The sequence below is a fragment of the Crocodylus siamensis genome, chromosome 1 (assembly GCF_052110815.1).
Source record: "Crocodylus siamensis isolate JL-2025a chromosome 1, ASM5211081v1, whole genome shotgun sequence".
NCBI lineage: Eukaryota > Metazoa > Chordata > Crocodylia > Crocodylidae > Crocodylus > Crocodylus siamensis.
The window spans coordinates 121,546,684-121,690,862 of NC_143395.1; the positions used below are offsets into that span (position 1 = coordinate 121,546,684).

General features: G+C 42.7%; 1 protein-coding gene across 2 annotated transcripts; it reads right to left on the minus strand.

Annotated features, from left to right (window-relative positions):
- Positions 1 to 14,989: 14,989 nt before the first annotated feature.
- IPCEF1 (interaction protein for cytohesin exchange factors 1) lies at positions 14,990 to 114,230 on the minus strand. 2 transcript variants are annotated; one of them, XM_090041610.1, is made up of 11 exons: positions 114,182 to 114,230; positions 77,408 to 77,458; positions 70,008 to 70,044; positions 69,195 to 69,364; positions 59,443 to 59,516; positions 54,703 to 54,774; positions 47,787 to 47,848; positions 44,521 to 44,609; positions 32,210 to 32,570; positions 21,742 to 21,935; positions 14,990 to 17,019 (listed from the first exon to the last, which is right to left on the minus strand). In XM_090041610.1, the coding sequence occupies exons 2-11, from the start codon at positions 77,429 to 77,431 to the stop codon at positions 16,819 to 16,821; spliced, it is 1,284 nt and encodes a 427-aa protein (XP_089897736.1). In that variant the 5' UTR covers positions 77,432 to 77,458; positions 114,182 to 114,230; the 3' UTR covers positions 14,990 to 16,818. The 2 variants fall into 2 exon arrangements, with proteins under 2 accessions (XP_089897736.1, XP_089897741.1); XM_090041615.1 differs by lacking the exons at positions 70,008 to 70,044; positions 77,408 to 77,458; positions 114,182 to 114,230 and adding an exon at positions 69,825 to 69,954.
- Between the last annotated feature and the right edge of the window lie 29,949 nt (positions 114,231 to 144,179).

Below are 144,179 nucleotides of genomic sequence, written 5' to 3' on the forward strand. Positions count from 1 at the left end.
ACCCAGTTTGGCTTAAATTAGTCTTTTCTTGTTTGGGAGCTCTTTGCCCCCAGTTTTCAAGTGCTTAAAATCAATGGACCATAAATGTCTCAAGTACTTTTGTACAGCTGGGTTTATTCATGCAGTCCTCTTCTTTATTACAAGGAAAAAAGGAAGTTGATGAAAATTCATTTCAGGTTGAATAAAGTACTTTATTCAACCCAAACACTAAATGTATATTTCAGCTGAAGTTTTGTATTAAAATTTCTTTAATGAAATTAAAATTAAACTAAATTAAACATAATTTAACTCTGAAAAATGAATTCAAATTAAAACATTTATTTACCTTCTCCCCCCTCACCCCCTGAACTTTTCTCCCAAAAATAATGATAAATTCAGCACAAATTAGAAAACTCATTCCAATGACTCAAACCTGAATTTTGTGGGTTGGGAGGGAGGGGGTATGACAAAAAAGTTTTTGCCCAGGTTTAATCAGCTTCTCTGTGCCTCCCTTTCACATTTGTGAAGAGGAATATTTCTCTGCCAGACCAGGATGTTTGCAAAAGTAAGTTCATTTATGTCGGTCGAGTGCTCGGGCACTATACTGGTGAAAGAACAAACAAACAAGCCCTATAAACACAAAGGAGAAAGCATGCTTATTTTTATTATTTTTTATATATATTTACAAAAAAGTGTATCAGCATAATTTTGAACCCCTTTTTGTGGGGTTGGTAGAGTGAATACTTCTCTTTCAATATTATTGACACACTAAATTTTATACTTCAAATCATAGTCATGTTTCAAGCTATTGGTAGAAGGAAAACACATAGAACAATATTGTATCCATACTCTTAACAACTTAATGTTGCTTACACTTTCACAGAACTATTCTATTTGGACTGAGAGCAAGCACAAAGAGGTTTAGCATTAAAAGAGACAAAGAGGAAGAAAAAGAGAAGGTTTTAGGGAGCTATGATGTGGTGTTATAACAAAAAATATGGTGATCTTTGCAGTAGCTCTTGCTAAGATCACAAAAATGAAAATAATTATGTGCAGGACTAACACTATCAGATCAGTTAACACAGAAGCTAGATTTGGCATTTATATGATAACATAATGCTGTGGTATGGCATTTCTGATGTCATTTCTAAAATCAAACATATAAAATTTTATTTAAGATATTTTGCCATCCTTTTAACACTTCCTATTTTATTTATAGATACTAAATAATTGCCTGGGTTTTTATTAGCAGTTGGTTTATAATATCCTCCCATGTCATTTTTCCTTGTACTAACCTCCACTTATTAATAAGGAAACATATGCCATGCCTACACTGCTCCCATGCTAAGGCCAGAGAAGCATACCCCATCCTTTCACGCCAGCTGAGCATGTGCCTAAAAATTAGGCAGTGTAGCTGACTTAGAGGGCATGCAAGCACCCCTCAGGCTATTTGTCTCAGATGTGCTTTGTAGCACATACTCCCCGCTGTTTAACACTGGCCAAAGTTAAGGCTTTGGTACCTGCTGAACATGAGTGCGTGGGACAGGGCATACGTCTCAGCAGTGGCCTCAGAATTGGCAGGAAGTGGTGTAGTCATGCTTAAAAATAAACAAGGGGGGGAGGGGAGACCAAACAGGGGCCAGCCAACCTTCCAGGAGCACCTAACAAAATCAAGTGCCTGTCAGGTACATAAATATTTTTGTATGGCTAATTATTATATAAGCAGCAAGTTCTAACTGAGCTGCCTTAGTCATAGATTTGCTTGCTACCCTGATCCTCCCACCACCTACATAGCCCTGGGCATTGACTTGACATAGTACCTCTTTGAGTTTACTGGGGATCTGTGTGGGTACAGAGGTCCACGTGCATGAACTTCATGCAGGATTGGAGCTTGGCTGTTAGAAAACATATCACAGAAGCACATACAGCCTGCTTAATGAGTTTTACTTCTTTGCTAGGTGAAGAGAACAGTTTACCATTATTACACGGTTACAGAGAAACAGAGTTACCATTATTAGGTTTCAATCCCTAAGTTCACGTGTATTTCTAAGTCAAATAAATTCAGAAGGAGTGGAGAATATGTATTTAACAAGGATAAAAATGAGTGTTCAAGAGCAGGTTAGACAGACATTTGTCTGGGATGGTCTAATCAGGGATTATCCTGCCTTGAGCAGAAGGATGGGCCAGATGCCCTTACGAGGTGCCTTCCAGTTCTACTTTCCTATGATCAAGTCTTGTGAATACAGACAAGAAAGAGCTCACATAATTATTGCTTTGCCTGCAATATCACTGCAGGCCAGCAGGCTGTGCTCATACACCAGTTTTCTTAATAAAAACATTCCAGGAAAATAACAGCCCAACATAAGCTTCTTTTTTCTATAAGGCAATTTAAAAAGCACCTTTATTCCCTGCAAGCTGACCTAAACTTTTTCTTTATATCCTTCAGAACAGAAAAGGGGCTATAGGTGTTTCTACAAAGTAATGACAAACCAATTCCCCACTCTGCCTTAGCATCTACCATAACTAGTGACTAATACTTCCAAGCAAAGGGTCACCCTCTACAATATGGAAATTACTGATCAGGTTCTCCGGGCACTACCTCAAATAAAGTTAAACCTGAATGTAGCTGCTGAAAAAGACTACCCACCTCTAAACAAGACTAAGTTCTGCTTACAGTAAACATGTAGGCAACTGAAAATTCTCTGGAAAGTAAAAATGCTAAGCCCTTTTTGAACCTTGAAATAATGAAGCCTAGGATGCCTGATACAGACAGTTGAACTGAACATTGAATATTCTTCTCAGTGCTCACAATGAACAAACATATTCCACACAATGAGTTAAATTATAGAAGATGAATAGAACCTAGCAGCACCAGCCGAGAATCTAGCACAACCAGCCTAAAGGAGAGTTAAATTATACGTAATTCCAATAACTTCCAGCATATTTAACTTTTTTACTTACATATGAAAAGATACATATAAAGATCATGATATAAAACAGTTCACTTAATTTGCATTCTTACCAAAAAAAAGATAATGTTACATTTTATGCCACTAAAGGACAGTGTAACCTAAACCTAAAGGGAGAGGAGGAAGGGGAAAGTCAGGTTTGCTCTACATTCCAACCATGCATGACAAGGAAATGGAGGAAGGAAAGCATTAGGTGGTGGAATTTCCTATCCTGCTCCCTGGACCAAAAGTTCCTGTATACATCTACCAGCACTTTATTTCATGAAATGAGCTAGATAACCACCCTACAGAGCTAAAAATATAAGCATATTCCACATCTTTCAGAACAGAGCGCTTGACCTGAGGTATTTTCTTTAGAAACACATACAGCAAACAATCAAAATAATTAGCAGTTCCAAAAGCTATATTCTGTCCTATGTAAGATAGTACTCAAGCTATCCATTCAAAGAAGTTTCCAAGGTCTAAAATACTAAGCTTAAAAATAATAGTCTCCAAGTAACAGCCTGACCTTAAGGCAGGCAAATTTCATTATAATGTTAAATAGCAAAAAAATTTCTTCCAGACAGACTAATTTGATAAAAATGTAGAAAAAGCTAAGCTAAAGGGCTCTAACTCCCCACAGGAAACATGTTATTCCTATTTAAATTAGGAGTTGCATTTTGCTGCTCAATGGGCGGGTCTACACAAGACGCTTTACTGCAGAGTCCAAGCAGGCTACAGCAGGGAGTGCAGAAGAAGCTGGTCAGCCAGGACCTCTCGCAGCCAGGACCCTGGGAGTTTGTGCAGCCTGCCCAGGTCCTCAGCGGGGAGGGCTCGCTGCTGTTGCTATCGCTGCCAGCACAAGTGGTGCTCCTGCTGCCAGATGCCCTCTGCCTGTTGCGCCTCCTCCACCCAGGCCTCATGGAAGAGCTCCCCCTGGGCCTCACAGCTGTTATGTAGCACACAGGCTATGACAATCCCTTGGGGGATGTTGGCCTTGGCAAACTCAAGGAGGACAATGAGGGTGTACCAGTGTCTCTTGAGGAAGCTGAAGGCGCACTTCAACAGGTTGCAGGTCCAACCCAGGCACCAGTTGAAGTGGGCCTGGTGGGGATCCAGCTAGCTGGTGTAGGGCAGCAGAAGTGAGAGCAGAAGTGGGTAGGCTGGGTCCCTGATGAGGAGGGGTGGAACCACCACAGCACCCAGCTGCAGGTCCTGCATCCCTAGCATGATTCAGCCACTCTCCACCAGGGCTGGCAAGGCAGAGTCGTGTAACATGCGGGCATCATGAACACTGCCCGCCCAGCCAGCACTTACAATCATGAAGGTGTTCTGGTGGTCCACGGTGGCCTGGAGCACAACCAAGTGAAAGCCCCTTCGGCTGTAATAGGAGCAGTCACTGTGGGGCAGACAGATGACTGGGATGTGAGTCCTGTCCACCCCCCTGAAGCACTGGAGAAAGACCAGGGCATGGAACCCTGCTACCACCACCAGGGGGTCATGCCCCGAAGCACAGTGGGCCCCAGCACATCCTGGAGGATGCCTCACACCTCCAGAATGGCCTATCCAGCAGTGACCTTGCCCACCCCAATGAGATGGCCCACATAGTGGAGGCTGATGGGTGTGGCCAGCTTGAGCAGGGTGAGGGACAGCCGGGCATCTGTGGGGAGGGGTGGCCACATGTTGCTGTCCTGCCACTCCAGATGTGGCTGGAGCTTCCCCAAGAGATCCCAGAAGGTGGCCTGGGTCATCTGGAATACCCCCAGCCACTGCTTATAGTCCCAGGTCTGCTGGATGACATGCAGCCACCAGTCCTGGCTGGCCCAGTGGGCCCAGAGGCAGTGGAGCTGGAAACCCAATAGGGAAAGGGTGGTGCCAGCACTGGCATCCAGCAGCCCATCGCTGACATACCTGCCTAAGGTCTGGGAGGCAGCTGCGTGGTGGCGGCAGCCCTGAGATGGCATGCTGCAGCTGGGAAAGCAGTTTGTGGGGGGGAGGGGAGTCAGGAGGGCCCAGACAGCCATGGGCCAGCAGGAGCCTTGGGTACTGGTTGTCATTGCCAGAGGCAGGGGCTGGAGCACTCATAGTACAGGGAGGCAGAGGTAGTGAGGAAACAGTTGCTGTGTGCTGTCTCTGCACTGTGCATGCTGCTCCTGGCCAGGGAAGTGGCTGGCCAGGGAGCAGAGAGCGGGGCTGGCTTTTCAAGATGGCTCCTGGAAGCTGCAGCCAGAGCATCAAGCTGCCCCACAGTGGCAGCAGGGACCCATTGCAGGGCCACTGAAAATGGCAACAGTTTGGTGCTAAGAGCAGCAAATCTGCTGCCACAGCCCTGCACATGGAGACTCCTGCCTGGGAGCATTTACTTGCAAATAAACTGATCTCAGATCAAATACACATGTAGATGCACCCAATGCTTATTGAGCTATACTCAGAAAACTCTGAGCATAAGTATAATTCTTTAAATTTACACATAGTAAATAACTAGAAGAGTGGTTGCTTCTCAAGGAAGCGATCCTCAGTGCACAAGCTAACTCTATTCCAACACGGAGGAAAGGCAGCAAGAAGGCACAGCAGCCCCCCTGGCTCTCCAGAGACCTAGTGGACCTACTGTGGCTAAAAAGGAAAGCCTACAAAGGATGGAGGACGGGATTCACCTCCAAGGAGGATTACTCCGCGCTGGTCCGGTCCTGCAGGGAGCAAACCAGGAAAGCCAAGGCTGCAACTGAACTCCAACTACCTACAAGCATCAAGGACAACAAAAAGTCCTTTTTCAGGTATGTGGGGAGCCAGAGGAAAAGCAAGGGCAATGCTGGACCCCTGCTAAACCAGATGGGGCAACTGACAACTGATGCCCAGGAAAAAGCCAACCTATTAAATAGGTACTTTGCATCAGTCTTTCATCAGTCACACGGGATGCCCATGCCTGCTATGGGACAGGGAAATCTGGGTGAGGGGGATCCCCTACCCTCCATCAATGCTGACCTCATGAAGGAACACCTTGAGAAGCTGGATACCTTCAAGTCAGCCAGCCCTGACAACCTGCACCCCAGGGTACTCAAGGAGCTGGCGAGCGTCATAGCCCAGCCCCTGGCACGGGTCTTTGAAAACTCCTGGTGCTCTGGTGTAGTGCCCGAAGACTGGAAGAAGGCCAATGTGGTGCCGATCTTCAAGAAAGGGAGGAGAGTGGATCCGGCTAACTACAGGCCCATTAGCCTGACTTCTATCCTGGGGAAGATCTTAGAAAAGTTTATTAAGGAGGCCATCCTTGAGGGACTGGCCCAGGCTAACATTCTAAGGGATAGCCAGCACGGGTTTGTTGCGGGTAGGTCTTGTTTGACCAATCTCATTTCCTTCTATGACCAGGTGACCTATCACCTGGACAAGGGAGAAGAGATTGATGTCATATATCTTGACTTCAAAAAAGCTTTTGATCTGGTATCCCATGATCACCTCTTGGCCAAACTGCCCAGTTGTGGCCTTGGCTCCACCACGATCCGCTGGCTGGGAAATTGGCTTCGTGGTCGGACCCAGAGGGTTGTGATTGATGGCAGTCACTCATCATGGTGCCCTGTAACCAGTGGGGTCCCTCAAGGCTCTGTCCTTGGACCCATACTGTTCAACATATTCATTAACAATGTGGACATTGGAGTCAGGAGTGGACTGGCCAAGTTCGCCGATGACACCAAACTTTGGGGCAAAGCATCCACGCCAGAAGATAGGCGGGTGATCCAGGCTGACCTGGACAAGCTCAGCAAATGGGCAGACGAGAACCTCATGGTGTTTAACACCGAAAAATGCAAGGTTCTCCACCTTGGGAGGAAAAACCTGCAGCACCCTTATAGGCTCGGCAGTGCTACGTTGGTTAGCACTACAGAAGAAAAAGACTTGGGGGTCATCATTGACCACAAGATGAACATGAGCCTCCAATGCGATGCTGCGGCTAGTAAAGCGACCAAAATGCTGGCGTGCATCCATAAATGCTTCTCGAGCAAATCCCGGGACATCATTCTCCCCTTGTACTCGGCCTTGGTGAGGCCGCAGCTGGAGTACTGCATCCAATTTTGGGCTCCACAATTCAAAAAGGATGTGGAGAAGCTTGAGAGAGTCCAGAGGAGAGCCACGCGCATGATCAGAGGTCAGGAAAACAGATCTTATGATGATAGGCTGAGAGCCATGGGACTCTTTAGCCTGGAAAAGCACAGGCTCAGGGGTGATCTGATGGCCACCTGTAAGTTTATCAGGGGTGACCACCAGGATCTGGGGGAACATCTGTTCAGCAGAGCGCCCCAAGGGATGACGAGGTCGAACGGTCACAAACTCCTGCAAGACCGTTTCAGGCTGGACATAAGGAAGAATTTCTTTACTGTCCGAGCCCCCAAGGTCTGGAACAGTCTGCCATTGGAGGTGGTTCAAGCACCTACATTGAACACCTTCAAGAGTAAATTGGATGCTTATCTTGCTGGGATTCTATGACCCCAGCTGACTTCCTGCCCTTTGGGCAGGGGGCTGGACTCGATGATCTCCCGAGGTCCCTTCCAGCCCTGATGTCTATGAAAAATCTATGAAAACTATTAACTTTACTAATGGCTAGAGCACTCAGGGATACCTGCAGATACCTGGATTCTACTTTTGCTCTTATACCTGGCCTGAAGGATGCTGTTAGGTAAATTGCTTCAGTACTATTTACTTCAGTTTCTTCATTTCTAAAGTGAAGATAATAATGCCAACCATTTTCTAACACAATGCTTGAGATCTACTTATACAAAAAAGTAGTGTAAGTAGGTGTGGGCAACAGGGGCACCCACCCCAGGCACCAAGTTAGGAGGGACACCAGAATGTCCTCCCCACCTTCCCCAGAGTCCTCACCCTGGTAGTATACCCTTGCAGGAAACTCCAAACAACCCCCAGCACTGCTGCTGCTTTAATTAACAACCAGAGTAGATAGAGCACAAGGCTGCAGCAGCAATAGCTCAGCTGGGGCCTATTTAGAAGGTCCCAACTTGGGTACGACAGCTGCACCCCCTGTTCTCAGTACCAGCACATCCCCCCTCCACCCACCCACCTTGCTCTCCTGCAGGTTTTGCCCTGGGTGACAACTCTGCTTGTTAAACCACTGTAAAAAGCCTACATCAGAACTTGGTATTATAATTATGCATGTAAGTAGCTTTATTTAGTCATTCCACTTTCTGTAAATAGTTACTCATCTGTTTAAGAATTTGAAAGATCAAGGACTTATTTAGTTTGCAGGCAAAGATCAGGGACTAATTCATGCTAGTATGTAAGAGAGACATTTTTTATGTCCTCATGTTTAGGTGACCGAAAGGGAGAAAGAAATGAAAACTTCAAAGAGCTACAATAATTCCTATAAGGCCCAAGGATGCAGCAAACAGCAGAACTCAGGTGTTTCTGAATGCCTTGATCAGGCAAATAATGTACTCTAATTACCTTGTGGGAAAAGTCTTCCCTGTACAGAGTTTCACCAAAAGGCCCATATCTACTTAATCTCCATACTCTGTCCAAAATAGGACCTTAGTTGTGGATAAGCCTTGGTCTCACTGTTAGTCAAGTATTTTGCGATGAAATAGGTTTTCAGTGGAAAATGCTGATTTGTGGGAAAAAAAGTTTCTTTCATGGAAACATACTGGTTTTGATGACCTTTTGATGAATGACATGCAGGTTTCCATTGCCTGGTTACTGGCCAAATCAAAACTTGTTCTGTTTAGCCTTTTCCTTTCTTTCTTTTTTTCTTTTTCTTTTTGTGGGGTGGGGAGGGCTCATAGGTATGATTTAAAATGAAACAGTGTAGTTTTTCCCCAAATGAAACATTTCTGGAATGTCCTTTCCAGAAGAGATTTGTACAATTTTAGCCTGTGCTCCAAACTAAAATAATAAAAAAGCCCACTTTTGAAACATTGAAATTCTAAGTTCTGATTAACTTGACCCATATTACCCCTATACAAAGAAGCAATAATTTCATTTTAAGCATAGAACATTCTTTTTATAAGGTTGCCCGGTATATGGAAAGCATGAGTTCTAAATTCAATAGATTCAAGCAGACCAAATTTCAATATATTGCTCAGCATTCATGAATGTCATGCTCGTTATTTTACAATACACGCTGCTTGCAAATGTCCCACATAAAACAGGAAGTCCCACTTTGGTTTTAGTACTAGAAAAGAAGAAAAACCACCAGGTTTCCTGTTATAAGAACTTACCCTTTCTTAAAATGAAGCAAGCGCGCACTGCCGTTGCAAATTGTCATTCTTGCTCCAAAAATTTCAGTACAACACAGGGTGATTCCTAATAAAGAAGTGCTTTACAGTGTATTACCCACCATTTCAAAACTTTTTAAAAACCAATAAGCTTGTAAACTAAACACATTACACACGCAACCACGTATGTGTAAACGTAACAAACTGCACTTAACTTGCGCTTTTTTAACTAGCTCATCTACACTGTACTCAGTGATTGTGCCAATGAAGAGTCATTCCAATATTCTACATAGCTTTAAATTAGCAGCCATTAAAAATGCACACATCACAACCAGGTATCATGTAGGTGTTTTCTTTCCCCTCAACATCCTGCAGAATTGAATGACCTCCACAGGATGATGTCATTCAACTCCAAACCAAACATAGTTTGGAAGTCCAGTATCTAAGAATCATTATGGAGAATCATGGAAAAAATATACACAGAATAGGGAATCCCTCCCTTCTTAGTGAATTACAACGTTCATTTCTAGCGCTGATAGCTCACAAGATCTGAAACACTGAAACTGAGACATCCTTGATTTCCAGAAGAACTGACACATTGTAGAAATATTATAATTTATCTGCTCCAGTTTCCCACTTTTTCCAGCTCTGTAGAGCTGGACAAAAAGTACTAAGGCAGGTGTTTTTACCAATAACAATAATGATAAAAAGTATATTTATACAGACATTTCCAAATGTTTTCCTGAAAAATATATCAAACAGTATCCATGGGATAGAATAGCATGACATTTCTCTCTACTTCCTCTCTACTCAGTGCTAGTGAGACCCCAGCTGGAGTACTGTGTCCAGTTCTGGGCTCTGCACTTCAAAAAAGAATCTTGAAAGGGTCCAGAGAAGGGCCACAAGAATGATTAAGGGTCTGGAGGACAAACCTTATGCAGAAAGACTAAGGGATCTGGGACTGTTCAGCCCAGGGAAGAGAAGACTGAGTGGGGACTTGGTGACAATCTGTAAGTATGTAAAGGATGAAATATTGGGAGCTGGGAAAAAACTGTTCATTGAGGTGTCACAAGGGAGAACAAGGAGTGATGACCATAAACTGTTAGAGGATGGTTTCAGGTTGGATGCAAGGAAGAACTATTTATTGTAAGGGTGACCAGAATCTGGAATAGACTTCCCAAGGAGGTGGTACTGTCCTGAACCTTGGAAAACTTCAAGAACAGACTGGATAGTAGGACTGTGTGAAGTTTCAGTCCCTGATTCAATTCAGCAGAGATTCAGCCCAGTTTCAGAATCTCTGAATTTGAATCAAATCAGAGGACCCTTTATAATCTCTCCAGATTGAATCAGAACCCTCCGAATCGATTCAGAGAGATTCAGTGATTTGGACATAAACACAGCTTTAAATGTTTTTTCTACGTACCTCTGGGTAGCAGTTGGCTCATGAATGCTGCGATGCTGGGACGCCTGGAGAGTCCCACAGAAGTGCAGGGGGCTCCCCAGCGCACTTGGCAGCAGACCCAGGAGTGGAGCAGAAGCACTTTCGGTCCACTTCCGGGTCCACCAGAGACTGCACTGGGGAGCCCAGCTGCCCCTCCCGGCTCAGCAACTGATGCCTCCTCAATCTGGGAAGGGCACCTGGGGTCACCCCGTGCTTGATCGCCAAGCCGGTCTACTTCCGGGTTCATCACTAAGCATGCGGGGGTTCCCCTGCATTCCTGTGGGACACTTCATCCACCCCAGCATTGCAACATTCACGAGCTGCGCCTAGTACCTTGAGGTATGTAGAAAAAACATTTAAAACTATGTCTATGTCCGAATCACTGATTCTCTGAATCAGCATTGAATCTTCAGATTCGGCTGAGTCAAATCAAGGACAGTGATCCAAATCAATGAATTGAAGCGCTGGCCCCAATTTGGGCCAATTGCAAATTGAATAGGGCCCATTTCGCACAACCCTACTGGACAGACACCTTGCTGGAATCATTTGAGCTCAGCAGTATTCCTGCCCAGAGCAGGGGAGGTTGGAGTCTTTCAAGCGCCCTTCCAGCCCTTAATTTCTATGATTCTATGAACATTTCGGTAGGTATTAATTTGCAGTGTTATGCATAATTCACTGGTAGATTTAGCACCAGTGCCATGCCATACTCATACCTTTGAACCTTTCTTGCAAACACCTCTTACAGGAAAGGATACAGTGCTTTTTGGTGTCTCATACCAGCATGAGGCAGAAGGCAGGGTAGAGATGTACATTATAGACTAACTGAATCAAAGATCCATAAGCTTTTGTTTTTTGCTCATGAAAGGTTATGCATCTCTGACTCAGTTTTATTAGTCAATATGGAGTCTCTCTCTCTTCTGCCAGATTTGGAATTAACACAGCTAACTAACTTTTTATACTACGGTGATTAACAATTACATGCCCATTCATATAAGACTTGTCCCTTCCGTGTTTTGGGGTGAATTTACACTTTTAAGTTGCTTTCATTTTGGTTTACTTTAACTGTGATATTTTTGGACTAGGTGAAAGACCTACAGTCGCAGCTAACAATATTTCCCTTCAACTAAGTCATATTTTGATGTTATATTCACTTCACATTCTCCATATTTTGTATTTCCTTTGGGTCCAGATGACCTAGAAAGTATCTGAAGGGGTAGAAGATAAGCTACAAAAGCTGCACTCAAATGTACAGCAAATTTACTTTTTCAAAACAGAGGGGTTTTGCCCAAGATCAAACAGCTGCCTGAAAGTTATCTTGTGTCCAGAATTCCTTGTTCTAACAAGATGATGTGAGAGACACTCAAATAGTTGTCAATATAGTTGTCAAAATATCAAGAGTTAAAAAAACCCTCTTACCCGGTGCACAGGGCAGCAGTGCAATATAGTTTATTCGCAAACAATTGCATTGGCTTTGTCAATCCATGAGCATTTATGCAGTGCTTTATAAAACAAAACCAATGTATAAAATACACAGCACAGGCTATTGTGTATGCACACATACACACTATTAGTAAAAGCATGTGCTCACTGGGCTAAACTGTGAGTTTATTTGTATAACGTAAATCTAGGACTTCTCCTTGGAACTGGGTAAACTTTCTTTGCCATGTGTGAGGTTTTCCAGAAACACTGAATTTTTTTTAGCCAGACTCGTGGAGGCTCAGACCCAGACCCTACTCCCCATGTTTGGTGTCTGAGCATGATTCTATTCCATCCTACTCAAGACATGTAAAACATTAATGCACGAGGTGGTTGAGGCTACCTCCTCCCCACTGCTTTTTCTGATGTAGTACTAAGGCTAAGCTGAAGGTACAGTGCAAAAGCAGGCACATTCATAGTTTTTCCAGGACTCAAGAAGGGAATGGGATCACACAGACACCAGATAAACAGAACAAACTCTGGTCTTTATTCTTTTTCTTTCTCTCTCTTTGCTTCCCCTATTAATCATTGCCATGCAGTTCCAACCCCAAGCCAGTCTCAGTTTGCCATCTCCATAGCCCAATACTAACTTTAACTTTGCAGTCAAACCTACTCCCTGCTTTCAAACCTGAGGTAGTGATAGCATCCCAAGTCCAGCCTTGTTCCCTGGCTTCTGATCCCAACCTGACCATAGCCTTCCTCATTGTGTGTCTCATTTCCACTCTCTGCACTAATGTGTGCATTACAGAAGCCTTGCTTTAATGGAACTTACATAGTGAAAAACAGAGCTACCCTCTACTAAACTTTGGCAGATGACCACACTGCCCAAAGTACCGATGCACTGAGCTCAGAGCTTCCCCCCTGCCTAATTTCTCTCTGTCTCTCTCTGTTTCCTCTTCCCTCCTTCCCCTGCTGGCCCCTCAGTTAAGGTGACAGCATATGTCAATGTGACTGTTTTTGAGAAAAGTGAGGATGATGACCACTCCCTGATTGAATGTCATTGGGCCTACAACTGTGCCTCTTCAGTCTGTATCAACTGGGCCAAAAGTCACACATTACTGCCAAGCACCAGAGCCAACACTCAGCCCCCAGGCCTGCCTGGAGGCCCTATCTGATGTCACAATGGCTTCAAAGCTCTGGGCATTTTCCTAGGCCCTCCTGACTATCTAGCCAAGAACTGGGAAAGCCTTCTTGAGAAGGCTGAGGCACAACTACCTGTGGTGGCCCTGGCATCTGCCCAATCTCTCCTGCCATGACCAATCTTGATCATCAACAACCTGGAAGCTCCTACTCTGCGGCACAGGTACACCATCCTGGATCCACCAATGACCCTTCTTGAAAGAATTCACAAGGTCCTCCTGGACTACTTCTGTAATGGGTACCACTTGCTCCAGTGAACTGTCCTACCTACCCACCAGCAAGAGAAGCCAGGGTCTCATCAACCAGGTGATTAGGGTGGCTGCCTTTTGCCAGCAAGCCCTTCAGCAAGTGCTCTTTGCTTGGAAATGCCTCCCCTGGCAAGAGCTGACCTTTGCTTTCCTGCATTGGTGAGGGACATCAACCTTGATCAGGAACCATTCCTTTTGGATCCTGATCACCTTGGCTGGAGCACCTGCCATGCTCATGCTTCTACCACAGCCTTGCCTGGGCCAGGTGGGCCTATCTCTGACTGAAACCGCAGGGTAGGTTTCTGCAATTTCCAAAGTCACTATAAGAGCCCCTGGTCCATAACTTGGCCTTCTAACAGGGGGCACCAAGCTTCACCTCCTGAAGCCTCATTGCTTCCTTCATCCAGTTGTACACCATCAAACATACCTGCCTCTTCCAGTCATCTCAGCCTTTCTGGCTCTCAGCCAAAGCTCTAGCTGACTGGCTGGGCTTTCATTCTGTCCATTTTGCTTTGCACATCTCAGCTGGAGTGAAAGATGCCTTTCCCACAAATACACTTATTGCTCTAGAAGACCATCTCTGCACACAACAAGCCCTCACCAGTGACAGACCTGTCTCTTCCACTGTGGACTGCAGTGAGAATGATGGGCCCAGTACCCTGCTGTCCCTCCCTGTGCCTAACAAGAATAGTAGTGGAATTTAGCTTGAGATCCTGTCTGAGAAGGTACTGTACACATAGACAAAGTGCATCATGCCTGTGTCCTTGCCACTTACCCTGACATGACTTGGAGATGGCACCTAACAGCAGCAACACAAAAGCAAACCCACCCAGCCTGTTGCACCCTGTACAAGCTACCCATCACAAAGGTAACTGGACACCTCCAGTGGTAGCTGCTGCATGGAGCCCTGGCCACGGGCACTTTTGTCTTCCACTTAGACCCAGTGGCATCAATGGCCTGCCCATTCTGTGAAAAGGAGGTGGAGGAGACTTTCTTCTACACCTTCCTGGACTGCCCCCAGCTACAGCCATTCTTCACTTCCCTCAGCACCCTCTTTGGCACTCTGGACTTGGACTTTTACAAGACTATGTACATCTCCTCTATCCAGTACCAAGAGCCAAGGGGTGTGCAATCTGCCTGGCCAATTTCATGCTAAACCAGGCCAAGACAGGAACTCTGAAAAGCCACAGAAACTGGCTTGGAGGAGCTGGCTCTAATGATGCACTCCAACTCTTCTGTTTCCGGGTCCAGACATGCATCACATTTGAATTTAGAAACTTCACCTTGCAAGAAAATGTGGACCAATTTGTGTTGTGCTGAGTTATTACCTCTGGAAAGTGAAAGACAGACAGCTGGTCCTACATGTGTAACCCCATGAAAGGCATGGAGGAGGGGTATCAATCTCTGCTCACATGGTATTTTTGTTGCTAATGACCTTTTCATGCATAGCCCCTCAGAGGGCCACATACCTTTGCACTTTCACCATTAGTTTTAATACCTACATAATAAAGATTTTTTAAAAATCAAAAGTCTCTCACTCACACATACACACACACTCCCCATTCATCCCCTACAGTTTGGTTTGAACACCCTACTCCCCATAAAGTTCTGATTCTGCTTTGATTTACAAGTACTAATTGCTAAGTAATGAAACACTTAATCTTTGATTCAGACTAGTGATGGAGCAGATCCTGTGTGTTTCCAGGAATTAGGTATGTACAATTATTTTCATAATCAAAATTCTGCTAAAGCACATGGTGGTTAAAATAAGTAAATCTATCTGTTTCTATTTTTTGGTGTTTACACTGTATTCCATTTCAACCAGTAATATGTATGCAAGTATTCATAAGAATAGCTTTACACACTGGCTAACTGGAGTGCACATATGTACTATACTGTATACCAGTTCTTGGGTTCATGATTGGTTATTCTTAAAATTCAGTAGCTCTGTAAAATAACATATACAAACATGCAGATCAAAATATATTGCACATTGCCAAGTTGTGATTCAAAAGCATACCCTGTTCTGGGCACAGTTAGGTAAAAAATTATGACATTGGAGCAAAAATTTTAAAGTGCTATTTGTTTATATATCATGTAAGTATGCAGCCTGGAGTAATGATATTTTCCAGAAAAAATATTTTCCTAATATTGATTATACAGCAACATTTTTAGATAAATCTCATACCCAGATCAAAAGACAGAAGCAAGGAGGTCAAATTAATGCTAACAATGGAGCTTCCAATATAACTCTGTCTTTGGAGTTATGATGTGCTCCATATATAGAAGAAGAAGATTTGACCATGAAATCTGTGCAAATATTTCACTTGAAATCAACAAATAAGCTATCTTATCTATAAAATGTAGTCCTATCTAGAGAGAGAAATCCAGAACATATAAATACATAAATACAATCATATATATATAGTATATGTCCATGTTCATATAAGCCATAAGGTGATACACATTTACAAAAATATAGCCCATTATGGTTTATATTTTCCATGCTGCATCAAATAATGATGTTTAATCATCTGCTTTGGGATCTAGATTCTTTGTTGGGTTTTTTTGACTGTGCATTTGAAACAAACTTGTACCTTACATATTCACTACTGCCTAAAACATAAAACAGCATAGAACCCTCACCAAGTCTATACACCATTAAAAAGTTAAAACTTAAGACAACACAGGGTTTCTACACTGCTGAGCAGTTTATTTGCCAGTGAAACACATTAAAAGAACCTTTCCAGATAGCACAGGAAACAATTCTTGGCCTTGTCTGCCCACACAAAATATTTATGGTGTCAAGCAGAACATGGACTCTGTGCCTGAAGATGGTCTGAAATAGAAATAAGAAAACAGAAATCTCTGTTTAAAATTGAAATGCATTCAAAATGAGTGTAGGTAGAAATGAAAGTACAACTTATTTGTAGTTATCATCTTGAAGAGCCAAGATGTAGTAATAGAGGAGTATATACAGTACTGTTCAGATTATTATAACTTAATAAAATTCTTTCATCAATAGATTAGGTGGGTACAATTACCCCAAGTATTTAATATCTACAATATGTACATTTTTCTGTGACTTCCAGGTATTCCAGGTTCAGTATGAGTCTTCTGAAAAGTTGGCTATTCTGGAATGTAACTCCATTTCTTCTCTGCTTCATGCAGCATTCTTCTCGGGTGTGCACCACAGTAGGGTTTGTTTTGTTTTATTTAATACCTGGGAATGCTTTGAAGAATGAGTTGTTTTCTTTTCCAGAGAATGACATAAGCACTTGAAAAAACAAAACCTGAAAGTATAGCAAATTTAAAGTCTCACTAAATGAAGAGAGATGGGGAGAAATCTTGTCATGTGCTGCACGTGCAATTCCTCAGAGAGAGTTCCCAATGAAAGGTGGTGGGTTCATCTCTTCCTCTTTCCTAATCTCCTCTGGCAAATACAAGACTTCCTGCTGCTGATAGATATCTTGGACCAACATATTGTTTGTGTTCCTCCACTTTCTGTATTTCTCTGCTGTCAACTCAGGATCTTCCAGCAGCTGGTTAATCATGGCCAAGTCGTGTTCTTTACACTAGTAGAAAAACAAGAGGTTAAGAAACACAATTCCCATACAGTGTCAGATTAGTTTTACTTTATAAAATAATCGTGTGAACTTAACAAGTCTCTCCCCTCAGAGAGCTGACAAATTGCACATTGTGGCATTTCCGTTTTAAAACATAACTGGAGACTCTTCCGGGTGAAGTCATATTTGTATTTATAGGTACCAGAAATGCTCCAAATGCTACAGGACGTTTGCACAGAACCCAAGAGAAAAGTGTTTTGATGAACTGGGAAGTTTGCACGTAATATCAATAACATTAGTCAGTTTTGCAAAAGAATAATAACAAAAGCAATTACTGTAATTCAAAACGTAATTCTGACATCTAAAGAATTTCCTTGCCACATTATAAATTCCTCTTCCGTAAGTCCTAGATATATTAAATTTGGATGTAACTTACAGGTACATAATGTGTCTTTCTAGCCACTAGCAAGGATTAGACAACACAGAGGTTTACACATCTACTACTGGCTTCAACTAATGAAGCTAATCCTTTTGCTCAGCAAGGAAAGACCCCTACTTTTAGACCCAGAGGTCTCAGTTCTATCCTAACAGAAGGCATGAGCAATGAAATACTGCTCCATGAAGAAAGAACACCTCAGGATCCACCACACACTTTATTGGGTAACTCCATGTTCTGATTCTAGATCTCCAGTGTAGTGATAAGGGTTATAGTTTGGAAAGCTGGAGGCATCTACATGTGCACTTTACTGCAGAGTTGACTACTTAGCTCTGCAGTAAAGCATCATGATCTACAAGTGCAGCGCTATTAGTCCAGAGTAAACTAATAAGCTCCACCATAGGATAGTACTTGTGATATTACTGCCCAACGCAAGTACTATCCTATGGCAGAGTTATTTATTCCACCACAACAAACATGTAGACAGTGACCAGGACTAGCTGGGGCATGAGGGTGTTTCAGTGCAGGGCCTGCCTGCTGGCTAACCCTGCACTGTAGCACCCTTGTACACCAGCCAGCCTATCCACAGCACACTGAGCTAGGGTGGAGCAGCTCCAGCCTGGCAGGCTGAACCTCAGGGCTGTACCTCCCTGGCTCAACATGCTGGAGTCCCAGGTGCATGTGTAAAAGCTGCACCCGGGAGCAATAAACTCTGGTGCAAACCCTGCTGGAGTTTATTGCATCACATTAATAGCACATGTAGATACTCCTGCTGGGAACTGGGAGGTAGTCCCTCACTATCTGAGGCCAAGGGTTTGCAGAAGTTGTTTACTACTCCAGAATAAAACCTGTTGTGTAGCTCTTCTTCGTCATGTATATCTGTTTACTGAATCTGGTGATCACTATATGCAGGATCCCATTTTTCAGTAGAGTGACCCATTCATAAAGTGGCTCCTCTGATTGATGATAATTGATTTTAAAAGTGGATATAGACTATAACAAAATGTTGTAAATGCTAGAGATGAGGATACATTCAGAGGGATCTTAACTGAAATGGTTGTCTAAATAGGTATCGTCTAAGTGGCAGCTCCACCAGAAACGTTTGCTGAGATAAATTAGACAACTGCTAAACATATACAAAGCAGGCCCCTGCTGAAGATGTAGTCTCAGTGTAAGGCTCAAAAGAGCTAAACAAAGAGCTTGATAGGTAAACATAATAATAATAAAAATTAATATAGTTTAGGTGTCCCACTGCTTTTCACCTTCCACTGAAGAGGCTGATGCCCTCAAGATCTGCTTATTTGTTCCAGTATGACACTTCCTTTAGCTTTGATGTGCTGAATTATTTTACCCTATAGTTCAAAACATTAACTTACAATATCATACAGTAATGTTAAAGTTATTAATTTCAAACCTCAATAGTCAGAAAATGCAAAAAGTAAGCCTGAACCAATTAGCCTTCTCTGACAATTGGTATATGGGCCTTGTAGCAGTCTCACTACATTGCCATACATTATTTCTCAAAAATGAAGTAGCATCCACATTTTTTACTATGACCTTGCAATATAGCTGTTTAAGACAATATGAGATTTCCATCTGGGCTAGTCACTTTCTACAGACCAAGCTTTATCTGTGCACAAGAAAGCTATGAGAGTTCAGGGGAAATACCTCAATCCTCCATCAGCAAGTCAACACAAAAGTAATTAAATGGGTCTTGCCAACGTTTCCCGTCCCCATAGCATTCACAAAGCCATACAGCAATCTATATAATAGCAAAAGACATTCATTTATTTTTCTAGCCCTTTGCTCCCATGGCCTGGGGAAGTATATCTGTAGTGGTGTCTGCCCTGCAAAAGCTTATCTTCCCATCTTTCATACATTCAAAACAACCAAGGGAGCACTTTTTAGGTGACACCTTCCTGAAGCCACCAGTGGGCCCCTCCAACATCTCAGATCCAACCCAGCTGGTCAGGCTCAGGAAAAGATATTACCAAAAGGAGTGAAAAAGAATGAAGTAGAAGAGAGGAAAAGGAAGATAGAGGGGAAGGGGAAAGGGGAAAGCTGAATAAGGGGGCCCAAAACTTTCTAGACCCCAACCAATGTGCACAAAAATAGACCTCTTATCCCTAATACTTGCCCTAATTAGCCTTATATCTGTGAATCCCTTCCAAAACTAGAAACTTGTTAAAAGGCATATTTCTTTGATTCAACTCTGTAATCAGCTGGCAATCTTTGTAAGTGCACAGTGAAGGGAGATAAAGATAAATGTCACTAGCCATGGGGACAAAATTTTCTTTTTTACATTGAAAAAATGTTGGTCACAGAAAACCATATTTTAAGCAATATTCTTCCCATAACCCTGGAGAAAAGACCATTTTCACCCATTTGTCTAGCCTGGGAAATCTTCTACCCACAGCTTCCCTCTTTCCCTAACCATCCCAAGCACATTTTGTTAATGATATACTGTGGCAGCAACACTGATCTGTTACTAAAGATCTGGAGTAGGAAGCCCAAAATAATCACAGTGAACCTAGGGGTATTCATAAATCACTGTTTTATACTAATAAATTTTAGACAAAGCACAGCAAATACAAATCAGATGTGAAATTCCCCTGAGTTCTGCATTTCCAATAGATCATGGCAGTTTAATTATCTCCCGTTTCATATTACATTTCTTTAAAAATGACTTTAAAAGCATACTATTCTACTGATGCATATAGTATAGCATTTTTCAGGCCATAAGAATTTGCTTTTCAGACAGGATAATGTAAACATCATTGCTTTAAGACTTTTACTTGTGTCACCGTGAAATACACTACATGGTATTTGTCTTGTCAATGCTCCAACTTCCAAGTTTGAAAAAAGCAAAACTCAACACATTTTCTGCATTAAGAAAAATGCTCAAGAAAATGATCTCTCCATATTAAGCCAGTGTTACACAAATCTCAAGCTTGTGAAAAAAGCCGCTTATGCCTCAGCTCAGCATTCTTCTAACATAACTGTCTCATGAGACACCAAATTACAAAATACTAAGTGGTTCTGCTTTTGGCTCCATTAATGACATGCATTGTGACACCTGAAAATCCAAGGCATATTTTCTTTATTTCACTTTCCTCATAAGTAATGCCACAGGTGTGTGATGCTTGCTTTATTAATACCTATTACACGGTGAAATCATCTCTGTATAGCCAATACTATAGAAAAGCAAAAAACCGTTATGTCTCCTTTCCATGTAACATCTATTCACTCTGAGGACGTCTGTGGAAAGATGTCACTGCTGCAGGCTCTGATTGTCAGAGCCGCATACAGAGGTGAAGGTCAAGCGGTGAGGCCTGTGTTTTCCACCAGGCATTCAGAATGGTAAAAGCAGATCTAGCCTGGAAAGCCTTACCTATGCTATACTTACCACTGCTGCTAGTAGCACTGGTCATCTTACCAATGTAATAGCTATTTATAAATGTCTTAAAACTAAACACAATCTAAGGCCAAGTAAAAATGTTTGAAGAAAAATAGTTGGCCAGTACTTCCAGTGATAAAAAAAAAAAATTAAGAGAAAACGGGAGGAAATTTATGTTCATTTAATCCTTCTATTCTATTTTTGATTTACCATTGTTAGCAAGTTTTCTCTTTCTTCCAGTAAAATCCCAGAAGCAGAACTAGGAATTCCATGAGACATAAATGATGCTGGCATGTAGAAATAAAGGGTCCTAACAATCAATGCACTCCAGAATTTATATATTTATAGGTCCCTCCATGGAAAGCTCTGTGAAACCCTATAGTCCTCTATGCATGGTAAGATCTCAACATGAAAGCAGGGAGCCTTTGTTGTTAAAAATATTTTAGTTATAAACGGAGCTGAAAATAGCTTTAGCGCATCCTGTCCATTCTGAAATAATCACATTAGGGAAACTTTCTTGGCTCAAGGTTACTTGTTTGTCCTTTATAATCAACACACTTGTTCGGCTTTTCCTTTGTAAGGCCTCTCCTGTTTCGTGCACTCAGCAAACATTCAGTAGGTTCCCATCTAATTAAAATGACATCTCTTCTTACATTCCCCAAAACAGTTAGAACTACTGCAAGAACAGTCCCTTATCAACTGTTGTTTCTGTTTCCAGTTTCAAACACAACAAAACAGATTCAGGGAAAACTCAATGAAAATTTTAAAAACTGAACCAAATTTTTTGCCACTTCAAGTCATGTTCTCTTAACATTTGAATGAAGTCTAAAATAATTTCTTTAACAGTGTAAACTATTTCTCTCTCAGGTGTGAATTTTGACCAAGGGAAAAACCTCACCTTTAACGTGCTATTCAGCACCCGTATTTTGTGAAGTTTCTCATTAATGCAGGGGTTTTTGCTTCTTTTGATAAAGGACTTTCGAAGTTCTTTTTTGGTTGAAGGACGACGATCTCCAATAGGTGACAAACTTGCTTGTTCTAATGATTTGTAAAGTCGCTCCATTTCGTCATTGTCACAACATTTTGCCCAATCTATAAAAAAAAGAAAAAGAAGGAAGATGAGAATATGAACGTGACAGCACGTTACAGTGATACTGGATTCAACTGATAGAAAAGATCCTAACAAATTAATGACCATATTGTCAGAAACAAAATCAAGGACAATTTTGCAGTGACATTTTACATGAAAAATAATAATAAAGTAATTATTAATAATATAGGAATTACATATATGAGAAAAACACATTTAAAAATGTATTCTGAGATTGATACTGCTGGCTTGTGTCTCACTAATCACCCATATATTGCTTGAAGTGAAGAACTAGCTTAATGTTTCAAATACATGTATGCATCTATCATCAAACTCTGAACGAAAGGCATTAATAATAACTTTGAGCAAGAACAGCTTTGATAGCAATGGTATCCATCTTCTCTTTCACTCTAAACATTAGCCCTCTCTTTGAAAACTACTTCCACTAATCTCAATTGATCTGTGCTTATTAGATCAAATATGATTGATACATCAGCGCCTCCGAATTTTTTGGTAGTTTTTATACACCAAGCAAAAAGAATATTTTGCTTGAGGAAACTAAGGCCCAGGCCATTTCGGATGTCCCAAAACAAAATAACATGATTCTGGAAGAAAATATGAACAATTAGGTCATATGGCCATTTTACACATAGTTGCCGAGTTTCACAGACTTATTCTGGCACTTAATTCTTCATGGACTCTCACATGATTTTTTGTTTGTTTCTCTCTGTTCTAATTATTCCTTTCAATTATTTTATCTCCATCACCATTTTCCATTATAAGGAATGTGAGGGGATAAAGAAAGAGAGAGAGATGCTGGGAATTAAGAAAAATGATAGGCTAAAAGCCACATTAGCTGGTGTATACAATTTCAAAGAAATTTCAAAATTTCAAAAAAATATTTCCAGTACCCACCACTCCTGGCTGCAGACAACCCTCTAATGTTGTGCAACTCATCATAAGAAGTAATCTCCCTACTGATCAACAGGCACCTACTGGGACCCTACCCTTTCTTAACAATAAATGCAAGACCTATTGACACATCTCTACTGCCATAACAATCAACATTCCCCAAAATGAAACCATCAGAATCAATGGATCATACATCTGAACTTGGTATACCTCATCTAGTATGCCAAATGTCCCCATGGAAACCATGTAGCTGAAACCAGACAAAAACTACACACCAGAATGAATGATTGCCAAATGATAAATGACAGAGACACTAGAAAACAGACAGAATATTTGTCTCAGAAAAATCATTCCCTATCACAGCTCAATGGAAATTTACAAAACCCCTTCAAAAGATGAGCCTGGGAACAAAGATGCATTAGCCTATTGGAGTGTAAGAACCAGGGACTTCATCATCCATTAGACTTTCTTGTGATACTCGCTAAATCTCTGCACTTCACAGAGGAGAATGACTTCCTAAACAATTTTGTTCCCGCACTTAGAAGATTTTTACCACATCTCTCTTGCCTGTTGGCTACCTGATAAATTCTCTTATATCTGTTTTTATTTACATGTGGAGTTTTACACAAGCCCTTGGTCCATCTGTGGTTTAGCTCTGCTGTGCCTGTTTTTCTTTCCAAGAGCCAAGGAAGAATACTGTGATACCTGAAAGCTTGTTTATGTCTCTCCCAAATATGCAGTTGGTCTAATAAAGGATGCACACACAAAGAGTCTCGCCTCTTGCATATTTCCTAGACTATCACAGGTGCAACATCACTTTGGGTACCTATGTGCATGGTCCTTTGTGTTCTCATTAGAACACTGCAGTGATGCCGCGGTGTCCCATGTATTAAGCCCCTGCGTGTTTTTAAATGACCGTGAGGCGTTTTAACTAAGCAATGTTTAGATAAAGCATCCCATGGCCTGTTTAAAAAGTACAGGGGCTTAATACATGTGACATGGGTGCATTTACACATGCACTTCAATATGCATTAACCTATTTTAATATGCATTAACGCATCACTAAAAAACCATGGGACAGTTATTCACATGCCTTTTCATCCCACAATGCGCTGCCACATGCAGTTGTATAAGTGGCAAAAAGCACCTTCTATGTGTTTTAGTTCAAAAGTGCACCACTGCCATTTTCTCAGTGCTGACATGCATTTTGCTGCTTATACAACTGGAAGTGACGCAGTGCCAGGTGTTTTTCAAAGCACCTGGCACTGCAGCATTTACTTGTGTAAAAATGCCCATACTTTCTGGTTAATGCACATTGAGACAGACTCATGGGTATTTTCCTTGTACCTTACAACAGAGGACATTTTCACCTGACATGGCACCAGGTGCTTTTAATTAGCAAGCTGCACTAATTAAAAGTGCACATGCATCACGTGCATTAGTTGTGCAGCATGTCCCCGAGCTGAGAAAATGGTGGCAGTATCCTTTGAACTAAAGCACATTGAACATGTTTTAGTTCAAAGTGCACCGGCTCCATTTTTTCAGAGTGAAGGCATACTGCACCGCTGATACACATGACATGCAAGGGTGCCAGAGCGCATCAATTTACATTTCCCACATATGTGTAAGTGCCCAGGGGTACTAGATTTAATACACATTACTTAAGGCCCAAAATGCATGTGTAGACATGCTGCTGTGGCATTTTAATTAGAGTGGTTGTCCAGGAGCTTCTCTAATTAAAATATCCCCCTCCCCCCTACCTCCAAGCATACATATAGGCAGCCTTTGACACTACCAAATTTCAAAGAAACCATTTAATATGAAGGTGCTAGAAGTAATAATTATCAGGTTGAGATGGAGGAATCCTGACTGTGGAATTCAGTTTCTCTGTAACTCTGATAAGGCAAGAATTTTCTATCCAGTGAAGTTTAAACTATGAGCTTATCTAGGCCAAACTGTCTCTTCATAAAAACCTTTAGTTTAATATTTCCTTTGGAGTGACAGTGGAAGCATTACATACAATATCATGATACAGCATATCATGATTGTATGACAGGCTTCTTGAGTGGCTATTGCCATAAAAAGCAGCATTATGGGACACTAAAATTTAGGCCACCAGGAAAGATTTAGTTTTAAGAATATCTGTGTAATGTTCTCCTGTAGCACTCACGACAATGGCTTCTATGGCCCTATTTCAGAACTTCTTGATATGCACAGGAATCTCTTCATTGACTTAGATCAAGCATGAAATACTGAAGTATTATAAAAAGATCTGTAGGGGACATTATACTGAATCCTGCTGTTTATTTTCTAATAGCACTACTTCCTTCTCCAACATGCCTTTTAGTAGGAGAACTCCAGCTTTCTGGTAAAGATATTTGTTGTGTGTTTGCATTTCTCAAGGGCACACATGTGGTATCAAGCATTTTTACATTACTCTGAAAATATAAACAGGCTGCCTGTGCCTTGACTGGAACTAAATATAACTTATGGCTTTGATACAATACTGGGAGGGGAAAGCAAGTGGTATATATTTAACAAGCTACAGGAAACAGGAAAAAATGTCCGTGTTAGGCAAAATACATGGCAGCAATATTTCCTGAAAATGTCTGGCTCATACCATGAGTCTCATAATTATACCTAGGTTTCTTCCTATTTGCTTTGGCAGAAACAGCTGTATTTGGTCCATAAGCTGATTCCTACCCATGGAAAAGCTGTTAACACTATTAATGGCCTACATCAGGATCTCAAATGCAATATTCAGTTTAAAAATGAAAACACCATTACTTTGATGTCTGAAAAATAGCAGGGAAGGGGAAAGGGACTGAATTTTAATTAGTCTTATACACCAATCCAAAATTTACTAGTCAAGAAGGACTGGATGGGACTTTCTTTTGGAGCTAATTAATAGTGCTGTCCAATGCTCTGTAGGGGTTTCTGAGGATCAGGAAACATTCCAGCCACAACATATTTCCTCCATCTTCTACATATTAATGTTTTAGGGTGCATAATTCACATTCTTTAAAAAAAATGTATGGCTGGGATTAGGTGACCTTACAGGCCAAGCAGCCAGTTTTCAAGCTCTTTGTCAAATATTCAACTTCCCCTTCCCATCAACAAGTTATTCCTGAGAAATATTCTCAGTTTACTAAAACACTCATCTAAATATAGGCCAAAGGAGTGGGACACTATTTATTTGGGAGCTGCTATGACAGTACAGTGATGAAAATTCACAATTTAATTAAATTTGTTCACAAAGTCATGGAGCTTACAGCCAGAAGGAAACGTGAAACAATGTGGTGTTGCTTCCTGTATTTCAGAGGTCATTACATTAAACCCATTATCCCTGGATCAAGCCTAGTAACTTGTGTTCTCATGCTCATTGCTGTCAAGCCATAGCCTCAAACCTGGGGCCAGCACAGCCACTCAGTTCAACCCGCCACCCTACAGCTGACTGCCTAGATTGGCAAGGCTGGTCTGAAGCTTCCATCAGGACCTAGCCCTCCATCCACTCCTTGTCACTGGAGTGGCCAGTCAGGGTCAGCTGACTCTCCACTTCCCCCATATAAGCTCCTGAGTGGGAACAAGAAGCATCTGGGCAACAGGGTTCAGTCTGACCCTATGCTGCTTTGCTATTCCCTACAGCTTTCTCTCTGCCTCTGCTCTCTAATTTCCTGGCTTCTTGACTTGGCTTCTTCCCTAAATGCTGCTATCAGACTGACCTCCTGGTTTCCTGACCTGGCTTGTCCCTGGATTCTGCTCATTCCTTCTGACCCTGATCAACACCTCAGTCCCTGAGTGGCCCTAGGCGTGGCCATCTATAGCCTAGTGTGACCATGGCCTTCTTTCTCAATTTAAATCTTATGTGGTAAATAGGAGGGGATTCCCAATGGCACCCTCAATAAACAAGTGACCAGGGCTTCTGGGTCAGTTCAGTATATTGAAATGAATTTCTGAATGCTTTCAAAACAAAAATTTGCTTTTTTTTCCCCTCAAAAACATGTCAAAGTCAAATATATTTATGATGTATGAAGTTATTTTGCTCAGGTGAATCAAGGTAGAAAAAGTGTAGAATAAAAATGGAAATCTCAGGAAAGAGTTTAAAGCAGAAGACTCTTAATCATGGCTTATATACAGAGTGGATATAAGGATTGCTTCCAATTTCAGTTGTGCATCAGCTATTATCTACCACAGGTATGGTGAAAAATAACTAAATGCAAATTTAAGGAATATGTCTATTTTATGTAAGTGAATCCAGTAGATAATAGATAACATGTCTGAATACAGATCATATGACTGAGGTTTGATAAGTTACTTGGCTCTCGGTTCTGATCTCAAAGCCTACCCTTTTGGACTTCCTTTTGACATATCTGACCCAAAGATCAGGAAGCAGAACCCATTGCTTTGTGGTCTTGAGACTGCTGCCTAGTACTTCATATTCAATACCATGCATTCATGAATCAGCATGGAAGTATCAACAAGACACACTCCAAAAAAACATGGACATTCAGAGGAAGAGTTTAGGAGTCCCTAGTTTAAGTATGTTAAGTAAATGTTTAAAAAGCCAATAAGAGAATTTGTGGTGATAAGAAAATACCTTGCACTTACAGTGTGTTACATTTGAAGTGCTTCACAAGCCTTTTGTTATGTTAGAGAAGTAGCAAAAGAAATCACTAGCTGTAGTTTTGCTATTATAAAGCAAAGGTTGGATGGCTAAGAAAAGAAAGGCACTGACCTGAACCTTGACAATGAAATTGTTTTTTTGTTTCAAATTAACTGATGCATTCACAACCTGTTTGCTATCTTACAACTTTGCACTTGTTTTCATTTCTAACTACAAGCAAAGCACAGATATATCACAGAAGTGGCTCAGTATTTTGACCAGAAGAGAAGACAGAAGCATGGAAAGCCAATGAAAAGATAAGTTATGTGAACTTAGCAAGCATAATTTTTTAGTCTGAAGCAATGTCAGTCATAACAGAAAACCCTGACAGCTTAAAATGTAGTGCTGTATCATTCCGATACATTTGTTTTGGGTCACCTAGTAAAAATATGCAGCAAGCACATATAACTCATTTTCCAAGGAAAATAGAACTATAGAATAGTTAAGTTGAAAGGGACCTGGACCCCCTGAGTCAAACTATTCCAGTCTGGTACTTGTCTAACCTGCTCTTTCATTCAGAAATTCACAATTTTTTCTTTGGGGTATATTGCTAAGCCAACTGGAGTTCACACTGATGACAAAAACGATGAAAACTTCGGGTTTCACTAGAACTTCTACATGAGTCTTTCCAGCTCATTTATACTCATGAACTGAGATCACATAAATTATTTTAATTCACACCCCCAATCCGTAGGAATCATTATAAAACACTACATCACAGATGATCTTCTCTGTCCCTGTCCTTCAAGATAAACTTGTTCACTCCAGTTTATACACAATAGGCCATATGTAGGCAATTGCAGCACTTATTCAAACTAAGTCAAAAGTGAACACTTTTTTAAAAGGGCTCATTTTCTCTCAGGAGCTGTGCGAGAACCATGATTTAATAGCAATTGCGAGACAGTAAACACACTTTTCTATTACTCTGTATGAAACCCTGACACACACTTTTCTATTCCTTTGGCTTCTTTAGCTAGATGCTTCTTAAACCAAGATTGACATGAAGAACCAATTCCACTGATCTTTTACAAAGCACTCTTCAGCCAAAAATCTCCTACCATGTTATAAGCCTTGGCTTGTTAGGCTTCACAGTACCCCTAAAAATGTATATCAGATTTACACCTGGGAAAAAAGCAGCCCCAAGAGTATATGACTTTTCTAGCCTTACAAAACAAGGGGGTAGAAAAAGGAGAGCAGAGTTAAATGTGGCTAAAAAACCCCAGAACTAACTCTGAACCTCCATACTCTATGACTCCCATTCTTTCCCTTATTTTCGTTTACCAGTTATAACAGCAGGACTCCAAAGTCTATTTTCTGTGGTAACAGCAGACAGAGAACCTGTTTTTAAGAGGTAGCATAAAACTCAAAACCTCTTCGTTCACTTCAAACACAAACTTTTCAAAATTGGACATGGAGGGAGCCATGTCCAGTTATTGATCAAAGCACAATTTATCAACATATGTTGCCAGATTCTCTCCTTATGTAGAACTTCACCCCAATTAATCTGTTGGTTTTTTACAGGTATAATCCACACCTTCTGTGCAACTACAGCAGGGAAAAGAAGCCACTGCACACTGGAGAATCTGCTCTATGTGTTATCAGCACAGATAAGCTAAACCAGCAAGTAAATAAGTCAGCTCTGAAAAAGCAAGAACTACTTGGGATCCAGATCCCATTAAACCAGCTCCTTCACACACAGCTACTCCTAACATGTACTCCAAACATACAAGGAGTTTGCAGTACAAGGTGTCCAGTTCTGCCCCGTCAGTAAATCACAAATATGTGCCTACTGGCCAAATTGAAACCAAGGTGACACCACAAGAAATCATCCACCAGAAGAATTTCTTGCCTGAGTCATTAACCCCAGATGATCAAAAAAACTCCTCAGGAAGAGCTCTGCAAAAAGGATGTTATTGCTGCACTGGAAGAAACCTACATAAATATAAATAAATACTTCCATTCTGTTGCAGTAACATCTCCATTTTTCTGCTTCCTTGTGTTGTTGTCATTGACAATGACATTGTGTCATTCACAATCAGACACTGACACAACAATTGCCAAAAGAAATAAAAGTGATAAGGACTAGCTGTTAAAAGTGTCTAGCCACCCTAGGGGAGGGAGGAAAAGCCTCTGGATTTACAGCACGTAGCCAGACACTTGTTTATAGTCTTAACTACCTAGTGTTTACTTTTCTCTCTCTCCATGTTAGGAGTTCTGATTCCTTTCTCTCTGTATGTGAAACAGGCAACAATCCTGACATACTGTCTCTGCAAAGCAGATGTAAATGGAATCAACTTCATATTTAAAGTGAGACAAGGTTCTTTTGGTGAATCTGATATCTTTTATTAGACCAACTTAAATAGTTGGGGAAAAAAATGTAAAGCGAGAAATATACAGTTCTTTCCAAAAGACTTTGTCCTCCCCCAGGTTATACATTACACTCATTCCTGTGATACCTGAACTGTCTTCAAAATATAGAGCAGGAGTTTAAATTTTGAATTTTGCCATAGTTTGGCAGATCTTGCAGGGTTTGAACAATTTCCCAGGTCTGAGCATTTAGCCATATGCTGCTATCACTGCATTAAATATTCTATTCCTATGGTTTCCTGGGTAAAAGGGAAGATACGTGCCAAGATATTTCTTTCTTCTCAAGACAGAAGCAGAAATAATGAGTTTGCATAGGCCTGAAAGTTCTAGGGCCAGAATAGTCAGAAAATGAAAAATTTCTCAGCTGCAAAGGTTCAGGTTATGAGGCAACCAGGGTATGGGGCCTTCAAGCACAAGAAGCAAGAAAAGTTACATCTTACCTCCCATTTCTAAGATGCTGATCTTAGTACAAGAATCAATACTGATTACACTAATGCCCTTCAAGGCATTATACTATTATCAAGGCATGATACTATTGTTATTCCATTGATTATAGCAAGATCATTATCTATTGCTGCCTGTTCTAAATAGTGTATATTTACATTTATTTTTCCAGGCCTTTCCTTCATTCAGAATCTCCCTTAAAGGGTTCATGCACATACATGCCTGTCAGCTAGTTGGAGTGGGGCAGCTCCTGCTTCAGGAGCCCTGCAACGAGAACTGCATTCATTATGATACACTCATCTCAAACTGAATCCCTGGGGTACATTAGCCTCCATTTCAATCTCAAATTTTCTAGCTAAAACACTGTGTAATTTATATGCTACCAAGATTTTACTTAATTTTCAGAAGCTGATGCAATGAAATACATTCACCCCCACACCTGTTAAGTAAAGAGGAGAAAAATACATGTATGCTATATAATTTGATGGCTCAGCATCCGGTTATGATGCACACAAGCAAACACTGAAGTTACACGGTTTCCATAGTGACTATCTCATTGACTTTATCTATTTTTGGAGTCCCATCATAGACCATCAATAGAAAGGTCTTAGACTGCAAGTGCTCTGCAATTTGTGACAGCTGCCAGCTACATAGTGAGGGTGGGGAAAGTGTTACTTTTTCTCTTAAATAGTTCTGGACATTTTAAACCAGTGCACCGATAGGATTTTTTTAGCTTCACAAATAAATTAAGTCAAACCATTCCTAGATTTTATTTTCATCTATTTGCATTGGTTGGCATCATTGTATCAGTATAAGGTGTGATCCTACAAATGTATAGTCCTATATTCTAAATTCTCCATTTTTTTATTTTGCACACTAAATCTCTGACCTGATACTGATAAAAGTAGTTGTTAAAATAACATTATAATTGCCATGTGTATGTTATTCTGATACTGCATAATGATTATTGAGACTACCCCTTTCCTGCATTTATTAAGGGATCACATTGTTTGAAAATCAGTCAAAACAATTTTCAAAACAATTAGAGTTTTCATTTGGGGCCTGAGTTGATGCAAAAGAACATCCCCACTTCCCCATTTTCTAATCTTTCTCTATGACTAAAAGTTCCTAAGCTAAAACTTTTGAGAATCCTCATATTTCAATATTCTTTTCCTAACATTGCATAAAGGACATTGCTCAGACCTTAGTCCTAAAAAAACATTGCTCAAAAGGAAAAAGCACACTGCGTCTCCATAGTCACAGTGGTAATAAATGCAACATTTTGAATATTTAATTAGTCCTTGATTCACAACTCATTGTTGTGACATCATTCTGACTATCACATGTTAAGCATATGCTTAAATGCTCCCCTGATTTAAAGCCTATATTCTGTTCCTTTTATTAGGAAAAGCCTTCAAAGAAGTCAACAGTGAATAAACAGTAAAACCAAACATAAACTTGTGTCTTAAGATGTCATCACATTTCCACTTTTTCTGGCACATGACTTCTTGCTTAACATCTGGTTGTGATGACATTGGATTTCATAGCCATTTTGATTCCCCACATGAGGTATGAAATAAAACATTTTTGCAAATGCAGCCCCCTAAAAGAAGTAATGGTACTGATGTACAGGAAGTCAAGAGGAGTTTTGCCTATTTTAAGATTTTATAATCAGAGCTACCATCATGATCTCCAAAAAAGATTTGAGGTAAGATTTAAGGAGACTAGATAGATAGATAGATATGGATTCAAGGAAATATATAAACATTAACACATAAATTACATGCCACCGGCAAGTTGTCCAGTGAATAATATAAAAAAAGGAAACAAAAATGCAGGATTCACTTTGGAAAAGCCCAACAAAAACAGACTCCTGTCTGATTTGCTCACCTTTGGCTAATGTCTTCATTCCTACTAGATCTGGCACAGTTAAGCAAGTTGTGCCTTCACCTAGCAAAGCGTCATAAGATCCAGTATCAGACTTGATCTGCTGGCTTTCGACTGATTCACTACAGTTCATCTGTGGCTGTTCACCAGTGTGATTCTGAACAGAGAACGTTAAGGGCTGATCAACCTCTTCCATGGCAGGAGAGCTGTTAACTATGTCAAGCCAGGACTGCCTTTCTGGATAAATTACTTTAGACACCAAGGAAGAAGAGGATTCTTGTGACTTCACGGTGCTTTCCAGGGAGGAAAGAGAACAGGATGCTTCACTAGACAGTGAGGAGGCCAAGGAAGGCTGTTGCTGAGCCTGTTTTCAAGAAACAAAAAATTTGAGGAATAAATAAATAATCACCCAGCCTTTCTTCTCATATGATAAGCAGCAGGAGAAACAGATCAGCCCCATATACACCCAAAACATACACCCAAAACATCACATGTACTATTGGCAATTTAAGCATATGGCTTTCAAACCACTTCAGGCCTCTTGTATAATCACAGACCTCCCTCTCTGGTTACAGCTACCAGTTGCTTTTCACTGGGATGACAGCAGCAGTGTAAATCCTCAGGTAGATGCGCCAATCCACAGTTTGCACTAGGGTTACATGAATTTCAAGTAGAGGCAAACTTCACTAATACAGAGCTTATATTTTAAGTATTCCTGGTGTCTCTCTCAGTATATTTCAGTGCTATTTCTTTTCCAGCCATTACAAGTACCAGCCTTGCATATGTTTTAATCCTTATCTATCATAGGTATTTGTGCTAGTTCAGCTACACTGGTTCAAACTCAAGGTACTATCTTAGGTCAGATGTGTATTAATCAATTAAATAAAGAGTTAGGGAATGAACAGTTGCGAAGGCTATAGAAAACACAATGTTATTTAGGTATGTCAAGTCTAGACAGCAGTGTGAGGAAAGTTAGGAGGAATTAGCCAAGTTGTGTGAATAGACAAGTAAAGTCGCAAAACATATTGAAGTAATTTACATAGTACAGTGAAGGGAACAAATGGAGGAACTTGTGTCCATTACATTTCTTGTAAGGTTCACAGTTATAATTTAACTGCATCAGGTCAGGAAAGGAACCTGTAGACAGCTCAATAACTAGTTCTCCTCAACATGCATCTAGAATCTAAAAAACATAGATGCTAAACTGCACAAACAATGGGGATGGTAAACCAATAGTGCAGCCTCATCTTGGATTCTCTATGAACATGTAAAAATTGTGACCAGAGATTGAAAAAATGGATTTTTAAAAAGATGTTTAAGAGGAGCTCTGAAAATGCATGAAGTTACAATTGGTACTGAAAAGGGGCCAGATTTCAAACATATTTAAACCTCTGAAGATGAAGGTAGGCTCCCTAGCCCTAGCTACAGTACATATTTGTATTACTGCAACTACCCTCATAGTTGGCCTCTCACAAGAAGGTGACACACCTACTTGCATCATCAAGGACCTAAAAACCTTTGAAAAACTGAGCCAAGGTAGCTCAGAAGCTTTTGTTCTCCCTGCATCATAACACATGAACAAAGGGACATTCAACAAAAATGAAAAGGTATACTTTCCAAACTGATAAAAGGAAAACACTTTTTTTTCTGCACAATACATGATTAGAACACAGAATTGCCTCAGCATATTATTCAGACGTAGAACTTAGCAAGACTCAAACAGGGACTGGATGATTCATATTATTTTCTTAAAACAACAATATAGCAGAATTGCAATAGATAATAACAAAAAAAACTATTAAAAGACATATAAAACATGCTGCTGCAGGGCTTAAAACAATGTCTATTAGAAACTAGGCTTATTTCTCATATGCCTGTAGTATGTGGTACCCTTCATCTGCCTAGAAACACACATAGGAATAATATATGTTCTTGTGAAAAATCCGATACAGCACCTACCTCTCTCCTGCTTTCTCACCTATTGTATTCTAATTGCGTACTCCACTTTATACTCTGCTCTATACTGTCTTTTCACACAGTCTGATGAAGTGAACTTGGGTTCACGAAAGTTTCTGCTTTATATATCTTAATTAGTTAGTCTATAAAAGTACATATCTACCCTGCCTTCTCTCTCATACTAGCCACTGTCAGGGTCAGGGTGTTAAACACGATAGGCTGCAGTTCAGATCCATCACACCAGGTTCTATATTCTTAAAATGTATGTAGAAGAGATATTTTAATGAATAAAAGAGGACATCAAAACTGGGAGCACCAAAATGACTCAAGTTCTGTTGCCAGGGAAACCTACTTGCTAGGCAAAGGCAAAAATAAGCTTATCCTTAAAAAACAAGGCCAATCTACTGTACACTGATAATCTATACATTAACAACGTATTTTTAAACCAAGTGTGACAACATTTTGCATTGTGCTACGCATATTTCTGCAGTTCAGTGCTGCTGTAACACATACTACCTCCTTCAAAAAAAAAAAATCAAATACTACTTTCTCCTGTTTAGTTATTAATCATTGCAGAAAACATGGACTGTTTAGATCAGACCACAGGTCACTGGCTGCCTGGAGCACAGCAGGCAACTGCAGAAAAGGTATATTTTAAAAGCACTCTCTCCTGACCCAACTGTTAAAAGAATGAGGTTATGTACATTGCGATTACGTCCACTACAATACAGATTGCAGACACCCATTTTCTTAAGGAAAGCTTTACAGCTGTATCATGAAAGCAAAAGGCAAGGAAATAATGTCACAACATGAATCAATTAGGACTAGAAGCCCCATCATATAGAAAACTGCCAATCAGAAGGTAAGGCTTGTTCCTCTGTTCCCCAGAACTCAAAACAATGAGACAACCTGGAAAGTATTTGTATAGCAAAACAGTACATCTAAAATATAAAAGGTCAGGCTCGTGAGATATTAAATTTATGCATTCAAATGCTTAGCCAGGAATGTAAGTAGGGCAGGGCAGCCAGAGCAGCTGCCCCAGGTCCTGACCTGGTAGAGGAAGAGCTAAGGGGCACAGAAAAAAGCTGCTCCTGCTGCAGCCACACATAGCTGGAGGTCACCACTGCCTCCATATCTAGGGGCAGATATTACACATAAACTGGTTTAAGTGATCAGAAACTGGTTTACACTTGTACCTAAACAGATGTTCAGTGCACATAAACAAGTTTTAAAATGGCTGAAACCAGTTTGAGATAAACCTGGTTGAATGTAGTATCAGATTTAACTGATTTGAGTCAAACCAGTTTATGCAATGTCTGCCCCAGACCCCTTGTTGGTTTAAGCTAAATCAGAGTCCCCCAGCATCCCGGCATGCTCTTTGGGCTGGATGGGGCTCTCTGCTCTGCTGGCCCCTCCCGTCTGCTGCCTGGCTGAGATTTGCAACTCCAGAAGAGATTTGCAGACACAGCAGGGTCTGCTGGCTTCCCTGTGCCCTACCCTGCCCTTGCTGCTCAAGCAAGAAATCTCTTCTCCCTCCTTCCCATCTCCCACAGCAGGGACCCCATCCCCATGGATCCTTAGATGGGCAGCAGCATGTGGTATGCTAATGCCAAGTGGTGTCTATGTGTGTCTCTCTCTCCAGTTTGACTGAGACAGGCAGGAAGACAGTGCAGGGCTTTTGGAGCTAATCAACAGATCAGACAGTATTCTGTTTAAGAAGTTTGGATGGAGAGAGGCCATAGTTTGGATGGAAAGAGGCCACTGTTTTACTAATCAGGTGATAAAGACTCTTATCATCTCCCTGCTGGCTTGCTTGTCTGTTAGTTTGCTGCAGACAGTATGACAAAGCCTGGAGGGAGATTGAAAAGGTCCATATCAACAGATGCATGTACTGCACCAGTGCTAGCCCAGGGCTGGGGGCTGACAATGCTCCTGCCCCTTGAGCAGCCACTGGGGAAAAGCTCTGGACCATGCAGGCAGACCTCCCTAATGAGAGAGTTCTGCCAGGACCCAGCCAGACGCCCCTCAGCTCAGCTCTGTGCAAGCGAAATGAGGGTTGCTATAGCGCTCCCTGGCTTCTAGCCTGAACCACTGCAGGCATTTCCCTGAATTTCCTCAGTCCAGAGAGAATGTCTGTCCAGTTTCCAACCAGTTCAGCCTAGCCAGGTTAGACTACCCTGCAAAGATTGAATCAATTCATGCTCAGGCTTTTTGAATGTCTGTCCCTAGCCCATGTGTTGCAGCTGCCCCATTACTATGTATCTTTGCTTCACAAGGAAGGTGCCAGATGTTACCTATGTTTTCTGACATTAGCCCATGTAAAAGAATTCTATATATATATATAAAGGGCTTAGTCTGTCTGTCTGTGTGTCTGTCTGTCCATAATGCTTTTGGCCAACTGCATATGCACTGCTGAGAGGGCAGGCAGCAATTGGCTGCATGGAGCCCCAACTTTGTGCTGCTACTGGGCAAGTTTGTGGTGGCTGCAAATACACACCAGCTGCCTGAGCAATGGGGATTCCCCCCCGGCAACCTGTCTCCCTGCTTGAGGGCAAAGGGGGGTGATTACAGTGCCTACCTTGCTGTCCGGCCCCAAGGCCCCCCCCAAACAGGCAGCAGGGATGGGGAGGTGGAGGACAGGGAGGGAGGCAGGCAGATGTGGGCCAGGCAGATGGAGAGTGATGGAGAGGGGGGTGGCACGGGGCCAGATGCGAAGCAGCAGGGGCTGACACACAGTGGAACAGGGTCTGACACACAGTGACAGTGCAGGAACAGGAGTGGGGCATGACATGGAGTGGTGGCTGAGGGGAGTGAGTCCTGATATGGAGGGGTTGGGTGGCATGGGTCCAGATGTGGAGCAGCAGGAGGGGTGGAGTAGGGCCAGATGCGGGGAGGGAAGGGAGGGAGGGTTGGCACAGGACCAGACACGAAGTGATGTAGGGGGCAGGGCCTGATGTGGAGTGGGGGGGGGGAGTGTGGCCAGATGTGGAGTGGGGGGGGGGGGGGTTGCGAGGCTATGGGGTCAGATGCAGCGTTCCGTTCCCGCCCACCCCTACCCTCCGCCATTCTTGATGGGCAATTTGCTAATGACGAAAATAAATGTAAAGGAAATTTTTCTTTTTATTTACCATTACAAAATGGTTGCAAGTAGGGGAGGATCTAAGAGAAGCACCCCGCTTTGATACTTGGTCTACCTAAATTTTAAAACCAAACATCTTAGATGGGCTGTAGCAGTTCTTTTCAAACAGCACTAAGGCTATCAATTGACTTCATGGTTTATAATAATCTAGCTGGTTCCTGTTAATGATCCTCTCTGCTTTGGAATATTAAGATCATTAACCTCTTCAAACTAGGCAGACAAGGTTCTTTGGGTAGATGTGATCTCTTTTATTAGACCAACTAAATAGTTGGAAAAAATTTTCTTTGCAAGTTTTCAGACACAAACACCCTTCTTATAAGGGTGGGGTTTTTGTAAGAGGGTGTTTGTGCCTGAAAGCTTGCAAAGAGCAATTTTTCCAACTATTTAGTTGCTCCAATAAAAGATATCACATCTACCCAAAAAATCCTTGTCTCCCTATGTCCTTAAACCAACACAGCTACAACTAACAACTCTTCAAACTATCCTTTCTTCTGCAATTTTTCTGTCTGTTAGCCTGGTAATGTCTTTCTTCTTTTTCACAGCCCTAAAGACTATTTTTAGTTCATGATAAAAATCTTAACTCAGGGGTGGTAATATTAACTGAAGTGTAGAAATGAATGGGTGAGGTACTGGTGACACTGTCAAGATGCTTGAAAACTAGTTTTTGTTTTACAAATTTGAATAAGAGATGTACATTTAAAAGAGATGTACATTTAACTATAATGACTACAGGACTAATGCAACAATGCCTTTCGATTATTCTAATAACTTTTTGCCTAGTTTGTTGTGCTTTTTAAACTTAATAAATAATTTAGCAAATTAGTCAACATTCTAATAAAGTTATGTTTTTTCTTTGATCTTGAATTGAATAATGTAGTGCTAGTTCCAAAATTTATTAGAACAGCTTCTAATTTCTCTTTAACTGGAGAAAAATACATGTTGTGTTATATGGGATGATGTACCCGCACCATTGGCACCCTCCTTTTCAAAATCATAGATCCACCGATAGCTGGGAATGAATGAGAAACCACCAGATTTTTCTTATGATGTTTAGTATTTACCAAAGTTATAATACTAGGCCCTTTGGAGTTCCTGTAATCATCTGTAAGTTAATAAGTCTCCATTTATGAACATTCTTAAAATAGGTTGGTTGACTAAGCGGATGACAAGGATTCGACTGAAAGCCAAGGCAGCTTTAGGGTCTCTTTTAGAGAAAATTACTGACATAAAACATCTCACTGGCTCCTGCATGACCTCTGAAGTCTATTGTCCAGCATAGTTGCTGTTTGCAAGCCACAAATCTATTCATGTGCATCTACAGAAGATGTTTACTGCATGGTTGCCTAAGTAGCTCCATAGTAAAGTCTTGGTGTCTACATGTGAGACCCTATTAAGCCACAGTAAACTAATTAACTCTGCCATAGGTTAGTACTTGTAAATGAAGCCCAGGTACACCCAGGGGTGTGCCCTGTCCACCAGTGGAAGGAATGGGGTGGTCAGGCGAGAGTGCTGAGAGAGAGGCCTGCCACTGGGAGCAGTTCCCTCTCCTCTCTACAGAGCCAAGCCGAGACCAAGCACTTAACTAAATACACATTTATTACTACAATAAATAAATAAGAAACATTAAATATTTATAGTAATATTAGTATATGACACCATATACAATAACCTGCAATCAATATATTGTACCACTTTGAGGGACTGCAAAATATAAACCGGGTGATTCACAGTATATGCAATAATTAACCCCCCTGCACAGGATAAACATTAACACTTTAGAACAGGTAAGTCAAGGCATCAACGCAATAAACACATATGAGCATCAACTTAGATAACCCAGGTAGGTTGAGGTAGCAATACCATAGATGTACACAGGCAATAATACAGGTATGTTCTGATAATAGGCAATAAACACATATAGGTAATGAAGACAGATAAACCCACAGAAACTCCTTTAAGGAGTACCCATAACTATATTGACTTATACTGTATGAAAAAACAAAAATCACAACATAAGTGGGAGCATTCAGCACCTCACGGGGTGTTCCTTGGAACCTCTTCCCTTTAAGGCCCCAGGATGTGGACATGTCCCCTCCCAAAAAGGAAGGTAGAGGTGGCAGACCCTCCTAAGCCCATCTCCCCTGTGAGACTTGCTTCCCCATCAACTCACGCTCCCACTCTGAAGCAGCCATGGCTCATTCCCTGGTAGCCAGTCCCATGAAGGCCTCTGTCCGGGGGCACCTCCGGCTCCTCTATATGGCCTGGTGTCCCACACTGGGCATCCTGGATGCTCCTACAGGAGCTAAGCCCTTACTGGCTCTGGTTCTCTGGAATCACATGGAGGATCTCTTCCTTTCCTGGGCCCTGCTCTTTTAGTTTAATGAGGAGCCACGCTGTGGGGCTCAGGTTACTCAGCCTAGAGCCAGGGCTAACTTGAGCAGCTTCGAGCTGCTACAAGGGACAGCTCTCCATGCACCAACCTGCAGACGAGGTGGGACCTGAGCAGCCTCAAACTGCTCCCAAGGCTGGCTCTCCATGCACCAATCCATGCACTGCCTACCCAGCTACTTCCTGGGTTCACAGGCTCAAGCCAACTTGATTGGCTCCTAGAGCCTGAGCACCATGCACTGATCCATGCACCACTGAGGCTCAAGCAGGGTCCCGAGGACAGTCATCTCTGAAGCTCCTATCTCCTCACCATCCCTCACCACATCTCTCTCCTCCAGCATGCTAAATACACTCTCTTTTTATACAGTTCAAGGGCTCCACCCCTGAAGTTCTCTGGACCTGGTAGGGTGTAGTCTCAAACCAGGTCCAGACTGTTCCTTGCCCTCGCCCTTCAAAGAAAGGGCATGGCTTTGCTTACCCTGGCTTGCTTCTGATTGGTAGATGGGCTCCACCAATCACAACTGCACAATCTCAAGCCCAGGACTCATCCAGAGCTCAAAAGGTAAGTTTGTTACATAAACACAAGTACTACCCTATGGTGGCATTATTTAGTGTGCATGTGTAGATGCTGATGAGGCTGGTTGGGGCACAAGGGTGCTTTGGTGAGGGAGCTGCCTGACAGCTAGCCCCACACTGGAGCACCCTCATGCCTCAGCCAGCCCCTCTGCAGTATGCTGAGCTGGGTCAGGGCAGTCCCAGGTTGGTGAGCTAACACCCACCCCACCCTTTCCCCTACCTGCTTTGACCTGGCTTAACATGCTGCGGTCCCACGCACATGTGTAAATGCAATGTCTGGAGCAATTAATTTCATGTGTAGACGTACCCACAGACAGTAACTTTTTGTTGTATCAATAGCCAAAATTACTTGTTTTTATTTTCCAAAACCCCCTGAGGCATTCACCCACATTGTAGATCAATAGGTTAAAAACAAAATATTAATGGGTATCTCATTGGTTTGGGTTTGGAGGAGCACAGAGAAAAAGCAGAATTTCATGGAAGATACATAATTAAAATATTGCTTGGATTTGCACTGGTTACCTATGGGTTTCCAGAGACAGATAGGGAAGTTAGGTTTTTGTCTTTAAAGCTTTAGTGTACTGGAGACTTTCTACCTGAAAGTCCAAAGGCAACAATTTTAAAACTGCCTAGGCAATTAGGTTTCTAAGTCTCATTTTCAAAAGTGACTGGCATTAGGAGACCACATTGCATGGAGAGGCAAATAAAACTAATAAAACATCACTTTTGACATCGGTTTGAGTTTATAAACTAAATGTTGCTTCTAATAAAAAAAATCCAGAAAATATGCAGCAAGAGCAGTGATTCTCAACCAGGTTGCCCTGGTATCTTGAGATATTTTCCAGGATGCAATGGGGTGCCATGCAATGCTAGCACTGTTAGATGTTCAAACAGGATTAACCAAATAAACCCAGATATTTCAAATACAACTCTGTGAAATTTAGGGCTAAAAAGGGATTTTGATTTGAAGCTAAACTGAGTTCTGCTGGTCTCCAAATGTCCTATACTAGCTGTTCCTAATACTAGCCAAAAAAGCTGTCTAAGACAGATACGTGCCAATCCTTTTGATAAGTTCTATCTTGCTGAATATATACTAATCTTTTTTTCCATCAGTGAATTGGGTTTTGGGTGGGGTTGAGGGTAGGGTGGTGGGAGGGGAACTCAGAAAAGAAAATAAAGCTGAGCTCTCTGGGAAGAGATTAAGTAAAGTCCCGACAATATCCAGCTCACTCGCCCCCTTCCTTGCTAAAATTCAGAAGCCAGCTCAGCTCCCACTACTGTTGATTTCACATACAAGTTAAGGAGCACTGGAAGGGGAGACAACCAAGGGTGGTTTCTGCATTAAACAGATTGACAGGCTGTAGAAGCCAAAAAGTCAGAACAATAAAAATAGTACATATGTAAACAAAGCATATGGAAAAAAGCAAATGCATTGAATTAGGATCCCATTGCTCATGAGAATGGAAAGACATCCACAAACTATTAAAACATTCTACTTGATTTACTGTTGACACTCAAGACAGACAATGATTCACTGCAGTGCTAAATTCAAATATTATTTATTACTAGCCTCTGGCCTAGAATAGGTCTTGGAGCTATATCTCTGAGGTTCACATTCTCTCTGATATTTATAGCCACTAGGTCATGTTTAACTTTCAATTAGTGCAAGGAACAATTCTGTGTTAGTGAATAATACTTATCCTCCAAATGTCAGGTGGATTGTTGTACATTGTTTAGTGTTAGACAATGAGTTTAGAGTAATAAGTGAAGATTAATTTATCTAACTGCAACAGAAAGGGCAATAGGAAATCATGACACATACTAACATCATAAAGGCTAATGCAGTGTTAGTCAGGGGCCGTGTGTAGACAAAACAAGAGCTGTGTGTGCACGACACTTTAAAGCGGGCTAAATGCTTTTGCACTACTTTAATGGTGTTTTGCACTACTTTAATACATGCCTTAGCAGCGTATTGCACATTAATTCCAGCTGCTGTAGGAAATTCATCAGTGTAATGTGCCTTAAATGACTTGGGGCGCAGCAAAATAAAACTCCTTCGGGGAGTTTTGGTTTGCTGCCCCTATAGCCGTGGTGCGAAGCACCTGGCTCCTTGTAGCTCAGGGGCCCTGCAAGAAGCCCTGCAGGCAGCCTGGCAGCAGCCCGGGAAGGCAGGTTCCACCCAAGAAAAGAGGCAAACCTGATCTTCCACCCACCCCTCAGAGATTGCCTTCCTGCCTGAGCTGCGTGGGGGCCCAATGCTTCCCTCTGTGGCTGCAGTGCCCCCTGGGACTGCCCAACCTGGTTGCCTGTGGGTGGGGGCCTCCTAAGGGGGGCTGCTGCTGCCGCAGAAGGAAGCACCAGCCCCCACCCTCAGCCCAGGGACTGTTCCACTCACTGGCAGCTCACTCTTCCATCCCCGCCAGAGAGACAGGTAAGTCAGCAGGGTGTGTGCATGACAGGCCTAAATTGTTTTTTAAAACCCACCACTTCAATTTAGGGCCCCCATTTTGTCTACACATGCCAAAAGAGGCCAAGCAGAAATCCTTGAAAATGGAATCTCCCTTAATTCACAAAACAGTACAGACAATAATTGAGTAAAGCATCATGAATGAATCTATGTTCCACAGCTTGTTTAAAATGAACAGCTTCTATGAGCAAGGATAGTTCAGCTTTCACAACAAAATATAGCATTTGGATTTTTTGCTTAGAAATATCAGACTTTTGGTACCAACTTGCAACATTTTCCCTGGCAAGACTGGAATAAGACCATTTAATCACATGCAACTTCCCACCTTTTAGGTGTTTCCATTAATTTATTACTGACCTGGGGTGGATTTGAATCTTTACTATTTAAATTGCACTAGAATCCAAAACTTAATAATCACTTTCCAAATACAGAGGGAGACACAGTTCCTGGCTTAACAGGTCTCAACAGAGCAGCAAGGATATTGGAAAAAGTGATGCAAAATACAAATAAAGTGGTCTCATTTACAAATAACTGATGGACTTGTGTTAATCTGATTACTTTTTTAACATAGATACATGAAGTTCACCATATGAGGCTAGATATACTGTTCACTTAATGTGTAAATAGCAAACAGACAGGAATGAGGTGAGGGTTATTCTTGGTATCTCTACAGTTAGGAAGAGACACATGATCGTTTTAGGGAAAATAACATTTTCTGTATTCTGACAGTATTTCTTGTTCAATATTAGATTAAACCCACTCTGTTTTTTTGTGATGATGGTATTGGTGATTATGTTTTGGGGGTTTCCTTTTTACTTGTTTACAGCTGTCAAACGATATCATTCCATCTATTTCCCTTGTTTGTCTCCGTCATAAATACAGCTTTGCTTCTAGTGATTTGATGCCCCTCTCTCAACCCTGAACCCCATACTTATATGCTAATGAATAACTCACAACATAAGGACTAAGTACAGACAGTTAAAAAGACCAAAGCTGAACCCATTCGTCTTCGCAAGGTAGTCTAAGCTGCATAGATTGAACCAATAAGCAAGTGAACAGATATTTATTTTTGATTCCAGAAATGCAGCCATAGGCCTGCAGTGGCCCAGGTCAGAAGCCATGGGTACTAGAGCATGCCTCCCTGCTAGGGCAGACAGCTTGGGCCAAAGCTAGCCTGCCTACCCTGCAAGGTAGGCAGCTTGTGAAGGAGGTGCAAAACATCCTGGGATGCTGGAGAACTGTGAGTTAACTTGAATCTGAAGAGGATCTGGAACAGAAGGTCAATAAACCAATTTAACTTAAATGGGTTAAGTTAGATAGTGCATCCATCCAGGCTTGTCTTAAATTGGTTTTGGTCATTTTGAAAGTGATTTATGTCCACTGAACTTCTGTTATGTTACAGATTTGAACCAGTTTCTGATCACTTATACCAGTTTATATGCAATTTCTGTCTCTATCCACGATGTATAATTAGAGATAGTTTATATGACTTTCTCAAATGTTACAGATAAGATGGATTTAAATGAGGCTGAGATAGCATCTTTATGGACTAAAATAGTAAGGGTGCTTTATGCACATGAAGTAATGTGACAATCATCATCTCAGTGAACTTTCCAATAGAGAACGGGATGTAAAAAAAGTGTATCCAAGTTTCCAGAGGCAAATAAAGCAAATGCTTACAATTCTTATTTAATTTACTAATCAGAGATGCACAGTCTTAAGAGGCTAGAACAATATTCGTGCCCACTGTTTAGTGACTGGAAACAAACTAATTACTGTAATGCATACCGAATGAGGAAGCAGTGGCTGTGCTGTATATGGTGGAGGTGGTGTTTCTGTTATTTCTGGATCATCATGTTCACTCTCACTATAGCATTCTGGAGCATAAATATAAAATGAAAGAAAAGTTAGACACTCATTTATTACTTGAACCATCTTGGTAGGTGAAGATTCCTTCACCCAGTGCCAAAAACCTCATGAGTCAATGTCTGCTCCAGTTAGAACCAACCAACACATATGCTATGACAACTTGTTTTATTCTAACCAAATAGTTATGGTGAAAATCATCAGAGGGTACTCTTATAAGCAGCCTCATAAAGTTCCTTTTATTTTTGTGAATGTACCTTCCATGGCTTTGAAAAAATACTGCATTATATTTTGTTTTGCCATTCGGCAAGACCTATCAAAGCAAAAGGGAAGTTTGCTCACTGCCTTAATCTGACCAAATAGTGTCACTTCTGGAGACAGAGTGACATAGCTCCCTAAGAGATGAGCTGAGACACCTGAAAAAGTAAAATTTCCCACATGCTATTATAAAAACTTCAATTCAACAACTTGTCTCCATATTGTGGAGTAAATAATCTGTACTAGTAGAATACCCAGACTCTACATTTTTCCTCTAATGGGAAGAAGGCCCAAAGACCCTGTTGAGTCCCCTGTGGAGTAATAGCAATTTTAAAAAAATTAGGGGATGCTAAAAAAAAAAAAAAGCAGGGACAGAAGTATTTACTGTTGCTATTTAGATGATTTTTAAAAGTAGATTAAAATAAACAAAGCATTCACAAGTACTCATTTGTATAGACAGACACAATGAAATACACTAGGCAAAATAACAAATAAGTTTGTAAGCAGATAGTCCTACCATCACCACAAAATAATGCTGTTTTTTCACTGTACTAAAATCTTTCAGCAGCCACCAACCCTCCAGATGTAAACACTAGCTGACCAAGTGTATACACTAAAAGACTTTCCTGCATCAACCTCAGAAAAGAGCACACATACACATATATATTATCTGAGTTTAGGAGTTGCGTGGTTAGTTAGATGCAGTTAAAAGTTAAATGAAGACAACATCAGTGGGTAACTGTGTGACTAGAGTAACGAATGCCCCTGTGGTTTCAACTGGAACAAATATTCTTCACTTCCTTTCCTAAAAACTGTTGATTGCATAATATCAATGTGTTGTTAAAGAGAAGCAGCACCAGCCTGGAGGAAATAGTATCTATATATATTTTACTTAACTTTCAGTCAGTTGGTTAAGTCTATGTTCATAAAGCAGTTTGGGATGCTTTGATTTGGTGGTGCCATGCAAGTGTGAAACATTCTGTTAGCGTCACCTTTTAGTAACTATTAATTATCACAATTTTCAGCCTTATTAACAGTTGAATATTTTCTTTCTTCTTTCTTTCATATATATAGAGAAAACTGTGTGTCACTTTTTTGCATCTCATGATTGTATGATCTGAAAAAATATTGATAGGCAAAAAAAAATATGCAAAAGAAAAATCTCAAAAAGATGCTGATGAAGTGATGTTTAGGAGGATGTGCCACCTATTGTGATTTTACACAGTTCCCTGATGCTATTCCTGGTAAAACCATAGGATATTATAACTATTGTTTGGCTTGCTGTAAATAATTGCTAGCTGTGTATCATAAATATTATTTAGAATAAGGCACTAAAATGTGATGCAAGTAGAGGGATGTCACAATTCTAAGAAACTATTCACAAATAATTTAAATAACTCTTAATAAGAAAACCTTCTGCAAATCTTGTTGTATCTACACGAATGAAACCAGAGAAGCTCTGTTTCTGATACTGTAAATGGATTGGACTGTAGGACTAAATGCATAGGAAACAGAAAAAAAAAAGAGTGGAGATCCAAGAACTTCCTCATATGTAGATATGAATTTATGATCTGTGGTCCTCAGGGAAGATGTAAGGTGCTGGCAGTGGGGGTGTCCTGGGATTATGTCAGCACTATCTCAATCTGTGAGGCATGTCCCACAGAAAAGTGATAGTTGAGTAGAATGGGGGGCCTTCAGTACCGTATATCATGACTTCAGGGAATCAAATAATTGTGTATTGTTTTTGTTTCCCTGAATGGAGGTCCACTCTCAAAGTTTTTCAAAACGTTTTTTCAAAGTGGTTTTCAAAATGTAAGACAATGTTATGAATGCTCTAATGATGAAGCATTGGAAACTTTATCAACATCACAAGCAGGCAGAGCTGATTGTGTAGTTTTCATTAAGCACAGCTGACTTTTATTTTGAATAGCATTCTTATTTTCCTTATTCTTCTCTTACTGCAACTGTTACTACTATTACAATCAACACAATCAAGCATATATTAGCTCTTATTTGGTTTTCTAATATGAAGTGATGACCAGTCAAGCTATGTTCTATATTCATCATTATCTTTCATTCAAGCCATTCTGTTATTCATGGACAGGTCAAGCAGAATTGGACACTTCTCCAAGTAAAAGGACTAGATTTACCCTACTCTACAGTCTAACATTCAACACAGCAATCTTTCCACCACTTTTCCCAGACTGCTCTGCTCCATCAAGTGGCTGGAGGAGAGAAAAAAGCAGTAAGGAAAGAGATCAAAAAAGGCACATGCCTGCAGAAAGTTGGAGCAACTTGGGAGTGGCAGTGTTTTGTTAGGAGAAAGAAGGAAAAACATTCTCTAACTCAATCAAGGCAAAGGAAGCAGAGGGAGACAGTGATACATCAGGCTCCCTAGAGAATCATAATCAATCATTTTTATCAGCACACAGTAATTTGTATTATCACAGTACATTGAGCAAGGTCAGTAAAATTAATGCTAGCATTGTCTGACAAAATCCTGTCTGTAAGTTAATTGTATTTGTGGAAGTAGTAGAAGACCTATGTGAATGAAAGTATGAATTTGGTGCCCAAACACAAATTAGGTGAGTCACTTAAGCAATGATCTCCTTGGAGACAAGTACCTGTTACCTTATGTCTACAATGCACATTTGCTGTAGTAATAAATAAACAAATAGATGAATAAATAAGTAAAAGGAGACTCTTAGAACATATTAATTCCACAGTTATCAGTTTACTAATCATGGCATCCTAGTTGGTCTGAAAAATCAAATATTTCAGGACACAATTAGGTTATGGTGCTATTAGAAACCTGCAGCAGGCAATATGATACTAGATTATAGTTTAAAAAGAAAAGAGTTGACAAAAGTCTCACTGTATAAAGAAAACTCCATCTGTTCCTTGCCAAAATTGTAAATTTTTAAACATACCTTCTTCATTCTTTCCACTGGATGCCTGAGGAATCACAGCCAGTCCCAGTTTATTTAGCCACCTACAATATAAGCAGGAAGTAAATACATTTTTAGGGAGATTCATGTTTTACTCTCCAGTATCTCTTACCATATTCAGAAACATTACAGATATCGCCACAGTTTTTTTTCATGGGGCACTATGTAGGCAGAAGTGCCATCTTTCAGATAAACAAAGGTCCAATATGACCAAAATTCCAAACTGCGCTGGTTTCTTCTCTCAACGCCCATTCCCCCTGGAGTTTTGACACTTGTGAAAGGGTGCTTGAATACCTGTTACCCCCATTAATTTCAGAAGGCACTCAACACCTTATCAGCTCACAAATTCAACCCTTAAAAACTAAGAAACTTTAAGGCTACTTTAAAAATTTCCAAATTTCTAAGCTCCTTCTGGGTATATGAAGCATTAAATTTAGATACTGTAACATTTTTCCTTTACAATTTGGTAATCTTGCCCTCTGATTGAGACCATCCAAGCAGAATAGTACTGGGGCAGTAATTAATTGAAAGGCCTCCCTTTTCCCTTCTTCCCCTCCTCCCCACAAAAAAAAAAAAAAAAAAAAAATCTGGTGTTGTAGGGCTGCTGCTGACTGAAGATTGTATACAAATCCCCACCAGGAAACTACTGAGGGCACTTTGTGGCCAGAAGTGCCATCTAATTTCAGATAAGAGCTAAAACAAAGGTTATATGACCAAAATGAATCATTAATGACAATATGAATGTCCTTCTCAAAGGTTCATGGCTCTCTTTGCAAGAGCAGGGTTGTTAACCAGGATTTCCTGACCAAATTCCAAACGAGCACAAAACATACTACCTTCCTATATTACACATAACTTTTGATTTTAGTAAGCTCCACTTCCTGTGTCACTGTAGGCTGTTAGCAATTGCTACATTTCCGTCCCTAGGTGGCTGCATTTCCTTAGTGCATGAAGTGATTCCTGGTTATAGTCTGTATTTTTCTAATTAATAAATCATTGGGATTATCTGAGATCTAGGCTGCTGCTTACTCAAAAATGTATTTTCTAGCTCTTCAAACTAATCTACAAAACCAAGGAGATAGAGAGAAGAGGGAGGACCAAAAACTAACTTCATTAATTCTTAGAGGATAGTGGGCACATGAGATGTTTACTGCATGGTAAGCTAATTAGCTGTTCGGTAAACATCTTGGCATCTATACAAGTACTATCCTGCTGCAGAGTAAAAAACTCCACAACAGCACATGTGTAAATGCTGCCCCATCTGGCTGGGTCCTGCCGGCTACTCTAGTCCCACATAGAAACACCCTTGTGCTCTAGTCAGCCCCTCCACAGGACTGAGTGGGAGGGAGCAGCCCTGGGCTGGCAGGATGACCCCCAGGGCCCTCTGCCAACCAGGGCTGCTCCAACCCAGTTCAATGCGCTGTGCAAATGGCAATAAACTCTGGAGTTTATTGCTCCGGTGCATGTTCAAACAACGCACCTGGAAGCAATAAACTCCAGAGCAATAAACCCCGGAGCTTACTGCTTTGCTTTAATTGCATGTATAGACACACCCGGTATGTCTGATCTTGTTCCCACTAAGGTCAACATATATATGTGCAAAACATTTACACTTTATAAGAAGCTATTCCCAGAAAAGCAGTTCCAGTTATCTTTGACCTAACTTCATGAAGATTAACATAATGAAGGATAAGAATAAAAACTACAGGAATTTCAACAGAAGATTCTGGCTTAGAAACAAATGGAAATATAGAAATGTATCTATTGTGTACATGAATGTCACACTGGTCAATGTGTGCAACTATTTACTATCCAACACATACAAGTTTTTTGTCTGTTTTTTGTAGAGTTCATTTTCTAAAATAGGTACTAAATTAATGAAGGAAATGCTTCATGAATCAACCGTTGATGGTTTAATGGATGGATGCATGAAAGAGTTGTAAACAAAAGCCCTGATCCTCCGAACAATTATACAGATGAGTAACTTTATACACATGAATGCTTCCAATGACTTCATTGGGACCGCTCACACATATAAGTGCTATCAGGATTTGAGCCAAGAGGACAGATACTTCTCTGTATATTTTTAGGGAGACAAGGTTCTTTGGGTAAATGTGATACCTTTTATTAGACCACCTAATAGTTGAGAAAATTGTTCTTTGCAAGTTTTCAGGTACAAACACCCTTCCTTCAGGCACAGTTGTTGTTTTGTGTGCTCTCCTAGGTGGAATAGAAGCCAGTATGCAAAATGCAGGTCTATGAAAATGCAAATGCATAGCAGTGAGGATCAAACGCCCTGTAAGACAACAGGTGTGAGACAGGTAGTTGGCAGGTGGAGAAGGGAGAATCTGAAGGGGTGATAGAATGTAGCTGCTAAAATGCAGATAGGTTACCTGGGGTTATGGGATGGCAGGTACATTATAATGTACCATTAATCCAATGTCTCTATTTAGTCCATGATTATTTGTATCCAGTAGATTTATGAAGTAAAGTTCATTGACTCACCTATGAAAGGTGTTTTGTAAATTCCATTTGAGGATTGGAACTGAGAGTTTCAAGGGAGGGTGGTTATCTTGTGAGAAGTGTGTACCCACCAATAATTGGGTATTTTTGTCTTTGATAGATTTTCGGTGTGCGTTCATTTTGGTGTGCAGCTGTTGTTTGGTCTCTCCTACATATTTTCCATCTGGGCATTTAGTGCACTGGATGAGGTATATTACATTTCTGGAGGTGCAGCTATAAGATCCAGGAATGGTGATCTGTTGTGGGGTGTAGTTATTGTGGGGGTGATGGAGATGCGTTGGCAGGTTTCACATTTCTTGTCCCAGCTTGGTCTGGATCCACTCACTGTGCTTTGGGCCATAAGAAGTTTGCTTCTGGTGATGAGGCTGGTGAGGTTCAGTGCTTGTTTAAAGGCTCGGATGGGTGGTTCTGGAAAGAGCTCTTTAAGAATTGAGTCTCCTTCTAGTATGGGTTGCAACTGTTTGAGGATTTTCCATGTAGGTTCCAGGGAAGGATGGTATGTCATAACTAATGGTGTGCAATTCATGGGAATTTTCTTTTTGTACTGCAGCAGTTCTTCACATGATATCCAAGTGGCTCTTTCACAAGTGCAATCTATCTCTCTGGTGGAGTGTCCTTGTTGAGTGAAAGCCTTTTTGAGATTTGTACGGTGATGATTGCAGGTATTCTCAGTGCAAATTTGGTAGTATCAGAGGGTTTGGATGTGTACTACAGCTTTCTTGGTGTGTTTAGAGTAATTGCTGGTTGTCTGTAGATATGTTGGTCTGTGGGTTTCTTGTATATGGTGGTTTGTATTTTACCATTCTGGATACTGATCATAGTATTTTGGTGTGCATAGCTGTGCCAATGGTCTGGAAGAAGTGTTTCTTGTTAAAATAGAAGTTGTTGTGCGAAAGGATAAAGTGTATAAGTTCAGTAATAACTTTAGGTCCATACTCCTGAGTTGTAATCATGCTCTTGAAGATAAGTAAGGCAGGCCTGAATGCCATTCTGATGTGGGAGGTTAGTATATGAGCTGGTAACATCCATGATGGCTAGGAGGCTACTTCTGGGAAAGTGGTCTATGTTTTTAAGTTTTCATAGAAAGTTTGTCACATCTTGGACAAAACTCAGTCTTTAGTTCCAAGGTTGGATATTATAGGTCTGCCTGGGTTCCCTTGTTTGTGGATTTTGCAGAGCACGTAAAAAGTCCCTGGATTGGGTAGTGGCAGGAGCAAGTGTTATAGTTTCTCTAATAGTTCAGATGGAAATGATGTGATGCTGGTTTTGAGTTTTAAGGTATGTGTTTTTGAGCATCTATGTGATTATGTATGTATTTTATAGGTATAACATGTATATTATAGATTTCTAGGTGGGGGGAGAAATAAATATTAATACAACAATCAGAAATTAAATACTATAGTACATATATATATAGGTTGCTAATACTTATATTAGGCTTGATTTTTATGCCATAATGTAATGTAGTTAAGTAATCAAGGAAAACATCCCTAGGGATAATGGGATGAGACACCCTCACAGATTAGAATCTGCTAATCAAAGACTACACTACTGATCGTTAGACAATGAGATCCTTCAGCTGAGTTGTAAAAATGCCATTACTACATTGTATTCCCTCCAGTGCTCGCTCACTCACTCTCAAAAATCAAATCCTCTCTCTACTGAAAATCATTTTGCCTAATATTTTCTAACTCTGATTCCTCCTCAGTTTACATGCCTTGAGAGTTTCACATTCCTTTCTGGAGTCCTAAGAGCGATTAACCATCACTCCTTCTATTTCTTGGCATACAGTACTGCTCCCTGTTCTTCTAACAATGTGGGTAACATGTAATAATATAGACATTTAAAGCTTTGGGTCATGAGGGGGAGACTTACTGCATGGGAATGGGCTTCACCTGATGCTTCATTTATCCACTCCTATATTTAAAACTCTAAAAACTTTAAAGATTGTTACTATTTAAACCATTTAAATCTGATGAAAACTTTAGGCAAGACTGTTTATAGTTGCATCAGTTCAACTGAAGTGCATTCCTGAGCATTATGTCCCCCTCATTCTTTTAAGCTGGTATATCATTATGCCTGCCTACATCCTATATTAGTTCAATATGACTCACAGAAAGTGGTATATTTTAAAACCCGGTATAATTTTTTGTCTATCCACACTCTAAGTTGCAAAAGGTACCAAATAATTCTATAGCAATTTACATTTCCAAAAACACACAACTATTCAGCCTTTTCCCTCCTACTGTGAGGTCAAAATGCATTATTAGCCAATTTTTCCAGATAGGAAAAACAGAGGCAAAGAAGTTAGAATAATTTGCCAAGGATCACACCGAAGTTTAGAGTCAGAACCAGGATTTCAATCCTGACCTTCTAGCCACCACAGGCCATTGTACCCCCAGCGGTCAGCTGCTGAGTGGGGGGGGCAATGGGTTAGCGTGTGGCCGGATGCCAGGTGAGGTGTAGCGTGCAGCCGGACATCAAGCAGAGAGGTAGGGATGGTGTGTGGACAGGTGGGGACAGAGCGCCACCACCACCTCCCAGAAGCAGGGGGAGGGTGGGGCAGGAAAGCTCATCAGGCTGGAGTGAGGGCAGTGGCACCCCTCCATCAGGCTGGGGTGCGGCAGCAGCCACCACTATGTGCAAGCTTCCCCCCCCTGCAGAGAGTGCCACAGCCCTCGCCCTGTCCCAGCCCTACTTCTGGAAGGCGGCAGTACTCCATCTCTGCTCACCCTGCTTGTACCCCCTAAGGCCGGACTAGTTTCCCCAAGGGTACACATACCCCTGGTTGACAACCCCTGGTTTAAGCCTTCAGATCATGATACTTCTCAGAGAAGTGGTTTATTATTTCTGAAGAGTTTACATAGTTCTGTACAGATATATAAAAGCAGCATCCCTACCTTAAATTGCATAAAACTTAAATTGGTCATGGCATAGAGAATATGAATTATATGCAACTCAGACAGCATAAGATGCAAAGCTGAGTCAAGAGCGAGTGAAATATTTGTGTGAACTGTTTGTTGACCTTGTTTTATTTGCTGTTCATTAGGATCCATGGCTGTGTGTAGACAAAATGAGAGGCATGGGTGCACAACACTTGAAAGCGGGTTAAATGCTTTTGCACCACTTTAATGGTGTCAGTGTTTGTGTGCTTCAGCGGTGTATTGTGCATTAATTCCAGCCACTGTAGGAAATTTGGCGGTGTAAGGCACCTAAAATGACTTGGGGTGCAGCAAACTAAAACTCCTCCTCCTTCACTCTCTACGGCCACAGAGCAAAGCACTGGGCTGTGTGCAGCTCCACACCTCCGTAGGAAGCCCTGCAGGCAGCCTGGCAGCAGCCCAGGAAAGCAGCTCTGACCAAGAAAAGCAGTGAGCCTGATCTCTCCCCCCACTCGGAGCCTGCCTGCCTGACCTGTGCAGGGGCCCGGTGCTTCCTTCTGCGGCTGCAGTGCCCCCCAGGACCACCCAAGCTGGGTGCCTGCAGGCTGGTGCCACCTGCGGGGGGTGGGGGGAAGGCGGGAACTGCTGCCATGGAAGGAAGCACCAGCCCCACGGAGGGAAGCTCCACCCACCAGCAACTCCCCTTCCCTCTCCGCCAGAGAGGCAGGTAAGTCAGCAAGGTTTGTGCATGACACAGGGGTTTAATCAGCCCTAAATTAAAGCGGTGTGTTTTAAAACCCACCACTTCAATTTAGGGGGCCTCATTTCATCTACATATGCCCAGGAGTGAAGTTTTATTCCTACAAATGTTCTTAGACACCAAAATTGATTTAATACAAAAACATAATTAATTTTGTGCTAAAGTAAAGATCTTGGCACACTGAGAGCTCTTTACAGATTTTTAGCTCCCCACTAAACAATTCAAAATACTGAAAAACATTTCAGAAGTGAAACAGAACCACACCAAATTTGATGAGCACTCCAAGCCCTCTTAGAGATAGGAACAAAAATATTCTTTTATTTTGCCCCATAATTTAAGTAAATCTTAAAACTTTAAAACTCTTTGCCTGATATTTACCAAATTTCCTAGAAACTCTCTACCCTAATAGTAGATGCAATATGCAAAGTTTCAGAAAGGTTTATTTTTGTAAAAGTTGAGAGAGTCAAATGAAAAGTAGGCTTATAATGAGATCTTAATTCCAGCCTTAATTATAGAGCATAGACTGCTACCACTAGAGCACAGATGTTTATTTTGAATGTGTGTAGACATTAACCACAGCAACAGCCACACATGAAAAAACCCCCACCAAACTAAAAATATCCCAGAATTACAATTGCTACTTTAAAGCTAAAGAATCCTTATCTATGCAAAAAGAATGGTTTTAGATTGTTCTAAACAGAATTAGAGAGGTGGTCAAGTTGCTCTTACTTACATGTTCATTTCCATCACATTCTCCGCTGCAAAATAAAATGTCTTGATCTGTGGGTGGTTGATCTTAATAGCACTTAAGGAAGGGGAAAAAAGACATACATTTTATATTCATATGTATGTGTACACATATATACGAACATACACAAGAAAAAAAGAACTGACGCAGTTAAGACCATACGATTTGAGAGAATAACTTATCCCAAACATAGCACTTGTATACATTCTAGTATATTAATAAAGATCAAATAATCTACCAATTAACTTAGCTCCTTTCTCAGAATCCTGTGCCATTTTTAAATCAAGCTGTAAGGGTCACATCGTTCTAGTAAATGTAGAAAGAACACTGGGTCAAGAGAGCTAAAAGATAAACTTGCATACATTTCTAGCATATTAATATTTTGGCTAAGTACAGACAGTCAAATAGCACAAGGCTGAATCTATTCCACTTTTGCAGGTTAGTCTGAGATGTGTAGATTATACTGACAAGCAAGTGAACAGATATTCATTCTTGATTCTGGAAATGCAGCCAGCCATGCCAGCCATGGCCCAGGCCAGAAGCCAGAGGGTGCTAGAGCACATCTCCCTGCTCAGCTGGAGCAGACAGCTTGAACCAAAGCTAGTCTACCCACCCTGCAAGAAGGAAAGAGGGGGGAGTGTGCAGGAGAGGTGCAAAGCATCCCAGGATGATGGGGGACTGTGAGTTAACTTGAATCTGGAGGGGATCTGGGGCAGAAGTTCAATACACTGTTCCAACCTAAATCAGTTAAGTCTGATACTACTTCCATCCAGGTTTATCTTAAACCAGTTTGAGCCATTCTCAAAGTGGTTTATGTGCACTGAACTTCTGTTCTGTTACAGATTTGAACCAGTTTCCGATCATTTATACCAGGTTCATGTGTAATTTCTGTCCCTAGCTTCTGTATTTCAACCCATTTTGGTGCCAAAGCATTGAGAAATAATAATAAATTCCTGTGACAATAATGTAATATAGTGTAATGTAATATGCAATAATATCAGCTAACTTAGCTATGGTCCATGCTTGGAAATAATCACAAACAATTCCTTAAGGAGATGCACCAACTAGAGAGAAAAAATTCAAATGCTGAATCCTCACATACTAAACATCCATCTCAATTCCATGCCATCTCTTTGTCAGAATAGTCAACCCATTTAAAAAAATTAAATGAGAGACTAAACGTTCATAGATCTGAAACCTGCCATATAAGGAACTGAAAATTGGTGTTGTTAGATGGCAGTTGGTGGCTTATGTGAAATGAATTGAACTCTGTCCAAACAGCATACCTAGACAGTGACAGAAAGCATGCATCATCAAACTCAGTGGGTGCATATACATGTGATGCTATGCTGCTGTAGCAATGCATTACAGTGACATACCATCAGTGGGCACAAAACTTGATGCCACAGCTATGTCGCCATAGCAATGCATTCCCTTGGTATAGTGTGCTGCTATGGCAACATAGCAGCTAAAAATTACTGTGCTGCTGGCACAGCGCAGTACGGGCTGTTACTGCATCATTATTTAGTACTTCCCAAAGGAAGTACTAAATGACAGTGCAGTAACAATGGCATCGTAGGGGCACATGTAGACATGCCCATTAAGTGACAAATTGAAAAAGAAACTTTCATTGATATAGACTGAAGTCACCAATTAAAACACTGGCAGGATGGCATTAAAAAAATAACACTTCAGTCATCATTTCTCCATCAGTTTTTGATTAAGTAGAGGATACCAGGCATTCTCTTCTCACAGTGCATCTACATGTGCAATTAATGTGCTTGAATAAACTCTGGAGCTCAGCGCCGGGCTCTTCCCAAGGGGATCGCCCAAGCTGGAGCCTGTTTGTGCTGTGGGCCCCAGTTGTGCTGCATGCGCAACAAAAGACACCACTGCTGAGCACAACTGCTGTCCCACTGCTGCTTTATTGCTCTGAGCTGCTGGTAGGGCGGCCTATGTCAGCCATGTGGCACCAGGAACAGAGGCGGGACTGGAGCAGGGCAGCTGCCGGGGAGTGGCACCGCATGACCCAAGCTGCCACTCCGGGGCAGCTGCCCCACTCCAGACCCACCTCCATCCCTGGCACCACATGGCTAACACAGGCTGCCCCCAGCTCAGGACCAGCAGCTAAGAGCAGTTAAGTAGCTGTGGGACAGCTGCGGTACTCAGCAGTGTCCCACAGCTTTTCTCCAGCGTGCAGCGCAATTGGGGCCCACAGCACAAACAGGCCTCAGGTTGCAGTGCAGCTCAGGTGAACACCCCAGGAAGAGCCTGACCAGCGTGCAAATCCACAGCCATGCCTCCCCCTTGCCCTCTCAGGCTGCATGATCCCCCCTTCCCACACCCTGCTCATGCAGAGCCTGCCCCTGCTCCAGCCACACTTCCTCTCTCACTGCTGCTGCTGCTGCCCACACGGCCCAGTGTCTGGAGGGGGCATGTGCCCCCTGATCTGTGTGTGGCAGATGCGGCTCCAGCTGTGGGCTGGACTTCGTGCCCGAAGCTCCACTGCACCAGGAGCAGCTCAACACTACATGCCTCCTGCCCCTAGGCTGAGCCTCATCCCCTGCCCACCTGGCAGTGGGATGCACGTGGCATCAGGTCACTCCTGGACTAGCTGCAGTGGGGCTCTGGGCATAAAGCCCAGCCTGCAGCAGCAGCAGCTGTCTCTCCCCATGCATAGATCAGGGGACTTGTGCTCCCCAGGGCTTCTACTGGGGTGCATGAAGTGACAGGAACCCTGCCCCCCCCACGTACTTGGATGAGTTGCCTGGGCTCTGACCTTCACCTGACCCACCCAGCTGGGACCCCACTCACCCAGTGGCAGGGGACTGACCCACGGGACACCTGGTTCACCCAGCCAGGCCTGGCAACAGGGGGTGTGGGTCAGCCCAGCCATGTACGTCCTGCCACTCCCAATCGCGGAGCCTCAAACAGTCGATTTCAGTGTAGGTGGACTAGCCTCCCTGACTAAGATTGACTGCCAGGGGCTCCCCGATTGACTGGTAGATCGCGATCCACTGGTTGGTGACCACTGATGTAAATCTTTCTGCATTTTGAAAACAATATTATAACAGGTGCTCAATATGGAATAATGGAAGCTAGAAAAACTCTGAGAAAACAAAATGTAATTCTAGACTCATAGACTTTCCATATTCCTTAAAACTTCAAATCTAATATTTGTCTGCAAGTCTACCCCAAGGTACTATCCATTGTTGTGGTAGACCTTAGGGAGGAAGATATTTTTTTAAAGGCCATAATAAAGGCCACATGAGACCTTCTCATTAATGTAATTGAATTGTGTTCAGAAACACCTGAAAGACATTGCTACATATGGAGTAATGAAAAAATATACTAGGCAGTTATATGTTGAAATTAAACAAGACTTCAAGTCCTGCACAAATGGATGTTTCCCTGTGACCTTCAAGTGTAATTTAAAATAGAGCTCATTGCAAAAATCTTGTCTAAAGAATAGCCTTCCTAACTATACAGGTGGAAAACAGTATTGTTCATATCATTATTGACTATCCCATTAAGAACATAAGCTGTTTTTTAGATAACTGCAACAAGAAAGCCCTTGAAATACTAAAGCGTTCTGCTAAAATATACTAAACTTACATATGATACTGCACTACTGACTGGATTGTTTCTGAAATGGTTTTCTACATCCCTCTCTCGTTCTCAGCCTCCTTCCCTGAATATTTTATTACTTATAAAATGGACCTGCTCCAAAAGGAAAAGAGACCCCGGCCCAGTGTACCCTACAGCTTTATGGTTAGGCTCTGGTGAGATTCAAGTCCCTGTCCTGAATCAGGCAGAGTAGGAACTTGAGCTTCTCTCTCAAATCTCAGGTGACTGCCTTAAACACTGAACTACTGGCAATTCTGAAGTGGGTGTCTTTTCTCTTCCCTCATCATACCTGAGAAAGTTTCAACAGGTGTTGAGCTGGCCCCAATGCAAATAGTAAAATATTGGAAGTTTCTACCTGGCTCTAATTATAAATCAATATAAATTTTACCACTGTAAAGTGCACTAAATTCACAATAACAAAACTTTGCACACTAACAAAATTACGCAAATTCCATGATAAACTTATTATTGGAGGCCTAGGTAAGCCTGATCAGGTTGAAGATGAGACTCAGAAGTCCATTCATGACATGCTTAACTACAGCTGGGGATTTTTGTGAATTATGAATATGCCAAAATACGCAGTTTTAAGGACAAACTAGGACGGAGAAAGGGTTTAAAGTCAAACAAAGCAATTGATAGATTTAGGTTAAATCTAATTAATAGTTTTTGGCTAAAAAATACGAGAGGAAAATTCATTAATGCTGAAATAAAATGTTTTATGCTAAAAAGGTCAAAACATTACCATTTATTATTTTAACGCTTTATTTATTATTTTGTCTCACATTTAAGTTAACTTTATGTTATCTAAAATGTAAAAATTGATAACAAAAAGGTTTTTTCATTTTAGCTCAAACCAAAATGAAAAAAAAATTGGGAGGGAGAAGGGGTTCATTTTATTGAAGAAAAAAAAAGATTGGTTTCACCATTAACCTGAATTAGTAATATTTTGACTTTTTAGTTCAGCCACAAAGATTGAAAAATACATTATTGGCACATGTCTGTTCATGGCTTCCATCAAACTATCACCACCAAATCCAAATATAGCTTCTACTTTATATAATCTTATTTTTCATACTTGTAGGTGAACAATACACTTACTGCTTTTTTTTGCATTCAGTTGCTCGGTCCACACTGAAATCTGGCAGATTGATGAATCCTTCCGCTTTCTCTGCCTGCAAGAGAATAAGTCACATGCATTAACTCATGATCAAGTGCGGGACAGGGCTGCCTACCCAAGAATATGCATGCAAGTATACACTCCTAACAGCTTTTAATACTGTGCAAATTATTTGCTTCATGTCTGTGCAGGAAAATGAAAAACTTTCCTATAGGAACTACCTGTAATGCCAATTTTAGTGAAATGATACAAACTCTGCTATGAGTGACTGGCTATGGGTGAGAAGTAGACATAGATGTACACTCCCAATCATCAGAGCTGAAGAGGATATACAGCTAAAAAGATTACTCCTCCCTTCAGCATCTCTGAACTGGCCTTTATTCAGGATTTGTGACAAAAAAACTACAATATAGTCCAGTGTCAGCAATGGAAACAAATTTAAGAGTAATATTTAGACCCATATCTGAAAAGGATTAAAACTAAAGCTGAGCTGGGGAAATGCACGTGCCTTTGTAATGATCTCTCACAGATACTGCCACATATAACAGTTATCTGAGCCTCATGTAGGCAGTGTGGGAAATGAAACTCAACCTTCAGCTCAAAAAAAGAGAAGCCACTTATCTAAGCTGAAAGAAAAATGTCAATATATATCAGTAGGAGTAAGAGCTATATCCTCTTTTCAGGCATGGCCTTTAGAGACAAGGTCCGGGGAGTACACACTTTTTCTGATTTGACATTCACTAAACAGATGTGGTGCAAAAACATATAGAACCCTTCTTAAAATAAAATATCTCATTTTCTAGATCTATCTTTATTTACCTATCTAATGTTAGAGCAGCAAATAATTCTAGGAACAATATGAAAGTCCAAAAGCCTGATCTCCCGGTGAAATTAGGTAAGCAAGCATTTAAGGCTTCATTTTCAAATTTGCTCATCCTTGGCCAATTACTGGTAACTGTAATGGAAACAGAATCGGACCAATTGCAAACATTTTTTAAAGTACCACCTTACCTGAATTGCATACACAAATTAAAGCCCAGAAGCTTACTTTAATAAGTATGGCACTAAGAATAAAAAGGTCAAATCAGTATTCAAACCCTGACTCTTTCTGATGACTTTATGGCTAAGTACAGGCAGTCAAAAAGCCTGAGGCTGAATTAATTCAATCTTTGCAGGTTAGTCTAAGCTGCATAGATTGAACTCATAAGCAAGTGAACGGACATTCACTTTTGATTCCAGAAATGCAGTCATATGCCTGTAGTGGCCGAGGCCAGAAGTCAGGGGGTACTAGACCATGCCTCCCTGCTTGGCTGCAGCAGACCACTTGGGCCAACGCTAACCTGTCCACTGTTAAAGGGAGGGGGAGGTTAAGAGAGCAGTACGAAGCATCCTGGGATGCTGGGAGACTGTGATTTGAATTGAATCTGGAAGGGGTCTGGGGCAAAATTCAATAAACCAGTTTAATCTAAACCAGCTAAGTCTGATACTACATCCATCCAGGTTTATCTTAAACCGGTTTTAGCCATTTTCAAAGTGGTTTATATGCACTGAACTTCTGTTGTGTTACAGATTTGAACCAGTTTCTGATCACTTATACCAGTTTATGTACAACTTCTGTCCCCAGCTCAGAACTGTCCCCCACCATCTCATTGGGTAGCAATATTAATCAAACCAGCAATGGTCCAGACAGCTCAGAGCATAGGGGGAGAAGCACATGCCTGAAAATGCTTCCTCTGCCTCCCACTAGCCAGGGGGGGTGTGGGAGAGGGAGGTAGGGGGGCAATGTTGGCTCTATTCCATTCCCATTAATTTCAATTTCCACATTTCATGGGGCTTCTGGTCCTCTCTGGCTACCCCCAAAGACCTCGTGTCTCTCCATTTATTGTGTTGAAGACATGCTTTTTCCGGTACTGCAGGCCTAATCAATCACTTTTGGGGGTGATCAGAAAGTAATTTTTTCATGTTTGGCCAAGTAGCAGAGGCCAGAAGGGGGTTTCTGCCTTCCTTGAGGCATCATGGCATTAGAATAAGGTTCAAAGGAGTAGGGCTTGGAAATGTAATAGTAGAAATACATAGGACACTTACTTGATTGCAGCTCCCAGGCATTACAATCGTAAGAGTAAAATATTATTAATAAAATTTTGTTGCACCTTGCTTATTGTTGTGGACTGGGGTGTTACAGGCTAACGGGGTTAGTTCCCACAAATAAAAGACACTAGGCAAATTAGTGCACAAAAGATATTGTTGGACCTCAGGCCTGTTAGCTTATACAGTGTTCATGGAACAGCACCCTCTTCTAATACCTTCTGTGCAGCAGAGACTATTAACCAGTGAGCAGTGGACTAGGCTGTAGGGAGCCCATATAAATGTCTGTGTAGTAGGAGGAAACCCGGAACCTTACACTGGATCCATTTCAATGCTGGTATATTAGCAAACGTGTCATGTGGGGTAAATCTATATCACTCAATTACAGTTCCAGAAAGCTCTGGGCTGAGACACACTATGCTCACTCTATGCACATACTACATCCTCAACTGGAAATAGCGCTGACATTTTAGTGGAGTACTTTATGTGCTCACCCAGTAAGCTCTGCTTATTGAACAGCTTATTAGTACACATGCAGTGCCACAGTAAGGCAATTATCTAACTTGGGTTCCGGAGATACCTTGTAAAGCATAATCGAGATATATCTTAGCAAGGAACTGCCTGTCACTACAACTATAGGCATACCCGTAGTATCTTTCCCTAGTTCTGAGCAGCTGGAATACCATATTTTATCTGTCTCTTTTTCTCCGGCAAGGCCTTATAAATTATAGCGGATATAAACACTTCTCTTCTATGAAAGACAGTAAAGCAGACAAATAAATGTATCTATACATTCAGAGAAAACAGTGTGTTCATGCTATCCTGGTAATATCCTGAATTGTTTTATTTCCAATTTTTCACCCCCTCAGTCCTAATCAAATTATACTTCTGAAAACATACAGTATGTCAAAACAGCTAAACTATAGAAAGATATTTCAAAAACAGAAAATAAATCAGATATAGGAGAGGGTGAAGAAAGTTGGCAGCATCTTAAGTCACAGTGAACATGGACAAAACATGACTATAAGTGGTAGAGACTCAAAAAGAGCCTTACATTTTTATGCTTTCCAAGATTTAAACTTGAGTTGTTGAAGACGCTGAGAAAAAGATTAGTAGAGGGTAGGGGCTTAGCATCTCTGACAATCAGTTACATTCTAATTATCACTACTGAACTTTGATAACACATGTTCAGTGGGCATATGTGTAGTCTGCACAAGACATCTCTAAATAAATATGCATTTCAGTCAGACCAAATTGAGAGCTCTGCTAACAAAACAAACAAAAAACCTTCTCTCTTATTTTATTATGATTTTAAGGGATTTTTTTTTTTCCAATCATTCAGAGTGACGGAGGAAAGTTTCATTTTGCTGTTGTTGCTGTTCTATTTTTTGTTTGTTTGTTTTAAATGAGGAACATCGGTCTGCTACTGCTGTTTTTTTCCTCTGTATTATATTTTTAAATTGTTTATTCAGAATGCCCATGGCCCAGGTTTGGCTTTTCTGTCATTTTTTTTAATGTTGTAACTAATTAATTAAGAGAAAAATATCAAACATAAAAATGAAAACCAACAAGTTCTATTAAAAATCGAATATATCAGTTGGATAAACCTCACCCTGAACTAATGCCTTCAACCCAGAAACTAGGGTGAAAAAAAGGGAAGAAATATAGGAAAGTCAGTGAAAGAAAAGGGTGTCCAGTCACTTGCTGGCTATTGAAAAATTAGAAAGAAAGAGCACAGGTTTATCGTCTGAAAATCTTTGTCACCTACAGTGCTAAATACAATAAACACCCTGAATTTACCTTTGTATTCCTCGTACCAGCCTCTAACAACAAATGACAAAAACTCTATACAAAAGCTGCATGTGGTATCAAAGCAGCACAGAACAAACTGTTGTTCTTGGGTATTACCACTGGCTTATCAAAGTGAACCTAGAGGCCTTGGTTTCTTTATTCCATCCACCCACAATTGACATACACAACATTTTTTTAAAATAGAGATGAAGAGGGTTTTAAGAAAGAACAGCTCAAATCCCCACTTCATTTACCAAACACACCCACACCTCAATAAACCAAAAGTTTAAAAGTAGAAAAGACAAAACTCTGCAACCCCACAAAGTGTTGGGTAGCACCTAGCATTTATCTGTATTTACATTGTTTATCCAATATAAATTAATCAATAAATGTATAGCACCTTAGTATGTACATTCTTATAGATTTGAGGGGTCAGTGAGAGCTTTCCTCTTGGTAAATTTGTTGTAATAACATCTGCCCATGGCCCCTAAAATGTCAGCAGGAGGTAATAACTTTTCTGTCACTAGTCACATAACCCAGTTACAACTCTAAGGTGAAAGGTTTCTCCTTTAAAAGATTATTGCACAGCATCCACTGGGGCTAGGAGTACAGTTTAAATACAATTAGCCAGAACAAGAGTTAAGGATAAATACTGAGAGTATATCACCACCTGCACTCTCTTTTATTTTATTCATCAAAAGACACCCCATATGTCCGTAAGTGAGGGCACCTGAATTAGGGGCAGAAATGACACATAAACTGGTATAAGTGATCAGAAAGCAATTCAAATCTGTAACACAACAGAAGTTCAGTGCACATAAGCCACTTTGAAAATGGCCAACACCAGTTCAATATAAACTTGGATGCAGACTTAACTGATTTAGGTTAAAGTAGTTTATTGAACTGATTGCCTCCAGATTCAAGTTAATGCACAGTGCCCCATCATCCGAGAATGCTTTGTACCTCCCCCGCAAGTCCCCCCTCCTCCCCTCCCCTCCAAACAGGATGGGCAGACTAGCCTCGACCCAAGCTGTCTGCTCCAGCCAAGCAGGGAGGCATGCTGTAGTGCTCCCCTGGCCTCTGGCCTGGGTCACTGCAGGCCTGTGTCTGTATTTCCAGAATCAAAAGCAAATGTCTGTTCACTTGCTTATGAGTTCAATTTACACAGTTCAAACTAACTGGCAAAGACTGAATCAATTCAGCCTTGGGCTTCTTGACTGTCTGTACTTATCCCTGATCTCCATAAGTTAGTCCAACAATTCTCCCAACTACACAGTTGGTCCAATAAAAGACCTCACAAAAAGCTTTGCCTCTTGACATTTCATGTCTACGCTCGACTGCAATAATACTCCAACACTCCATGGTACCCCATGACACAATCACTGATATACCTTTTAAAGCTATAGAAGAGAACCTGATTTTTGTCTCTACCCTGGAAACAAGATTTGTTATCCTTGAGACAAGCCTTTTATTGGTTGATTAGTTCCTCTACTTTCCGGTGTACCATATATGATAGACTTGGGATGAGAGGAGAGTCTAGCATCAACATTAGTTCTGCTGACCTTTTCTTTCCCCTATCACAAGCAGAAGTAATAATCTGCTCAACAGGTTTCAGTATGAGTCCTCCAGACTATACCAAAAACTGCTAGGGGGAGGCAGAACCAGGCCGTGTCCCTTTTACAACTTCATTTTTGAGACATCGGGTAAATAGAACATCAATGATAAGAAGAAACCAAGGAATAGATGTGTGACTCACAACTGAGTCTGAAGCTCAGTCTGGATAAACTCCAAAATGCCTGGATGCTATCAGAATAATTTATTAAGTTTTCTCTACCTTATTCACAAACCAGATGTCTTTTCCACCCAACCAGGTCCTTCTCAGTTCCCCAGGTTAGTCTGAGGGTATACCTGAACAGTAGTCAAGCTAGCTAAAGTACCAACAGCCATGAAGATGAGATAGCACAGGTTGTAAAATCTTACTAAGACCATGGCTTTTTCTTTATTATTCATTCCATCCAGGAAGAGCACACACCAATTGCAGATACTTCTTCAGCCTGATAAAGTGTATTTATACCCAAAAGTTTGCTAAGAAGAATTTTTTCAACTATTTGAGTTGGTCTAATAAAATAAAATATCACATCTCTCCAAAGAACCTTGTCTGCCTATGTTCTTAGACCAACATGGCTACAACGGCTACCCCTGTACTAAACCCAGGGATACATATTCAGGTTGCTCGCTCACACAGTTGTGTAGGTTGCCACATCTTAACTGCAACTGAGATCACACTTCTGACAATACACTTCCTATTAAAATTGCTACACTGTTGTCCTCAAATCTCACTCCAAGTATCCCTGATTGCACTTCCTTCTCTTTTCCTTCTTCTGTATAAGACCCAAGACACCTAAAACATAAGGACAATAGCCAAACCAACAGGAATTTCAGGAGCCTTAGAAGTTCCAAGATAGATCAAAACTGAAAGCTAAAGGTCCACCGCAGGTTGTAAAGAATATGCACCCGGACCTTGGAAAATGTGGATTCAATTACAAATTCCACCCGCGGCTTATTATTCCTCAGCTCTTCTAAAAAATGGCAGTGTCCAGTATCTTGCTGTTGCTATGCTACAGTTACCAGTGTCTGGTCAACGCTTGTTTCTACAAAAAGATTTACAAAACAAACACTCTTGCTTCTTACAGTAAAGAACCTGGACATGAAGAATGGGAGATAGTCCATGTAACTAAACTAAATTCAGTCATTTGAGCTCTACTCCGGACTCCCCTCACCACTCATAATTGATATGTCAGTGCCCAAGAGGACCTGCCATAAGATAACTTGAGCTGAGTGTTTAGAAGCTGCAGTCGGGAGCCCTTCTGCTGCATACACATTGCCTACCAAAGAATCGCCGTCCTACTCTGTTGAAATTGTACAATATTTTACTTACTGACAGTGGAAGAAGCAATATACTCTCTCCCCTTTAGAGTGAACATATTGGATCTAATTTTAACCTCAGTTGCATGAGTGGAAGGCAGAAATTCTTCTCTGCAGAAAAAAGAATTTCACCAGCTTAAAAACTGGTCTAATGCAGAAGTGCAACCATAACACCTTTTAGTAAAATCAGGAAAAATTGGAACAATCCTATGAGGTGGCCCAGAGCATGACCCCTTTATTCTGCTTCACACATGTACAATGACAAGCAGGAGTGATTAACTGTCAGAGAAGGGGGCAATATGCACTTCTCAAAATAAACCAGGGAAGGAAAAAAGTCACTCACTTATAAAATGCGATAGGCCACATGCATCTCAAGTGTAACTGAGTGACCTGCACCAGGGCTGGTTTTGACCTAATGAATGTGACATCTCCTATCTCTTCATAGTTACTATGATGCTGCCGCATACTACATTTATTCAGTGGCTGTATTTTAAGTTCTCCAACGTCACATAAATTCCATTCAGCCTGTTCCATAAAATAATTTATAAAAGTGAATAAAAGCTAGGAACAAATAGATTATTTTACAGAAGTAAAAATAACTGATTAGTGGTCCTCAAGACTCCTGGTATAAAGCCATGGGTTATTTTAACAAACTGAGGGATGCTAGAGTGGGAGGAGATATTTAAATTTCAAACTGGCAATATGTATTTTGATTGGTTAATATTAGTTGGGATTCTGTTGCTGGCCCTTCCTGGATTTTATTTAACTGGGAGTCACTTTAGTGTGGATTGAAAGGAGAAAGAAACATGTTTTTTCCCTTGTGGTTGCTGCCCCATGGTGCAATATGACCCATTCTTAAGAGAGGGGCCTGATCAGACCAAGTCAAAGTGGGAAACTGAGAACAGCTCCAGCTGTAATATAAAACTTGTGTTCCTAATGCCATCCCCACTTGTATGTATGGTTTTCTTTCCTGCCTTATTTCCCTCTCTCTCTGATGTAACCTGTTTAAAATCTGGCTTACCCTCCACTGTCAAAACATAGTTTACAATACTGCTATGACCTTGTGCCCAGAGTAGCAGCTAAAAGCATAACTGTAAACTGCAGTTCAGATTTCCTAAATCATGGTGGTTGAAAAGAGTGTGTACTGGGCCTGCATTTCTCCAGCATCAAGGCAAGCAAGAGTCAGCAGAGACAAAAGCCACTTTTTCTATCTTTGTCACCTCTTCCTTTCTGTGTGTGCTTGCTTTGTTTTGTCTAAAAAGGAAGCAGGAACAGACTCTGTCAACACCACAAACAGCAGTTCCAGATTGCCTCAGAAAATATCTTTCTTTTTCCCCAAAAAGGACAGCTAACACAATCTTTAAATACCTTGGAAAAAACTGTCAAACACAGCTTTCTTCCTACTTTATAGCCGAATGGGGAAAAGAATACAGGATCCTGTTCAAATAAAAAAGTCTTATTTAAATATTTTGTATTTTTTCTGCAGTTCGGGGTGAAAAAGACTCTAATGTTGATTGTAACATTAAATATCATTACAAATTACTCAACGCAAAACCCCAGATCACTCTCTACTGTTTAGATGTTGTAACAGTGAACGAGGGTTTCATTAGCATTTTCTCCTCGCCATCCTCTTTTCAAACAATGGCTAGTTGAGCACTTAGAAAATCCTATATATGTTGACAATTAAGCATTTAGGATGTTAGTTCTTGTCCATGAAGATGTTAATAGTCACCTAATCCTCTTAACTTCCCAAATTTTGGACTTCCTTAAAGCAGGTATCCATAGCAAACTAAGGTAGGAGCTTTGGGGCCAGATCTCTGGACACTTATGTACAAAAAGAGTAGTACGTGCAAAATCCTAGCTCTACCTAGTGAAGCAAAATCACAAACAATGTGATATAATTTCAGTTGCTCTCCAGTATCTACAGTGCCCTCACACACAAGCCATAGATTTTCATTAAAAATCTAGGTAAAGCATCCACAAAACATCTTAGCTCAAAAGCACCAGGGCTGGGTAAATCTGTTGCGCTACAGGTCACCTGACGGTACATTTCAGCGAGACTCTTGTGTGGGATTCCATCTTTGCTTTCTGACAAGTATTTTTGTTGCTCATTATTTCAGTTGATCGCAGGAATCCAAGGGCTGCTTGGTGTCTCTGGCACAACTTGCTTTCACAGTCCCATTGTCATGGAAGCAGGGCTGCTGGCAAGGACTGATATGCACCAAGATATACTGGCTTGTTTGAGGGAAAACTCATCTGATCTGAAAGCTGGCTGTTGCTCTTGGAAGGGCACTGCACTCCTGCTGGTCTGTCTCTCTATCACTGTCACATCAGCAAATGGACTACAAATTCATGAGACACACAAGACAGCCTAATTACAGAGCACTGAATGCAGCAACAGCAAGACAAGAGCTAACATAATCATGAGCTGGCAAAGCAATGACACCTGCTTCCCTCTCAAATCATTACAAGAGCTAAAGACAGGTCAGATGCAGTTCATGCTGGAGGTGGGGGAAAACTGACAGTCCTCCTATGAAAATTAAGCTAATAATTCAGCTGGTGAGAACAGAAGGAAAGGAGAGTACACCCCCACCCCCAACCCATTTGAATCAACATTAAAGTAAGCCCTTATGGTAAGCATCTGGCAAATACCTTCCACTATTTAAACAACAAGGAAACCTGAAAAGAGCACATCTTAAAGGAACAGATTATGCAACAAGTCTGTGTTTCCCGAGTGCTTCTAGAACTAAATAATGAAGCAGAAAGAGGACAGAGCCTGTCCATTTTACAAGAAATCTCATGGCTGATAATTAATTCCAATGATTTATATATCTCCATTTATATTTCAGTTTGGCCCCAACCCTTCTTTTTTCCTGGTACCAGCAGTCCCTGCTTAAGTCACTTCAAAGAGGTAGAAGCTTATTGTACTCACCAGTTGGCTGCTGTACCAATATAACGATGACCCTTTCAGTACAAACCAGAACTTTTTCCATTTGTTGCCAATAAAAGCTCCTTTCTCCTTTTTCTTGTAGAGCCATCCCTGGCAATCCAGTAGTCCCAGTTCTTTACATGATATCCTCCGTCGACTCATTATACAAATCCCTGTGCACATAAAATAAATATTTTGCTTATTTAAACGTGCATTACTAAATAAATTAAAATGCTTATTAAAGGTATTAGTCTGCATTTGCCATATTATTAAGTCATCCAAGTGTCTCTTTAAATGCACGTTAAGTCATTCAGTTTTGTCTTATGCAGTAAATACATTCATTTAGAAAACATTATCATGCACAGCTATAAAAAAAACGATATTCTCAGAAAGCAATTACTGACTACACTTAGCATAACTGTACACAAAGATAACATTAATGAATGTAAAATAAAATGCACTAGGTAAACATGAATAGCACCCTTCACATAACTGCATTAGGAAACAATAGATCTATTTAAGTCACAGCTAGTGAGGAGTAGCATCCAACTAATGAAAAGCAGTGTCTGTGTATGTGCATGCCTCTCTCTCTCTCTCTCCCCAAAATCCCCAGCTCTGTCTCTACTGACATACCACAAGAGCTTAGCCCAAATGAAAAGCATGTCGTCATTTTGTCAGAATCAGTGCAAAAATAAGCAGAGTTACAAAGCGGTGGATAAAACCCACTGACTAAACAGTGGCACAAAAACCTCAACCTGCCATGAACAAGACACACCGGTATAAAAACAAATGAAGAACAAGAAAAGATCTCATTACCTTGACTTTTCTTTCTTGTCTTTTGACGCAAGGGAACCTGCAAGAAATGCAGGAAGGAAAGAAAGAGGAAATTTCAGATTGTGTTGCAACATTTGCAAAGACAGGGGGGAGGACACTGAAGGTGGTGTTGCTGTGTGTGTGTATATATGTAGGACGGAATCTAAAACTCACAACTAGTGGGAAGGTACTAGCTGAAGCATAAAATATGTTAATTAAACTTGCTGAACATGTACTTGAGCGAGAAGAAATGTAACACTATTGTATACGTATCTATCTACTAAGGCTTCCTGTTTGGCACCCACAAGCAGTTTGTCCTTTGGTATGTGTTTTTGCTTGAATTAAATAGTGGTCTATGAAGTTAAAAAGTTACACCTGCAACGTTTAAGCCTTATTAACACTTTAGTCATCATAATTACCAATATGGGGGGAGGGTGTCTTAAATATTTTATTGTTTTTTGAGCACGTGTTTTACAGGCACAACTGCAGATAAATGATGAAAAAGTTATTGTGCTTCATCCCTTTTTATTTCTTGTACTCATGAAGGGGAAAATACATATTCTATAAAAGGTTGATAAAATGTATTGCAAGGAGGAAGCTTCTGTGTCATAAAATAGCAAAAACATAAAAATTATTTGGCAGATCTTCATAAATGGAATGACTAAATTTGCTTAAAGCTTTATGTCTCCCCATGTGTAATTAGTCATACCAAAAACAGTATATTTTAATTTAATGCATTAATTTGTATAATGTACATACCCATATATTTATCTTGGATTAAAAGTTTTATATGGAAAATTAATTTTACTTACTCTCATTTTCTCTATTTTATGGTAAGATTAAGAAATGAGAATGAGAACACAGGCTATTAGGAGTCAGAAGTCCTGAGTCCTGGTCTGCTGTGTCTCCTTGCCTCAGTTTTTCTATCTATCCTTTTAAAAATACTCAGTTCTTTAAATTAAAAAATTTTATCTTGGCACATGGAAGCAATGAAACATAATTAGCAGAGGTGATATCCACCTGATAAAATGTAAAGATATGTTATGAATGAACATATTGTATTTTTCATAGATTTCATAGACATTTGAGCTGGAAGGGACCTTGGAAGCTCGAGTCCAGCCCCCAGTACATGTTCTTCTGACTGAAGAAAAGTAGAAGGCAGGGTAGATTTGTACTTTATAGACTAACCAAAGTAGCTAGGTAGACAGAACAACAGAATGATGCATAAATAGATAGATAAAAAGATAGATACATCCGGTCAATCAAGCTTTCATGAGCTCATTGGGCTTTGCAACAGACCCAGATGTGGAACAAGAAATCATTCACAGACATATGTTAAATATGTTTTAAACAGGGATTATCGGTTCTGATCCCACTACCTGGATTAGCTTTTGTGACCCCTTTGTTCCTAATTTATTGCTCGGCCCTTGTTACAGATTGCCCTTTGAGCTGCTTAAATGTTAATCAGCATTAGTGCTAACTCAAGTTTGGAGGAGTCACACCTTAAAGCTAAAAACCTTCTCTGACTGTCCCCCACTTACACAGCTATGAGTTGCCACTGTAGGGCTAGTGAGCCAGGACAGGCTTCTATCTCTGCTCTAGGTAGGGTGTGAGAGATGCGTTGGAATGGTAGGGGCGGGAACATGAAGCTGAGAGGCACAGTAGCAATGGGATGGATGTGAGTAATAAAATGGCAGGTGGAAATGAAATGAGGGTGGGGGAAGGGTGGTAAAATGAAGCAAGTCAACCACTGAAGGATAAAGTAAAAAGAAGTAAAACCAAAAAAAAATTAAAAAGAAAAAGAAATAAAGAAGAAAAAAATTAAAGGTCTCAAGTCTTAATAAATTGGAATTTGGGATTGAAATATGGAATTTGCTGATTGTCTTCCTGAAGTAGCTAGGAGGTAGAAGCAGTGATAAAAGACACTTTTTGGGGAGCTACTGCCCCTGCCCAGGGAATGAAGCCCCAGCTCATGGGAACCCAATCCAGCCCTCTACATTGTTCTCCCTGCCCCACCTGCTCTTGACCCCACTCCTGGACTTGTTCATGCTCTGTGACTTGGCTCACTGGCACATGGTCTACAGACTGCTCGCACAGGCTTGCACCCAATGGGGTAGGAACATCATGCCTCTGGGGGCAAGAGGGGGAGTTGACTTGGTGCCCATGGACAGTAGAGTTCAGGGAGCTGAACAGCTCTCCACTTAGAACAACCCTTAGGAGGGTTGGGGAGATGATACTGCATCCTGGGATGCTGGAGGACTGCAACTTGGGCATCTTGTCTGTGAAGAATGGCCACACATTAATGAAACACAAGCTGGGTAACACAGATCAAAGATAAAGCTGTCCTGGAGTGGCATAACATTAAGCTGCCTAAAGTGTGCTTAAAACTAGTTTCAGGTGTTAATTCATGGACAATCAGGTATTAAGAGTTCCAGAAGCTGCCTAAAATTAATATGTAACAAGGTCCCTTGTTTGTTTGTCTTTCCCAGTGCTGCCTACCTTCTTCCACCCTCCTTTCTAATTTCTCTCTCATAATTCGTCTTTCTGTAGGTCCTTTCACAGCATCTGATGAAGTGAGCTTCAACTCCCAAAAACGTGTGCTATATATAATCTACTTTGTTGATCTATAAAGTGCAAACCTATACTGCTTTCTGCAATGCAAAGGTGATGTCCACGTGATAAAGGGCAAAACTGTTATGAATGAATTTACTGTATTCTGACTACTTTAATCTGCCAAAATATTAGATTTTAAGTAACATAAGGTGTTGGGAAAAGAAAAGCTACTTTATGAAAATTTTTAAGTTTTTCTCTTCCTGTACTGTGGTGCAATTCAAGGTAACTAAGATACCTGACTACATAGGCCAAAAATAGTCTTAATATTTTTTAAAACATTTTCTCTGTAACCCAGGTAACACATACAAAATGCCTGATAGTATGTCACAGAGCTTTTACTGGTGTCTGTTTGGGATGGCCAACATAATTTATTCATGGGCAGCCAAGAATGAAGAAACCCAGCTGCCTACTACCCATTGTATATTCCACAGCAGGTTTGGGGTTTGTTTTTTCAATTTTCTATGATCTGGCAGCCACTCACGCAGGGCTGTCTCCATGAAAATAGAAATAGAAAAATATTAATCAAATAGACTAGTTATATGAGAGTCCCTTTTGTTCCACCACTTCCATACACACCATCCCTCTTGTTCTTACTTCAGTGAAAACTGTGCCCAATCCATGCCATAGAAAAAAAGTAAAATCTGACAGGATCATTACACCCAATACTTTCTATTCAATTGCTTAAATAGGATGAACAAAGAAGTAAATGAAGTAATACACTGCAGGCGGAAGGTAGGCAGTGGAGATCATGCTCCGGGTTTTGTCACCAAGATGCATTTCCATTACGACATTACTGCCTAGTGTAATGAAATTTTGCAATGGCAAGATTGCCACATGAGGCAGGATGTGGCTGTGTGTAAGTATTTGAGAAAGAAATAGGTCTCCAGCTAATGCATAGCTTTCATTGCTGTGATAAACCAAAATAGTATAGATTATGGACTGTTCTCTCTCATCAGATGAGATATAAACTCCACTTTGAATCATTTACTATTGATCCCCCCCCAAAAAAATCAATAGAGCATATGTTGTAGATTCAACAGTGAGATCTGGATATAGATTATAGTCCTCACCATTTAATATAACTTTCTGGTTCTAATTTTCTATGATTCCAAAAAGTTCTCAAAAAAAGTCTTGTACGTTGCTCTTAGGTGAAAAACATGAAACCTGTTATTAATATGTTCTATTTTCACAACCCAGCTCTAAGGCAGAAATACAGTAGGTCTTTATTTTTTACTTTGTTTTTTTATGATTTGGAACAAAGAAAAAGAAAATGCCTGTGCTTAAGGGATGCTCCATTTGTTGCTAACAAAAGATCAGGAGTTCATTCTAGGGCTACAGGGATGAAATTTGCTGTGAAATCCACCCATTCTCACAAAATGGTGCTACAGAATTCCAGCTATCTTTGAGAAAGCTTACCAAAGCTTTAAAACACCCTTTTTTATTCTTATAGGCTAAGAAGTATTATGGGGGCGAGGGGGAAACCCACACTGCACTCAGTGAAGTACTCACTTTCATGTTTGATTTAATTTTAAAACTTTACCTTTTAATTTTCCACAGAGTTTGCAGTCTGCCTTATAAACATGTTACATACTCCTGGGACCTTCCAAATTTTGGTCTACCTGGCTACAAAGCACACACAACTTTGACGGTGCAGACAGAAATGCATCTCCTGGTCATAACTCATGGTGCTTTGCAGGAAGTGCCATGAGTTACAATGATCCCCCAGACCCAATAGTTGTTCACTGTTGGGTCCCAGTAGGTAGGGAATTGAGCTGCTGTGTGGAGTAGCTGTGAGCCTAAAGCCAGTCTCCCCTAGTAATGTCCCTTCTCCCTCCCAGCCCTGGTGCTATTTTCAGAATGGGAGGGAGGAAAGGGAGAAGAGGGAGCTTGTTCTGGGCATTATCCATCTGGTGATGGAGGGTGGGGCAACCCCCAGAGATTGTGGGGGGGGCTCCAAACCACCTGTTGCACCCTCTGGCACTGGCCAAAGACACCCCAGACTGAACTCTCTCTGCTTCCTCTCCTCCCTGCCATTCTGAAGACAGTACCAGGAGCAGGGCTGAGCTGTGTCAGTCCAGCCCTGCTCCCAACATGTACAGACACAAGTTACTGAAGGTGCTACTGAGTTAATTTGAACTGTCATAAGGATTCAGATTGTCATGGGATCAGATCCTTTTAAAGCACCCTGCAGTCATGTATTTATGTTTGGTTATGACTGTAAAGTGCTTTTAGGGGCAAAAATTGCCATGTCTGTCTGCCCCTTGAGTAATATCATCACTCTCCAAAAATCAAAGAAAAGTTTTTCTTTGAAAAAATATCCAGGGTATACCCTTTTCAAATAGGAAATCTTTCATTCCAAGACACTCAGGAAAAAAGCACCAAGAATCATCACTAAAAGGGGGCATGGGGTGGCACAGGCACTAGGGCTCATGACTGATAGCTCAGAGGTTGTAAGTTTGAGGCCATAGCAGATGCACTCATGGTGCAGCCCTGTCAGATTCAAACAAATCTGAGAGGAAAGAAGGATCAATAAAAGAGACAGCTTTAAGTTACAGATCTGTAAGTTTAATTTCTAAAGAAGTAGCATATCTTTTATAAGGAGCCATCCTTTAAGACAATCAGAAAATGCTGCAAATTATTAGAAAATCCATAACCGCAACTAGTAAAATTACTGTTTCTGACAAGGAGCATAGCGGTGACTTCAAAAGTGAATAGGTAAGGTCTATAACATACTCCCATATGACAATTCATGTTGTTTCAGTATCAACTGTTGTGATTTGATCAGGAGTCTGACAATATGCGAGTATTCCTAAAGGTCTAGCTCCTAGAATGCTATTTATATGTGAGAATCTCTCTGTTTGCTGGGAGGTGGGAGATAGTGGGGGAGTGGGGAGGAGAGAGGTAGGAGGAAATATCACTAGTCCTCCCTGTTGCTTGACATCACCAACTCAGAAGGTCCCAAAACTCCAAAGTTAACAAAACAAATCCAAAATGTGCAGCTTGCAGTTGTGGTTGGGCTTGTTTTTCCATGTCATATTTTTTAAGCCACTTATGATTTTGGGGGATTGACTCAAGTTTTTACCCTGAATTGTCAATAATGATTTTTTTTTGGTTGTGGTTTGTGGTTCACTACCGAGTTTCAAATGCTCACCATTGGCAATAGTAGACCTGTGCCCCACTGGAAGACATTCACACCGAAAGGTAGCTTACTGTCTAGCTTACTATCCAAAGCAAACTGCAACTTCAATCTGATGAAACTACAAAGTTCAGTCTAGCATTCACATTCTCTCTATTTGCCCTAAGCAATAGGCAAGAACTTAATAGGGAGGTGATATTTTGAGTCAACTAATTAATTCCATTTTTTTTTTGTTTTTTTTTGTAAACCTTGTGCTGTATTTTCTACCTTTCCTCCAAGCATAAGTTTTGGCATGGGCTGTAAGTATTCATTTTGTAACAAGAAATTAACATCTGAGGACAGACTACATCTGGAAAGCACTGAGAGAGCAATCAAGGGCCATGCCATCAGAACTGAATGAGTCTACAACAATCAAAGGGTTTACAACCAGAGGAAACAGACTGTTTTGTTCAGTAGCTGAGTAAAGCTGGACCCTAGAAATTGCACAGGAGAAATTCAGGAGCAAATAAAAAGGTGTCAGAGGGCATGTCTATGTGAAACATTTACTGTGGAGTAGACTAATTAGCCCCACAGTAAACATCTTGCATGTATATATGCAGTGTTATTAGGCTGGAGTAAACTAATAAACTCCACAGTAGCTTAATACTTGTCAATACAAGTACTATCCTACTGTGAAGTTTGTTACTTCTCAACGCCATCCATGTAGATGCTGATGCAACTGGCTGGGGCACAAGGGTGCTTCAGTGTGGGGGCTGCCTGCCAGCTAGCCCTGCATGGGAGCACTCTTATGCCCCAGCCAGCCTCTCCTGCAACACATTGAGTCAGGTCAGAGGAGCCCTGGGCTGGCAAGCTGACCCCCCACAGACTGTCTGCCAGCCAGTGCTGCTCCAACCTAGCCCAACATACTCCAGTCCTGGGAGCATGGCGTGCTCAGCAGCAATAAACTCTGGTGCAATAAACACCAGCATTTATTGTTTTGAATTAACTGCATGTGTAGACATGCCCTGAGCCTGGATTTTAATAATGTTTTCTAAAAGCAAAGCAGGACAGTTCACCACCAGAAGCAAACAAGTAGGCCAAGGTGATTGAGTATAAATCAGTTTGTTGTTTTCTATAAATCTGTGACTCTCTTGCGCTTCCTTAGAGTAGTATGGGTGCATGATTAAGACATTCCTTTGCCAAGTCATTGTTTCTTGCTTTGTTCCCTTGTTTGCCCATGAAGTGCCCAACTAGTGCCACAAGGACCTACTTCTAGGTGGGCTCTAGACCAATCACAAAGCAACTGGGGGTTCAAAAAGTTTTGAGGCATTGATTTCAGGGATAGACAGCTGGATAACTACCCCAAGATGGTGTCAGACAGAATCTACTTGGAAAACCCTGTGCTAGAAAAAATAATCAATCACTTCCCAGATGCACAAGACACAGAAGAATTAGATTCAGAATAGGATTCATAGTTGAATCCCATCACAATAGACCTTTGTTTTTTCAGAAAGCAGAACTAGATCAGCTTGTAACAATCTCATTAGCTGGCCCAAACAATAAACATTTTTAAAACCAACATTTTCTTTAGTCTTTTGGATTCCACAAGTACATTAGAAGGAGTGACACTGCCCTATCCCATGATTGTCATTCCCAAAATTTGAAATATACTTACAAGAGCTCTGCTATCATCTGCCATATGCAATTCCAAAACTTAGAGGGAGAGCTGTAACAAACAAGAGAGTTAGGTTTACATTCTGGCTTACGCTTTTGCAGCATCTAACTCTATAATGAGAGAAAAATAGTTTTCCAAAGAGTTAAAATTGTCCAAGTTTAAAAGAATATGGATCTTGTAGTATATGAATTGCATGATATTAATGCAATACAAAGCCTTTTGAAAAGAGGTAGAAATGATCCAAAGATTTTCCAGTCCATGGGCATTTTCACCAAAAAATGAAAAAAAAAAAAGATCTTCAACATTTTCCTGAGAAATTTCAAGATTTCTGCTCCAGAAAGAAGTGGTGGTGCCTCCTGGGTATTTTAGTCTGCTACTCTGACTCCCCTCTTCTGTATGGGTCAGAATTCCCTGCCAGACTCCATTTTCTATAATGCACTAGTCTCCCCTTATAGAAAGATGAAGCTGTAAAACATCAAGTTCCTTACGGGAGGTGTAGTCTAGCAGCAGACTTCAAGAGATCTCAGTCTGAAGCCATCAACCCAAATAACCTCAAGTAATCAACCAACTATCAACTCAGTATAGGTTTAGAAAGGTCATAGTCCTTTAGTACCTAAAATGTCTCTAGCAAGGAAAATCAAGGCAATTCAAGGAAAATCACAGGAAGTACTTTTATCAGTATGGGCATGTCTACATGTGCCTTTTACAAGCACCTAAACTTTGGGCACATCCGCCTAATGCACATTAAGGCGATTTATATAGCCACCAGATCATTGCATTTGGGTATTAAAGAATCACTCCAGGAAATGGAGATTTTAGAGAAGACAGAAGTCTACTCAAGTGAATAGCACAAATGCATTAGAAAGAATTTGTGGAAATGTAGTCTCACTTGAGGGAAATCTATAACTAGCACTTTCTTCTTGTTACTGTCTGAAACTCAATATTTCACATCTATACCATTCTTGATATACAGTATTTGTTTTATTTTGAAAATAAAACTTAAAACAGATTTTTTTTTAAAAACTCATACAGCTTGGCTACCAACAGTTCTAAACCAAACGTAGAATGGAAAAAGATGTACATGCTCTAAATTCCAACAGTTTCTAAACAAACATGAAAGGATGATCTGTCTAGAAGTAGCTACTAGTGAAATAATATCAAAGTGAGGACAGATGCTACAGAAAAGAATTTCAAAACTGTTTAGAAATCACGTACAGTAGTAAAAAAAAAAAAAAAGAGAGAGGAAATACCATTAGATATGTAAGCAAATTAAAGTAGGAGCATCAAACAGTGATTCAGAAAACAAGGGTAAAAGAGTAAATAACAGCAATCACTGTGACATCAGGCTTTCCCTGGAAATTTCTTTCTTTTTTTCTTTTTTTTTTTTGGAAGTGGTGGTTTATAAGAACTACAGAGGGTGCATCTACACAAGATGTTTACTGCTCAGTAATTAGCTGCACAGTAAGCGTTGTGCATCTAAACATGTGCTCCTATTATGCTGGAATAAAATAATTTACTCCACAGCAGAATAGTACTTGTAAATACAACTACTATCCTGCCAAGAAGTAAAAAACTCTGCACCAGCACATGTAGAGATGCTGCCCTGGCTGGCTGGGGCACAAGGGTGCTTCAGTGCAGGGGCTGCCTGCCAGCTAGCCCCATGCTGAAACACTTTTGTGCCCTAACCAGCCCCTCTACAGCATGTTCAGCCAGAGGGAGCAGCCCTGGACTGGCAGGCTGACCCTCCAGTGCCCCCTGACAGCTGGGGCTACTCTGACTCAGCTGAATGTGCTGCAGTCCTCCGCAATAAACTCCAGAATAGTAAACTTCAGAGTTTACTCATGCACATTAATTGTACTCTGTAGACACACCCAGCTTTAAAATGACCAGTAAAACAGAGGCAGGAATTTAGTTTATTGTCAATGAAAAAGTTTTTTGTCTAACTCAGACCATTTGTACTTGTGTCTGCAGTGGGCTTCAACATAATCTTTGCAATGACTTTGGTCCAGGATAAAATGTTCTAAAATTGGCTAACTAACTTGGGACCCAGAGTCCCATTTGCAAAAGCAACTTGATGCTCCCATACCACTACATTTTACCTTATATTAGTAAAGAATGCACCATTCCCTGCAGTACAGATCAAACAACAGAGCACAGACTAAATCCCATTTCATTTTACAAACCCGAATGGCATGCACGCAGCTTCGTAACTGCAGTGTTTGACATTTACGTAAAAATTTGCTATGAAACATGCTCATTAGGGCTGCAGTCTGGCCAGGCACCTGCATGGTGAAATAGGATCACTAAGCAAGTCCCAAAATTTTAGTTGCAAAAAAACCACAGCTAGTGCAAAGGAGGATGAGGAAGGCCATATACCCAGGCATTTCTGTTCATATTTTTCCAGGTGCAGCAACAAATGTGGCAGAGGAATGTCTTAACTAGGTGAATCTGGAGCATCTTTGTATATTCAGGTTGTTCTGAGCCTGGAAATGCTGAGTTGGAGAGGGTTCAAAACTATGGAATTGGTTCTCAGCTGTAGACAGGTTGGCTGGACTGTGAACCCATTTCTCCCTAAAAAATAAGATCTATACTGTAGCCAGAGGTCTAACTGCAGAATGTGCAGATCCACCCAAGCAAATTGTAATCTAGTCAACCTGAGTACTATAGGAAGACAAGGAGGGAAGGAATGCCTTGGTCACTGACACTAGCCCCCTGTAATTACAGGCAATATAATCTTTTCAGCTACTAAGTACACAGGGTCCTGGGAACATGTGTACAGTCCATGCCGTCATGGCTTAACACTAACTCCAGTATCTCTACACATATTGCATTTATACCTCCCAACTAGAGTGCAGTCATACCTACAGAAGTCTGGGGAAAGGCAGCATTTCTAAGTTGAAAGGGTTTTGGCTTGGGGAAAGTGAGTGTATCTCAAAAATTTGGTAGCACTATCAAGATCATGTGCAGGAATAAAGTCATTCAGTCAGAATAAAGGGGTGTTTGAATTGGTGGTCTGTGTATAGAGGCAGTGGAAGACGATAGCCTTAGAGAATCAGACTGGTGGTAGGAAGGAAGACTAATGGCTGACAGAAGGACATTCCTCCTACCTAGCGTTTTCCAAAGAAAGTGTTCTAGTATCCATTATGAAACATGAAAGCCTCCTCTTTTTCTCTCCGCTTACCAATTAACCTTCTTTATTCTCCACCAAAATGCTTTCCTGAAATACTTTATTTCACACATCCCTACCACAGCCTCCCACTTTTTCCTTTGGGAAATGTAATCCATTTAGAATGGGTGGGGTTATTTATTCCTACAGAGATGTCACTGAAAACTATCTGGGAAGAGTGGCATAGATACAATAGTAATAGTAGCAGGAATAATAATGATCATGAAGGAGAAGGAGGAGAAAGAGAAGAATTCATTAGGCACCCAAATGTGTAGATAGTAAAAGAAACATGCATTCTAAACTCAGTATACTACTGTGACCAGACAGAGGTTGAATCTAACAAATATTATGAGCAGAAAAGTAGTTTAGCAAAAATCTTCCTTTTAACTCAGCCATTCTACTCCCCATATGTTTGCTAGTTACAAATATGCATTCTTGTAAAGATGACAAAAATATTTCAAGTGAAAACCATCTGCTGATAAATTATATTAAAAAAAAGGAAAGAAAAGTCCCCAAGCCATTTCATCTTTTTCCCTCAAACACTTAAAAAAAACAAACTTCTCATCTAAACTTTGGATGAAAACTTTAGCAAGTTTATTGATTTTTCACAAGATGGCTATATTGCTAGTTTTGATCCAGCAGTATCATTAAGGGATTTTGTTTTCTACAAGTGAATGTTTTAATTTTAGAACAGCATCAATATTTCTGCAAATTCTAGGAGGAGGGAAGAACAGGTAAAATTATTGCAATCAGCAACAAATTTTAATGGAGATGGACTTTTTTTTAGACTTTTAAGGGAAAAGTGGGGGGAGGATAGAAAATTCACCCAAAAAAGGACATTTACATTATTTCAAACCTAGATGAAAATTCAGCCCAAATATTCTCGATCACTTCATCTGGATTTATATTTTTCATGTCTGGATTTATATTTTTCATGTCATGAAACTGAAAGTATCCATTTCTTATCCAGCAGCCCAGGAATACCAACACTCCCCAAGATGTAAGTGAACCAGAGGAAAATTTAACCTAAGTCTATTGCCTCCCAAAGAGTGGCCTAACCACCAAGCTAATATATTCAATGGTGGTGTGAAGCAAGAGGAAGGAGGAGGGAGTGGGGTGGGGATAGACTTCTCAGCCCTTCCTAAACATCCTGCTCCAGTTGCCATAAACTAACAAAGATTTATTAGAGAAGAGAGCGGTTCCTCCCTTCCTAGCTGAGAGTCCTAACCAGCTGAGCTAAATTGAGTCTGTCTAATTCCACATCACACTTAGACTATACTAAATCTGTCAATAGTTAAACAGTGTTAAAGTTAGAAAATGCTGTCCACAGTCACATGTTGAGGGTTAATACTGTTTCTTGCCCAGACAGCTCTGACTCACCACTGAAGAACTAGTGAGTAGGGGTGTGGCTAAGTGCCAGAACATGTGAGGTCTATCCCAGCTCTGGATCAGGGGATGGAAGGCAAGTGTGGTCTGGGAGCAGTGCATCCTGAGATGCTGGAGGACTGCAGATTTCTTGTTTTACCTCCCTGGGGCAGACCAAAGTTGCCCAACATGAGCTAGTTAGTATGGCCCAGGGTTAAGCCTTGCCTAAAGTGACATAACTGAGATGATCAGAGGGCACTTGGCATGAATGTCGCGTGCCCCTGGAGGCTGGGGGGGCATGGTGAGCTCCTGCAGGTGGTGGCAGCACTGTCAGTGCTGGAAGAGTGGTGGTGGCGAGTGTCAAGCTCCCACAGGTGGCCACAGTGGTGGGGCAGCGGGGGTTTGGCAAGTACCAACCAGCAGTCAGCAACCACTTGCAAACACCGCAGGCAGCAGCAGCAGCAGCCAACAGTGATTGGGGATGCCGCTGGCAGTGTCAACAGTAAAGAAGGGTGGCAAGCAGCAACTGCCCACAGGCACTGCTGGCAGCGATGGCGATGCTTTTTGCAGGGGGTGCACTTAGCCTGAGTTAACAAGCTTTAATGTGTGGATGCTCATGTTTTAAGTACCTTTAGTATGGCATAAGTGTAGTGTGTAACTTTACCCAAAAAGACCCAACCTAGTACAGAGCTATCCAACTTCTCAGTGGACAGAAGCCATGGGCACCCCAGCTGTAGGCCTCACACCCCCACACTGCGCCAGATCAACACCTCCACACCAAACTGTACAGAGTCTGGGGGTCCCTCTGAGCTCCCTGGCCATGGTCTCCCTCAGACCCACCCCATCCCGAGGCAGGCAGCAAGAATCAGATGCTGGAGGCAGGAGAGGCAACCTAGAGACACTGGTGGCAGCACCAGAAGAGTGATGACGACAGCAGCATCTAGACAGGGAGCCCAGGGCCTGCAAATGAACCCCTCAGGGTCTGCACGCAGCTCACAGGCCCCCAGTTGGATAGGCCTGGTCTAGTGGTTAGGTAATCATTGTGAAGGGGGGAATCTTGGTTCAGTTCCTTGCCCTAAATTAGATATAAGCTTGAATCTCCTGTCTCCCAAATGAGTATCTCAAGCACACAGTTATGCTTGACATCTAAGGTATGTCTTCCTCAATCCATCTATTTGGAGCTGTTCCAGGAGGGAGTGAGGCAGAAAGGGGCAAGAGAGCAAGAGTGAGAGCAAGGCTGATGCTCTGCCATTGTGGTTAAAATACTCCCCTGGGAGACAGGACACAGTGGTTCCAACCCTTGCTTCAGTGAATGTTTATTTGTATTAGCACCATTACTCCTGTTCTTACAAGAACTGTAACAAAGTGGCACATGAGTAACATATGATTTAACAAATGTGGAAACACAGCAAGCTTATCAGAAATATCTTGCTTTTATTTCCACTTGTCTACAGCCTCCATTCTGAAAAAAGAGAAATCTCTGTCAAAGATCAAAGAGACTGTAGAGAAAAAATAACATGTACGGAAGAGTCTCACCTCAAAGGGCAACTCTAAATGCATTCCTTTTGCAGAACTTAGGCATGCAAGTGTGCAGCTCGCCGTTTGTAAATACAGCAGGTGTCCTGACCTGCTATAATTTTGGCATGACTCTGCCAAGCATGCTTTCCAGAGAGGTAAATAAGCCTACCTTTGAGCAAAACATTTTAACTATATAAAATAATTCAAATATTGTATTACAAGACCTCCCAAAGCCTAATTGGATAAATTCTGGCTAACATGAGCATAAGGTACAAAAACAGAACAGCCAAAGAAACTGTAGGGAGGGTTGGGGGGAGGGGTTGTTTTGGGGTTTTTTTAATTAGTGTACATTAAAAGCTGTAGGATAACCTGAAATAAAAAAGTAAAAATAAATAAATAAAAACCCTCTGAAGTAAAAGGCAAATGGCTATATTTGCCTTTCCTGCATTCATTATCATTGTTAACCCTTCTATTTGCTTTCTGTTTGTTCGGTCACCTGCAAGGTTTACATTGCCTATCAATAGCTGTATAAAAAATAAAAATCAATGACAATTTATCCATAGATTTCACATAACCACCATTATCAAGAATACTGCAGCAAACACCACCATTACTTGACCAACAGGTATAGTTTCCCTACATCAAGGTTATGTGCTTACAGAACAGGCTTTGGTTAAGATTAAGGTTAAGGTTTTTACAACAGCAGAGGAACAAAACCGCATTAACATTAACTCCACGTATCTTAAGACTGGCAACTAATCTGGATCCAGAAGGCAATATAATAAGCACCCCCTCTGGACAAGAGGAATCCTTCTCAGTTTGAGGTGTCTTCCTTACTCCAAAGTTAATGATCTCCCCTGGCCCAAGGAGTTGGAGGACCATCTGCAGTTCCTCTCTGATTTACCAGTATCCAGGAAGGGCTAAAACTAGACATGAATCATCTGTGTCACTTAGCATATGGCATTCAGCATATATTGTGCCCCACACAGAAGAAGCTGTATCCTGCTACATTTTGGATCCACTTAATTAATCATTTCAAAATTTGAATGAGACATAGAGGGGCTGTAAAATTAAAGATTATCTGTGGTGTTATTTTTTTTAGCTCTGTATATTGAGTAATGAAATTACTCTTCTTCCAGAGAATACCGGCAATCTAAACAAGAATTCAGATGTTTAATGATTTATGTGGCCCCTTTTTAATACATGTGATGACAGGTATAAAAATAGAGGCCAGTCCCAGAAGAAATAAATGCAGCCAACAGAATTCAACACAAGTTAGAGAACTGTGCATCTCCCGAATCTTTATTTTCTGGTTAGCTCAAAGGGATTTAATCCCCTTGCCTGGATAGTTCCCCAAAAAATAAAATACTGTCAACTTCTCTTGGCAGAGGTCCAGATTGAGTGGATCAAGGTTTATGGATCTTATCTCTAAGCCTAACACTGACTGAACTTCAGTCTGAGCATGAAATGCCAGTTCAGCAAAGGGAAAGTGACTGACCATTCCAAATTCTGGGGCTGAGCCTTGGGGATCTCCACACATTCTCAGAAACTAGACATGAAAAATTGGTATCAAATTGGCAGACAGTATCTGACAAGCTAATTTTCCTATAACACTGTATTAAGACAACTATGCTAATCAGACTTGTAAGTGCCATAGAATACTTCCTAGGAGCAAGGCTTTTAGCCAGAATCCTTAATAATAAATTGAATTGAGAATAATTCCAACTCAAGAGACTGGTAAAATCCATTGTGTCCTGAATTTTTTCTCCCAGTAAGCGAGTCACTAAGCAAGTAGACTACATGAATTGACAAACTGCATGTGTCTACATCTCTGAAGACCTCCGCAGGAAGTAGCTTCAAAAGTCACTGACTCCCAGAACAGGAAAAGTAGAACAAAATATTAGATTCAAGAAAAGAAGAATTTGATGCTAAGGCCCCTTCCTAAAGCCCCCTGGACAAAAAAGAAATCATAATGTCACTTTACTGAACATTTACTGAAGGGGTTTTTGTGCCCCTATTCTGGAGGCTTATAAGTTTTGTATCATGAGGTAGGTTCTCGTGGGCAAGCTGAATGGCAGCAAGGCTCTGAAATTTATTTTACTGATGTGTCCCAGACAAAGTGGTTGGACAACTACTGAATCCCCAACACTGGGGGAATTGTGCACCAAAGAAAACCTTCCCATGGGCTCCTCTCTATTTCAAATGGAAATTTCCTTTATAGAAAATGAAGAGGAAGAGGAGGAGTGTGGTAAGTTATTATAGTAGGAAGCAAAACTGCCAAAGTAAATTAGTGGAGAGGTGGTGGGGAAAAAGGGAATATAGTAACAGTCATGCTTGAGCTAAGAAGCCTTGTAGGCAAGGTCAAACGTGTGTGTGTGAGAAAGAGAGAAGTATACAGTAAAATCCCTGTTATCTGACATTCTACAAGCTGAAATAAACTATTCAACATCTTCATTAATGATGTGGACATTGGAGTCAGAAGCCGACTGGCCAAGTTCGCCAATGACACCAAACTTTGGGGCAAAGCATCCACACCAGAAGACAGGCGAGTGATCCAGGCTGACCTGGACAGTCTCAGCAAATGGGCAGATGAGAACCTGATGGTGTTTAACACCTAAAAATGCAGGGTTCTCCACCTTGGGAAGAAAAACCTGCAGCATCCTTATAGGCTCAGCAGTGCTATGCTGGCTAGCACTATGGAAGAAAGAGACTTGGGGGTCACCATTGACCACAAGATGAACATGAGCCTGCAATGCGATGCTGCGGCTAGTAAAGCAGGCAAAACGCTGGCTTGCATCCATAGGTGCTTCTCAAGCAAATCCTGGGACGTCATTCTCCCCTTGTACTCGGCCTTGGTGAGGCCGCAGCTGGAGTACTGCGTCCAGTTTTGGGCTCCACAATTCAAAAAGGATGTGGAGAAGCTTGAGAGAGTCCAGAGAAGAGCCACACGCATAATCAGAGGTCAGGAAAGCAGACCTTACGATGACAGGCTGAGAGCCATGGGGCTCTTTAGCCTGGAAAAGTGCAGGCTCAGCAGTGATGGCCACCTATAAGTTTATCAGGGGTGACCACCAGTGTCTGGGGGAATGTTTGTTCACCAGGGTGCCCCAAGGGATGACGAGATTGAATGGTCATAAACTACTACAAGACTGTTTCAGGCTGGACATAAGGAAGAATTTCTTTACTGTCCAAGACCCCAAGGTCTGGAACAGCCTGCCAGCGGAGGTGGTTCAAGCACCTACATTGAACACCTTCAAGAGTAAATTGGATGCTTATCTTGCTGGGATCCTATGACCCCAGCTGACTTCCTGCCCTTTGGGTGGGGGGCTGGATTCGATGATCTTCCAAGGTCTCTTCCAGCCCTAATGTCTATGAAATCTATGAAATTACCCAGAATTTCTGGCCAGCCAGCTGTGCACCCAGGGGAGGGGGGGTGGGGGAGAAGGGGCAGGGAAAGCTCACACATGGCGGCCACCACCACTACCCACCACCCTATGCTGCCACCGCTTGTGTGCAACTGCTGCCAGTCCCCCACTTCCCCCATATCTGCGTGCGGTCACCACCACTCCCTCACCTCTCCCACTCCCTCCACATTATGTGCCTCAGATAACGGGAATTTTTACATAACCAGCTCCCAGAATTCCCTACTCACGCCAGATAACAGGGATTTTACTGTATATAGTTTAGCTACAATGTTAAGAGGTGCATGTTACTATAAAGTAAACAGTATTCTGTCCAGGGTATGTATTGCAGATATTAAAAGGCACAAGATAGAATAAATCATGTCTACACTTCTTCCTGAGATGATGTGGCTAAGGGAAGCCTGATACCTATGGCATTTTGGGGGTCTTATGTGTAACATGTTCCTTTCTTTCTCACCCACAGAGGAGATGAATCAAAACTAGTTTTCTAAAACTGGAAATAAGTCTTTTGCAAGAAGATAAACACAGAGATGGGGTATGTCCCCTCTCTCTCAATGTCTGGTCAGCAGATTTTAGAAATGTCACCTTTCAAACAAAGGAAAAGGGGAACTTGGCTTCCATTGAGTAGAAATGGATATGATTAATCTATGAGCAATTAACTGTGTGCAACACTTGTTGCTGTCATCGATATTGCCTAATTTATAACAGGCCATTACACAGCAGAATTTATTCACATAACCATATTTATTTGGGGTGCTATCCCTGTCTGAATACAATATATGGACTTAAAAAATCCCTTCCAGTTTTAGAGATAACCAGAACAGAGAATTTTTTTGAAACCTTTTAAATAGAAAAAGCAGCTACTAGGGTCTTGAAGAGTATCCTTTTTAAGTAACTGCATTATCAAAACATTCTATAAATGTTTCAGGTGCCCCCATCAATGGAAATAATTATGGGACTAAAACAATATCAAATATTTAGACAGTTCAGGAGGTAAGCTTCAGTGTGGAGCTAGTCAGAAAAGTCCAGTGAAGCTTTTTTTATTTTTTAATCAAAATCTGCTTATTGCAAAAGAAAACTAGTAGAAATAGGTCTATTTTGATAAAGATCTGATGGAATTTGGCTTGCTAGTGCCATCCACTAGACTCTTCAGTGCTCTTTTAGGAGGACTGCTAAGGAGCCACCTCAAACTTGGGACCCTTCTGCAGGCAAGAGGGTTGTGTAGGCGAGTTTACGTAGAGTCTAGAAGCCCCAGCTTCAAAGTGCCAAGACTCCTTATTAAGCTGGAATGTCTCAGGGTTTCCTGGCTCCCAATTCTTTCATCCTCACCTGACAGAATTGCTGTTCTCTGCCTGATTCTGATTTATTGCTGTGCCTTCCAAACTAAAAGCCGTATTTAAAAGTTTAACCTGTAACTATATATACACAGAGCCATCTAGTGGACACAATTTAAGACAATGAACTAAATACTGCAGGAACTCTTAACTTTGTCCAGAATGCCCTCAGATCCAAGTAAAGCATTTTATTTGCATAAAAACATGAAGTCATTAAACCTAATGTGTATATACTTATATAATTAACTACTTGATTGACAAGTGGTGTTTGGCAATCAAGAGCAATTTGTTCTGTTCAGAAGTGATACTATGTAGGTCACAATAGTCATATAATAAGAGAAAATAATATTCCAAGGCATTTCTTCCAGTGACATGGAAATCCAATCCTAAGGTTTGGGTCAACAATAACATTTTTGAGGATTGATTTAATCATCATTTTGTGCCAAGTGTCAGGGTTTATTGCAGCAAAAACAATTTTGCATTTAAAGCTTTGTTAATCCTTGACAATGCTCCTGGTCATCCAACCATCCTTGATGACATGCATCCTGACATCAAAGTGGTGTTTCTGCTCCCCCAACACCACCTTATTGTTGCAACCCAAGGACCAAGGGGTAATTGTATTCTTCAAGGTCTACTACCTTAGTTGCACATTTGCCCAGGCCATCAGGGCAACTGAGAAGGAAGGTGGGCCAACTCTGAGGGAATTCTGGAAGGGCTTCAGCATTTACCATGCAGTTAAGAACATTGGCAAGGCATGAAATGAAGTCAAACAATCAAATGTGAATGGTGTTTGGAGAAAATTGTGTCCTGAGTTTGTGTCTGATTCCCAAGGCTTTACAGACACTATTAAAGAGTTGACCAAAAATATTGTTAAAATGGGCAAAAAACTCAACTTAGACATTGCCCCAGAGGATATTGATGAGTTGCTGGCATCACATTCTGGAGAATTAACTAATGAGGACCTCATTGAACTGGAACAGCAAAAAGTGGCAGAGGAAGAAGATGCACCCACTGTTGAAGAGACTCCTTCCCATAAAGTCTTGACAACAAAAGTTTTGGCTGATGTTAGGGGTGAACCAATAGAGATTTTGGGAGCCAATACCGATAGCCAATATTTAAGGAGGCATATCAGCCGATACTGATCCAATATCTGATACAGCTGTCATCAGGTGGTAAGTCCAATGTGGAGGAAGGGGAGGGCAGAGTGAAGGGGCATGGTACAGGGGATATCAACGGCCTCCGCAGTGAGGGAGGGGGCAGGGGCAGATACTGCCGAGCCAGGGTGGCGGGGCGGGGGGGGAGCGGAATGGAGATGCAGCTTGTGGGGTGGGGGCACCTCCCACCGCAGCTTGCACCCCGGGAAGACAGGGGTGCCACTAGATCTGCATGCCATGTGATGGGCTGCAGCTGTGGGGTGGAGCCAGAGCTGGCACTGCGTAGGGCTTTTCTTGCCAGGGTTGGGCTTGCAGCAGGCTCCAGCAGCACTGGGAGGAGGCTGCAGCCACTCCAAATTTTGCTGCAAGTCCACTCCCAGCCCCACACCATCAGGCACAGCCCCAACTATATTCCCCACCTCCACCCAAGTGCCAGGAAAAACCACAGCTGAGCTGTATGGCAAGCAGTGGCATAGAGCTCAGAGCGGAGCTGTGGTGAAATCTGGGGTGACAGCAGCCTCCTCCCAGAGCCCGCTCTGAGCCCAGCCCCCAGAGAGAAGGGCCGCACAGCACCGGCTATGGCTCCACCCTGCAGCTGCCACCCTCCCTGCCCCATACTGATCTGGGTGCACATGCCCTTCTGGGGTGCAAGCAGTGGTGAAAGCTGCCCCCACCCCAGGAACCACAGCTCGGTCCTGTAACCCCCCTGCACACCGGCTGGGCAGCATCTGCCTGTGCCCCTGCCGCCTCCCTCACTGTGGGAGGGAGTGGATCTGACCCCCCACACTCCTTCCCTCCCCCTCCCCTTCCAACTTACCAGCTGGAGGCAGCTCTCCACACTGCTGGCTCTTTTCTGTATTGTAGTATTGGCAAAATTATCGGCCCCATCGGGCTGATATCCCATATAGACAATTTTCTTTATATCAGTACCAATCTGATATCAGATCAATGTATCAATCCACCTCTAGCTGAGGCATTTCAATATTTGAAAGCTGCCATGTCCCTGTTTGAGGACATGACCTCAACATTAAACACAGTGCATCAGTGAATAGGGGCATATCTAACATGTACAGCTGCTACAGAGAAATATACAAGCAAAAGAGGAGAACATCTGTCCAAACTTCCTCGGTCACTTTCTTTAAGAAAGCAGACAAGAATCCAGAAAAACCTGGAGCCAAGACTCCTGAGAAGACTCCAGCCAAGAACTCTTCAAAAAGTCTAACCAAGAGCCCTTCAAAAAGTCCAGCAAAGTCACTTCAGAGAAGTCCTTCCAATTCAATATGATTGCTATTTACAATATAAATACATTAATGTAACTATATTACTTGTCTATAATTGATTGAGTACAAAATTCTGGGTTATTTTTGGTGAAAATAAAGGTATTGGGCCTTGGTTTAGGAACCAATATCCCATTTATAACATTGTTCCTATGGGAAAATCAGTTCTGAGTTACTATGTTTTGACTTAAGATGTGGTTTTCAGGAACCAATTGTGTCATAAGTCCAAGGACCACCTGTATTGCTGTAACTGCTTCTTTTTCATCATGATAAGCACAAAGAAAATTCAACAGACAGACGCTCACTCTGGAGAAATAACCCATTGGCTTTGTAGGACTGGAAAACAGATCCCAAGGAACTTGATTTAGCTTTGTTTAACTTGAGCTAATCAGCAGCTCGCAACTCATCTGTCACCAGATTAAAATCCAAGGGCATTTATACATGTGCTCTGGGAGTGAGGGAGAAGGGGGCACTTTAATTAGAGCAGCTCTCAGAGCAAGGGGGGGGCACTCTAATTAAAGCGCCCAGAGTGTCTCATGTATCAGTGTCCCTGAGCTTCAAAATGGCAATTGAAGAAGCTTCAGATAATGTGCCCCCACCGCCATTTTGAAGCTCAGGGAAGCTGATACACAACACATGGGAAGCTGCTGGAGTGCGGTAATTGGCACTCTCCAGCAGACTTGATTAATTAGACTTGATTGTCAGAGTCTGCTCCGACACACTGTAATTATCCTTTATTGTGAGGTAGTAGGAAAAGGTACATTAGCCTGTCTTAATGCACATTAACTAAATAGCACAGTTTTTAAGTGATGTTTAATGCACATTAGCCTATTTTAATACACATTAACTAAAAAGCACAATGTTTAGCAATGCTTTAATGTGCATTAAAATAAGTGACTGCACATTAAAGTGTGCACATTAAAGTGCATGTGTAGACATGCCCCAACAGTTTGTGTTAGGTATCAGCTGGACAAATTGCTAAATATGCAGCAGCAAATCTAGAATAAATTAATTCAAGTAAACAGGATCAGGCACAAGCTTCTAAATATTTGTTGATTCCTGCCCTTCACAGATTTCCAATATCCTTTCTTCTTGTTGTTAGGGTAAATAATGATAAATGTAAGAAGGGGTGGAATGTCTCTGGTTCACATAAAGATCCTATTAAGAAACAGCTGGAAAAACATCCCTGTAACCATCAACAGTATGAAAAAGAGAATCATGTGCCAAATATAAGGAGTATCAAAGAAGACTCAGAAGCAAGAATAAAACATTTAGAAATTTGTCAATGATGACAGAAATATCTCTCTTATGTTGCCACTCTGGTGAACTAATTTGAACATTCTGCACCTATTGCAAGAGCTAAAGCCATGCCAAAATTATAGAGATTCATTGAATCATAGAGAAGTAGAGCTGGAAGGGACCAACCCATGGATCATGACCCAAAAGTGGGTCACAAGAATATATGAAACTTTAAAAATGGATTCTCCTTTAAAGGAGAAAAATATGGAAACCATGACTTTTCTCTTGAAGGCTAGCAGAGTTCCAGCCTGCAGGGGGCTACTTAGGTCCCTCTAAGCCCCATATATACCCACCCTCTTCCCCACACACTGTGGGGTTGGGGATGTGGGGCAGTGGGGCAGGAGTAAGGGGCACTTGGCTGGGACTGGAAATCAACGTTTACAAATGGGTCCTGGTACAAAAAAGGTTGAGAACCACTGATCTAGGACCAGGGCCACCCCCTGCATCAGCCAGGATTATCCCTATCTAAATTCTCCTATACAAACCCATAATCTAGATTCTTTGTAAAACTACTGTCAACCCTTGCAAAACACAAGATATAACTTCCACAGGTAAAGCAGGGAAACAATAGCAGTCAATATTCTGCTTCTAGAAATGGTTGTGAATATATGCTCAAGAAATCCCAGGTAGAGGGCCACGCCCCCATTACAGAGGAAGGAAAACACCCCACAGTCTGTACTAATCTGGACATGGGGTAAAATCCCTTCCTGAATCAAAACACGGTCATCAGGCTGATCTTGAGTGAAGGGCTATGACCCTCTAGCCAGGAATCCCTCGGGTGCATGGGCACACTCCAGCCAAAATCCTTAGCTTTCACTGCAGCCAAAACCCCGTCCCTTTGAGAAAGGATTAAAAACACCCTGAGCAGAAAGCAGGAGAAAGAGCAACCAGCAAAGCCCAGAAGCATGGAAAATACCCATAGTAGAGCATAGGCATAGCTACATCTCTGACTAGTGTCCAACCTCTTCTTGAACACCTCCAGTGATGGAGAGTTCATAACTTCCTTAGGCAGTCTATTCCACTGCCTCACTGTTTTAACAGTAAAACTGTTTTTCCTGATACCCATTCTATAACTACTTTGCTGCAACTTTAAGCCATTGGCCCATGTCCTCCTCTCTGCAGCAGAAAAGGTATTCTCTGTCTTCTTTATGACAGCATGTCCCCTCTTAAGCATCTTTTCCAAAAGCTGAACTAGCTCCTTCAGCTTCTCCTCACGTGACTTGCTTTCCAAGCCCTTTATCATCTTTGTTTCCCACCTCTGGACCTCTCTAACTTCTCCACATTCTTATAAAAATGCGGAGCCCAAAACTGCACACCATTCTCTAAATGAAACCTCCAGTGTGGGGTTGAGTGGCACTATCACCTCCAACATCTTGCCCCTAATCTTTTTATTGATGCATCTCAAAACCACATTTGCCTTTTGTGTAGCTGCATCACACTTATGAATATTGTATTTAAACAGGATCACTACAAAGAGCTAGCTAGTTACTGCTATGAGGAATGTGATGGTGGTGATTTTTAATATTTGCTTCTTGAACCTTTTACTGATTACCATCTGTATTCACATGTTAGCCAGAGTTGCCACTATTGCACCTAAAATTATCAACTATTTTTTATTTAGAGATCTTCATAAGAAAAGACAGTATCAATTCTAGTTTTACTGTTGTTGTTTTTTTTAAATAATGTAATATATTATGTTATACTATGATATGATGGTATGGTATGATATGGTATGGTATGTGTTGCTCAACATGAAAATCCCAAAAGTATGACATAAAACATTTGACAAGCTGATTAGTGGTTTTATGAAGTGTAAAACTAACTGTTTAGCTTGCATATACTCTATTTTGATGATCATCTTCACCCAACAAAGACATTCATCCAGAGAGAGAGTTTGCATTTTTGAAAGAGCCACCCAGATACCACATGAAGAACTGTTGCAGTACAAAAAGAAAATCCCCATGAATCAGACACCATTACTTATGAAATACCATCCCCCCTGGAACTTATATGGAAAATCCTCAAACAATTGCAACCCATACTAGAAGAAGACCTGGAAGGACGTGGGCAGTGGGGTTCCGCAGGGCTCGGTCCTCGGGCCCGCACTGTTCAACATCTTCATCAGCAATTTGGACGAGGGGGTCAAAAGCACCCTGTTCAAATTTGCTGATGACACTAAGATGTGGGGGGACGTGGGAACATTGGAAGGATGCAACAGGCTACAATCTGACCTAGACAGGTTACAAGGGTGGGCGGACGAGAATAGGATGGGTTTCAACACCAACAAGTGCAAGGTGATGCACCTCGGGAGGAACAGCCGGCACCATACCTACAGGTTGGGGAACTCCCCTCTTGTCAGCACAGAGGCGGAAAGGGATCTGGGAGTGATCATTGACTCCAAGATGAACATGGGCCGGCAGTGTGGAGAGGCAGTAAGGAAGGCCAACCGCACCTTGGCCTGCATCCATAGATGCATCTCAAGCAGGTCCAAGGAGGTGATCCTTCCCCTCTATGCGGCATTGGTCAGGCCGCAGCTGGAGTACTGCGTCCAGTTCTGGGCGCTGCACTTCAAGAGGGATGTCGACGGCATCGAGAGGGTCCAGAGGAGGGCCACTTGTATGATCAGGGGACAACAGGGCAGGCCCTATGAGGAGAGGCTATGGGACCTGAACCTGTTCAGCCTTCAAAAGAGAAGGCTGAGGGGGGATCTTGTGGCCTGTTATAAACTAGTCAGGGGGGATCAGCAGGCATTGGGGGAGTCACTGTTTCCCCAAGCACCACCACGAGTGACCAGGAATAACGGTCACAAGCTGGCAGAGGGTAGGTTTAGGTTAGATATCAGGAGGCGCTACTTCACGGTCAGGGCGGCTAGGGTCTGGAACCAACTTCCAAGAGAAGTGGTGCAGGCTCCTACCCTAGGGGTGTTTAAGAGGAGGTTAGATGAACATCTTGCTGGGGTCATCTGACCCCAGTACTCTTTCCTGCCATGGCAGGGGGTCAGACTAGATGATCTGCTCAGGTCCCTTCCGACCCTACAAACTATGAAACTATAAGACCTAATTCTTAAAGAGATCTTTCCAGAACTACCCGCCCTAGCCTTTAAACAAGTATCAAACATCGCCAACCTCATCACCAGAAGTAAACTTCCTAAGGCCGAAAACACACCAACTGGATCCAGACCATGCCATGACAAGAAATGTAAAACCTACCAACACATCTCCACCACCCCTACAATAACTACACCCCACAACAGAACCATCACCATTCCTCGATCTTACACCTGCACCTACAGGAATATAATATATCTCATCCAGTGCACTAAATGCCCTGATGGAGAATATGTAGGAGAAACCAAACAACAACCGCATACCAGAATGAATGCACACTGAAAATCTATCAAAGGCAAAAATACCCAATTATCTGTGGGGACATGTTTTCTTACAAGAAAACCACTCTCTCTCTAGTCTCCGAGTTCTAATCCTCAAAGACAATTTACAAAACACCTTTTACAGATGAGCCTACAAACTTCAATACATCAACCTACAAAAAATCACAGACTACATATAGATATTGGATTTATGGTACATTATAACCTGCCTAACATCTGATACTCCAGGTAACCTCTCTACAATTTACCAGCTACATTTTATCACCAGGTCACCATTTCCATTTCTCCTTCCCACCTGTTTCTCACCCATTGTCTGCTACACATTTGCATTTTCACTGACACATTCTTGCATACTGCCTTCTATCCCACCCAGGAAGAGCACAGAACAACTGCAGATTCTTCCTCTGCTGCCTGAAGAAGAGTGTTTGTACCCAAAAGCTTGCAAAGACAGTGGGTTTACCCAAAGAACCTTTTCTGAATAAAATAAATGCATTTCTCCAGTCTTCATTCTTAAGCCATCTTACTTTTGTAACCTGGTGTGCACAAGTTATCAGAAAGTAATAAGTGCTCATAATAAGGTCACCAAACCACACAAAATGCATTTGATTACCCAGTGAATTGATCTGAACTATGGCAATTTAAGTCAGATTTTAAGACAAAAAAACAGCATTTGAAATCCCAGTAATTGAAAGTGTCTTGATTTAAATCAGCCCACCCAGTATGACACTGCTGTTGGCCTCAATTTTTGTCTAACATATGAAATGGCATTTTTGCCCTACCATCTGATATTTATGGCTTTTCCAGCTACATGCTGCTATGCATCCTGTTTCTGCTGGCAGTTACATGACTCTTCTCATCTTCTGACTATATAGTCTAATTTAGGGCATATGTTTCAGAAATGTTATCAAGCACAGAAAGGTAATAAACAAACAGTAACATTTTGCAGAAACAGAGTAATGACACTTTATGTTTTGGATACAGCTCATCTAAGTCCACTGCTGTCCTAGCTCAAGTGACTTAGCACCTAGTGACCAGTGATGATGCCTTTTGGACATGTAGGCATGACTGAAGGGAGTTAAAAGATCATATAAATCCTTAAGTAGGTTTGTTGAGAAAAGATCAAGGGCTTTAACTCGGTTCAACCATGGAGGGAAACAAAAGACAACAGAAAAGAGCAGGGCAACCTGCTTAACACAGGAGGAAAAATGGAAAATATAGGAGACTTAATATACAAGGAAAAATGGAAAATCTTAACTGCTAATATGTGGAATAATCAGAAAGATTGTAAGTCCTAATATATAAACACAGAGACATTCCCCCACAAGGATCTTAGTTGGGATAACTCTGGGTGGGATCATTAACAACTAGAATATTGACATAGATAAGTATAGCTTTTTCAAGAAAAACAGACAGGAAAAAAAATGGGGCAGGACTGCCTTTGAAGGAATATGTATTTGTTCCAAGAATGAAGTGGAAGGAAGATCTATTGGAAGTCTTTTGATTAAGGTAGAAGGGAAAATAGCAAGGGTAATAACACAGTGAGTGTCTACCACACACCATCAAACTAGGAGGAGAAAGAGGTGAACAAGTTTTATTTGGATGACTAGGAAGTATCCAAATCACAAGACTTGGTGTTTTTTGGAACCAAGATATCAGCTGGGAGTATAACATGGCAGCGCATAGAGATTTCAGCAAGTTCTTATACTGTAATGAAAAACAACTTTTTGCATTAGCCTCTTTCACAGCTGCATCACACTGTAGCCTTACGATTATCCAGTGATTGATCAGTGCACCCAGGTCCCTCCCTTCTTTAGCTATCTCCAGTCTGCGTATGCCCATCTTACAATATAAGCAAAATTCTTGTTGTTGGTCCCTAAACACATGGCTTGGCACTTCATACTAATAAAAGTAATTCCATTTCTGAAGTTCCATTCCACAATATTAACTACAACAGCTGGTAAAGCAATCCTGTCCTCTCCCATGTTGGCAACATCCCATAATTTAGTATCAGCTGCAAGTTTCATGAGGACACATCTAGTTCCAGTATCAAGCTTATTGATAAAAATATTAAGCAGTAATCCCAAGCAACACAACTAATTACCACTATCCAATCACTGTTTAACATGAACAACTATAGTCTCTGCCCTTGATTTCTAATCCATCAGCAATATAGAGCATCCCTACTTCCTCATTCATAGTTCACTTTTTATTTATATGACCAGAGAAGCTTTGCTATGTGTTAGTATCCATCGCTAAGTCAAAGTCAGCCAAGATTTTGGCCATTCTCACTTTATTCCTGCATTCTTTGACCACAGTATGATAATCCCTTATTGATAGGCCTTATTTTCTATTGCTTCTTCTCATTCTTAATGGCCTGGAGGAAGTCTTTGTTCATCCATGCAGTCTATAGTCCTTACCATTTTTTTCTTCTTGCTTGTGATCAAAGCTTCTAGCTTCTAATAGCAGTCTTGTTTTAAAACAGTTGCATGCTATTCCATCCAGGTCGCTAAGCTCCTGAATCCAATCAGTGTCCTTAATTAATAACTTAAGTTTCCCCAGATTAACCCGCCTGAAGTCCAAGACTCTTGTTATACATCTTTTGCAATTTAAACCACATTGAATCTATCCTCAATTATTTCCCACAAGCAGTCCTTCTCTAAGATTCTTGCTAAACGCAAAAACTAGATCCAGGTAGCTTTTCCTCTCATTAGTACAATGTTCGTTTGATAGAGAAATCTATTGGCTAACTCATCCAAAAATATCTATTATTATTTGTAATGTTCATTACCCAAACAATCTGAAGGACATTAATACCAATAATTAAACAATTTCAACTGGAACTGAAATTTCCCAAAGACCTTAGAGATCCCTATCCATGTCTGATCTTTGGGATCTATAATACACCCTCCAACACAGTCACTTTAAGCTCCTTTTTATTAGTCCTTCCTAATGTGATTTTAACACCAAAAAGTTCTATTTTGTCTACCGTTGCATGTTATTACCCTGCATTACCATATTTACTCAAATCCAAGACAAGGCTCCCCACCCCCCTTCCATTCATCATGTGAAGAAAAAGTCCCTCTGCTTGGATTAAAGTACAAGGTGAAGGAGTGGGAGTGGGGCAGATGGCTGCTGCAGCTTTGACTTTGGCTCTAAGCCCAGGTCAGGGTCAGAACCAGACCTGCATCAGCCACCTGCCCCAACCTCCACCTGCTCTCTTCAATGTCAAAGTGAAGAGGCTCTGGGGAGCGGGAAAGAAAGGGAGCAGAAGCTGCATAGGGCAGACACCAAGGTGTGCAAGCAGCAGAGGGAGGCAGGCAGGCTGTAGAAGTGAGGAGGCAGAGGGCAAGGGGAATGTCTGACTGCCCTCCCAGACACCTGACCCCCTGCTACTACTTTACCCTCTGCAGCAGTGCAAAGGATGAATACAAGATGACCCTCCAATAATTATTTTCTATACCTGGAAAATTATAACAAATGTATACTTTTTTCATATACAGAGTCCAATTATTGGGGGGGTCATTTTGGGTTTGGGCAAACACATTATTAATGGACAATGCTCTCCCACTGCTTTTATTCTTATTTCTGTCCTTCCTAAATGGTTTGTACCTTTCAATATCTGAATTCTAGTCATGGCTACTATTCATCATGTCTCTGTTCTTCATATGTCTGTTTTTGTATCACACACCAGGAGATCCAGGTCACCCATTTTATTACTCAACTAACCTTACTCAGTTTCCCAGCTGGGACATGTGTAACTTCTCTATTTCCATTAAAGATATATTGCTGCCTTCCATAACCCTTCTATTTCTTGGTGCTTTTCCCTCTCTTGGGCAACTTCCTCATTTACCAGACTACCCCTCAGCTGCATGTTTATTTTCAGCATGAAGATGTTGTGCCAGTCTCTCAGCTTTCCCTGCTGCATTTCTAATTTAAAGTTCTTATCTGCCAGACCAATCCTGATGCTAAAAGGCAGTTTACTTGCTTATTGAAACAAACCTCATCCCTGAAATGACCTGCTTGCGAATGCTCATCAGTGGTCATATATCCCAAACCCTTTCAAGAGCACTCATCCTAAGCCATCTGCTTATCTTCATTATCTTGTTCTGCTTTCTTCCTTCTCCCCTTTGGACACGAAGAATCCCAATGCAAAGTAAAGTTCTCCTGAACTTCCTCAGTCTAACATTATCATCAGTGAGCAGGATCTAACCATACAATTTTTTTCCTACATGAAAAATGATTAAATATATTCTTCCCTACTCCCATTTCAAAGAAATCATTGAAAAAAATATTATCATCAACATTGTTCAGGTTTGTTAAAAAACTGAAAATCCTAAAACAGAAAACAAAAATAAGCCTAAAGATAAACTTAAATATTTAAATGGTCATCTTCAACAGACCTGGAAACGTTTTAATATTTTAACCATATAACCAAGATAGATTTTTTTAAACAGAATTTTTAAGGAAAAAAAATCTCTTTTTCAAGAATCCTCAACAAAAATAAATAATTTGAAGAAGGTGAGGCATAACCTGAGAATGCTTATGTTATATAGTACAGTGTTGTGATATTTTCTTACAATATTCTAGTTTAGTTTTATTGCCATTCAATTTCTGATGTTTTCCTCTTATATCCTCTGGACACCATAATTTAAAAACATACTAAAATTGATAGGGGTCTGTACAAGACATTACATGGAAAATGATCTCAAATCACAAAAGTAATTTTCAGCACACCCTTTAGCAGAAGTCTGAAAAGACTAACCTTAAAATGTGCCCTGAAGGTCAAACTGTGACTCAGTGAGATCAGTCAAAAACAGCAAACTCAAGAAAAGACTTGATTTGAAAACCCATGTCCTGGACTCCAAAGTTTGAATCCAGTTTACTAGGAAGCAGGGCCCCAGCTGATCTCAAATATTAGGTGAAAGCATATGGACAAAGTTTCTATTTAAGAGTCAAGTCTGTAATCACAACGGGCTCTGCAAGTAAGGTCAGCAGATCAAACTGTTACTGTTAAAACTTGAAGTTGGCTCAGCATATGGTACACTGGTCATTTAGAACATTGTAACCTGCATACTTAGTTCACAGCACAGACTTGGTGTAGAGTCACTTGGATGGACTGGATGTGTTCAAGTCAACAAGCCTGGATGAGCTGCATCTGACGATACTGAAGGAACTGGCTGGTGTCATAGCAGAACCACTGGCATGGCTGTTTGAGCGCTTATGGTGCTCAGGTCAGGTCCCGGAGGACTGGAAATGGGCCAATGAGGTCCCTATTTTCAAGAAGGGGAGAAGGAAGGAGGATCCGAGTAATTATAGGCCAGTCAGTCTCACCTCCATCCTTGGAACGGTCTTTGAAAAGATTATGAAGGATCATATTTGCGGGAGTCCAGCAGGAATAATTATGCAGCAGGGAAACCAGCATGAATTTGTAGCAGGTAGATCATGCCTGACTGTGCCAATGAGAAGCTCCCACAGGCACCAGGGATGCCAGGGGCAGGCCCGAGCATTCCCCAGGGGAGCTAGCAAGCCCCCTACCCCCCAGCAAACTTACTGCCGGGATGAGCAGGAGCAGAGCAGGAGCCGCGCAGCTGCTGCCTGGGCGAGGCAGCGACTGGCTGATTGCGGCAGCTGATGCCACTGCTGTGGGAAATTTAAAAACCCCACCGGAAGCCGGCAGGGAGAAAGAGAGAGAGAGAACCAGCCTGGAGCATGCCAGGCAGGTGGTGGTTCTGGAGGCTGGTTATAACAGCCCCGCAGACACTTCCCCGCATGAAAGGTGGGGAAGCAGTGTCAGGCAGTAGGCTGGGGATGGACAATCCCAGCCCCTCAATTTCAAAGTGTATAGAAGCATCCCTCGCCCTCGGGATGTCTCTCCTTTGGGATCAGTGACTGAGGCTCCAGATGCATTGACATCCAGGCAACTAACCTATTTGCCGAAGCTGACGCCAGACCCCCATAGTAAAGGGGTTAACAGAGTGGAACACCCAAGTAGTTGGCGAGTGGATGGTGTGTAGGGGAGGCAGAACCCCGAGGAACACCATGGCACTTCTGTGAGTACCCCATCTTCGGGTCAGTAGGGGAAGAAGAACACCACTGGACCTCCTCCTTCTCTTCAGGTACCAACCAGTTGTGGCAGGCAAGTCAGGGGACACCAACCAAGGGGGCGGTGTTGTGCTCACAGCGTCCACTAGAGATGCCACTCTGTCCAATATGGGTTCATTTTAAGACAAGGTCACAAAATGCTTACATGCAGGTGTAGAGGTGGATTTTGTTTTCTTGGACTTTAGCAAGGCCTTTGATACAGTATCTCATCCTATTCTCATAAATAAATTAAGAGGCTGTGACATAAATGTTTACATGGTCCAGTGGGTGGCAAATTGGCTTAGCGGTCACACCCAGAGAGTGGTAGTAGACAGGTTGTTATCAACCTGGAAGGATGTGTGTAGTGGGATCCTCCAGGGTTCAGTCCTTGGACCTGTACTCTTCAAAATCTTCATCAATGACTTGGATGTGGGTGTGAAGTGTACTCTGTCCAGGTTTGCAGATGACACTAAATTGGCGGGTGAAGCACACATTCTGGAGGGTAGGGAATGATTGTAGGCAGACCTGGACAGGATAGAAAAGTGGTCAGTACAGAATAGGATTCAGTACAACATGAACAAGTGCAGAGGGCTGCACTTAGGACACAAAAATATTCATCACATCTACTGGGTGGGAAGTGACCTTCTCAGCAGCACAGAAGCAGAAAGGGATCTTAGAGTCATAGTGGACTCCAAGATGAACACGAGTCATCAGTGTGACAAAATCATCAGCAAAGCTAACCGCACTTTATCATGCATCAGCAGATGCATGACAAATAGATCCAAGGAGGTGATACTTCCCTTCTATGTGGCATTGCTCAGACTGCAGTTGGAGTACCATGTCCAGTTTTGGGCACTGTACTTCAAGATGGATGTTGATAGACTTTAGAGGATCCAGAGGAGAGCCGCTTGTATGGTTAGGGGCTTACAGGACAAGCCCTATGAGGAGAGACTGAGGGACCTGGACTTCTTCAGCCTCTGCAAGAGAAGGCTGAGAGGTGAACTTGTGGCTGCCTACAAATTCATTAGCGGAATGCAGCAAGGGATCAGAGATGCTCTGTTCACCAGGGCGCCTCTTGGGGTAACAAGGAACAATAGTCACAAATGAACAGAGAGCAGATTTAGGCTAGATATCAGGAAAAACTTCTTCATGGTAAGGGTGGCCAAAATTTGGAATGGGCTTCCAAATGAGGTGGTGCTATGTTGGGGGTCTTTAAGAGAAGGCTGGAGAGGCATCTGGCTGGGGTCATCTGACCCCAGCACTCTTTCTTGCCTAGGCAGGGTGTCAGACTTGATGATCTGTTGAGGTCCCTTCCAACTCTAGCATCTATGAATCTAATTTAAGGAAATAGAGGGAAAGAGGTGGATTTTAGTCAAATCCTTTCCATTTATGCATAGGTACAGAGCATACATAGAGCAGTGGTTCTCAACCTTTTTAGTTTCAAAGCACCTACTAGACAGTGCCAGCTCTTAGTTTTCACTTATTCCACTAGTTTTTACTTGCTTTTAAACAGGAAAAATAGAACTTCAAAAAACTCAGAGGGTGCATTGAGACAAGCGTGCACGTGCCTCCTGCAGTGTCTCAAACCAGTTTGAGATGCCACAAGAGGCACGCTAAGAATGAAAAAATTTGCAGGGCGGGCTCAAAATTTGATCCCTGGATTTCCAGGTATCAAATAAAAACACCCCAGAAAAAAGCAGCGCAGGGCACAGTTCCCCACCATGCCCTGAGTTGGGGGAGACCTCCAGAGATGCTCTGGCATGCAGCCAGAGTCTCTATGGTGCCCCCTGCTGCCCTACTTTGTTGCCTTGCATGGAGGCAAACAGGAGTGGCACAGGGCAGTGTGCTCTATCAATTTTTCTTGAGAAAGAAGGAAAAGACATACAGACAATGGAAGCTTGGGACAGTCCCCAAGGAGGACTATACAACAACGGCCCACACATGCAGGGAGCAAATTAGAAAAGCTAAGGTGACAATTGAATTTAAACTAACAATGGAAATCAAAGATAATAAGAAGTCCTTCTCTACATAGGTAGGGAACAGAAGGATAACAAATGTATATATTAGCAAACAAATGGAAGCATGGAGCCATTGCTTAACAGCTCAGGCGGGCTGGTTTCCAACATGCAGGAGAAAACTGCACTCCTAAATGATTACTTTGCTTTGGTATTTCACTGGACTAAGGGGAAAAATCATACTAGATAAGGTTCAGCATGGGCATGATGGGAATGACCACCTTCCTACTGTTGACATTGAACTGCTGCATGATCAGTTAGAAAAGTTAGAACTTCATCCAAGGGTGCTGAAGGAGCTGGCCAAAATCATCACTGGACCTCTGGCAAAACTCTTCCAAAACTTGTAGTACTTGGGGGAGGTCCCTGAAGATTGGAAGAGGGCCAGTGTTGTGCCCATCTTCAAGAAGGGGAGGAAAGAGGACCCAGGCAACTATAGGCCAATTAGCCTAACTTCTATCCCAGGGAAAATCCTGAAAAAATTAATCAAGGAATCTATGTGCGACAGGCTTGCAGAAGGTAGGATTTTGAAAGACAGCCAGCATGGCTTTGTCACAGGCAAGTCTTGTCTTACCAAACTCATCTCCCTCTACAACCAGGTAACTCACCACCTGGATATGAGAGAGGAGGTTGATATTGTATACCTAGACTTCCAAAAGGCCTTTGATCTGGTATCCCATGATGTTCCCAAGGGAAAATTGGAGGATTGTGGGCGTAACTGATCAACAGTTAGGTGGGTAGGAAGCTGGCTGTGCGGTAGGACCCAGAGAGTTCTAATGAACAGATCTGTGTCATCCTGGCGAGAAGTGGTCATTGATGTCCCTCAGGGGTCCGTGCTTGGTCCAGTACTTTTCAACATCTTTATCAATGATTTGGATGTGGGGGTGAAGATCTCACTGGCCAAGTTTGAGGATGACAGCAAATTATAGGGAAACATGGTCATGCTTGAAGATAAGCTGCAGATACAGGCACACCTAGACAGGCTGGCAAGGTGGGCAGATCAGAACCAGATAAAGTTCAACATTGAGAAGTGTAAAGTGCTCCAACTGGGGATAAAAAATCCCCAACATACTTGCAGGCTCAGTGGTGCCAAACTGACTAGCACCATGACTGAAAGTGACCTAAGGGTAATAATAGACCATAATATGAACATGAGCCATCAGTGCGATGCTGTAGCCAGCAGGGCAAACAATATTCTGGCATGCATCAACCGATACATCTGAAGCAAAACCAAGGAAGTGATTCTTCCGCTTTGCTCAGCATTGGTGAGACCACAGCTGGAGTACTGCATCCAGTTCGGGGCACCACACTTCAACAAGGACATAGGAAAACTTGAGAGAGTCCAGAGAAGAGCCACCCATATGATCAGAGACTTGCAAGTCAAGCCACATGAGGAAAGGCTAAGAGGCTTGGGCCTCTTCAGCCTAAAACAGAGAAGACTGAGAGGGGACCTGGTAGCAGCTTACCACTATATCAGGGGAATACATCAAGGGCTCAGTGAACAACTGCTCACCAGGGCACCCTTGGGGTAAACCAGGAGTAACGGCCACAAACTCCTAGAAGACCATTTCAGGCTTAATACTAGGAAAGTCTTCACAGTTAGGGTACCCAGACTGTGAAATAAACTCCCTGAAGAGGTGATGCAATCACCTGCACCAGAAATCTTTAAGAGGAGTCTGAACAGTCACCTTACCCCAGTTGTCTTTGCTGCCTACTGCAGGGGGGCTAAAGCTAATGATCTTGCAAGGTCCCCTTTCAGCCCCTTACAATTTATGAATCTATGAAGGCTGTGACCCGGGAGCTGTCCCCAGTAAATAGGGACTGTGGGGGGACTGTAAATGTGTGGGGGGTTGTGTGGGGGTAGGGGGTCTGGTCAGGGAGTGTGGGTCCCCCCACAGAGCCTACAGCCCCCACCACTCCACAGGGCCCACAACTTACCACCACAACTGCAGTAGCCATGGGGTGCTCAGGGCCGCTGCAGCCGGACCACCCAGTGGTGCAGCGTGTCTCTGATTGTCTCAGAGCTGGCACTGCCTGTGCCACTTGGTGTGAATGCAGCCCAGCTTAGTGCAGTGATGTGCAGGGCCATGCAGCTTCAGGCAGCCCCTACACCTCTTGGGCTGTTACCTGGGCCAAATCCCACTCACAGGGACCACCCAATGCACCAAGCTGTGTCCTGCCTCCACAGGCCCCGCACACCATCAGGCCGGGCCAGTTCCATGGAGACAGGACCCAGCTCCTTATATCACATAGTCCCTGCGAATGGGACCCAGCCCTCAGTGACACATAGCTGAAGCCGCATGGCCCCACGCAGTGCCTCACCGAGCCAGGCCGCATCCACGCCAAGCAACAGAGGCAGCACTGGCTCTGAGGCAATTGGGGATGTGCTGCACCGCTGGGGGTTCTGGCTGCAGTGGGCCCTGAGTGCCCCACAGCTGCTGCTGCTGCAGGGGTAAGTTGTGGGCCCTGTGGGAAGTGGGGTTCTGCTGTGCATGGGGCACATCTGGTCCATGCGGGGGGGGAGGTCATGTGCTGTGCAAGGGGGGCTTCAACCTGTGGGGGGCAAGGGACCCACCCCTCCTGAGCAGCCCCCCACACACAGCCCCCCTATAATCAACCCACAATACCCACATCCCCAAGCCACCCCCACAAACCTCTCACCGACATACCCACCCACAAACCACAAACCCCACACAAGCCCCATGCTCCACTCCAAAAGCACTACACCCATCCACAAACTCCCCCAAGCCAAATTGCTTTACACTTGTAAATATATCAGTAAAACATTGCTCAACTGGTCTCTCTCTATATAGTGGTGTTTCATTTTAATAGTGGAAGAACACTATTTTGGGTATTTTAATGAGAGAATTTGCGTTTCTTATCAGCGTATTTGTAATTTGTAAACAGAGAACACCAGGATCTCTGCTGGTGAGACAAGTGGTGAGACTCATGCAGAGGAGCCTGTCCAGGGCCAACACTGGGGACCCACCTGGAGGGCAGACAAGATGGCTGACCTGTTGGCCACTTGGGGCCAAGGGGACACACTTTAACAGTTCAAAAAGGACCACTGCAAGGAGCACATCTTCTGGGTGATTGCTGCTCAGATGGCAGAGCGGGGGCACCCTATCTGGGTCTGCCAGGGGCATGGCTTTGGGACCACAGGTCCAAGGGAGTGGATGCTGTCACACATGGCAGCAGATCACAGCCAGGCATCAGCCCCCACTGCCAGACTGCTGCAGTGGGTAGAGGTTACAGGGGCCACTCCAGGCTAGGGCTACTTCAGCAGTCCAGCTGGTAGAAGGGGTAGCATCCCCAGATACCAAGCAGCCAGGCCTCAGGAGCTCCTGTCTAATTGTAACATTCAAATACCATGGGCCTTGAGGCCCACATGGCTATCTAGTAGCCCCTATTGTGTGGGGGCTAATGGGTGAACACTACAACAAAATACTTGGGACAACAAAGGCAAAAAACAGGACAGGAGTGACATGAGGGTCAAAGGGTCAAAACATGAAAATGAGTGCACCAGAGGGGGACACCAAGCAGAGCCCCCCCTGGGGCTCACCCACCAGTCCTCAAAGGCATCCAAGGAGTCAGTAGACACCGTCCACTGGTGCTCTGCCTGGAAACATGCACAGACAAGTGAGAATAAAGCAGCTCCACAGTCTCTAGGCACCTTCCCAGCCTCCTTCCTGATCAAGTACAGGCACTTGGTCAGGGCCAGGAGGAGGTTGACCAGGAGGATCCAGGACTTGGTGGGGCTGCAGATGGGGTGACCAAAAACAAAATGGCAGGGGGTGAAATTCAAACAGAACTTAAAGAGGAGGTTCTAGAGGTGGAGGTGGAGGGGCTGCAACCTGGCACACTCAAAGGTCATGTGCGCCAGGGCTACCTCTGCCCGTAGAAGGGGCAGGAGACTGGTGTGTCTATGAAGCTCACCACATACACACCCATGGCAATGGCTCCATGGCGGAGCCACCAGCTGAGGTCCCCAGTGGCTGTGAGCTGAGCATGGAGTACAGACTCAGCCACTGGGGTGCCCTTGCTGAGCAGGTCCCGCCACTTGGTTTCTGGGTGGGACATGAGAGCAGCATGAGAGAGATTGTGTGGCACAGGAGTAAATAGAGATAGTAGCAATGAATGATGGAAAAGTGAACTGGTCTAGTGTCCTCCAACCAGCTTAGGTGGTAGAGTGGGGAGCATCATGAGGCCAGGCAAGGCACCAGCCCCATGACAAACTCCGGTGGGCTGGATGACACTGGGGAGTGGGGACTGCCACCATGCAGGACCTGGTCAACAAGGTTATATACGTTTGGCTGCAAGGTTTCAAACTACTCTAAGTCTGAAACCTTGCAGCCAAACATAAGTAACAGCAACAAAGCAGAAAAGCCTGCATGAAGAACTATAACCTTACTGTAAAATAGATTTTAAAGAAAGTATTTGAAAGTATTCTTGTTATGCAATTAGAAGCCACAGACCAGGACCCAATCATATAAGGCTCTGATGGGTTCACAGACATAGGAGGATGTAAAAGGAAACTATGGGACAGTATTCAAAGTGAAAGGCAGTAGTCTTCAGCACACTTGCAGCATAAATCTTGCCAGAATATTTACAGAGATCATGGCAAGGAAAAACACACTTATGGATGTTTCTGAGGAAGGATAATAAGTTGGTTTTGAAAATGTTTAACAGACATGATGATTATCCACAAAACTCAAGAGAATGGGCAGGTACAACCATGTAGGACTGCAAAAGCTGTCTTAACCATGTAGAGCTTGAGCTAATGGTTTGACACACCAACGGGGGCATCTACATGAGATGTTTACTGCATTGTAGACCAATTAGCTATGCAGTAAAGGTCACATGTCTAGAGGCACAAACCTATTAGTAAAATCAATTTACTCTGCAGCAGGATAGTAAATACAAGTACTATCCTGCTGCAAAGTAGAAAACTCTACAGCAGCTGTGTGTAGACACTGCCCTGGCTAGCTAGGACAAGAAGGTGCATCAGTGCGGGGGCCGCCTGCCAGCTAGCCTTGCACTGAAGCACCCTCATGCCCCAGCCAGCCCCTCTTCAGCAAGTTAGCTGGGAGGGGAGCAACCCCAGGCCAGCAGGCTGACCTCCTATACCCGTTGCCTGCTGGGGCTGCTCCACCCCAGCTCAATTGTCTGTGATCCCCAGTGCATGTGTAAAAACACACTTGGGAGCAATAAACTGTGGTTCAATCAGCACTAGAATTTATTGCAACACATTAATATGCACACGTAGACGCACCCAGGGGGAGAGAAATGGTTGGGGAAGGAGACAGGTCTGGAGTAGAAAGGCAGAAAGGTAAATATATGAGCTCTCCACAGAGAGATAATAGTTAAATCTCTGTTTCCAGGTGAGACTACTCAAACTTCATAGAACAGGGAAGAAAAAGAGGGAACACAGGACAGAGTTGGAAAGAGGTCAAGGAGGTACTTCTAAAAGACATGTAATATTCATGATTAAAGAGATAAAAAAAGGAATAAGAAACAACAGTCACAGAAGCCAAGGGTACATAACATCTCAAAAAAATGAGCATGGTCAACTCTGCAAAGGTGACTGACAGTGGAAAAGGTGACAGGAATGAAAAGAACATATAATTTTCTCTTAAAAAATAGCAAAACTATGTGGAAAGATATTTATGGCCAGAGGAGGAAAGGATCACTGGTATAGAATTCAATTAAGTTGCTAAGTAACTAGGCAGCCAGATTCAGAACTGTTTTATTATCAGTAAATAATACAGGAGATAGACCTCTTTTCTTACAATCCCACAAGTAATACTAGATGCACAAGCAGAGGTATAAGTAGTCTTCAAGGCCAGTGGTGCCTAGCATAATAAAGTAATTAACCTCAGCAGTGACAAAGGCCTGGATAACTGTCAGTTTTCATATCAGAGAAGAACAGGTACAAACATGCAGCCAAAAGTAAAAGTAAAACATTGTTGGCTACTACTGCTACCTTGGGATCCAGTAGCAACTGACTTGCACTGTCTAAGCTTCCTGGAATAAAGCTGCCTATTTCTCATCCCTTAAGTCACAGAGCAGACAATGCTCCTCCCTATGGATGGTTCCCCTGGCCTGCTTTTGCCACATTTTTATCCAGATTGAACCTCAGCCAATTGACTCCTATCCAAGCCTCTATTATTCTAGCTGAGCACCAGCAGTTTTCCATCTGCAAATAAAGAAAATACAAAGCAGAACTGAAAATATGAAGTGTCACAACACTGAGACTCAAGTTGTTTGACTGTCCCCTGGCAGCCTCATATGCACTTTAAATAATCAGGCAGGGGAGAGATGCACCTTATACACTAACTAAATCTCTTCTCTGCCTTCTGCATGATTTCAGACTAACATGGTTAATTACTTCTCTTTAAATATGAAGTTAGTTGCATAGACCTTTGCAGTGCAATGCACAAGAGAGCATAACATGCCAAGCTGCAACATTGTCATTTTTTACCAGCATGAAAAATAGTCAGTACTTTAAATAAAGGTAAGGCTGGGTGGCACCTTATAAATCATGGCAGTCCAACTTCAAAGCACTGGGGGGCCACACACTGCACCAGTTGTTGGCACCATGAGGGCTGTATGATATGCAGACCACACGTCATGTGGGCTCCTGGGATCTTTGCAGCATGCAACACCTTGCTGTACAAACAGCTTAAGTACCCCCTGCTGCTGTGTGGTCAGTGTGAGCAGATCCCCTGCCTTTTTCCCCCACCAATGCATGAGTGCCCCTGCAGCAGCCACTGGGCAAGTGAGTTCCCTTCCCCTGCAGCCACATGATCACATTTCTTCCACTGTGAGGTGGAAGAGTCCATCCCTCACTGCTTCACAGGCAGTGCAAGTCCCCCATGTGGGCAGCCCAAGCCTCCTCCCTGCCACCCATTCAGTGAACTTACTAAGCTGCCTCTGGCTGTGCTGCTCCAAACCCCCCACTGCTGCCACAGAAGCAGGAACAATGTGGGGAGTGGTGGCCAGGCCCAAGCCATGGGCTATACATTAACCCCTTGTAGACTACATATGGCTTGCAGGTCACTAGTTGGACAGTGTTTTATAAGCTAACCCATTCAGAGAAGCATGAGCTCTCCTAAACTACAGCCTACTTTGTCAGATGCTACGAGTGGACTTAGAGAAAGAAGGGTACTAAACAGAAGGTGGAAACTTTCTATGGAAACTTAAAAACATAGACCACCTTCCCAGCAACACCCTCCTAGCCACCATGGACGTTACCAGCCTATATACCAATATCCCACAGCAGGATGGCATCCAAACCTGCCTTATGTATCTACAGGAACAAGATGACAACTCAGAATAGAGACCTAAGATATTACTGACCTTATACACTTCATCCTCACACACAACAATTTTACTTTTAATAACCAACACTTCCTCCAGACAATGGGAACAGCTATGGGCATCAAAATGGCCCCACAGTATGCCAACCTTTTTATAAACCACCTCGAAGAAGACTCTCTCAAGAACTGCACCATCAAACCCTTGCTATACTTAAGATATATTGATGACATCTTCATCATTTGGACTGAAAACCTGCAATCTCTGATTCCATTCCATCAGAAATTCAACCATCACCATCCCTCCATCCGACTTTCTCTAGAATAGTCCAGCACCAACATCTCCTTTTTAGACACAATAAGTATCCAGAATGATCAAATACAGACCATGTTATACAAGAAACCCACAGACCAACATACGTATCTGCACAGAACCAGCAATCACCCTCAACACACCAGGAAAGCTGTGATATACAGCCAAGTCCTCAGATCCCACCAAATTTGTACTGAACAGAACACCCGGGATTGCCACCTCACCAAATTTAATAAGGCTTTCACCCAACAAGGACACTTCTCCAGAGAGATAGATCTCACGTTTGAAAAAGCCACTTGGATATCATGGGAAGAACTGCTGCAGTACAGAAACCTCCCCACATAAATCGTACACCACTGGTTATGATGCATCACCCCTCCCTCGAACCTGAAAATCCTCAAACAATTGCAACACATACTAGAAAGAAACCCTATTCTTAAAGAGGTCTTCCCAGAGCCACCCATCCTAGCTTTCAAACAAGCACCGAACCTCGCTAACCTCATCACCAGAAGCAAACTTCCTCAGGCCCAGAACACACCGAATGGATCCAGACCATGCCATGACAAGAAATGCAAAACCCGCCAACACATCCCCACCACCCCAACAATTACTACAGCCCACAACAGAGCCATCAGCATTCCCCGATCTTACAGCTACACCTCCAGAAATGTAATCTCTCTCATCTAATGCACCAAATGCCCTGATGGAAAATATGTAGGAGAGACCAAACAACAACTGCGTACCAGAATGAGTGCACACTGGAAATCTATCACAGACAGGAATACCCAGTTACCTGTGGGGGCACATTTCTTGCAAGAAAACCACTCTCTCTCCAATCTCTCAGTCCTGATCCCCAAAGGAAACTTACAAAACACTTCCCAGAGACAAGCCTATGAACTCCACTTCATCAACCTCCTGGATACTAAAAATCATGGACTAAATGTAGACATTGGATTTCTGACACATTATAACCTGCCTGACAGCTGACTCCCCAGGTACTTTTCCACTATTCATCCCCCTTCTCTCTTCCCCACCCCAAACGCAGCCTGCCTCTCACCCACTGACTCCTCAATCTACATTTTCACTGACTACCTGTCTTGTATGCATACCAGCCCAGCCTCTGGCTTCTTTACTTTTCATTCCAGCCAGGAAAAGCACACACCAATTGCTGAAACTTTCTTAGCCTGATGATGGGTTTTGAATCCAAAAGCTTGCTTTAAAATTGTTTTCCAAGTATTTAAGTTGGTCTAATAAAAGATATCAGATTCACCCAAAGAACCTTGTCTGCCTATGTCCTGTTGAAATTCTACACCTTTCTACTGCAAGTCATTCTGTCTCTCTCCACTCGCCTTAAAATGGTGAAAGCCCTACTTTATATAGGCAGGACAATCCCATGAAAGCCTCAATGCTACTGACATGTAGCTTGTAAATGCAAAACATACAATGATTGTATTGGTATGTTCCTTCCAATGAAAATAAGTATGGCTTTTGCAAAGAATGCAGCAAATGAGCACATGCATATTTACTCACAAGAAGGAGAGCACCCACTTACTATTTCCTTGTCAGAAGTAAAGGCTGCAACCTGGATAAAGTCAAAATGAAGATGCATTAAAAATATCCACACAGAAATCCATTCCCTTGTAACATGGAACTTCCATTTCACCAACACACATATAAGAATGTGGCTTGAAGGCCTAGGTAGAGAGAAGGCAATCAGGACTCATAGTAGAGATGATATCTTTTATTAGACCAACAAGATTTTTGCAAAAAAAAGTTCTTTAATTGCAAGTTTGGAGGCACAAACACCCTTCATCTGGCATTGGAGAAAAGATTGTAAAAGTTCTCCTGGGCAGAAATGGAAGTTTATATTTCATCGGATTTCACAGAGGAGTCAATAGATGGAAAACTCGTCTGGGCAGTCGGTTCATAGCTGGCATGAAGCCTCTCACCTCCTGTGAGGATCTGTGATTATGCAAATTACCTTGAAACAAAGGCAAGAGCAGGATCTTGGGTAGAGAGAGGCAAGGCACTATCTTAGGTAGATAGTGAAAGAATGTAGTGAATACAACACTTCCTGCATGTGCCCAGGAAGTTAGTCTGGAAGAAGGTCAGAAATTATACTGTTCCGTGCGACATTACCAGAATGTTACTCCTTATTTTACATAATGTCTAAAAAAAAGCTTGTTCTAATTGCCATGTAGGAAGACAGCAGTACAACTGCAAACCTAGCAAATCCTTTTTTAGTTGTGTTTAGATTCCTTAGTTGAAATAATAGTATGTACTTGCAAGAGGGACATTGCATGCTACTTGATTCCAGTAAAGAAAGAAGTTACACTTCCTAATTGGTATCTATTAGGAGTCACAGATGGCCAGACAAATGTCGTATCTGAACACTTGGCATGTCTGAGTTCCGTTTGGGGGAATCTGGGTTTGGGCTTGAGCCAAGTGTTTGCAATTTTCTATTTTAGTAAAGCAGAAGGGTATTTAGAAGATTTTAATGCTATGGGAGTTAAAATCTTGGCTGGCTGAGACCCTTCACATAAGACCTCACATAAGTCAATCTACACATGCACATATATACAAAGTCCCATGTCCATTAGCAAAAAAGGAAAGACAAGAAGATTCATATATTTTTTTTCTTAAATACAACTAACTGTCACTGCAGCAGATTACATCCCATTATTTATGTAACACTTTAAACATATATAAATGCTATAAAACTTGCGCATTTTCTCTAAAAAACTGAAATCGGTTGAGCAATGTGTTTATTTCCATATCAAATTCATTTGCAGAAACACCTGATTCTACTAAAATAACTAAAAGGAGTACTTTATGACATTTTTTGCTTTAGCATAAAGATAAACCTAAAACATTTTCCAAAATAGCAATGGCTGAATTCTCATTTTAAAAAGTGTTACTCCATGTAATCCATGTAAGACATCCAAGGAAGCATGTCTTTTAAACAGCTGTTTATATAACACAGAGCAGTTATACATCAGCTTTCTTTATTGTATAAGTGGAATTTTCATCAACTAAAAAAGGGGGTGTTTAAAACAAATTAGTACCTAAATAGCCATTCAGTAAAGATAAAGCTTATAATTTAGGCTGAAAGAGTTGAAAGTTACATACCCACTAGCTAGGAAGTTCAGTGAGCAGCCACACTCTTGTCCTGCCAAATATTATACATCTCAAAATGGAGAGGAAATTCTTACACAAATTGGTTGCAGTGCTGAAATTGCCCAAGAGGAAATCCGTGCATCTTTGAAAAGTCATGACTACGTAAACCACAAGCCATAAGCTTGTAGTCACAGCAAAGACTGAACGCCATGCCAACCAGGAGAATTGATAACAAGGGTATACTAAGAGCAGAAAGACAATCTTAGGAAAGAGAGGGACCCCTGAAAACATGAGATGGTATTTCATATGGTCACATTTTCATAGATTTCATAGACATTAGGGCTGGAAGGGACCTCAGAAGATCTTCAAGTCCAGCCCCCTGCTCCAGGGGTAAGATGTCAGCAGGGGTCATAGGATCCCAGCAAGATAAACATCCAAATGTCTCTTGAAGACATTCAAAGTAGGTGCTTTAACCACTTCTGGCAGCAGTCTATTCCAGACCTTGCGGGCTCAGACAGTAAAGAAGTTCTTCCTTATGTCCAGCCTGAAACGGTTATGGAGGAGTTTGTGACCATTTGACCTTATCACCCTTTGGGGCGCTCGGGTGAACAGACGTTCTGCCAGATCCTGGTAAGCACCCCTTGTAAACTTATAGGCGGCCATCAGATCACCCCTGAGCTTGCGCTTTTCTGGGCTGAAGAGTCCCATGGCTCTCAGCCTGTCATCATAAGGTCTGTTTTCCTGACCTCTGATCATGCACATGGCTGTTCTCTGGACAGCCATGCTTCTCCACATCCTTTTTGAATTGTGGAGCCCAAAACTGGACGCAGTACTCCAGCTGTGGCCTCACCAAGGCCGGGTACAATGGGAGAATGATGCCCTGGGATTTGCTCGAGAAGCATTTATGGATGCAACCCAGCATTTTGCTCGCTTTACTAGCTGCAGCATCACATTGATGGCTCATGTTCATCTTGTGGTCCATCGTGACCCCCAAGTCCCTTTTGTCCATAGTGCTAGCCAGCATAGCACTGCTAAGCCTATAAGTATGCTTCAGGTTTTTCTTCCGAAGGTGGAGAACCTTGCATTTTTCGGTGTTAAACACCATCAGGTTCTCGTCCACCCATTTCCTGAGCCTGTCCAGGTCAGCCTGGATAACCCTCCTGTCCTCAGGTGTGGATGCTTTACCCCAAAGTTTGGTTTCATCACTGAACTTGGCCAGTCCACTTCTGACTCCAATGTCCACATCATTAACGAAGACGTTGAATAGTATACGCCCAAGGACAGAGCCTTGAGAGATCCCACTGGTCACAGCACACCACAATGATTGACTTCCATCAACCACCATCCTCTGGGTCTGACCATGGAGCCAATTCCCCAGCCAGTGGATCATCATGAAGCCGAGGTTGCAGTTGGCCAGTTTTGCTAAGAGGTGAACCTGGGTTACCAGATCAAAGGCTTTTTTAAAGTCAAGATATATGACAACAATCTCTTCTCCCTTGCCCACGTGATAGGTTACCTGGTCATAAAAGGAAATAAGATTGTTCAAGCAAGACCTACCCACAAAAAGCCTGTGCTGGCTATCCCTTAGGATGTTGCCATCAGCCAGTCTGTTAAAGATGGCCTCTTTGATAATCTTTTCTAAGACCTTCCCAGGGATAGAGGTCAGGCTGATGGGACTATAGTTTGCCAGATCCATTTTCCTCCCTTTCTTGAAGATAGGCACCACATTGGCCTTCTTCCAGTCTTTGGGCACTATACCAGAGCACCAGGAGCTCTCGAAGATCCATGCCAGGGGCTGAACTATGATGCTTGCCAGCTCCTTGAGTACCCTGGGGTATAAACTGTCAGGGCCAGCTGACTTGAAGGTACCCAGCCTCTTAAGGTGTTCCTTCACAAAATCGGCATTGATGGAGGGTAAGGAATCTCCCTTAACCAGGCCTTCCCGTCCCATAATGGGCAGGGGAGTCCCTTGGGACTGGTGAAAAATTGACACAAAGTACCCATTTTCACTAAGACTGAAAGCATGAAGCCAAAACAAGGACCCTTAAGTCTTAGGGTCATTAATAGGTTTAATTGATCTATATTCACAGCACTTCTAATCTGCTTACTGTAGGCATGTGACCTTCAGGCATGAAATAGAATTTAATTAGAGAAAGCAGAGATAACCTCTAAATATCACCCGATGATCTGCTATATATTTTGATATGTAGTATAGAAAAGTGGTATAACAATCTGAAGAAAATGTAAGATATATTCTATAGAAAGGTACGTCACAAAAATATATCAATTAATTAATTTTTTTACACTTCAGTTTGCTTTTTCAAATCAATTGTATGCTATAGACAGACTTCTGTAAAAGGATGAAGGAATTCCTATGCATCTCCTCAGATCTATCGCCACTTACATGAGAAAAGTCCCATGGTCTTGAGAAAGATCAAGGAAACATCCAGGACACAGAACTGTTATTGGGCAAACTTCTTAAATTTGGAGGTCTATTTCAGATGAGCACTAACAACCTTAGGTCTATAAAATTAGGATCAGCTTGAATTAGTTCTTGCATGGTATAACTGTATTGCTAGCTATAATTGCAATCCAGAAGTACACTGGGTGCATCTACATGTGCAGTTGAAACACTTTAATGTTCCTGTGCAGTAAATTAAGGCATATTAAGTGTAGGCCAGGAATGCACCTACACAGATTTGTACCCAACAGGAGCAGTCAAGTCCAGGGCTGCTCCTGCCCTGCTCTGCCCCCCCCCCCCGCCCCCCGCAGCAGCAAGGGGGAGCTGCATGTTCTGGCTGCAGCTGCCAAGGTGCCAAGGGTTGGTGGGGGACAGGCTCAGGCTGGTAGGGGACACAAAGTGGAGGGTGGAGAGGGGAGGCTTAGGCTGGCAGGAGGCACTGTCCCAGGAGCCCATGGACACCATGGATGCTCCCTGACCTGCCCTCCCCCACCTCCCCCAAACCAGCAGTGGCAGCCAGGGCACTGCATCTGTGAGGGACTCACAAACCACCTTCTTCTCCACCCCCCACAGTAGGGTTCCTGGGCAGCTGTCCATATACTCCAGGCCCATAGGGCAACTCCAAGACCATGCACAATATGGACAGTTAGCAACAAACACAAAACTTTATTTCCCTCCACCACACAATAACAGACCTCCCTGCCTCCCCAACAACAGGTTCCTTCCTTCCTCAACAGCACACTCCCTCCCACCCACCAATATACCCCTTCCCTAACCCCCACATGCACCAACAATAAAGGACCTGCTTCCTATGCAACTATGTACAATGTGCTTTGTCAACCATTGTGGAGTAACAGTGGGGTGGAGGTGCCTATGGCACAGATCCCAGGGAGAGGTGCCCAGCACTCCAGCCTCTGGCAGCACCACCACAGTTGTGGAGGCCACAGTGAGGCTGACAGGCTGAGGGGCTTGCTCAGGGATGAGGGTAGGCACTGCCCGGCCTGCTCACCCTGCTCCACCAGTAGGGATCATGTGCAAAGATGGCCCTCCCACTCAGGCACCACATGGAGGCCAAGCAAGTGGCAGGCAGTAGCCCAGGTGGGGGGCCAGGCCACTGGGGGACCTGGCTCAGGAGCAGGAGTTGGGGGCCTTGGCCACTGCAGATGGCACTGGACCTCATCCCAAGCCCACTGAGGGGTTTGACACTGGGCCCTTGGTGGCTTCCAGGGACCAGGTGGGGCAAGGTGCTGGGCACTAGACAGTATGAAGCTGACTGCCAGGGCCAGGGTGGTGTCCACTATCTGATGATCCTCCTCAGCTGCCTCCATTGCATGGGCCACCATGGCAGCCTGCTGCTCCTAGGCCTCAAGCAACCTCTCAAAGATGGTGTTGTGCCTTTTCTTGAGGGTGAGGAGCCTCTCCTGGAGGGCATAGTCCTCTTGGGCTCTCTCCAACTCCAGGTCCTGAGCCCACCAGACCCACAAGTCTGGGACTCCATGAGGTGCTCCTCCACTGCTGTAACCAGGCAATTCAGCAGCTGGGTGGAAAACTGCCTCTGTACCTCTGCATCGCCCCAAACAATGAAGTTGGCAGTTTCTTACCTGATCCGTTTGGGGCCCTAGGATGCTGCCATTGTAGCTGCTTCCAGGGGCCTTGGAGGCTCAGGCAAGGATTCCAGGTGCTGGCAGGGCTTGACACATGCATGCAGCAGAGGGGCACGGTACTCACAAGGCAGGCACCTAATGGCAGACTCCCTGGGGGCCACAGCCAGGGTCTGCAGGGCTGCTGTGACTAGCATGTATGATCAGCTTCTTTGAGCTTATTATTTTGTTCTGAGTGATAATGGATCTAGTATGCCATCCACCAAACATCAAAAACAAACCCTACATTTGGGTTTGCTTTGATCCTGTTGTGAAGACAGCATTATACTCATATTATTACTCTATATATGCAGTCATGTGGCTCTAAGGTTCTGCAAACTTCTATAGTTAATCCTGATTAGAAAGGAGAGTAATCCTACCTTATACTGGCAGAACAACATCCACAGAGGGTTTATACTACTATAACTATATTGGTTTAAAGAGGGGGTGCTGCTGCTGCCCACATTTTTTTTTCCACACATTGAATTCAGCACCAAGTTTACTCTTTTTACTGAGCAAAAATATCTTATTTAATACCTAGTTATTGTACCATGTTAAAGTGATGCTAAAAGAAGTCAATGTTTGGAAATTCTTACCAGTGTACTTTTTAAGAAGCACCATTACATTCCTCAGAATAAGTACATGCTATATGATCAATACTATTATCTTTTGATCAGAAGGAATTGTAGGTTTCTTACTGTGTTATATTTTTCAGCTTTCATTGACAAAGGCTCCAGCCCTTTGTCTAGAAATAGTCAGAGAAGATTCCCATACCTCATTCAAGGGAGAAATGAATTTGAAATAGAAGTGGAAATAAATGTCACAAGCATTTCAGTTTCCCCTAATCCTAACTATTTAACATACAAACATTTCTAGAGAGTAGTCTACTTTCATCTTTCTATAACTTGAGGGTACATAATGAGAGAAAAGATAAGTACATGCATATTCAGATCTGCATTGCCACTTTAAATGTTTGAAGGGCAAAATGCTCAGCAGAACAATCTGTACTGAACTTTTATTCCCCCATCTCATAAAACAGAAAAAAGGCAGTCAATTAAAATACACAATTGCATATTCAAAATCAATGCAAATAAAAATAAAAATGTGTTTATAATATATGGAACCCATTGTCATGGTAAATTGAAGTAAAAACCTTAATATTTAAAAAAAGATTTGAACATTTATCTAGATATTCATAACATCCAGAGGTATCATATTTAATGATGATCTTGGATGGAACATTGAACCTCAGGGTCTAGGGCTTAAATTGATTAATCTTAAAGAGCAGGGGGCATATCTACATATGCTTATTAATGCACAGCAATAAACTTCAGAGTTTATTGCTCCCAGGACTGCAGCATGTTGAGCTGGGGTAAAGTAGCCCCAGTTGGCAGGAAACCCAGGGGGTCAGCTTGCCAACCTGGGCCTGCTCCCCCACAGCTCAACATGCTGAGGAGGGGCTGGCTGGGGCACAAGGATGCCTCAATGTGGGGCCAACCAGCAGGCAACCCCTTCACTGAAGCACCCTTGTACTCCATCCAGCCTGGAAGCATCTACACATGTGCTGCTCCAGAGTTTTTTACTCCACAGCAGGACAGTCCTGGTATTATCCAAGGACCATCCTGTTGCAGACTAAATTAGTTTACTCCAGTCTACTAGGGGCATGTAAACACTGAAATGCATAGGTGCCAACTTTGATTTTGCCAGTGGGTGCTTAAAAAAAAACAACCAAAAAACCCTGGCACTTTACTTTTAACTCAGTGTGTTCCTGCGCCAAGCCCTGTGCATGTCCAGAGGAGGAAGCGCATTATTTCTACCCGGCTCTGTGACATCTATAAAGATCAGGCACTTTACTGGGGCTTTCTTTGTGCTTTTATCTAATAGATGATTGAATCAGTTTTAGCTAAAAGCACCAAAAATCCCCGCTGAAGTACTCAATCTTTTCAAAAGCTGCAGAGCCAGGCAGAAGTCACACAGTGGTGCTTCCAGTAAAACATGTTTTGGGGTTTTTTTGTTTGTTCTCTAAAATCTGTAAGCACCTCCATGGATGCTGAGCACCTGCTAATTTTTTTGGTGGATGCTTCAGCCCCAGAGCACCCATGGAGTTGACACCTATGCTGAGATGTCTACTGCACAGCTAATTAGTCTACTGTGCAATGTCTTGTGTAGATGTGCCCAAATGAAACTCACTGTAGAGAACAGATTATGCTATACATGCTTATCATGGTTTATTATGCCATACATGCTTATACCCCTTGGAAGCATCTGGTATTGCCCCCAGAGACAGGTATATGAGTTTTGCCATGGCAACATGTCTAGGCCCACCAGCCACTACAAGCCCCTCTTGGTGGCTAAAGGAAGACCACTAAGTGCTCAACAACAGATTTCTTGGAACAACAAAGACAAAACAGGAATGGGAGTAAAGGTTATAGTTAATAACCAGGGCTCCAAGGGAGGACACCAAATAGAGAACCCCAGCCAGTGCCCACTGTTCCCTGAAGGCCTAGCAGGAGTAACTGAATGTCACCCATTAAAACTCTACTCAGAGCCATACACAGATGAAAGAAAGGAAGATGGCTCCACAGTCACCTGGACCACTTCCAGCCAGCACCTTCTTCCTTGTCTAGTATATGAACACCTTGGTCAAGGCGTGGAGAAGATCAGATAGAAGGTCACAGGATTTTAGTGGCCATCTGACAGGGTAGGCATAAATTAAAGGTGCAGGGAACAATCCAACTGGAAGCAGCACAGAGGTTTATGAAGTGGTGGAAGAGGGTCCATAGTCCCATTGGCTAGAGACAGACATTCAAAAAGCCTGAGCCTGAATTGATTCACTCTTTGCGGGTTAGTCTAAGCTTAAATTAAATTGATTCATAACTGGGCAGACATTCTCTGTTAAACCAGGAAATGCAGGCATGTACCTGCAGTGGCTCAAGCCAGAAGCTGGGGGGTGCTAGAGTATGCCTGCCAAAGGCGGTGTCAGGTGGGGGGGGGGGAGAGAGAGGCACCCTCCAAGGCTCTCACCCTTTCCTGCTGGAGTGGAGGGGGTGTGGCCAGGCACCAGCCAGGGCTAGCACAACACCAGCTGGGGGGGAGGAGGGGACTGCTGCCAGACTGAGGAGTGGGAATGGGAAAAAAAGTCCTTTTTCTGAAGCAAGTATGAATTGAACACAATAAATTGCAAAGCATACAACAGGGAACTACCAAAAAATTTCACCTAAGCTAAGATACAGCCCAGTAAAACACAGTATACACAACTTAGTCTAAAATACAGAGCAGGAAAACAAGAGAAAGCCTTGCATAAGTCTTACTAATCCTGAGGGCAGATTGTCTCCTTACAGCCTCACATTCAAAAAGGCTTGATTTAGGTTTTACAGGTTCTGCTTTATAATGTAAATGTAGCTGTCTGCAGTCTTTGGTCTGCAACTTCCAGCCAGAAGCTGTCTGAAACTTCCCTTAACTCCATCTCCAGCACATGTGTGATGATTGTCAGCTCTTTGCCAATGTCCCTAACGGGCCTTCTTGAGTCGCTTCTGGGAGCTCTGCTTTCCTGGTCATTGGCTACTCCCCTTCCGGACTTGCGTGTTACCGTGGTTGTTTGTCCTTCCGTGTCGCCAACCCCGTTCTCGCCTGCCACGACTCATTGTTACACCAGTGGGGCAGGGCTAGTTCACAGGTCCCTTGGTGGCCCAGGCCTGGCCCGCCGGTTGCACACAGGGCTCTGCCACCCCTACACCCTGGCCTCACACCACCTGTGGACTCTACTTCCCCATGCCCACTCAGTGATGGTTCCTCAGGCTTCTAACATGGCTCTCGTCTTTGAGTTCCCCAAAATCCTTGGGATACTCCTGCCCTGATGTCGATCCCTTCACACCAGCCTGAACCGGTGTCTCAGTCACCACCACAATAGGTCCCACACCACAAACCCTTCACCCTGTGCACCCCGTGCTACGCGCCTCCTCTAAGAGGTTTTAACGTACTAGCTACCTCACTGACCCTCCACCAGCTCCCTATTAGCATGAACAGGAGTGGCACCTCTCAGCCGCTTTCTAGTTGCCCACTCATTCCCTTAATCAGCTTCCGCTGTTCTCGGCAGCTATCCCGCCCCGATCTCCCTCCAGCCAGGTGGTCCTTTGGTCTCTTGCCCCCCTTCAGCATAGCCCACACCCACCACCTCGGCACTTACTTCGGGGTCCTCTGAATCCTCCTGGGTTGTCTCAATCTTCATTCACTCACCCGGTCCATCACTTCGGGGTCGACCCGCCGGTGGCCCAGTCATCAAGCTTCCTTTCCGAGTCACTGCTCCCTCCGGCACGCTGGCTCTTCTCTGTTTGTCCAGAGGGGCCCACGCCATGGATGGCCCTGACAGCCATCTGCTCTCTGTGCTATCCGCTGCCTCCGGAGCAGCGGCCGCCATTTTTAAATCCGCCGGCCAGCATCTGACGTCACCGTCAGCTGCTGGCTGCAGCTGTACGTAGAGGCGGCTAACAAGCCACATGGGTTCTCCCTCCATCTCTGCGTCTCTCCTGTGCTGGGCTCCAGGTAAGTGTCCCTTGCTACCTCAGCCCCCGGGACAGCCAACACTTCCCACCTCTCCGTCTGGTCCTGCAGGTGTTAGCTCTGGGCTCACAGGTGCAGGTCTTGGATCTGCATGCAGGGGAGTGGTCCACTCTGGGACCACTGTGGAAGAACTGGTTAATCCCTCCCTGGCTGCAGGCAAACTGGGCAGAGGGTGGAATTAACTCCATCCCTGCCTCACTGCAGGAAAGCCATGGAGGTGTGGCTGTTGCTGGCAAACCCCAGCTGTGGTCTGCAGGGTTTGCCAGCAGGGTGGACGGAGAGAGGAATTTGCCTTGGGGACCTTGGCAGGCCAGCATCTGGCCATGCCCCAACCCTGCTTGGGCTAGAGAGCAGAGGGGAGGGACCAGCCCAGCTCTCTGGAGCAAAGCTCAGCCCAGAGAGCATGCTGGGATGCTGGAGGTCTCGGATTTAGCTTAAACCAGCAAGGAGGTCTGGGACAGATAGTGTACAAACAGATTTGAGCCAAATCAGTTAAGTCTGATACTACATTCAACCAGGTTTATCTCAAATCGGTTTCAGTTACTTTCAAACTGATTTATGTGCACTGAATGTCTGTTCTGTTACAAGTTTAACCCAGCTTCTGATCACTTAAACCAGTTTATGTGTAACTTCTGTCCTTAGCCATAAGAGATAGGACACAAATGGGTGTTTAGTCTGATCAAATACAGCAATTCCTGCATTCTTACGGATAAACAGACAAACAGAAAGTAGGTCCCTAAGGCCTGGTTATCAGGCAACAGGGTTGCCAACAATCTATAAACTTACAGACAGTCCATAAAAATTGGTAAAAGTACTTATGTGTAACATCCATAAAAATATTTAGGTGTCCTTAAAATTTACATATGGTTGGCCACCCTGCTTCTGCTCACTGGAACCTTCAGGTATTTGCAGAAATGCTTTGGATATTGTGTGTACAGGAAGGGAAATTCTTTTTCCTGCTCCTTTTCTTAGGGAGGGAGGGGAAGAAGCAGGAAGGTGGGCAAAGTGAAGGAAGGCTTGGCTAGCAAACAGCATGTCCAGAGCAGAAGGGTGGGGTTTCAAGTGCCCCCATCCTGCACTCAAATCCCCCATTCTTTCCTGTCTACCTTCTGGTGCATGCTGCACCTCCTGTATGTTCCACTGCCTCCTTCCAGGCTCCTACACAGAGAGGCTCACAACAGCAACAGAGTGGAGGAGCAGACTCTGCTGCTGCAACAGGTCAGAGAGCAGCAACTTCAGCAAAGGGGGCAGGGGCTACTCATATCCCACTCACAACAGCAGCAGGCTTCTCTCTGCTATTTCTGGCAAGGAGAGGAACAGTCAGGTGATCCGTTGCTCTTTAATGTTCCTTTTGAGGGAGCAAGCAGTGATTTGGCAGAGGTGAGACATTACACAATGGGGGGATGGGAGACATACACCCCTAGCTTTCCTGCTTCTTGCACTGAGAGGATTTATTTGGGGGACAGAAGCTAGTACCTGAAATGGTTTCTAGAGCAAATAGGCAGGCAGACAATTATCAGGTGATGCATTTAGGGAAGTTGTCTCTCTGTGGGTTCAGCAGTGGATTTTTCTTCTCCCACTGTCCTTTGCCCAGGAGGGCCTTAGTTCTTACTAGTGGAGGAAGTATTTTGCTTTATAGGAACACAGCAAGAATGTGGGTGTGACAAAAATGTTATGAATTGCTGTGTTTAATGACATTGGGACTTGACAAAAATGGGATGTAGGGGAAGGGAATAAAGTACTCTTGCCTATGAACTACACAAATTAAGCATGTGTTTTTGTGCTTTTCACTACCTTTACATTAAATAAAAAGTAAATTAGTAAAAAAGTTTGGTTGTCTGTAAAAATTTGCAGATAGAAAGAAAAAAAAATTTCTTGGGTTGGCAATCCTTGCAGGGAAGTCTCCAAGCATTTGTATGAATTGCATTTTAAAAATTTACTTCGTACTTTGTGCAAGTAATGATAGAGTGTGACAGGAGTTCTTTGCAAATATAGAACTGGCACAGAAGTGGAATTATTATACCTGTGAAAACAGAGCAAATACTGGATAATTGTGTATGGGTAGCTATGAAAGCAGTTCCCCTGCTGAGAAATGCAAGTTACAGGCATTAACTCAAGTATAAACAGCTAGCAAGAGTTTTCTAGAGACTCAGTTCAATAAGCTGGATTGGTTATGCAAAGTGAAAAAGCACCTCTGACCATGAGAATGCTTGCATTAGGGACACAAAGGCTAGGGACAGAAGTTACACATAAACCAATTTAAGTGATCAGAAACTGGTTTATAGCACATAAGTTCAGTTCACATAAACCAGTTTCAAAATGTAGTATCAGACTTAACTGATTTGGGTCAAACTGGCTTATGCAACTTCTGTCCCAGATTCCTTTCTGGTTTAACTTAAACAAGAGTGCTCCAGCATCCCAGCATGCTCTGCAGCCCTGGGCTGGACTCTGCTCTCTGCTCCAGAGAGCAGGGCTGGCCCCGCCCCTCTGCTCTCTAGCCCATGCAGGGGTGGGAGTATGGCCAGTCGCATCCTGGCATGGCCCTGTTAAGGCAAGGAGGGCAAGGAGGAACTTAATTCTTCCCTCCTTTCCCTCCCACCCCCCCCACCCACCACAGCTGGAGTCTGCCTATCTGCAGGCAAGCAGAGGAGGTGGAGTCAGCAGCCAGGGCTCACAGACCACAGCTGCGGTCCCTGGGGGTAAAAGGGACTGGAGGAGGAATTAAGTCCTTCCCTGCCCCCTTCACCTTAATGGGACCATACTGGGATGGTGTTTGACCATGTCCCTGCCCCCACTGCTGAAGCAGCAAAGGGAAAGAGTGGTACAGCAGCCTCTGTCAGTGTGCCCCAGCGAATGAAAAATAAAACCTCTCCCACATGTAGGGGGTTTATTCCCCCTCTCCCTTCCCTGGCCCACTGGCACAGACCACAGCCAACCCAGCATGGCCCTGTTAAGGGTAAGGGGGCAGGGAGGGAGTTAATCCTCCTCCTCTCCCACCAGGGGACTGCAACCAGGGTGGAGTGCCCCCCCTTCCTGCCCCCCCCATCACCAGCATGGGGCAGGGAGGGGGGCTGTGTGTGGTGCTGGAGGGGGACTCTTCCCTCTCCTCCCCTCCACCCCCACCCCAGGATGAGGACTCTGTGTGGTGCTGCCCAGCCTAACCCAGCCTGGGCATGGGGAGTGGCTGTCACTGAGCTACAGTCACTGGGTAGGGCCCCACCCCCTTGACCCAGGCAGGCCCCACTCAGGCCTCTTGGGGAGGGCCCCATTTTGCAAAGATTGAATCAATTCAGGCTCAGGCTTTTTGAATGTCTGTCCCTAGCCAAATGCAAGAATCAGTACTAATTAAAAACTGGGTATATGAAGTGGAGCAAATAGGGATTATAAATTCACTCCAAGAAAGGGGACTTCCATCTTGCAGAACAAAATACAGTAAAAAATTTACTTTATTCCAAACCCAAACAAAAAATTTTCCATGGGATGGAAATATTTAGAGGAGGTGGACCTGTTTCACAAGAAATTAATTACAATTTTCTTAAAACTTCTGGCCCAGCTCCCCAGTCAGGCAAGAGAGGAGCCAAAGATCTAGCGAGCTTCATCTCTGGCAGCTTGCTAAGTGGGTCAGAAAGAAGCCGGGAATCTCAGGAAACAAGACAAGTAGAAGCCCCTGGAAGGCTGAACAGAAAAGAGTATCCTGGGAAGCCTGGAAGACATGCTGCCAGGAAACAAAGGGTCCCAAGAAACCAAGCAGACGGGGCAGCCTGACTTGTTTCCATTGAAAATTCAAATAGCCTTGACATAATCCTGCAGAATGTTTCTATCCAGCAAATGAGGGTTTTTCCAATGAAAAATTGTTCTGCTGGAAAAATCTTGGCCAACATATAATATTTCCTCCATACAGATTCTGTTAACAGTAATAGGTATTATATGCATCCCAACGAAAGAAGCAACTTCGGTATCTTAAATAAAATTCTTTACCAGAAATGGTCAATGTCTTTATAGCACACAAATATTCTGCTAATCTTTATTTCTGACTGCAAAGGGAAAACAGGGTATCCAGCAATCCTTCCCTTCCAATCGATTGCCTATTCAAGTAAAAAGCTGGTAGATATAGGAAGAGAATAAACCCACAGAGAGCAGCCTGCTCACCATGCTTCACACAAAACTGCAGAATGTTGTGATTATGACCAAAGACTGCTCAGACCACAAGTGGGAAGACACAACTGTTTTCAACCAATATGATTCAGATTTGCCGTACGTATGGAACCAGTTTCTTCCGGCATCTAAACCCCATCCCAAAAAACCTACCCCCAAAAAAACCACATGATATAAGACTAATACTTTAATCTCCCAAACTAAGAAAGTTCCAAGTAACACTCACCATGGTTTTTTTTCTCTTTTCACACCACTATAAAGTAATTTTGTAACTCATAAAACCAGCCAATGTTTGAAAATTTTAGTATTGCTATGATACAAAGAGGCTGGAGGGATTTAACTCATTTCAGCTGAAGCTTTACATTTCCACCTTTCCTGTGTTCAGGTCAAACTCTTAGTAGCAGAAAAAGATAGTTGACTGTGTTAGCCTGAAGTTAAGCATTTCAGGTCTTGGCTAAGTCCCTGCCTAAAGCCTTGAAAACATACAATGAACTTTGGGAGATTATTTTAGAACAGGCTCTAGTCCCAAGTCAGCCACTTAGCATGTGATTTTAGATAAAACAACAAACTTTTCAGCATCTTAGCTTCTCCACTGCAAAGGGGCTATAAATACCATACTTTCTCACTAACAGGTAAGAAGCACACCTTTTTTGTTTTTGATAGGCAGCATGGAACAAAAACAGATTTTTCATCAAAAATATTAGTGAGTTACTAAGTAGCAGCTTCTGTAGGAGGTACTGCTGCCAGAGGAAACAGAAAGTGTCCACAGCCATCAGTGAGAGTCCCACACTCAAAACTGCAAAGCTACTTTTGCTTTTCCCCAACAGAGACAGAAGCTGCTATTACTGTACTTATACAGTAATATAAATACAGATTATAATATATATTCTAAATTCCAGTAGCTGAATTTTAGAAAAAGGTAGGCATCTTATGTGAGAAAATATGATAATAACTTCAGAGAAATGTTGCTAAGCAATCAATGCTTTTGTAGTATTTGGAGGGCCTTAAATTGGAACTGCACAGGAGGGCAATAGATTATATTTTCTCACATACAACATACTGTATCCAGAAAGTACATCATTGGAGGAGACAGTTTGGGTGAGGTGGCTGGAACCAGGAACTTCCTGGCACCACACTTCCTGGACACACTATGTTCCCAAGAGGACTTAATCTATGTCACACTACCAGCCATGACTCTAGAAAAGTCTTTTTTTTAGTGTGTTCTGCCTCCAAAAACAAGGTGTGCATTTAATCTGGGGGCATGTCGAATGTGAGAAAATAGAGTTGTTATGTTTTCAAACAGCATTAAAGGCAACAACAACAAAAATGCAGAGCTTAGGGTAGAGGATCTTGTCAGAGTGAAGAAAAAAAGTTGATTCAATGCTACAAAATAAAAAAAAAATCTAAATATAGTTGCTGAACCCAGCTGAGATGAAGGAGCTGGATACTACTGGCAGATCTGCAAAAATCTAAATCTCAGTGAATGTTTTCAGCTCACATACTACATAAGCGTTATGCCACTGTATCTTTTTACCTTTGACAAAACAGACTTGCAGCCTCTTCAGTCACACAGGTATGGTAACACAACACTGTATTGTACATTATCACTTACAGGATTAGCCTCACAATCTGTATTATTGCTATGAAAGTGCTTGTGCTTGATTTTGTCATGATTATCTGTAACAGTCCCTTGCAGAACTAGAGAACTGCAAAGTAACACTTAATGAACATGGTGGTGAACTGAGACTGTATATTATGCAAAGTATACTCTTTTTAGTAGATGTTGTTCTCCCCTGTTCATATATTCCATCTGTCCTGTCTAATCATCAGAGTTTCTTGAAGCTTTTTAACCACAAAGTTTTCTCACCAAAACACGGGGTTTTCCTATCATCATGGGAAAATGTTATTTCAATTTGAATTAGTTTTTAATTTTTGATGGGTAGTTTTAGAAACTAAACTGATATTTTTGCTTATGCAAATTTTTGTTCCAGTTTAGTTATGGAAAAAATAAATTTGAAAGGTTGAACTGTGGGGTTTTCTTCACCTTTCCCTTTTATCTCCACCTAAATGCAACAACATGAATGATGGGGTTGTTTGACTGGCTGGTTTTATTCTTCCACTTTTAATTTCTCATTTTTCCTCTCTTACTTTTCAAAACATCTCTACATCACAGAAAATGTGGGGCAGAAATATGTGGAGGGGGACTTATGCTTTCTAGAATCATCAATTCTCCTGCATTTCATGGTAATACAGGGAAAGGGGAAAGGGTGGGGGGAATGAAAAAACCACAATTAAAACATATTTGTTTTCAAAACATGAAATTAAATTAAAGTTTGAAAGAAAAAAAAACATCATTTAGAAACATTCTTTAAAATTGAAAAGATTCTAAGCCCACTTTTCAAATGAACTGATTTTCATTTTAAATAAAGTGATTAACAGAGGTAAAACAAAAACATTTCAACAAGCGCTACCTATTATAAAACTGAAATGTGACCTGTCCTCAAAAGAGACTTTTTATTCTTCATTTCTACAGCACTTGACACAAAGAGGTACCAACCCAATTGGAATATAAATAAAAGGAAAGGATCCATCTATAGATATGAATATGGAGTTTAACCATTAATAACTGTTATTCTGTATGGGCCTGACCTGGAGTCCACTGAATTCCATGGGCTTTGGTTCCAGTCCTGCATGCCAGAGTCAATTATAAATGCTAATAGGATGAGACTTTGAAATTTTAAGTTTTAACCTTCATTATGGACAATGCAGTTGTGACTCTTTTTCATAAATTTAAAATTAGAAACAAAAAAAGATTCAAATTATTTCATGTTTCTGTTTGTCTCTCAAGTTGCGCCTCAAGAATGATTTGCATTCAGCTATAATGTCTCAACACTGAATCCATTCCCAAGTGTTCTCTCTTTGTATAAGCATACAGGACATAATTCATTGCAAGTGTTAAGCTATAAACTCCTAAAGTACAAGATTTATAATGGGAATGGTAATGACTCCTTGACTATAACAGCACCCTCTTCTCAGCAGCGTGCTTGTCAGCTTTCATACATATTTTCAGCTCAGGTTGCAAACATCAAGTTTGTTTTTTGTTTTGGGGTTGGGGTTTTTTTAAATCTTTTCTACTTCCACTTTATTCCTTCCTTGAGCATGGCAAATAAGGTGTCTGCATGAAAGAGTAACAGAAGTCCCTTCCCTCTTACTTATTGCCCTTTTTCTCTTCCCCCTCTCCCAAACTTCTTCCACTCCCAACAGATTTGCATTCTTCATTAGCAGAATCAGCTGACAGCAAGGTGGAGGCAGGAAATAGTTACTGAGACATATTAAGAAATAACTTTACTTATGTTAGAGCAGGGACAGGCCCACGGGTTAAATCCAGTGACCAGTGGACTCCACTTCCCAGCCGCCCCTGTGTATGGCTGTGGCTGGTCTCCATGGAGACCCCAGCCAAAGCTGCATGAAAGCTCAAGGCTAGGGTTGCCAAGGAGGCCAGCCGCAGCCAGTCTGGCAGGGCACATGGCAGAGCAAGGCAGCTGCCGGGATCTTGCGGAGGGGGCAGCTTGCTCTGGAGCTGGGGCAGAGCTACAATTTGTAGCCTGAATGCTCCATGCAGAGGCGTGCAGGCAAGGGATTGTGGCTCTGCCCTGGATCCTTGCAGCAGTGACAGCCTGGTCTTGAGCAGGGGCAGAGCCACAATCCCCTACCTGTGTGCACCTGCCCGGAGCATGCAGGCTACAGATTGCAGCTCTGCCCACATCAGGTGCTGCCCAGCCAGGGCAGGACACAGGACGGAGACATGATTGGCTCACTTGGGGGGGTGCAGGGATGGCAGGGAGGGTGGCTTCCACCACAGCTTGCACTTCCAGGCAAGTATGGTGGGGGGCATGTGTCCCACAGATTTGTGTGCAGAGCAAGGGCGGGCTGCCACTGTGGGCTTTTACCCAGGTGCCAGACTTCCCTGCCACAGTACTTTGGGCATATCAAAGTAATTTGGATGGTAAATATCTGTAAGATTAGTCTGACCATAGAGATAACTGAGCACATCCTTGCAATGTGGTAAGGGTCTCTGAGGCAGTTATAAATGAACTGCAAAAGAAAGCTGACATGGTCAGCAAAGGTTTCCTCCATTAAACTGGTAGGTCATGCCAAAATTTCAGAACATCTCAGCTTCCATATAGGCAGCCAACTAAGTGACAGGTTTTCAAAAGTGCTTATTACTGAATCTGTATAAATATATGGGTACTTTAAAAAATTTAACATAGCACCTGTAGCACCTATTTTGTTATCTGGACAAGGGAACTGCAGTTCCAAAAGAGTACTGCTGTAGCTCTGCAGCACTGGATTAGAAAAACAGATTTAATTTACTTGGTTCCTATGCTCACCTATACAGAACCTACGTTCTCTAAGTTTTTGCAAGCAGAGTGGATTTAATCCTCAGTGCGGCTCACAGCTGTAATGTTACTACTATACATTCAGAAGGAAGGGAACATTAACTCCTAGGAAATCAGGGCTTACAAAGACCTCATGAGGTCATCTAATCTAGCCCCCTGCTAGGCAGGATCATTTTTTCTTAAAACCATCCCAGTTAAGTGCCTGTCCAACTTGCTCCAGGGATGGAGAGTACATAACTCCTCCAAGGTAGCCTGCCACCCTCATAGTTTGAAACCTACCATATTTCGAGGTATATAAATCAACCCCCAGCTTTCCAATCTGAAATGTAAAGATTTCCATAGGCATAATGTATAAGTTGGGCCTAGGCTTGGTGCTTCAATGACGTGGCTCCATCCCCTGCGAGTGGCACAGCTGGTGCTGCCAGCAGGGGACAGGACTGTGACAGCCAAGCACCAAACCCAGCCCCAGCCCCAATTTTTAGATAAGGCACACTGTATAAGTCAAATTGTGGCTCTGTCTGATTCATTCAGTGAAACATCCTCATCTCCCCAGCTAAGGACAGACATATACATACACCAGTTTAAGTGATCAAGAACTGGTTTAAACCTGGAACAGAACAGAACAGATATTCAGTGCACATGAACCAGTTTGAAAATAGCTGAAACCAGTTTGAGAAAAACCTGGTTGAATGTAGTAGCAGACTTAACTGATTTGGCTCAAACCAGTTTATGCAATGTCTGTCCCAGACCCCTTCCTGGTTAAAGTTAAAATCAGAGTCCCCTAGAATCTCAGGTGCTTTACTGAGCAGGGCTCTGCCCTCTGCTCCAGTCCAGCAGGTCTGGCCCCTCCCCTCTGCTCCCTGGCTGCAGGTACAGGGCATCTGCCTGGCTTTCTCCTGCTCCCGTCCCCCCCATCCCCCCCAACACACCACACCCTGCTCAAGCAGGGATCCCTCTTCCCTCTGCCTTAGACACCTCTCAGCATTTAGCTAGCAGATCACATGTTGGCTACGGCCCATGCTATGTCCATGCTAACAAAGGACAGTGGCTTATGGCTCTTTGGAGCTAATCAACAGGTAGCTGGTAACATTCCTCCATTCCTTCCTTGGAAAAAGTTGTGTAAGAAGAGCTTGAAAAACTGAGAGATCCTTTTGTTTTTACTGATGGGGTGATAAATGCTGTGTAAGCCCCTACTGGCTCCTTTGCTGACCAGCAAAGAGGGGTGGGGAACCCTCCCTAATCAGAGCATCCTGCCAGGACCTGGCCATGTCCCACTCAGCTCAGCACTGTGGAATGAAAGGGAGGGCTGCTGTAGTGCCCCCCAGCTTCTAGCCTGAGCCACTGCAGGCATGTGCCTTCATTTTTTTAATCCAGAGTGGATATCTGTGTGGTTACAAACTGATTCAGCCTAGGCCAGTTAGACTAACCTGCAAAGATTTAATCAATTCAGGCTCAAACTTTTTGAATGTCTGTCCCTAGCACTCATGTCCAGAAACAGGCTTTCCTATAAAATTTTTCGTCTGCTCAAATTTCTGGACCAAATTCATCTTAGATGCATTTGTACATCAAGTTCCTTTAGTCTGAAGGCTTTACCTGTCTTCAGAAAGAGTCTTTGTGTAGTACATTCTATTATCCTGTATGTTCACTCCCTTAGAGATTCTGAACAGGTAACTGAAAACAGAAGTTAGTGTTTCTCTAGCAGTTCTGAGGTCAGGGATTGGGAGGAAATCAGGATTTGCCTTACAAAAAAGCTTCTAGGCAACTTCCACAAGGTGGCAGCACCTAAGAACACTAGGCTGCTCTTAGGTTAATCTTTTACATTGCTGTATTCATGGGAGTAAGAAATGATGCTCTGCTGGAAGGCAGAAGCATGCTCCAGTTAAATGCAAATAGCTACATGCCAGTATTGCTACACAAAACTGCTTAATTAATAAATGCACCCTGTGTATGCATAAATACACTGAGCACATAATGCATAGTAGTATATTTCTGAAGCGCATAGAATTTTATCTAGACCTATCTTCGGACCATCTGCCTTAAGTTCAACAAGAGCAATTCTCTAGGATTTATCTGTAGCCTGACCCCATATAACAAATGTAAAGCATTACACAACATCACCTCTTCTAGGTATGATGTGTTTAACTATTAACTACTTTCTGAACCATGAAGGATTTATAGCATACACATAAGTCCTGTTTTATTCAGTGTGTTATAGCAGGAGTGACTACCATTAAAAATATTACTCATGATCTGACAGGTGGTTCAATGACCCACCTGAGCCAAAGGAGAGATTGAACTACTGTCAGGCAGAGTTCAAACTACAGAGAATTCTCATCAAGATGCTCCCTTGCCTGGTCTCTGCTCTGAATGCCAAAAGGGTCAGGATAACAGGTACTGCTATTAATACATAAGGGGAGTTAGAAAATAGCTTTTGTATATGTTCCCATCCACTGTGGGTGGCCAGACCTTGTTAGAAGCTGGTTAAAATGGAAGAGTGTTGAGTTATATAATGTTTCAAAAGTTATTATTGGTGTTATGCAGAATTATCAAGAGAATAGTAGTTATAACCAGCTCTAAATTCCCTGAATAATATTCAAGTTAAGCATTTAATAATCTTTCCTAGTTCTACTCTACAATACACATGGGAGTTATGAATAAAATCAAACATATACCTATCACAAGAGCCTGGAGAGGGGAGGGGAGGGGAGGGGAGAATGAAAAAGAAGTGTCACAAAAATCAAAGGTTCTGGCTAAATACATGTAAAGATCATATTTCAGCATAATGTGAGCAAGTATAATCTACTGCAGTGGCACTCAGTCCTTTGTCCCCACCAGCCAGGTAAGAGGTGTTGGCCCAGTCTCTCGGCCAGATCTGACCCCATGTGCCAGGATTGGGTTCTGAGGGTGCCATCCCACCTCCACCTGGTCCTACATGTTGGGATAAGGCTCTAGGAGACCTCTGCCACCTCCATCCAGTCCCATATATTGGTATTGGGCTCCAGGAGCTCTGCACTGCCCCTGCCTGACCCCGCACACCAGAATCAGGTCCTGTACTACCCCACGTGCCCAATCTAGTGCGCAGTCATGGCCCATGGATGACATGGCACTGGAGGCTGGATAGGGACATGGGATGGGGGCTGAACACCACTAATCTAGTACATAGCTCCATCTCCTATAGATCTCAACTTCCGCAGTAGTGGAGTTAACAATCTAGGGAACTCATTTAGCCCCAAAACATAGCACAGCTAAGGTGTGGAATAGTGACATCAAACTACAAATCACAAACCTCTCTTATACAACTGTCCAATATCACAAATCAAACTAAGCATGTCCGTCTGCCAGAAAAAGAAACACAGGAGACCTATATTGTTAAGAAAAATACCAAGCAGACAACCAGTAAATATCCAGGGAGAAAAAGGATACAAGAGTCTCAGAGATGCTAGAAATGTACATTAAGAATTAATAGATTCTACCAAGCTCTACAACAGCACTTTATAAAGTACTGATCACTATCACTGCCAAAAACCAAAAGAAAGATACTAATGCAATTGCCCTTATGGAACAAAATGATGGCAAGACGTCATCAGCACATTACAATCTCCCTAAATAGAAAGAAATCCCACCCTATTCCCCCTTAGTAATACTTCATGGGTTCTTAACCTCAGGTGTTCTCCATAAAGTAGGAGCCTGACCAAGAAGTGAGCTTTCTGTTGGCATAAGGGTTCAGTCGGAGAGCTTTGCAGGATCAGAACTTAAGTGGTTGGCATTGGCTTGACAAGTAGTACTTGGGCACTAAAAATTGAGGTACTTTTGTGATGAAGGACAGTCCAGTTGCTAGACTTCTAAGTACCCAGGGATGCCACTTCTCTTGCCTTCTCCATCACAGACTGCCTCTTGAAACACTGAACGAGCCACTTAGTTTCTCTTTGACTCAATTTTCCCTAAGATGGGTATATTAATACTTCCCTGCATCATCTATAGATACCATGAAGATAACCTGTTACAGACAGGCAAACTGTTGAGAGGCTATAATTTTGAGGACCGCACAAGCACCTTAATCAGTTAGATAGCTATTCTACAGTCACATTCAGTCAATGGCAGAGTCTACTTCCTGACTAGCAGAGTAAATAGGGAAATTCAAAGAGAAAAGGGCATGCTAAAGAGTCAAACTGTGGTGTGTCACATGCGTAAAGTTTTAACAGGTGTTCTTAACCTTAAGAAGGGAGAAGGCTCTGGAAGGAGCTGAGTCAGCAAGCAGGGGAGCACTTGACGGGGCTTAACCGGGAGATAAGCCCAAGGCCATAGCTGGGGTAGGCAGTCTCATCCTGGCTGCTGACATCCTGGCCCTGAGCAAGCAGCAGAGGGAGACTCTACTCTCCCAGGAGTTAAAAGAAGGTTGCCTTAGAGCTGACATAGGGCCAGGGACATGCAGACCCACGGTGCTGTGATGCCCATGAGGAGAGACACTTACTGAATGAGACATAAAGCATAATCAGCAACATCTGTGAGGCATGGGCATGGTGTAAGGGGCAATTGGAGTCATGTACTGCACCTGAAGCATGGTGTCAGGGATCTGTGGGGCAGCCTCCCTTTCCAAGGACCTAATAACAACAAGGCATGGCAGGTGAGGTGAAGGGGAGCAAGCCTGAGAAGCAAGGGCGGAGCAGGGGCCAAGTGGCCACCAGCGTTAGGGCCTGACATTCAAAAAGCCGAAGCCTGAATTGATTCAATCTTCGCAGATTAGTCTAACCTGCCTAGATTGAACCATTCTGCAAGTGAATAGACACTCAGGAAATGCAGGCACATGCCTGCAGTGACTCAGGCCAGAAGCCAGGGAGTGAGGGGGAATGCTAGAGAGCCCCTCAGCTGCAGGGAAGCTGTGCTGGAGTGGAGGGGGAAGAACAGGAGGGACGTGGACAACCCTAGCAGTAGTTTCAAGTGAACTGGCCAGGGAGGGTGTTTAATTCTCCACTCCTGTCCCACCAGCACAGACCCAAGCTGGGGTCCACCTGGCACTCCCCTCTAACTGCTGCAGTGGTGGAGGCAGGGGAAGGGCCAGACACTGGCCAGCATGGCTCTTTGAGGCAGAGGGAGCAGGGAGGGGGTTTATTCCCTACCTCCACTCCCTGGGGACCACAGCCAGGGTCTTCCCACCCCAACTGCTGCTGATCACTCCTTGTGTGGGGCAAGCAGTGGGATAAGCCCCCTCCCTGCCCCCTCCACCTGATGCCAGAGAGAGGGGGGAGTAGGAGGGGAGAAATAACCCCCCGCCTGTCCCCCTCATCTAAGGGGGCAATGCCAGCCAGGCTCTGGCTGTACCCCAGCCCCTGATGCCGGAGTGGCAATGGGGAGTGACCCTGACAGAGCAGCAGCCCCTCTGATGGTTTCCTGGCACATCAAGCCACTTCCCAGTGGGGGCCTGCGCTGCAGGCAGGGGCAGGTGGAGCAGGGCAGGCAGAGCTGCCACAGACTGAGTGGGGTGAACAGCGGCACCGGGGCTCAAAGGTGTTGCACAAAGGCGGTTCGTTTCCCTGGAGGCAACGCAGAGATCACAGACACACAGACATTAGTCGGCACAAAAGGATGCATTTGTTTGCAAACAAAGGTCAGAGAGTGGAACTTTGAAGCTCAGATCACCTCTGGCGAACTAATTGTGTTTGTAAGAGGAATTTATCTTCTCTCTCCTGGGCACGTGTGCAGACATAGGAGTTTCTGCAGCCTACTTCCGTTTCATACAAACGGACATGTAGTTACATCATTACATACATCGCATGTATATTATAATTAGCTATCTGAGTATGCGGGGCGGAGAGGTAAATATGCAACAGCTCATTAAGCATGCTCAATGCTACAAGAGTTCAAAAGTTTATACCCCAAGGCCATGCGGTTAAATTTCAGTCTCTGTAATCAGCATGAGATAGTCTAAGGAGGATGGGGGAGAGGAGCCTTGGACAGTATTTCTTTTTTATCAGGAGCAAGATGCAAGCTGTGCATTTCTACAGAGGGGTGGCCATAGCCCCCCAAGGCCTCCTACATGCTACTGCTACTTGCCCCATGCAGTCTGCAGCAGCTCTGACTGCCCTGCAGCACAGCCTCCCCAGCTAGGAAGAGGCTTGCACTCCCTGGGAAACCATAAGAGGGGCTACTGCCCCCATCACAGCTGCTGCCTCCTTTTCACTCCAGCAGCAGGGGTGGCAGCATGGCCAGAGGCTGGCTAGCATGGCCCCTTTAGGTCAGAGTGCAGGGAGGGGGGTTATTTCCCCCCTCCCTTTGGCATCTCACAGAGGGTGCAGGGAGGGAGCTTATCCCACCACTTACCCTATGCAGACTGTTGGGGCAGGCAGACCCTGGCTGCAGTCCCCAGGGGACAGAGGGGGTAGAAGGGGAATAAAACCCTTTCCTGGTCCCTCTGCCTCAGGAGGCCAGGCTGGCTGGCATCTGGCCATGCCCCCACCTCTGCAGCAGCAAGTGGGGAGCGCCAGGTGGACCCTGGCCCAAGTCTGTGCTGGTGGGACAGGGAGGGGGGAAATTAAATCCCTCTCCCTGCCAGTTCACTTGAGGCTACTGCTGGGGCTGGACACATCCCCATCACAAGAGCAGCAAATGGAAAAATGTTGGGTAGGGTCTGCTGCACTCCTGCCTGTTAGACCCCACTGGGGTCCATGATAGTGGGACAGGGAAGGGACAGGGGAAAAACCTTTTCCCTGCCCCCTTTGCCTTAGGGGGGCTGTTGTATGGCCATGCCCCTGCCCCTGTCCACCCCTGCTTCAGCTATGGAGCAGAGAGCACAGCCCCACCCATGGCTACAGAGCATGTCAGGATGCTGGGGGACTCTGGCTTAAGTTAAAACAGGAAGGGGTCTGAGACAGAAGTTGCATAAACCAGCTTGAGCTCAACCAGTTAAGTTTGATATGACATTCCACCAGGTTTATATTAAACCATTTTCAGCCATTTTGAAGGCAGTTTATGAGCACTGAACTTATGTTCTGTTACAGGTTTAAACCAGGTTCTGGTCACTTAAACTGGTTTATGTGTAATTTCTGTGCCTAGTCCAGGGGATGTTGTGGTCAGCCCTGGGAATAGCACTTTGGTACAAAAGGCTAAACCCTTCCCCCACTACCCCACCTAAAATAGCTCGAGTTAGCCTGAAGACTCCTAGGACCAACTTCTCACAGCAGAAGTTCCCATCCAGTGGCTATTCAAATAATCCTTTGCCTCTCCATTCAGATCTCAGAGCTCATCAGGAGAAGATGACAGAATACATGTGCAAAGAACTTATGTAAGGAAAAACTCGGGTTTCTTGCCATGACCTTCCTTGTTGGGCAATACACCCATCTCCCCACCACTCCCTTCCCCACCCCAAATCCAGGAATATTCCTATTTGTTGTAAACTCCTCTCCCACAAAACCTCCTTGAATATGAATGGTGTTGTATCTATCTATTCAATACTGCCATAGAGAAAAAACTTCTTCCCCTTTCTAAAAGGATTTTATTTTACCTGCTGTCCTTTCTCCAATTTTATCCAGGAAATATGTGGATTTGTGAAGCAACTACTTGGTGGCAACTGCTATTGGTCCCCACCCCCACTGGCTCATTTGAAACTCATCTGAAGACTCAGATGTGTCAATCAGTAACCAGGAGAAGCAGAAACAAGACCAGAGCTATGACAGGCTAGGAATGGATAGGAAGACTGAGATAGCTAGACATAGTCTTACTAGCTTTACACTGTAAAAAGCCATTTATTACAAATACTCTGAGTTTTTACTGACCATTTAAAACTTCCTGACAGCAAATGGCCTCGGAGATTTTACAAATAATTAATCTTTGCCTGAACTGCTGAAATTTACCATGGAAAGTGAGGTTTCTTCATGCCACTTTCCCACTGCAGTATCATTAAATATTTACATTATCACCTAAAGCCTTCAGCCAGGATCAGGGTCACATTCTGCTGAATAAACAATAGAAAGACATGATCTTGCCTCAAAGAACTGACAAAAGCAAGCTTGAAAGGACAAGTGAGTGGATATTTGTTTTGTGTAACTTATGGCCCTGCAACAATGATGGGTGAATCCTGTCCATACATACCTGAACCAAGTCATTTTAGGCCTCTGCCAAAATGATGATTAACTGAACTCTAGACTATTTAATAAAATTGATTATTTTTGCATGTATCATTAAAGCCAGGATTCAGACTCAAAGTTGGGAGAGTTGTTTAAAGTTGTGTAAAGCCGCTGCTTATAATCTTGTGTCTTTCAATTAGAGCCAAGAAAACTGTTTTTCAATTTCTTTTCTTCTGTGATCTGCCATAAATAGGAAACTCTCCCTCCTCCTCCCCCTTCAGTCTTCCCAATTGGTATTGTTTATGTGGACATACAACCATGGCAAATTCCAGAGCTATATTTTGTGGCTTTCTGACTCAAGGATCATCCTGAAGTAGTTCTCATTGGCTATTCTTCCACCTAAATATTTACACACACATATACACTGAGCATAACTTTTACTTATGTACATGGGCAAAAGCTCAACATATTTCACATAATTTTTTAGAGGCTACATGTGTTTCAGATCATGACAACATGTTGAAAATATGTGCCTACAAAACACATTTTAAATGTATTTATACAAAACACTGTGTGCTTATGCTGGAGGTGTTTGCTATATATAGAAAAACCAAAGATTAGATTTCCCGTTCTCATTCCTTTCCTTCACAATCCTGTCTCATTATTAATCATTTTCAGGCTCTTGTTATGGCTTATTTGTACATTAAATTTAAGTGAGATAATGTTTATGTTTAAAAAAGAGCATAGGGAAGCAAAAAAACAACTGACATGGTAGTAGCCCCTGAGCAAGCAGCAGAAGGAGATGTTTCACCCAATTCACTTTTAAAATGTTTATGATGGAAAAGTTCAGTGACCTGCTGCTCCATATATAATAAGGCTATCAATTAAAAGGCCATTTCTGATAGAACCTGAAAGCATAGCTGAAACAATTAGAGTGAAGAATGATTATTAAAATGTATTTGTGGTTGGATTTAAATGTTTTTTTAAAAACAAGTTGTTTCATAGTTGGTAGGGTCGGAAAGGACCTAAACAGATCATCTAATCCGGCCCCCTGCCATGGGCAAGAAAGGATGCTGGGGTCAAACAACCCCGGCTAGGTGGCTGTCTAGCCTCCTTTTGAAGACTCCCAAGATAGGAGCGAGCATCACTTCCCTTGGAAGTTGGTTCCAGATCCTAGCTGCCCTGACTGTGAAGTAGTGCCTCCTGATGTCTAGCCTGAGACTAGAAATGTGACTAGAAATAAATAACGTGACCTTCTCCTCACATACTGGAATAGTGTTATAACCTGAAACAATCACAATTCAGTTCCTCAGCTTTTTTAAATTTGGTTGATTTGGCTGTTGCTTTTGCTTTATGGAAAAAACCATAAGGGATCTGTAAAGCTATTGAAATCTCCCTCTGTGAGAGTCAAGAGTATCTGTTCATACCACTTCCTAATCCTGCAATGGATTACACATATACTGAATTTTAAACATGTGAAAAATGGGAATCCCCACTTACCCAAGCAATTACATAGCCCCTGTTACTGTAGTCTCTGAGCACCTCACCATCTTTAATGTGTTCATCCTCACATCATGTCTGCTTGGTAGGAAATTGCTGTTATCCTCATGAGCAATTCAGTACTTAAAGTAAAAACTAAATTTTCCAAGGTCACACAGGAAATCTGGAGGAGAACAAGGATTTCACCCAGCTCTTCCAAGTATCATATTCACATGCTAGCTGTTGCATTTCTTCTTCCCCAGGTGAAAGAGTAAGCTGAGTGCATATGTTTGGCAGGACACTACAGCAGTAGTCAACTTAGAAACAGGTGCAATTAAATAAACTAACTAAGATCCCCAACTCTGCACACAGTTACACATGTAGCGTTATGCCCTTGAAGTCACAGATATCATGAACATAGAGTAAGTAACTCATGTTCATAAGCATAGCACACTGTGGTTTGGTTGTTATCTTTCTAGTTTAAATGTCTTAATGTTACAATAAAGTTCATGTTTCCCTGACCAGCTTGTACTCTGTGAAACAAGGTGTTAATTATGCTTGAACCCAGAGCTGGGGAGATCTGCCTAAGTCCTAGGGACAGCCATCAAACAACTAACTAATTGGACTATGTTGACACATCAAATGGATTCTAGATATGCACCTAAAGACATTCCCTGCTATTTCTGGTGCCAGGGAGATCATTAAGCCAAGGCCATTACTGTTGAGAGAAGGTCCCAAAAAGAGAGGCACCCAGAGAAATATAGGCAGGCAGAGAACAGCTTGGACAGACTTCTTGGCTGGAGAGAGAAGAGTTATTTTTCCAGGACAGTGAATGCTTGTGCTTTGGAGCAGAAGGGCTGTGCCCGTTGTATTACCATGAGCCAAGAACAATTGTTTTACTTTAGGAAGAGCTGATTGCTTTGTAGCTGATGACTTAATGTGTACTCCAACCACCCTTGAAGAGGTAAAGACCCCTCAAAGGAAGAAGAACTAGAAGGAATAACTGGGTCAGGGACCAAGAGGTCAAGTCTTACAGATGAGATACAGAGGCTCCTCCGTTGTAAGAGCTAGCCTGGCTTCAAGGGGTACTCAAAGACACTATACAAGGCTGGCTTCAGCAGCAGGGTCAGAGGCCTGGCCATTTCCTGGCTGGCAGGACCCCCTGGGTGAGGGGTGAGGGGCAGGGAGCAGGTTTATTCCCCCCTCCCTCTGGTGTCTGGCAGAGGCGGCAGGAGGGGGCCTATTCCACCGTTTGCACCACACACAGAGTGAGTGGAGTTGGTGGTGTTTGGGGCAGGAAGACCCTGTGACAGTCCCCCAGAGGCATTGGGGGTACAGAGGGGAATAGACCCCCTCTGTTCCCCCTCTGCCACAGGGTCCATGCTGGCCAGTGTCCCCCATCACCACTGCTGTGACAGTGAGGGGGAGCACCCAGCAGACCCTAGCACAGGTCTGTGTGGGTGGGATAGGGAGGGGGGAATTAAACCTACTCCTTGGACAGTTCACTTGGAGCTACTGGCAGGCTGGCCACGCTCCCACTGCTGGAACAGCCAGCAAAGACATGGAGGTCAGCCTAGGTGGGACAGGGGTAATAAACATCTACCCAGCCCCATTCCTGGCATCAGTATCTGGCCAGACTCCTGCTCCTTCCTGTCCCTGCTGCAGCTGGGGTTGCAGAGGGGTGGAGCCAGCCCCACTCCACTGGAGCAGACAGTCCAGCCCAGAGAGCATGCCAGGATGCTGGGGGATTCTGGGTTAAATTAAACCAGGAAGGGGTCTGGGACAGACCTTGCATAAGCCAATTTGAGTTCAATCAGTTAAGTCTGATACTACATTCAACCAGGTTTACATCAAACCTGTTTCGGCCATTTTGAAACTGGTTTATGTGCACTGAATTTATGTTCCGTTACAGGTTTAAACCAGTTTCTGATCACTTAAGCTGGTTTATGTGTAAGGTCTGTCCCTAGCAAAGGTAAAAAGTGTGAGTTGATATAGTTTGAGATTAAATGCCAAGACCTTCCAGCTGAGTCTTTAAGAAACTCACATCCTCTATGGATCAGGTGTTCAGTCTGAATGAGGCAAACATAATACACAAATGCATCATGTCCTAAGTCTAGGATACCGAATCTTAAAAGTTGTAACCCTAAAAGTAGTTCTGTTTTCCTTTTCTTTAAACATATCTTTAAGTTTTATCAAAACAATGACTTAAGACATTGCTATCATTAGCTAAGATGCCTGAAATGTTTGGAAAATGCTTCATGTCTAGCCCTGAAAGATGCTAAAGAATGAACCACCAATGCCAGCCATAAACAAATATTGAAAATAGCACTGACTGGTCTAGCTGACCTCATGTTGCAGTATTAGTGCAAACAGAAAATGGAAAAATGGCAGATATGCCCTTGAAATAGATCCTCTCAGCTCCATTCTACAGTATCCTTACTTGCCCCTTCTGGGACTACTTTTGGCAAGACCTTACATACCACCAACAGTGGGCATCTCATAAATCAGTTACAGAAAAAAATACCAGAAAAAATATGCAAAATTGCTCCAACTACTTGGCCAATCTTAGACCATGGTGAGAAGCAGGGATGACTTATAGCCATATTTGCACCTTCCATGTTCTGGGCTGCTCCAGAAGTTGGAATAGCTCCCAACATAAAATTAGGGCCTTTCCCAACCCAAGTTTATGGGGCTCATGGATGACAGGTGATGAGAGAGCTTAGAGCTCCCCCAGTGACCACCACATCCACTTTATAGCCACTCCCTCCCCATGATAAAATAAAAGAATCAATAGCAGGTCCACTCGATTTTCCCCTCATGAAAAGATACAGTGTCTTCTGCTGCGGGTATTGGGCAATGGAACAAGTAATGGTGAGAGGGAAGGTGAAGGAAGTAATGGCAACAGACACACTTGTAAAAGCAGCAGATGAGCACTCTGAATATTTATTCCTTTTATGCTGGGCTACATACATTAATTTGCCCACATTTTATTTGGTGTCCTAATATTAAACAAGTGTCAGTAGCTGAATTTGCAACTCAAAAGATCAACATGAGCTCTCTCAACCCAGAAAAGGCAGAAACTTGGGAATATTTTTTCCAAAACCTTTACCACACTTGGCCAATTTGCTGATCAGGCTTCAAATCTGCTATGAGTTTAAGCCAGTTCCTGGTTTAGTCAAATCAATTTGAAAATCAGCCTCAAAACATGCATTTATGTGGGGGGTGGGAAATAGACAACTGATGAACTGTGTACAG

Coding starts and splice junctions, on each gene's coding strand:
- IPCEF1 (XM_090041610.1), bottom strand. CDS start 77,431: ATGGCAGATGATAGCAGAGCTCTT. Junction 59,517..69,194: donor ATTGGTACAGCAGCCAACTG/GTGAGTACAATA, acceptor ATTCTCTTGCAG/GCAGAGAAAGCGGAAGGATT. Junction 21,936..32,209: donor AATGAAGACATTAGCCAAAG/GTGAGCAAATCA, acceptor TTTTTTTTATAG/ATTGGGCAAAATGTTGTGAC.